At 38.9% G+C, this 144,179-nt stretch overlaps 4 protein-coding genes across 13 annotated transcripts in view; 2 read left to right on the forward strand and 2 right to left on the reverse strand.

The window, feature by feature from the left end:
- The first annotated feature begins 1,614 nt into the window (after positions 1 to 1,614).
- LOC137017929 (caskin-2) lies at positions 1,615 to 78,516 on the forward strand. 8 transcript variants are annotated; one of them, XM_067382707.1, is made up of 22 exons: positions 1,615 to 1,881; positions 7,450 to 7,998; positions 32,928 to 32,979; positions 45,454 to 45,551; positions 46,765 to 46,910; positions 47,394 to 47,489; positions 50,637 to 50,767; positions 56,857 to 56,965; positions 58,358 to 58,466; positions 61,399 to 61,493; positions 62,776 to 62,893; positions 63,803 to 63,988; positions 65,460 to 65,537; positions 65,969 to 66,108; positions 66,571 to 66,634; positions 69,597 to 69,691; positions 69,884 to 69,994; positions 70,092 to 70,193; positions 70,283 to 70,421; positions 72,221 to 73,870; positions 74,706 to 74,955; positions 75,112 to 78,516. In XM_067382707.1, the coding sequence occupies exons 2-22, from the start codon at positions 7,905 to 7,907 to the stop codon at positions 75,206 to 75,208; spliced, it is 3,960 nt and encodes a 1,319-aa protein (XP_067238808.1). In that variant the 5' UTR covers positions 1,615 to 1,881; positions 7,450 to 7,904; the 3' UTR covers positions 75,209 to 78,516. The 8 variants fall into 8 exon arrangements, with proteins under 8 accessions (XP_067238808.1, XP_067238809.1, XP_067238810.1 ...); XM_067382708.1 differs by having other exon boundaries at positions 70,286 to 70,421; XM_067382709.1 differs by having other exon boundaries at positions 61,402 to 61,493.
- A 4,422-nt stretch (positions 78,517 to 82,938) lies between these two features.
- LOC137017932 (tripartite motif-containing protein 16-like) lies at positions 82,939 to 96,325 on the reverse strand. Its single transcript, XM_067382718.1, has 6 exons — positions 95,650 to 96,325; positions 91,633 to 91,728; positions 91,303 to 91,536; positions 89,399 to 89,558; positions 88,881 to 88,928; positions 82,939 to 84,545 (listed from the first exon to the last, which is right to left on the reverse strand). The coding sequence occupies exons 1-6, from the start codon at positions 96,220 to 96,222 to the stop codon at positions 84,028 to 84,030; spliced, it is 1,629 nt and encodes a 542-aa protein (XP_067238819.1). The 5' UTR covers positions 96,223 to 96,325; the 3' UTR covers positions 82,939 to 84,027.
- A 2,393-nt stretch (positions 96,326 to 98,718) lies between these two features.
- On the forward strand, positions 98,719 to 103,796 carry LOC137017931 (uncharacterized). 2 transcript variants are annotated; one of them, XM_067382717.1, is made up of 3 exons: positions 98,719 to 100,895; positions 101,214 to 102,099; positions 103,459 to 103,796. In XM_067382717.1, exons 1-3 carry the CDS (start codon positions 98,795 to 98,797, stop codon positions 103,505 to 103,507), a joined length of 3,036 nt encoding a protein of 1,011 aa, XP_067238818.1. In that variant the 5' UTR covers positions 98,719 to 98,794; the 3' UTR covers positions 103,508 to 103,796. The 2 variants fall into 2 exon arrangements, with proteins under 2 accessions (XP_067238818.1, XP_067238816.1); XM_067382715.1 differs by having other exon boundaries at positions 101,214 to 103,510.
- An 8,962-nt stretch (positions 103,797 to 112,758) lies between these two features.
- The window catches only part of nherf1b (NHERF family PDZ scaffold protein 1b), a 36,435-nt gene continuing 5,014 nt past the window's right edge, over positions 112,759 to 144,179 (reverse strand). Inside the window, exons 2-7 of one of the 2 annotated variants that reach the window (XM_067382719.1) lie at positions 132,189 to 132,329; positions 130,493 to 130,663; positions 121,818 to 121,971; positions 117,200 to 117,243; positions 114,406 to 114,531; positions 112,759 to 113,436 (exon numbers count right to left, since the gene is read on the reverse strand). In XM_067382719.1, the coding sequence (XP_067238820.1) occupies positions 113,290 to 113,436; positions 114,406 to 114,531; positions 117,200 to 117,243; positions 121,818 to 121,971; positions 130,493 to 130,663; positions 132,189 to 132,329 (783 nt within the window). In that variant the 3' untranslated portion in view covers positions 112,759 to 113,289. The remainder of the gene's footprint in view (positions 113,437 to 114,405; positions 114,532 to 117,199; positions 117,244 to 121,817; positions 121,972 to 130,492; positions 130,664 to 132,188; positions 132,330 to 144,179) is intronic. The other variant, XM_067382720.1, reaches the window with a different exon arrangement.

Consider the following 144,179-nt stretch of genomic DNA (forward strand, 5'->3'; position numbering starts at 1 on the left):
AGCACGTTTGAGCTTCAGCAAGTACCAGTGAGGTTCATTCTCGTGTGTTACACAGCACGTTTGAGCTTCAGCAAGAACCAATGATGTTCATTCTCATGTGTTACACAGCTCGTTTGAGCTTCATCAAGAACCAATGAAGTTCATTCTCGTGTGTTACACAGCTCGTTTGAGCTTCATCAACAACCAATGAAGTTCCTTCTCGTGTGTTACACAGCTCGTTTGAGCTTCATCAAGAACCAATGAGGTTCATTGTCGTGTGTTAAGCAGCACGTTTGAGCTTCAGCAAGAACCAGTGAGGTTCATTCTCGTGTGTTACACAGCACGTTTGAGCTTCAGCAAGAACCAATGATGTTCATTCTCATGTGTTACGCAGCACGTTTGAGCTTCAGCAAGAACCAATGCGGTTCAGTCTCGTGTGTTACGCAGCACGTTTGAGCTTCAGCAAGAACCAATGAGGTTCATTCTCGTGTGTTATGCAGCACATTTGAGCTTCATCAAGAACCAATGAAGTTCATTCTCGTGTGTTACACAGCTCGTTTGAGCTTCATCAAGAACCAATGAAGTTCATTCTCGTGTGTTACACAGCTCGTTTGAGCTTCATCAAGAACCAATGAGGTTCATTCTTGTGTGTTACACAGCACATTTGAGCTTCATCAAGAACCAATGAGGTTCATTCTCGTGTGTTACGCAGCACATTTGAGCTTCATCAAGAACCAATGAAGTTCATTCTCGTGTGTTACAAAGCTCGTTTGAGCTTCATCAAGAACCAATGAGGTTCATTCTCGTGTGTTACACAGCTCGTTTGAGCTTCATCAAGAACCAATGAGGTTCATTCTTGTGTGTTACGCAGCACATTTGAGCTTCATCAAGAACCAATGAGGTTCATTCTCGTGTGTTACACAGCACGTTTGAGCTTCCGCAAGAACCAGTCAGGTTCATTCTCGTGTGTTACGTGCACATTCAGGCTTCTTCAAGAGGTTTGTTCTTCTCAAGCAGCTTCAAATGGAGCTTCTGTTGTTCGCTGATCAATGTTTATATTTGAATAAAAGCCCAAATTCAATCTGTTCATATAAAGTGATCGTGTCTCTTCAGAAAATTTGGACTAACCATGAGTGGAGTGACATAAGAGTAAATGATGACAGAATTTCTGTAAGAAAACCCCCAATAATTTCATGTCTCCTTTAGATTTTCGAAAGAAATCTCAATAATGTCCCAAACCATGCTCACATTTGCCAGAATACCAACGTCTGAATCAAATTGAATATCTCAATATGAACACTTGTATCAAATTCTCCCAAAAACAAATGATATGATTCTGAGCTGTTCTAACAAATTTTATAGCTCTGTTTTAAAGCTCTGTACTTGTATGTATAATACATATTGAGTCATATTTGAGTTTTTAAATAATAGAACTGTTTCGCGAATAGGCTACATCACATAAGATGAAGCTGAAGGAGCTCCGCTGAGTGGCGTCTGGCGGCAGAGCAGCGAATGGGTCCCAGAGGGCGGCAGAGCGGCACAGCTGCTCCGGAGCGGGCGGCAGGGAAGCGCTGCTCCCTCCCACTGGGAGGAGGGCCGACCCGCACTGGAGCTGCTCTGTCGCTCGACTCCACTCACAGTGCTGGATCTCTCAAAACACGCACATGCAAATCTTGCCGACGTTCAGTTTGGAGAAAATACTGGCGAGAAAATAACTTATTAAAGATTCGAGCGCGAGTAGCAGAAGTCAGGGTTGTTCACACTTATAGTAAAGTGTGTTTTTCGGCAAAGAGTTGACTAAAGGTGACTTTGGGTTGGTTGTTGTTGAAGTGTCTGGACTGGAGAGAGCCACTGATCCTGAACCCGCTGTTATGGCACCAAAATGAATACACTAATCTAATGGTAAGTGTGTTCAATATAATTAATGGATAAGTGTTGTTTGTGCTAAATAATGGATTAAAGTCCTGCAATAGTGTAAAAACAAGTTGTATTTTTGTTAGTTTGTGTTTAAATCGATAGTTGTCGCGTTACTAGATGTGACATTTCTCCGAATTATCGTTTCATTCTGTTTTTCTCAAACTAAATCACCGTAGAGTTTCCGAGAAAATACAATGTTTATTGTTTTTGTTGTAAAGTAGTAATACAGTGTAAGAGGCTTATGGTTATTTATTTATTTATTTTCATGACAGCAGCGGCTAATAACGCTACCAACTTACCTTCCAGTTCAGCTGTAGTAACTAAAACTGGTATTTTGGCGCACACTATGGTTACCATGGTGATTTTATTTGTTAGCCAAAGTTTGCCAAACATATAGGCTACACTATATTACTATAAGATGTTATCAACTATATTACAGTGTGCTATTAGACGTAGTAACTTCAACTAGCAGCAGCTAGTTTTGCATGATTTATGGTTGTGTTATAAAGAAATTTGTCATGTCATTGTTTGTTTATTTTGGCACACATGCGATGTCTGTGCTCAGAGATCTTCTGTACGGATTGAAGGGGTTGTGCAGTAAACATCTAGGCTGGTAACCTAAAGAATATAGCTCTAAACCCCTCAAGAGCTGATCCAGGACCATTGTGTCCTTCATCAACCTCAGGTTACTTCAGTACTGAAGCTGTAGGCCTAGGTGTTCAGAGATATCTGTTCAGTGGGGCTGTGGGGGTTGTAAAATAGGGTTGTAAAGGGATGACATTTTCATGGTATGATAACAAGAAAATATCTCGGTTTTCACAATATACAGTAGGCTATTAAACAGTCAATTATTATCATCAGTTAAAATGACTATGAATGAAAACATTTTTTGTTGTTGAACAAATGCTTTATAACAAACTTGAAACGATTATTGATTTTGGATTAGATTAACTTATTTTATCATTAATTGTGTATTAAGTTTTTTTTTTTTTTTTTTTTTTAAGAATTTTAAGAGAAATTAGCCTATATTAAATGTATTTTATTCAGAATTGTTTTTTCTTTTTATGATATAATACAAATGAAGACTTCAGATGCAAAGTGCCGTCTGAAATATTTTTCTAAAATGAGCATTTTTATCAAGCTTGTATGTTTAGGTTCAGTAATTTCACTTTAATGCAATTAATAGGTCATTTTCATTTCCATTAAAGTGAAATAACTGAACATAAACATACAAGCTTGATAAAAATGCTCATTTTAGAAGAAAATTTCAGACGGCACTTAGAGGCTTTTGCATCTGAATTCTTCAGATACATGATCAAAAATAGTGGTAATCAAATGAATGCATAAAACTAACAATTTAATTGTAAATGGATTTCTCAATATTAATGGATACTCATTTTTAAGAACCGATATCGATTCTTAATTCCCAATAATTGATCTATTCGATTAGATCTTTTAATCAAAAAATTGCCAGTATTGTACAATTACGATAGATTATGACAATTCAGTTCAGCACCTTCAGAAATGTAATAAAACTTAAAGCAAAAACATATCTGATGTGTATTCTTCATTCATCATTTTGCAGAAGTAGGATTAAAAGTTCTTGCTGTGTTTTTGTAGAAAAGTTTGCTCTGACCAAAACGATCTGAACGCACTTGACATCGTACTTACCCCGATACATCACGGAGACGTCTATTTGATGTCTGCATTTACATCTGCAAGATGTATTTTTTGAGAGTGTTTTCTCATCTGCAATATGTCTCTAAGATGTTTCCTGTCAGATGTTAGATGTTATGTCCTGAACTAAAGGATTAGTTCACTTCTAAATGAAAATTTAATTCTCCATATTCTTCTCCATATAGTGAACTTCAGTGGGGTTCACCAGGTTGAAGGTCCAAATTGCAGTTTCAGTGCAGCTTCAAAGGGCTCTAAACGATCCCAGGCAAGGAATAAGAGTCTTATCTAGCAAAACGATTGGTCATTTAAAAAATAAATAAAAAAAATGTGCTTTTAAAACCACAATTGCTCGTCTTGCACTGCTCTGCGATGCATCACGCATTACGTTGACGCATTATGCGGTAGGGTGAAAAATGTCACCTATTTTTCTCCTCCAACTTCAAAATCATCTGATATCATTGTTTTACCATTTTTCTCTGGAAAGGCCGTTTGGCTTAATCTTTGCACGTTTGCTTTGTTGACACTGGATCGGTACTTCCGCCTACGTCACGCATGATCTTTGTAATGTGATTACGTCATGCGTGTAAATCGCAGAGCTAGTGCAAGACGAGCATTTGTGGTTAAAAAGTATATAAATGTTTATTTTTTTTAGAAAATGACAGATCGTTTTGACAACACTAGACAAGACTCTTATTCCTCGCTCGTCTGGGATCGTGTAGAGCTCTTTGAAGCTGCATTGAAACTGCAATTTGGACCTTCAAGCCAGTGAACCCCATTGAAGTCCACTATATGGAGAAGAATCCTGGAATGTTTTCCTCAAAAACAGTAATTTCTTTTCGACTGAAGAAAGAAGGACATGAACATCTTGGATGACATGGGGGTGAGTAAATTATCACGAAAGTTTCATTTAGAAGTGAACTAATCCTTTAAGATGTTTTTGATTTGGCATGTAGGGCCTATGAAAAACTGCTTTTTCTGAGATGTTTATCAGATGTTTGTACACAACAGATGTTTTCCAGATGAAGCGCTCTTTAGCAGACATCTTAGAGATGTACCTGTGCTATCTGGGTCCGGCTTTTCTGAAAAGGACTAGAAAGCACCATGATTAATGACCACCTGTCCAGGCAACCCATCGCTTATTTCTTTGCATCTCTAAAATGAATTTGATGGTTTGTAAACATGAGGGCCAGTTGCTAGGCTTGTTCAACTGTGATTCCTGTTTGTGAGTTGTTTTCATCAGTCAAAGCAGTTCGATCTACCTTCACATTCACCTGTCCTGTTCCTCCTCATTTTTTCCCGAAATATGGCTTTCCTCACAGTAAAGAACATCTGTAAACATGCTCATAAAGTTCAATCAAAACGTTATAAATCATAACAGCACTCCACCCTGGCTCAAAAATTCACACATTATCAGGGGTTTGGCAGCAGCATGTAAAGACTATTGGCCCTGAGGGAAACGAAAGAGGACGTGATTATACAGCTATTGAGAGTGGCAGCTTTGCTTTCTCCCTCAGAGAGTTTTGGGTGTGTAGAGAAGGCAAAATCGTGCAGGGTTATGCAATGGAGGAGTGATTATGAGACAGACGTGTGGTGCTCATTTAATGCTCATGCTGTGACCGAGACACCGGGTAGCCTGACCGCTGAATGTGGAGTTGCCATGTGCTGCACTGCATATGGCGGTTATTGTTGTTTTTTCCTTGTACTGACCACACTTACTGTTAAGCTTGTGATTTTATTTATTTTTTTGCTTTGACAGCAAGTATGTTTGGGATGGTATGCTTTCAAGACTTTTTTTAGTTCACATGCTTCATTTGGTGTGTTTAAACGTTTTCTTAAACTACTGGCCTCAGCAGTTTTTTTAAATAGTGGTTTTAAAGCAATTACTACTACTACTGCTGCTCATACTTAGGGTTAGGCATGCAAACGCAGATACAAATGCTTGGCCAACACATTTTAAATGTGCAGGCGCATACTTAAAGGCATACTTAAAAGTCTCACTGGCCATTTGTTACCGTTTTTTGCAAAAATCCCAACTTCTTCTTTCGGATGTCTGTCACACACAACGATTAAAGCTGAATTTTTTTGCTGCACCACATTTACAGCCTGAACTTACATTGCTTTGTGGCTAAAAAGGTCAATTAATCTTATATTTTAAGAGACTTATTGACCTTGACACATAGTCATGCAGAACACTGTAAAAAGTAATACACTATATCTACTCCATAAAATTTTGGCAACAGATTACAAGCAATACTATTAATTAAATTAAACAAATAGAATTATGTTAGAATTAATCAAATAAATTCCTTAAATTTCAACCATTTAAAATGATTAAAATTGAAGTATAATAATTTAAACAACAATATCTGAATAACAGACAGACGTCAAAGTTTAATTAATGAACTTATTTTTTGTTGGCAACATTGAAGACACCTGATGATAACAAGCAGAATCACTGAAGGAAAGAGAAACACAAGAATGAACAGAGGTTATTGATTTTATTGAAAATGTTTGATCAGTGTTTCGTTTAAATGGTAGTTTGACTCTTTGTTTTTTATGTCAGTTTGTGGTTTTTATAATGGTGTTTGCTAATTTTACACATTTTAAATGGTTGACTTTTAAGGAAAATATTTTATTAATTCTAACTCAATTCTTATATGTTGAATTTAATTAATAATATTGTGTATAATCTGTTGCCACAATTTTATTTAGTAGATAGAGCATATTAACTTTGTACAGCAAAGTCTTCTCTGTGATACTTTGATTTGGCAGACAAAAGTTTTTTTTTTTTTCAGATGTTTATAATAATGTAACATCTTTTCTAAGAAGTTATAACAAAACTGCTTCAGATTTTCATTTCAAGAATTTAATCTTTTATGAGATCCACCCTGACATTTTGATTCTGTGCGCCTCAAAACATCAAAATGAATTGCATAAGCATTATGTCATTGACACAAAGACTAGACATATTGGTAGTTGTAGTTAGCTTAAACATATAGTTCACACAAAAATCATATTGTGTAATAATAAAAAAGGTTTTTGTCAATGCAATAAATGCCAATGGACAATGTTATTTTGAACCTCACTGACTTTATTTTTATGGACAAAAAGAGTTCAAAACCACTCTTCAAAAGTTTGGGGTCAATAAGATTAAAAGTTTCTGAAAGAAGTCTCTTCTGCTCACCAAGGCTGCATTTATTTGATGAAAAATACAGAAAAAACTGTAATATTGTGAAATATTATTACAATTTTATATAGCTGTTTTCTATTTGAAAATATTTTAAAATGTAATATATTCCTGTGATCAAAGCTGAATTTTCAGCATCATTACTCCAGTCTTCAGTGTCACATGATCCTTCAGAAATCATTATACTATGCTGATTTGATGCACAAGAAACATTTCTGATTATTATCAATGATGAAAACAGTGCCGCTTCATATCTCTGTTGAAACCATGATAATATTTTTTTTTTCTCGGGATTCTTTGATGAATAGAAAGTTCAAAAGAACAGCATTTGTTTGAAATAATGTGGAAGTCTTTACTGTCATTTTGATTAATTTAATGCATCCTTGCTGAATAAACACAATTTTTGAACAGTAGTCTATCTTCTTTTGTGTTCCACGATAGAAAGTCATACAGGTTTGAAGTGACATGAGGGTCAGTGATGACAGAATTTACATTTTTGGGTGAACTCTTCTTTGTAACCTTTACTTGAGAAAGTCTGAAAGGTGAAAAGAGTCTCTAAGGCTTGCTGTCAGAGCATCATAGTAGGCTTCTGTTCTCAGCACTACTTTCCCCTTCTTGCTGCTTTGCTCGTGCACTGTACTTGGCTGGTGTATTAACAGTACTATTTTTCTTGCCCACTCCTTTTTCAGGTTTTGGTCTGCTGATCCAAACCGTCCAAAACTCCAGACTTCTCAACCTTCTAAACCACAGCATCAACAGGGCCTCTGCGTTCCCAGAATCTGAGCTCCACGCGACCCAAACCAACTCTGAAAACGCTCTGGAAACTTGAGAACGAAAAACCGGAAGGCAATTCATAAGGCAAAATAGATTTTCCATTTCTCCAGCCTTCCACATCCAAAACCAGACAGAGCGCTGAAGTAGACGGGCTGTTGAATTTGATGACGTGATTGTTGGAGAAATACGGATATCTAGTTGCTTGTGGTTCGCTCAGACGTCTGGCTGTCACCTACCCTGACTGAATCAAGCACTACCGAAAGAGAGGATTCTGGGATAGGTTCATGCCGCGGTTGCGCCGCTGTATGGAGGTGTAAGGGAGGAGCAGGACTCTTGTGGGACGCTGGTGGAGTTCTGGCTGGTGGAGATCATGGGAAAAGAGCAGGATCTTCTGCAAGCGGTCAAGAATGGAGATCTAGCTACTACACAGAAACTGCTGGCCAAGGTCAAAGCCAGCAAAAGCAGTGAGTAAAAGTTCATTGCTATACTAACACAGCTTTTAATATTAATGTATTTGCTCTAAAATGGTCTACAATCAATGGACAGATTCTTCGTATGTTTGTCACATTTTCTCCATGAATTGTGAGGGACATTCCTTATGATGGATTTTAAAGAGTAGTTCACCCATTATTCTGAAAATTTTCATCCTTTATTCACCCTCATGTCCATCCAAACCAGTATGACTTCCTTTCTTCCATAAAGAAAAAAGATGTTTAGCATAATATCCATGCTGCTATTCTTTCATACAATGAAAGTAGATGGTGAGCATTCAAGGACCAAAAAATGCAAAACAAAAGTAATCAGTTTTACTTATACACTATTTTCTTAAGCCGTACAATAGCTTCAAGCGAGGAACAGACTGAAATATTTAGGCTACAATGTGCTAAAATTCTCCAGTTTTGTTCCACTGAAGAAATGAGGTCATGCAGGTTTGGAATGATGGTAAGTTAGTTAATGTTGGGTTAACTAACCCTCTAAACATGGTTAAGCATGCTTATTGATGGTTGAAATCATGATAAAATTAGCCACAATATTTACTTAATAAGTATGCAATGTAGGGACTTGAAGAACTTTGAATTGAGTGCAAATCTGTAGCTCTTTTTACAGAATTGTTGCAGAATTCATGTTGACATACTCATGACAAATAGAGTCATTGGGAAACACATTTGCACATACACATAGCCCATTACTTACTTTTCATTTCACAGGTTTATTTCAGGAGGTTAAAGTTCAGGATTCACTTGTCTGCTTAGCATAGATCAATGGCGACTGTTGTTTTGGTTAAGTGTATTTCTATGCACTTTCTAATGATCTAACATGAATGACCTGACTGCTTGGAGAGCCCGATTCATGCCTGTTTTCCCAGTCCCGCCAGTTAGTCTTTGTTTGAGGTTTATTTTATCTCCTGGTTGGTGTTCTGTAAGAGCAGTGTGATTGGCCTTTGGAACATCTTGCCAAATGGGTCCTGATAACATCAACAGACTCTACTCTGTGTTTGCGTTCTACTTTTATCTCTTTATGGCAGCACATTAAGAGCCTGTATGCACTCGACTCCAGCATGAAGAGCTCATGCTCTCTGTGATGTGGTCCAGTCAGGGAAAGAGAGATGCTCCCACAGTAAGACCTCACAAACAGTTGTAAAAGCAATATGGCGCTAAAGTCTGTTTTTACTATGGTAAAGAAGTGTTGTTGCTGTGCAAATCAGTCGTTACATTTTAAATTGAAATTGTTGTTGGTTTTTTTTTTGGTAGAAACCATGATGCATTTTTTTGGGATTCATTAATGAATAAAGAATCCTTCAAAAGAACTATTTATTTGTAGTAGAAATATTTTGTAAGATTATAAATGTCTTTACTTTTGTTCAAGTTAATGTAGGGATGCACTTAAATTTTGACTACTGAAAACTTTAGGCTGAAACAGCTATTTTAGGTTTTGGGCTGAAATGGTTTTGAAGGGCCAAAATCAGTGACCGAAACAGACATTTAATTAGCACTGCTCCGATGGCAAGTTTTGACTGTGTTCAGCATCTATTTCCTGCACAAAACGTGGCTAAGTTACACAAGTTAAACATGTCAGCTGTGTGGACACTAGCTCTGGATTTATTATATTAATTTCTAAATTTTAATTGGTAATGATATGGTTTCTTAAAACTAAATTATTTTAATCTGTGCTGTTTTCTGTTGAAACAAAACTTCACAAAACATTTGTAGTGCGCCTGCCATCCAAAAATCGCAAAAAACATTGTGCGCGTGTGCTGACTTTTAATATGACTTTAAAATTCAGTTGATTTTATTACAAAATTCAAAGAATAATTGCTTTTGGCGCTCTTAAATACAACATGACAGATCGTTGTAGTGCCTCAAGTGGCAGTGCAGATCAAGTGCATATGAACAAGATCATCTATTCCTCTTTACTACTAGTTACAGCACAAAATAAACAAGAATGAACATAAGAAGGAATGCTGAAAGATACATTACAACACTCTAGAGAAGAGCATTTATATGCACTGTATTACAGATTCTATATATATTTACTGAACTTGTTATTGATATTTTCATATTTAATGTATGTTTAAATAAATCTGTCATGAAAACTAGTTATTACGTTTTATTGTCTTTTAAATGTTTATATTTCACCAACAAACTGGAGTAGATACAATTCTATTATTAAGAAGTTGATATAAAATGGGTTATGTGCAATTTAAAGGTGCAATATGTAAGAATTTTGCAGTAAAATATCCAAAAACCATTAGGCCAGTGTTATATATTTTGTTCACTTGAGTACTTATAATATCCCAAAATATCCCATAACATCGCTTTCAACACTCTCAAATGTATCTAATATGATAAACAGAGCTGCGTTACCTCATACTCATGACCGGAAAAGCGATTGTGTCATAATAAAAGTTCTGCTCGTGAGGCGTGTGTTGCGCAATCGCTCCAGCGGCCTCGTTAAGCTCCCACAACACTCTGCTCTGCTCTGCTTCATACTTCAGTAACATTAATAATCGCATCCATGAACATGATTTGTTTCCGAGTCCTCTTCCCCCGACCGTTGAGATGAAAACCACATGTCCCAAGATTCCGCGCTCAAACTTGGCGTCATCAAGCTACGCCTTCGTTTTGAATAGACCTCTAGCGACCTCTAGTGGACAGAAAATATTACATAGTACATCTTTAATGTAAATGTACACAACTCATTTTAGCTATTTGGGTTTTGATTATTAAATAAGTTGAATTAATTCATTATTAATTTATTATTTATTTTCGGTTTCGTTTTTTCTGCCAAGTGCATCCTGAATTTTTGGTTTCAGCTCAGAGTTTTCATTTCGGTGCATCCCTAATTTAATGTATCCTTGCTGAATAAAAGTATTAATTTCTTAATAAAATAAAAATAAAAATAAAAAAACGTCCTAAACCTAAACTTATGAACAGTACTGCACATACACATCATCAATTATTGAGGCCCTTTCACACATGACACAACAACAGCACCACTGTGCTATTAAACCCATTTATTTCAATGGCTTGCGCCACGTGAGGACGCTTAGCTTCTGCGTCAACCAAAGCGCTCTGTGATGATTACCCATGTGGCCAATAGAAAGGGCATCAAATGACTAGACATATAGAACTCCCGATAAAATTTTTGAAAACTCCGCCTACTTTGCTCTGGTCAGCGTAGCGAAATCGCATTGTATCTGAAGGGCGGCCAGCACAGTGCATTCCGCGTCCTGTTTGAAAAGGCCATTACGCTGAAAGGAAAATACTTCACACCTGGGGCGACCTTAGCCCTAAATATACCTTTGTACCTTGCAGGTGACCTTTTTACATGTTTGCGAAGGTGCTTGTAATTATCCATTAGAACACAGAGAACTTTGTCTTTTGAAGACTCTTGTTGAGCAGGTGCCTGTATTTATCGCAAGTTGGCTGGATGTATGTTTGCCTGTGCCTCATGGGAAAGAGTAGGTCTAAGAGTAGATGTTTTTTTTGTTTTCTCTACACATCCTAACCTTGCCACCTGAACACCTGGTCATATACCTTTACAATTGACTGGTGGGTTTTTGTTTGGACTTAAGCTCCAGGATTTGATTTCCAAGGCCAGTGAGGGGTCAGTATGATAACCCAGCACCACCTCAGCTATTCTTTACCCAAGTGTGTGTAAACATGCACAGATAACGCAGCCACTTCAAGGCAGGACAGGGTGGCGAGTTGATCTCGTGTATAACCTCCTCTTTTGTCTTTTCAGACCAGAATCAACGCCTGAGCCATTGTGTGAATGGCGCACAGGCTGAGTAATTGCTCCATAATGTCATCTTTAGTGCGCTAAAGGCCATAAATGCTTTCATACAGTCATTAACACGCGGCGGGCTTTTGTGGCCCTCATCCTTCAGGCTGGAGAAGACTCGGCCAGCTGACTAGCCTACCCAGCATGCCTCCGCCCCTTCGTTCCCGCCGCTTTGTCTCAGTCCCTCAGGGGCTGCGCCGCAGCCTGTCAGATTACCCACGACCCTTTGTTCAAACTCATAGCTTTACTAATTCATCACCTTGTGCTTCGTACACGTGCTCACCCAGACTGTGCAACGCAACAAACAACAGCATCTATTGCATCCATTGATGATGAACGCATCCGTTGCTCCCCTTGACATCTGCCAGCGCAGGTTTGCTTTCACCCCAGACTCTCATAAATCATGATGAAGACCCAGATGGTGGCCAAACAGATTATAGGGTTATTATATGTGCAAGAGAGACCCTTCTTATCATGTCCTGTTCTTATCATGACCTATTTTAGATCTCCATGTTTATATGTAGTTAAAGTTCTCACAGAGCATGCCTACTTCTGACTTTGGATTTTGCTGGATGGATTTTTTTCTTCTTGAGCTTTTTTCTCTCCATCAACTCCATAAAAGATGGAAGTCTGACTGAGGTTTAGGTGGAATTGTGAGGTAATTTTTTTTGTGTGTTTAATAATGTTTTGTGTTAAATCCATGGCGTAATCCTCTGTTATTCCAGATTTATTCCAGACATTCGATCCTCTAAGACTTAAGTCCTGTTGTTTTTAGTGTTGGGATGTTTGTAGGCATACATGTTATTCAAAGGAATTGGATACAACATGATAAAGTGACAAGTTATCTCTTCCATGTAAATCTGAGTTTTTGTCCCAGCCTGCCACGACAGGCACATTTTGTCCTTTAGTTTCTGCTTTTGCTGCTTCAACTGAGTGTCCCCACCAGAGTGAAATTTCATCTACATGAAGCATTTCCTCTGTTTGTGCAGAAAACTGTGTCATAGTATTGGGTCAGTAAGATTTCTTTGTTTGAAAGAAATTAAAACGTTTGTCATTAATTACTCACCCTCATGTCGTTATATACCTGTAAGGCTTTTGTTCACCTTCGGAACACAAATTAAGATATTTTTGATGAAAGCTTTCTTTCCCTCCATTGTCTGTAACGCAACTGACACCGTGTCCTAACCAGATGCGACGCACGATAAAAGGTATCTTTTCCATGTTAACCAGCCGCGATGACGACATGCGACGATTCTATTTTAGAAACGGTTTCTATTGTTCTGCAACGTCGCGGCTGGAACAACAACACAGAGAATGGCAATGATAATCTAAGGTACTGTTTATGTGCTTTATAATGTTAAAAGCATCTAATATGAATTTGAATATCATTTTTGTGTGTCTTTTATAGCCGTACGATAGCAACGATGGAGAATTTACCTCAGTTCTCTAAAATAAATAAAATGAAACAAGAACGTTCAAACTGTCAACTCATTGTGAACAGACAAGAGTGTGAACTGACAAAGATTGTTTCAGTAACTCAGTATATATTTTTAATAATGTTAATGTAATATTCATGAATTTTCATTCCCGCCCACATGCTCTTCTGATTGGCTGTGATTTTTGATTGAATTTATCGCGTCTCATAGTCACGTCACATCAGGTGTGGACAGACAAATTGTTTGTTGCTGGACTCTTATCGAATGACATCTTATCTTATCGCATGCTGGAATCTTAACGCTTCTGGTTAGGACATGGTGTGACACTATTAAGCCCCAGAAAGGTAGTAAAGACATCATTAAAGTAATCCAGTGGTTTAACCTCAATTTTATGAAGAGATGTGAGTGCTTTGTTTTTGCAAATAAACATAATTTCCAAATTATTCAACTCAAATTCACATAATTTCCACTCTCACAGCAACACAACATGCATGTGTCATGGAGTCATTAAAACCCATGGAGTCACATGGAGTACTTTAATGATGTCTTTACTACCTTTCTGGGGCTTGAAAGTGGTAGTTGCGTAGACTGTCAATAGAGGGACAGAAAGCTCTCAGATTTCAGTAAAAAGATCTTCATATGTGTTCTGAAGATGAACGAAAGTCTTAGGGGAGTGGAACAACATGAGGGTGAGTAATTAATGACAGAATTTTCATTTTTGCGTGACTCTTTAATACGTTTATTCAGCAAGGATCACATGAAAAATATCAAAATGTGACAGTAAATACATTTATAATGTTACAAAATCATGCATGATGGTAAACGGCAATTTTGTAAATGCATAAACAACATCAGACGTGTCATTTACAGTCTTTAAGGTGCCCTAGAATTGAAAATTGAATTTACCTCGGCATAGTTAAATAATTAGAGTTCTGTACATGGAAATGACATGAGCCTCAAACACCATTGTTTCCTCCTTCTTATGTAAAGTAGATCTTTGCAAAAGCCCTCTGAGGAACAGGCGAATCTCAACATAACACCGACTGTGACAGTCGGGATCATTAATATGTACGCCCCCAATATTTGCATATCCCAGCTCATGTTCAAGGCATTACACAAGGGCAGCCAGTATTAACGTCTTGATCTGTGCACAGCTGAATCATCAGACTAGGTAAGCAAGCAAGAACAATAGCAAAAAATGGCAGATGGAGCGATAATAACTGACATGATCCATAGTATCATGATATTTTTAGTATTTGTAAATTGTCTTTCTAAATGTTTCGTTAGCATGTTGCTAATGTACTGTTAAATGTGGTTAAAGTTACCATCGTTTTTTACTGTATTCACGGCGACCAGAGCCATGTCGTTATTTTCATTTTTAAACACTTGCAGTCTGTATAATTCATAAACAACTTCATTCTTTATAAATCTCTCCAACAGTGTGTAACGTTAGCTTTAGCTCCGTTAGCCCCAGCCTAGCTACTATGAAACTCATTCAGAATCAAATAAACATCCAAATAAATACTATACTTACATGATCCGATATGCTGCATGACAAACTCTTTGTAAAGATCCATTTTGAGGGTTATATTAGCTGTGTGAACTTTGTTTATGCAATGTATTATAGAGTTGCGAGCTTGGGGGCGGGGAGCGCGAGCATTTAAAGGGGACACGCGCTGAAACGCTGCATTTATAATTATGCCCCAAAATAGGCAGTTAAAAAATTGAATAATAAAAAATCTATGGGATATTTTGAGCTGAAACTTCACAGATACATTCAGGGGACACCTTAGACTTATATTACATCTTTTGAAAAAGGGTTCTAGGGCACCTTTAATAGTTTGAGTATTAGGTTTCTAAATGTTTCTTGAACTTCTATTATTTCTTGCTCTCGGCAGCCAGTAATTCACCACACAAAGCACATTGTGATCGACACAAAGCATGTTTATCCTGGTTAGAGAGAATGTACTTAGATGAAATACCATTTAATTCACTGCATTATCCAAAAATAGGCATTACCTCATGGTTACTTAAAATATAAACCCATTTTCTTTTTAAGTTCCTCATAGTTTTTTTATTACAGAATACGATTTTGTTAATACCACCCACCACTAACCTCCAGCACCTTGGATCCAAAGTGCAGAAGATCCCCATCAGTGTTTTCTCTTGTTTTTAATACTGAGTTCAATGAATGTGGGTTTGATCATTTCCACCAGATGGGGCACACGTTTGTATGGACCTCAAAGAGTCGGTGGTGGTTTCTCAGTTTGTAATGACGGTGCTCTACATCGAAATCACAGATGATTTCATTTGATCCCCTGAAAGAGCCACTGTAGTGGTTTTTCATTCATTAGTTAGTGGTTTAACTGCATGTCAATGATGCTTCTTAATATCAAGCAACCCCCACCACAACTAATGGCAGCAGGGGAAACTAATGAGATTTTCTCATTTTGGTGGTGGGGGGGGGGGGGGGGGCATATTGAAGGGGACGTGTTAAAAACCTTTTTGACAGACTGTGAAATTTTGTCTCTGTATGGTAGTTGTCTGTCGAGTCTGACACTTGCCTGCTAAATGTTTGATTGGCTCGCTAAAGAGAAACGTCCTGAGAGCATGTCAGGGGCTGTTCAGAAGATGAGAAATATCCCTATTTAAGGCTATAATACGTCTGTTATCACCTGAATTACCTGAATTATATATGATAATTTCAACCAAAGAGCCATATATATATGTATGTATGTATGTATGTAAATCTTTTATAACATTATAAATTACTTTACTGTCACTTTTGATCAATTTAATGTGTCCTTGCTAGTTAAAAGTATTAATTTCCTTAAAAAAACTTAGTGACCCCATACTTTTGAACTGTAATGTGTATCTTAAATATTTGATATATAGGCCACACAGATTTATTGACAATACTTTTTAGGTTTTCTGAGAATTTCAGAAAAAAATGAGTGACCCAAATGTGTCAGTTAGTGGCCTAAAACAAGATTGTATTACATTCTGAAAGCAGTAAATCAGCATTCAAGCTGAACAGTTGAGTGGTTGAAATCGTCCTGTTTGTGTATTTGACCCATGCACTGTTTATTTTCTGTTGCGGTCTTATCTCCTTATCCTGCATTTGTTGTGTCCATCAGACGCACAGATGCAGTCTTTGGTGTGTCACGGAAAAGCTTTGAGATTACAGCAATTATTTTCTGTCCATGAATGCGTATTCAAACGTTATCTTCCTGACACAGATGACTTATGCTGAAAAAAGTACTACAGGCCAGAATTGTCAGTACTGCCTGAGGCCAGAATAATGCAGAATAAACCAGAGAACGCCATGTCCTTAAATGAAGTTTAGCTTATGCACAACCAGCCTGCAGTATGCCGGTTTTTTGGGCTAGTAACTATAAGTGCACACAGCTCTCAGTAAGACCCCAGCAGAGCTTCATAACACTGCAGACAATTAATGCTTAAGCCCGGTCACATACTACCAGGGCTGTGCGTGACTACGCCACGTTTCTTTTCCACACAGGAATGCGGGAGCAGAATCTGGTAGTACATGTGGAAAATAGGTCAATATTACCTCAGAACACTGTATGCAGTGACTTATGAGCCACAGCTGCCTTGAGCTGGAGCTTAATAGTGTTTTTTTTTCTGGCGTTCTTCCTTCTCCGAGTGTGCCAACCATTGTCCAGGCTGCGACATAACACTCCGAACTTTGAATGAGGGGGAAAAATGCGCAAGAATAGGAGAGATGATGTCAGCTAGAGGGAATGTACGCCCCACAGCGCTCTCTGTGTCCTCTAATGGAGTTTGAATGAATGCGTTCAACAGGTACAGCAAGACATTCTGTGCTGAGGCAGTCATGGACGAGGGCAGTGAACTTCACAACACAACACTAGTGTACTGCACTGAGCAAGGTGATATTTTTGTCCATAACGATAATCAGACGATATTTTGCTATGTGGGTTTTTGTGCTTGTACTTTGGCTGGGTTAGGCCTGTCATGGACAGCTGTTGACATTCTTCATATTCTGTGATTTGGTTAGAAGTTTATTTAGATATTTGTCACCTTAAATGGTTTTCCAGAGACATTTTTTTATTTTTATAAATGTATATTTTTTCTACCATTAAAGGGGACATATTATGCCCCCATTTACAAGATGTGAAATAAGTCTCTGATGTTCCCAGATTGTGTATGTGACGTTCAAAATGCCCCACAGATAATTGTTTATAGCATGTTAAAATTGCTTTTTGGGGTTGAGCAAAAACACGTTGTTTCAGTGTGTGCCCTTTAAATGCAAATGAGCTGCTACGCTCGGCCTAAGTGGGCAGAGCTTCAAGAGCTGATTCTCCGGTGTCAGGAGTCAGTCAGGACACACTATAATGTCAGAAACTGTAAATATATGCTGCATGGAGATAGAACAGGTATAGTTTAGTTTAATTACGGTTATAACTTATATTGTCTTCTTGTTTTTATCCACTATATTAGTACAAGCCATTTTACAGATATTTATAACGTTTATTGTACTTCACACAAAATATGAAGCGTCTGATTTCACTCTATCACTGTAAGAGCTTAATAAAACACTGTGCATGTGTGCATTAACATATTATCCATAAACTCTCTCTCTCTCCCTTGCATTATCATCAACATACACAGCAAAGTACACAGAAACACTCGTTACAACTAACAGTAAACAAATATATAAAGACCTTTTGCCTTTTCGGGTGGTGCTTAATAAACCGGTAAACTTTATATCCATAAATTAACTCCAATGAACTGTAATAAAGTGCTCTCACCTTCATTATTGCCGTATTCAGTATCACTCTGGAGACTGTAAGCTGGATCAGTTTACTGATCTATCCTTGAGTAACAACTTTTTAGCACAACCTATGTTTTGTATTGTCCCTTTGTATTGACATTGATTCACAAAGCAGTCCAGTGTGAAATGATTCGGGCAGACATAAACGAATTTCGGTAGAGTTGAGGGAGCATTTTCTTCAAAAACAAAATGAATCCACCTCGTCTTCAGTGGCTCAGATTTAGGGAGTAAATGGAGAGAGCTATATGGATTAATCCATCCAGCTACAGAACACCTAAAATGCTTGAGAGACATACTCGTCAGTGCAGCAATGGTGGACTGTGTACAACTCGCTGTGAACTCGTTCAGGGGTGCGTTTCCCAAAAGCATCGTTAGACAAATAACATCGCAATCTCCGTCGCTACTTACATAGTTCAACGATTTGGTGTTTCCCGAAACCATAGTTCAAATGAACATTCGCAAACTGCATTGCAAACTTGTGTGGTTGGAGCGACCGCTCTCGAGCTGTGGTTAGAAGCATAGTTTCCTGTTTTTATGACATGTGGACTTAATAAATCATTATCTTGAGCAAAATAAGCAAGCTGACAAGTACAATGTATATCATATCTTTTTTATATATATATATATATATATATATATATATCTCCAAATGTCATTTATATATAGTTTATCAAGAGATTTAAAGCACAGTTTTTGAAGAGTGCGCATGTGCGTACGTGCTTTAGTACATCAGAACAAGCATTTGATTTAATCTGTAAATAAAGCAAAATAACTGAGGAAAATGAGAATTAGTCCTCTAATGCCATGTCCTTAATTTATAGCAGAAATTATAGCATTAATTCGATCTCAAACGGATTCATTTAAAGAAGTTATTACTCACCACCTGCGTGACGTCATTCACCAACGTGGTTGAACGACAGTTTTGCAACAATATTGTTTCGGGAAACAGTCGTGACTAGCTAATTGATTCGTTCAACAATGCATCGTACTGTGGTAGTTCAGCAGCAAGTTACACCATTGTTTGGGAAACGCACCCCAGGGCGGCAGTATATATCAATATTCGTGGGCGGGGCCTTTGGCTAAAGTGACGTCACATTGCCAGGGATCTGGAAACGGCTTGTTCTGAGACACTGCTTATGATTTATGGGGATTAAAAAAAAAGGAGTGGTTGGATTTTTATCATTTTAGGGTGGTTGTGTACACACACTGCCAACACACATTTATGTCCAAACACCAGGCAAAAGTGAATTTTGCATAATAGGTCCCCTCTAAGATGTATGCATCTTTTTGATTTACTCTGCTCTGATTGGTCAGATGGCCCAGTCTGTTGTGATTTGTCTACAGCTTAAAGTGCATCTCAGAAACTAAACTCCCATTACCATTTCTGAATTTTGGAATTTCTGATTTTTGGACTTACCATTTCTGAATTTTGGCTCCTCAATCCTCAGCTATTGTACACAATGTAAAGACAGAAATTATGTTGTCGATTTTACCATATCAATTTGAGTGTGAGTTTGATGATGAAACGTTGGAATAACTAGTTATTGTGAAAATGTGTGCACAGCCCTTTGAACAAGATCTGTATGTTTGGTCTGCTTTCCTGGAAGAGAAAGTCTGTACATTTTAACTTTATCTATGCTAAAAGTTTGTTTTTTGAAAATGTACACTAGCTAATAGATGACCTCAAAGCTAATAGATGTGGGCTAAAAGCCACAAAATACCAATTTAGTTTTTATGGGCTCTTTAATGTGTCTTAGTGGGATAAATAAAAACGCTCCAGCTCTTTTCATATGGAGATGAACGGACGTGAGCCAAATCACAGATACAACAGCAGAAGCGCTCTAGGCAGCACTGGTGCTGTTAATCTGTCACCTTATCTCCTGTAACGCCTGTGTATCTCAGACGGATACGGTCAATCACATGCCAGCAGAACGTGATCTCTGTGGAATAGAGTGGGAGTGGATTCTGGGTAAACGGATGAAAGTTTGGCATAGGAGGAAAAAAGCCATTCTGAACAAAGCATGGGGTGTGAATTTCCTTTTCATCCTGAGAACAAAATAGCATGTTTCTATGTGTGTGTGTGTGTGTGTGTGTGTGTGTGGTGTTGAATAACATTTTTAGCTGCTGTATGCATTCTAATGAAAAAGACTTGTTTTGCCCACAAAATTAGTACTAATATATATATATATATATATATATATATATATATATATATATATATATATATATATATGTTTTAAAAAAGTGAATCTTGTGAAAACATGTCCAGGTCACTTTTCACCCCAAAATCAAAAGAAAGAAGAAAAAACTCTTCTTGTTCCTTTAATGCTTCCAAACTCTGATTTGCTGATTTGAATGGATGTTATGAGCTATCATTATTACACCCTTGATGAAGACACTTAACCTCAAGTTGCTAAACCAGCATTAAGTAAACTGTTAGTCAAGTTGGATAAAAGTCTTAGCTAAATGACTACTGGCAGAGCATGCTTAGTAAACCACATCATCATCATCACCATCACATACCACATATTCAGCAGTTTTGATGGGTCTCTTCCTCCATCATCATGCTCATCATCAGTGTTATCACCTGTGCTAAGTGACACTTTGAATGTTCTGCTGAGTCAACAAACCATGAATGCTGATTGAGAGAAGTCACACAGAAACAGGCCTGCCTTGGTGTTACAGCTGTCAACACGAGCTGTGACTCTCTTCTATTTGCCTTGTCCACACACACCCACATTCAGAGCACTGATCATGTGCGTGCTACACAGCCTCTGATATGATCGTGCTTTGCATTCTACCTTATTACCCCTAAAATATGGTTTCAAAACCTGGAGCGGTGGCTGTAAGTGAAGAATGGTAAAAATGGTAAGCTGTATAATTTGGGCCAACATTTGAGGAATTGCATTGGACTACTCTTTCAGAAACACAATTCTTGACCACACACAGTGGAGAAAACCATTTGTAGATCCATCTAATTGAAGATACAGTGGCATGAAAAAGTATGTGAACCCCTTGCAGAATCTGTGAAAATGAGAATTATTTTAATAAAATAAGAGGGATAATAAAAAATGCATGTTGTTTTTTGTTTAGTACTGTCCTGAGTAAGATATTTTACATAAAAGATGTTTGCATTTAGTTCACAAGACAAAACAATAGCTGAATTTATTAAAATAACCCCATTCATAAGTAGTGAACCATTGATTCTCAATACTGTGTGTGGTTACCTGATGATCCACGACTGTTTTTATGCTTTGTGATGGTTGTTCATGAGTCTCTTGTTTGTCCTGAGCAGTTAAACTGAGCTCTGTTCTTCAGAAAAATCCTCCAGCTCCTGCAGATTCATCAGTTTTCAAGCATTTTTGCATATTTGAACCCTTTCCAGCAGTGACTGTATGATTTTGAGATCTGTGTTTTCATACTGAGGACAACTGAGGGACTCAAACTCAACTATTAAGAAAGGTTCAAACATTCACTGATGCTCCAGAAGGAAACATGATGCATTAAGAGTCGGGGTGAAAACTTTTGAACAGGATGAAGATGTCACAATTTTCTTATTTTGTTTAAATATCATTGTTTTTCATTTAGTTCTGCCCGTTGGAAGCAACAGAAGATACTTGCATGTTTCCCAGCAGAAAAATTAAGTACAAATACCTTGATATTTGAATTCTCTTAATGCATCGTGTTTCCTTCTGGAGCATCAGTGAATGTTTGAACCTTTTTTAATAGTTGAGTTTGAGTCCCTCAGTTGTCCTCAGTATGAAAACACAGATCTCAAAATCCTACAGCCACTGCTGGAAAGGGTTCAAATATGCAAAAATGCTTGAAAACTGATGAATCTGCAGGAGCTGGAGGATTTTTCTGAAGAACAGAGCTCAGTTTAACTGCTCAGGACTAACAAGAGACTCATGAACAACCATCACAAAGCATAAAAACAGTCGTGGATCATCAGGTAACCACACACATATTGAGAATCAATGGTTCACATACTTTTGAATAGGGTTATTTTAATAAATTCAGCTATTGTTTTGTCTTGTGAACTAAATGCAAACATCTTTTATGTAAAATATCTTACTCAGGACAGTACTAAACAAAAAATAACATGCATTTTTTATTATCCCTCTTATTTTATTAAAATAATTCTCATTTTCACAGATTCTGCAAGGGGTTCACATACTTTTTCATGCCACTGTACTTTATTTCAAGCTTGTTTCCACCATGGAATAAAAAAGGTAATAGTGACTTTTTATCTCACATCTCGCAATTCTTACTATTTTCTCAGAATTGCTTAATATAAAGACACAATTGCAATTTATAAAGTCAGAATTGCGTGATATAAAGTCGCAATTGCATTGTATACAGTAAGAATTTTGATATATAAACTTTCAATGCTGAGAAATAAAGTCAATCTTTTTTTCTTCTCAATTGGACTTTATAACTCATGTAGCCCCTCCAGTTCGCACCTGCCAAGCGGGACGCGAACTCGGGCCCGTCCACATGGGAGTCAGACTCTCTAACAAGGAGGCTAAAGGCTGCAACCCCTAGCGTGTGTCGCCAGAGCATCTCTTGAGATCAGGGGAGTGAGGTTTACACGCAAAGCACTTACCAGCCTACGTCCAGTACACTCACCCCCCCTAAACCTCACTTCCTATTTGGGTCACGGCACCAATGTAGCCCCTCCAGTTTGCACCTGCCCGCTCCAAGCAGGACGCAAACCTGGGCCCGTCCACATGGGAGTCGAAATTCTGACTTTGTAACTAGCAATTGCGAGTTGATATCTTCCAATTCTAACTCACAATTTTAACTTTATATTATGCATTTCTGAAAAAAAGAGAACTGTGAGAGGTAAACTCACTATTGTGAAAAAAAAGAGTCAGAACTGTGAGATAAAAAGTCGCAATTATATTTAAAAAACATTATTTCATGGCGGAAACAAGCCTCCATAGAAACTGATCCTAGATCAGTTTTCTATTAAAAAAATGCAAAAAATGTTGCAGATTCAAGATCAGTTACTTAATTTCGAGTACTTCGTGAATACGAGTGCTATTTTCAGGTTATTCTCACATGATGCAACTAATGCAATTGTCCAGATCCTCTGGTTGTAGCGGGAAAACCCATGGCTGAAACAGATGTTTCCCTCTTGTTGAATAATCTCCACCTCTTCTGTTGTTGCTTTTGGGTCATAATAGGAAGCAGCAGGAGGAAATTACTACTTGTTTTAATCCTAGTTGAAATGCATTCCCCTTGTGGGCACTGGCATAACCTTGCACCTGTGATCTGGATGGTGGTTTTGTGCCATTACAAATATTAATGAAAAGCAAAGCTTTTCAGCCCTTCTAAAATACTTTATTCAAAGTGTTGGTTCAGAAAAGCAGCCGTAACGCTTTCACGTAATTTAGAATGACAGCATCTTATTTTTCTCTGTCTTGACAGGCTGCACTTTACATTTATGGTTTGTTTTATTACTACCTTCATAACCTGTTTGCACTTCACTCATCAAATTGTAGTTTTGGAGCTCTTGCACACATATAATTATAGTGTCCTCTTGTCATGAAGCAGTTTAGAATTTTATTTTATTTTTTTTCTCTTTTGGAACTCAGTGCTATTTTTTCATCAGATCTTATGCGTCTACTCTTCTGAGATGTGCAGAAACACCTCATCAGTAGCCCCAGATGGAATCTGTGGACTTTTTTCCAGATTTTCCATTCTGATTTTGGGGGAAAATCTGCTTAATGGATTTAACCACAGTGCACTGTGTTAAATGAAGTGACAGCAAATTACAGTGACAAAGCACCCTGAAGTCATTAATTTTTTAATGAGATTGACAATTTATGGAAATTATGCACCATTACGATACCTGGATAGCATATTTTCACAGGAGATCAATCCAAATTCAATACCATATGTTGTCTGATTCTATCGAGGTCCAAAAATGACAGAAAAACATCATAAAAGTAGTTAATACAACTTGTGTGCTTTAAGCTTGTTTGAGGAACAAACCGAAATTAATCCTTGCAGTTCAGCTCTCTCCCTTAAGGCTCTTAACTGGTGTCACGTTGAGTTGCGAGGGCTACACAATTAATCTAAAGAACTTAATTGTATTGATATAAAGGGTTAGTTCACCAGAAAAAATATAATTCATTCATAAATGAATAAATGAAACCCACAAGACTTCAGAACACAAATGAAGATATTATTAATGAAATTTTGATTTATGTCCCTCCAAGTCCATTCTACAAAAATGTTCAAACTTCTTAAAGACATCGTAAAAGTAATCCATTTGAATTGAGCAGTTTAATCCCAGTCTTCTTAAGTATGTAATGAACAGATTTAGTCAAGCTTTTATTTAGATATACACATTGATCAAATATAGAGCTTGCTTGATGTTTAAGAACCAATGTGGTTAATTCTTGCATGTCACACAGGCACTTTGAGCTTCTGCAAGAACCAGTGAGCTCTTTGTTGTTGACCATAATCAATATAGTTGGGTTTGGAATGACGGTGAGTAATTGATGACAGAATTTTCATTTTTGGATGAACTATCCCCTTAATTTAATAAATATATAGTCTGCATATGTTGCATGCTGTTTTGTCTTCTAGGAAAGTGGTTTTCAATCCTGGTGCTAGGGACCCACGGCTCTGCACATTTTGGTTGCTTTTAAAACAGAAGGCTGCATCCTAGTAAGGCTGCATATCTCCCAAATCATCAAGCAAAGTCTTCCCGAAATCGGTTTTGTGAGGTACCTCCGTGCACAAACGCTGCCTACAAAGTCATTGCCTGATAGGGCAGCAAGGCATCAAGTTCAGACATAGCCTAGGATGCAGCCTTCTGTTTGAGAAGCACCCATTATATGTCTCCTTATTTAACACACCTGATTTAGATCATCAGGTCATTTGGAGAGAACTCCATGAACTGCACTGAATGTGTCAGATAAAAGAGACCTACTAAATGGCCGCAGGACCAGGACTGAAAACCACAGCTCTACTACACATACTTAAAGAAGGAATATGTGAACAATATGTGAAGTGGCAGGGAATGCGTAGAACTTTGTGAATGACAGGCATTCCAATTCTTCGAAAATCGGCTTTCAGCATGTACATATTCCCAGAGGACCTGCCCATCAGTGAATTTACAGTTGTTTAACAGAGGATATAAAGTGTTTTGCCCTCTCGCAAGTCCTCTCTGCTCTCCCCAGCGGCCGGCCCCGCAGCTGCCGGGCCCCATCATTTGGCACGGAGATGAAAGCGTGTCTCGCGCTCTGCTCTGTCCTCTGTGACACGGCCTGACCGCAGTGCAGTCACAGACGTGCCCATTAACTGCACCGCTAGCCCTGTGACAGCACGACTCCGCTGACACAACAGACACCCCAAGACTGAGACGGAGCTGAGAAATCTGTCAGGCGTGCAGTTTGCACACCCACTGACTTCTATTACTGATTTATTAGTATGAGATTGCTTCCTCCGTCTCTAGAGATCATTTTTTTATCTGACTTTAAAGGAAAACCAGGATCGGTTTCTTCAGGACATTAAAAACATGGAATGTGTTTGGTTTGGATATGCATAGCCTTCCAGAGGCCACAGATCCAGGCCTTGGCAGCAGCAGGCTGCCACAGTCTCTCTATAGAATGGCAGCGCTCTTTGAAACATTTTGTTGCCATTTCAAAAATGCAGCCTTGTGTTTAAAGTTGAAGGCGTGGCAAAAACCGAATGTGAATTCTATTACTTTCCTCAATACATTCAGGACTAGATCTCACGAGTGGCTTTTGGTGAAATTGGATGCTGCAGCTGTGCATTTGATCTAATAGACTGAAAAGTCTGAGCTTGAAAGCAAATTGAATCATCGCAAATTACTTTGGCATTTGCATTAAAGTGGTTTGGTACAATGTGAGAGACTTCATTGAGGAGACAACTTTGAGTATGCTGTAGGAACACAGCGTTTTTTCTCTTTTTCACTTTGAGAATGATCAAACGTTGAACTTTTACATTGTGATGAAAAAGGCCAACGGTCATTTGACTTGTTTGTTTTAGCATTGGTTTGCCAGCATGGAATGACTTTGAACACTCTCCCACAAAAGCAGTTGGAACTAATTGTTTCCTAAGCTTAAGATGGTGGTGTTAAAACTAATCTTGTGCTCAACCTTTGCCCTCTGAGATCAACTCCAACTTAAATTTACGGACCCTTTTAGGGGACGTCGCAGCCCTGTTCCGATCTTCTCTTCACCTGTGGAAGAAATTACCCTAATCCTTCAAAACTTACAATATGATAGCCAAGATGAAAGTTTTCGTTTTTCCTCAGTAATCTAGTGAATCGATTTAGTTTTTTACATTCAGAGCCTTGTTTTATTTCTTAACATTTAACCTTTTGAGACTCTTAGGGCCGATTGCACCAGCTGTGCGTAAGGTAATATTTTGGCTTAGCTGTGTAGTCATTATGTGACTACAAATTACTTACCTAAAAAATCTACTAGCTAAGTTCTACCTTCAGAAAAAACGGTGCAACTAAATTTAGAACAGAGTTTAGTTTGTTACAAACTAATAGTTGGTAGTAGCCCCTAGCATGAACTTCCTGTCCAGTTTAAATAAGAACTTTAGCCTTTTGACTTTTTTTTCAGAGGACTCTGTTTCGTGTGTTTAAAGACAGAGCTCTGTGGCGTGTTTGAGTTGGCTGTATGCGTGACCGCATGCTCCTCTGGGCCCATCTGCAACGATTATTTATTTACACGCTGTGATGCTTAACCCCGAGCAGGCAAGGGCATCCCAAACCTCAGCAGCAGGACAGGGCGAACTCTGTACATTGCCTGCCTCTCTTTAAACTTGACGCTAATCCATCCTCCTTACCTCCCTCAATCATACTCTGAGCTCTCTTGATTCTTCCCAGACGTCACTGTTGACATTCTCAAGGCTCCAGAGTCAAGAAAAATGAGCCCCTGCCTCCTAAAATTACTTTTTTTTGTAGTTGGCAAATTACAGAATAGCACTAAATAGATGGTGGTTTAGAAGTAGTGTCATCGAGGGGTGACATGAAAACACTATAGGCTTACATTAGTGCTGCAGAAAACATTGGAAGTAATTAACAAACAGCTCCTTACCATATGAAATATGTCAAAATAAAGTGACACAAAGTTTTCCTGACTGTCCCCATTGGTGACTAGATTTTAAATTATAGTCCCTTATATTTATTTTTTGTTGCATTTGCAACCATTTTAATTGCTAGTAGTTTGGTATGGGGTTTTCTTTCTTGCATGCAATGTTTAGGGCCTACAACACTGGAAAGACAGATATTACACAGATAAAGGCCAGCTTTATCTCTCAAGGATGACCTTACGTCTCTGTTATCAGGGCTTCATCAGGGGTCTTGAGAACAGGCTGACGTGAGTCTCTGAATTCCAGTGTGGAGAGGTTTAAGTGTGTAAAAGGTCTGCCATCCCTGCTAAATGACAATCACTGTGAGTTGGGCCAGTTGTTCACCTTTATCTCCGTTCACAGGCGTTGTTTCGCCCATAATGCTGCAGTAATCATCTCAGGGGAACTGCTGGGGATAGTGTGGAACAAATTACTGGGCTCAGTTTAACACATTTGCTTTTTCTCAAGCTTTGCGTTTAATTTTTTCCCCCATTTTTTTCTTAGCTGCATATGAAATGTGGAGAAATGTATGTAGTTTAGCTGACAGCCTGACACATCTCATAGTGCTTAGGACTGGCTGATAGTTATGTTTTTTTTTTCAATCAGAGGAATCTTCATTTTGAAGTAAAAGCCATTGTTGCCAAGTAGATTGTAGATGTTTCACATTTTAATACAGTAAAACCATGGTCCATGATCACACAAACGAAATGTTGAAACGATTCATTGAAATGGATGATGGACATATAGCTGATTTCCAGAATTGGATTAAACTTCCCAAGACTGTATTTTTGATGTTTAATCCAGAGAGAGGTCACAGTGGCCATTTTATGTCATGAGTTGTGAAAAAAGGAACTGCCATGGAATAAGTCCAAGCCCTAGATGTTAAGTGCCATGGCACATGTGTTATCCACTAGGAGCAAGAACAATAAAAGTGTTTTTTGAATGACCTCACCAGGAGATCTTCTCACCCACTGCATGGAGACCTGGAAGCATTTTACTGGGGAAGACTGAACGGACACAATAGCCTAAAGTGATCCTACTTTTAGGAACAATGGTCTAGGGAAGGAAGTGCAATAAGGGGCCTATCCCAAGTCCTTGAAAGCCTGGCTGCTTTCGATGGGGCCCATGTCAACAGACCCCCCCACCTAATCTTGCCAAGGGTCACACTTGCTTTTGCACCCTCTGTCCCCACTTTAACAATCCTTCCATCTGTGCGGAACCCCAACCCCCTGCCTCTGGTTTGGGATGGCACAAACCGGAAAAGTGGCTCACAAAGGGAAGTGTATTCTTCCATGAAGAAAACAACGTGTAAACAAAGAAGACCACCAAAGACATGGTAGGTGAACTGAAATGGGTTTGTCTTTGCCTGCTGGAGCAGAAGTGCACTGCGCCACCCTGTCTCTCATTGTGGACGATATCTATGTGCGCCTCACAAGAGCCAGAATGAAAGCAAAACAATGAAGATGGGTTGGAATTTGGTGTCATTACGTAATTTGAAACTGGTTAAGAGAAAGAGCTTGACGGTGAGAGGGATGATGCATTTGCCCTGATCAGGGTCTAAGATTTCTGTCTATAGATGTGGAAAAGAGCCCAGATGTTCAATGAAGTGCCGGAGGAAGTCTTGATGACAGGATATGGATGTTACCTTAAGCACTGTCTAGGACTAGTAGAGGAAGCCTAATTCCTGCTTCCTATGATCTCATGCTCCGGTGACATAATCAAGCGAGTGCTAAGAAAACAGCCAAAATGTGCATACTATATGGCCAATGTGGACACTCAAACAACACATTTATGTGCTTATTGAACATTTAATTTAATAGATGTTGGAACATGGCTTAAGAGAGCAATGTTCATTCACTTCCCCCACCTATGTTTCCTTCTGGTACTGAGACTCAAGTTCAATACAAGTCTGACTACTCTAACCATTAGGCCACAACTGCCCGTGTAGTGTACTTGGTTTTTGCAATTAGTTTTCTTGGTGAAGAATCTCCTCTCACCATTTTGTTAGCACTGCAGGGCTCTGAAACAACTTAGTTTTGTGAGCAAGACTCAGTTTCCCAGCGATGATATGGTGCAAAAATCCAGAGGGGTAGCTGTCGCCAGCCTCATTTACACAGCCGATAAGAGGACCAGGGGAAGTGTGTTTCTCCTTCTCCAAACATGTAATCTCCCAGCACTGCAGGCGCTCCATTGTCAGGTCAAGAAGACTGTAATGGAGCTGTGAACTTCCTGGAATCTGCCACCTCTGACTTTCTGTTGAAATTGTTCAGGCCTCAAACATTTGAAACGGCCACATATGCTATGCAGTCAGCCCCTTCCTTTTGACTGCTTTCTTTCTGTTTAATCAAGAAGTTTCTTAAGTAGCCATTACCGAAGAGGAAGGTTGTCAGTCATTAAGCCATTGTTCAGTGGTCATGACTGTTTTGGGTGGGTTGATGTGCAGGAAGGAGCTAATGTATGGAAATCAAACATCAAACATTCAGCTCAAGGATCAAAGCCGCACTTGACAACAGCTTGTAGGATACAGTAGCTGTGAGTGCAAGCATAGGGAAAGGTAAGAATCTCCAAAAGCTTCTCCAGAACTCCAGTTGATTTCCAGTTGATTTTTTTGAGTCAGTCCATCAACTGCACCTGCATGGTCTGGAATAAAATGCACAGTAATACCTTTACCAAATAGGACAGGTGTGTCCAGTTCTTTTCCTGCAAGTTCCTGCAGAACCTACCTGCCTGAAAGTTTCTACTGATCCTGAAGACCTTTATTAGCTGGTCCAGGTCTATTTAATTGATGCTGAAATGGTGCTCCAAGAGCAGGATTGACCACCCCTGAAATTGGCTCTTGATAGTTGCAAAAAACTATTATTGTTATGTTCTGTAGGGTATGCAAAACTGCCATGCATAGTTGCCAATTTTATCATCAATAGTGGTTTATGTCTTTGAATTTCAGTAGGAGCACATGTGTAGCAAAGTCCGACCACTTTTTCAAATGCACTCAAACTAACCAACTGAACCAAAATCAGACATAAAAAAGACCCTTGTTTTACCCTCTTATTTTTAACCGCTGTGCCACCAATGAAACTCGTCGTCAGTCACAAGGTTCTCATTCTTAGACCTGTCTGAGTGTGTACAGCAAAGCTCAATCAAGAATTTAAGTGTGCTATATAGGGACCATAGCAGTTTTGGTTTGAAGTGTGAGAGATTTTAATATGGCAGTGTTCCTGGTTCATTTCAGATGGAGCACAATCTATCTGTGTGACTCCAGCCAGAGTAAAATCATGAGCCATGCTTTTCCTTTGGGTGTGTATGTTTACAGCTTGGCTCCAACGCATTGTCAGTTATAGTAGTGAAAGGCGTTGGCTGTTCTTTTGTAGATGAACATATAATTGTGTACTTTTGATATAAGCAGTGGTTGTCTAAATGTAGTGTTTTCTTCACAAAAGACACAAAAGCAAGCACAAACCTTAAGTCAGCATTGCAGATCAAGAGCTAAATTCACAAGTGTGCAGAGTTGAGCAAAAATGGCCAAATGCATTCTTGTGGCAGAAAACCCTTACTGCTTTATGCCTGCCACTTTTAGCATAAAAAATAAGAAGTTATTCTAAGACTTACCAGTGTGGTAACCAAAGAGGAGGTGCTTTTTCTTGCTCATAAACTGCTTTAAAAATAACTTGAACAAATGTTTAGCAGATGAACGTTTTAGAAGGCGTTTTTTTTTTTTTTTTTTTTTTTTAGCATGACCAGTGTAGTCAGGTTCACATATAAATGACTTTTTAGCAGGTTCTTTTTAATGAATTTGTCAAAAAGATCCCTCAAAAGAGATCCCTCAAAAGTACCAAAAGAATCATCAATGGAATTGTTAATTTCCTTTGGTTTTCTATCCTTTAAGGAAGAGCTTTTCACTTCAAAGCTTCTCATTATGTATGGAAGTTAACTAGGATTCATTGAGACCATGTCAATTAACCGCTTCTGTGGATTGAGGTTATAGAGCTTGACTTCAAAGGTTTTTTTTGTGTTTTGGTCACTCATGGCTGTGACAGCTTCATAATAAGGATGGGCAATGGATCGCCACTGTGACTCCACATCGTGGGTGTATCCAGTGTCTGTGTTCGAGGTCCAATTCTATCCTAATGCCCCCCCTGTCTTGAACTTTGACCTCACCGAACTGGAAATACAAACACTGATTCACCTTTAGGCAGACACTGTGGTTCCTCTGACGTTCCTGTGGTCTGGTTAAATTGTTCTGTTGTTACTCACGAAGGATTGGATTTGGTAATAGAAAATGAAAGCTGGTGTAAAACAGAATATGTAGATTGAATAATGAAACAAAATTTAATCAAGTAGCATGGAAAATAATTCAGGCCACATTTCAAAGAGTGAATTAAGCCTGGGGGATGTAGCTAAAAATTATATCTCCTTATTTTTGTACCTTCTGACAATATTTAACATCTCTGAGAATTATTTCTGAGTATTATTTCAACAATCCAGCCATGCAGGGTAGCCAAGTAGATTCCAATTTCACTTTCAGAAGAAGTTTTCTAAGAAGCTAAATAGTAGACTTCTGTGAACATTTTGAGGGTTGTGGTGAATCAGGGTTTTGACGTATTGGCTTATAGTCTTGAGACCCTGTCCATGTGCTGCAGTGAAGAATTGTCTCCCTTAAGGGTCACAATTGCTAAAGATCAAAGACTCCAAGATCATTATTGAGTGGTCTCTTATTTTCCATCCTCCTGCCAGTTTAACACCCCCTGAGCTGTCCAGTGAGGTCAGGCAGAGGTCAGAGGTTAATGAAGTGCCCTTTGTTGTTCACAGGAAGAGACAGTGTTATTTAGTCCTGTATCTTCTAGTAAGCTAACAGGAATCTCCCAAGGTCCTCGGACCTCCTCATCAGTCTGGATCCCATACTCCCTCTGGGGCTCTCATGGGAAAAACCAATTTAAACTACCTAGCAACACAATTTTTGCATGAAATTATGAAACTGAAAGTTAAAGGTGCAGTAATTTCTGCACTGCTAGTGGCACCAAAATATATCTGTCTAATAACCGCCTACCAACCATCAAGAACACTCTAACAACTTCCTTGCAGAAATCTAGCATCCACTCATAATACATCTATTTTTCCATCACAACCATTAGCATCTACTTAGCACGGACTACTAACAGTTCAAACCCTATGTAATTCTCTCTTCAAACTGTCCAATTATTCTGACTTTTCTAGTTAGAGGTTGTTGTAAAATTCAAGTGAATATGTCTGTGTTTCTCTACGTGGGACCTGACTGCTGATCCTGTATATAGATGAGTCTATTAGAGACCACAAAAATCACAGGGTTATACAGACATTCCACAGTGTACCATGAATGAAAGACAGCATGTCTATCAACACACAGCCCTCTCATTTGCTTCATGTGACACATTAACCATGAGTCTTTAGGATGTACTCTCAGGACCAAAAGACAAACGGACAACTTGAGAACCAAACTGAACTCATGGAGATTGCTGCTGGTGTGATATAAATAGTGGTAGCTGAAATATTAGCCAGGTCAATTAATAAAACTTTAATTGGGCACCCTGCTTTCTAGTCATTAGTATCAGTTTACCATCAGATCTAAACCACTATGGCTTGTGTCTCATATGTGAGATTTTGATGCAGATCTCAGCCCTAGTGTCTTACTTTAAAAATATAATATTTCTGCTGACTTTCTTCATTTGAAGCTGATGTATGTGTTCTTTATCTTGTGTTGTAGAGTTACTGGGCTCCACCAAGAGGCTGAACATCAACTATCAGGATCCAGACGGGTGAGTCATTGTTATTTTGTGGGTGAATCTCATGTCCTGGTCAAAACACAGGGATTCTGAATTGCGGAGTCAGTGAACAATTTCCCATAAGGCCACAAGAACGGAGGAGATGTCAGATTAGAAAAGTTGTCTGAGAACATGCAAATCTTTTCAAGTTTAAGTGCTACAGATACCAACAAGGTTCCTTTTTTAATAAATTATTTTTGTGTATTGTTAGTATATCATAGTTAAAGGACCATCAGGGTTAACATGGCAGAGGCAGTATGTCTGGGAATGTATTCATATGACACTCCTGCAAACCTAAAGAATGAACTTAATGGCAAATTAGTTTGAGAGGGCAATTCCAAATAAGTGCAGATGGGAGTGAAAAAGTTCTGCTTGTGATCTACTGACTATGCGCAAATTAAAGAACACAGATGCAGCCGGATCATTTCCATAATGACCAACACAATCTTCCAAGAGCAGCACAAATTAGCTTCTTTTTTTTTTACGGGCATTTAATAATGGTGCAAATACCAGTAAATTGACTAGCACAAACCTTAGTAAATCACTTTGCTTGACTCATTTAAATAATCTCCTCCCATAAACTTTGCGTCTGAAAGGGAAACTCCTACAAATGCATATGCAATAAGGTCAGCCGCAAAAATAACTGTCCACTCCTTTGGTAAATCTTGAAAGTCATTTTTTAACTGCAAAAGCTGATAGTAAATCTGTCCCATAATATCTTTAATTTGATTTTAGCACAAAAAAATGTTATACATATCTACAGTCTGAAGTCAGTAAGATTTTTTTATGTTTTTGAAATTATTATACAGGGATGTGTTTTTTTTCTGTATTTCTGCCCTGAAAAGTACCTATGATCCACATGAACTGCATAAATCTGAGAAATGCTGGTTACTGTACACAGCAAAATCCCCAGAGTTAAATCAACTCTGCTCAGAGAACATATGGTCCCTCTCTGCATAGAGTTAAAATAACACTGAAGCAGAGTTAAAGTTAATGAGATAATATACTGTTTGTGGAGTTGTTTGATTTAATGTCTTTTATCTTCAGTTGATTTCTTCTAGGACTGTGGCTGGAAGTCATTTGTAGTTGTGTTTCTCTTCAGTGATTCTGCTTGTTAACAGCAGGCGTTCATCACTAATGCGCAATCATAACTTAATTAATCACTTAATTATCTCATTAACTTTAACTCTGCTTCAGTGTTACTTTAACACTATATAGAGCAGGACCATATGTAATCTGAGCAGAGTTGGTTTAACTCTGGGGATTTTTCTGTGTATTGATTATTGAAATTGTAAAATGCCCTTAAGCAATTACTAAATAAACAGCAAAATGTTACGTTTTCTAATATATTTATTTAATGCACGGATTGCTTCGGACTGCACGAGTGTGCGGCGTTAACCAGGGTTCAGTGGGCCAAATGAGAGTAAAAATTGGCATTGAAACAGTGTTACTCTCCAGTTGCCTGGTAACTTTTTTATAATTTTGACAATCCATGGTGAACTGATGAACAAAGACAAAGGACACTGAACTGGGAACAGTGCAAAACTAACAAGATAACAACTCAAACATACACAAGACTGTTTTTTTTTTTTTTTTAAATGTAATTTATTCCTGTGATCAAAGCTGAATTTTCAGCATCATTACTCCAGTCTTCAGTGTCACATGATCCTTAAGATATCATTCTAATATGATGATTTGCTGCTCAAGAAACATTTATTATTATTATTATCAATGTTGAAAACAAATGCTGCTTCATATTTTTGTGGAAACTGTGATATTTTTTTCCAGAATTTTTTTTTATTAATATAATGTTCGAAAGAACAGGATTTATTTAAAAAAAGAAATATTTTGTAATGCTGAAATGTCTTTACTGTCACTTTTGATTAAATTAATGTGTCACTGCTGAATAAAAACTAATTTCTTAAAAAAAAAAAAATAAAAAATGAAATAAACTTTTATTGGTGGTGTAAAAAAATTCTCTGACAGCATCATGTCCCCTGAAAGTGTCAATGTGATCATGTTCATGCATGTCGACTTCCTGTGTGACGCATCATTAGTTGAAATTGACAGGGTTGCTTTTCAAGTTGTTGAATCACATCAGCACACTTGTGGCTTAAGCTAAGATGCTGTAAGTGTCCTATGGACACACCTCTCTGTCAAACTTTCAGACAGACCACTGAAGAATAACTCAGTTGAGGCTTCATCCATCTTTGCTGAAATGATCATGTTTGGCTAACTTCATATACACACTAAGTGCACTATAAGCTATTAGTCTGTGTTTATAAGACAAGATCCATTCAGCCAGATTCTTTACCTGTGGTTCGTCTTAAACTGACCAAGTATCGTTGCTCCCACAGTCCATTAAAACATGCTATGTCAACAGTGTCTTTGAGATAAGATGGGCCTCTCACAGGGCTGTAAAACGGTACATTGACCTCATATATTTTAAGTCGAGACTTTGGTGACATTTAGGTGCTTGTTTTTGGGTTGCCCCTCACCTCCCTGTCGTAAAGAAAAGAAAGGAGGGTGGGCCAGTCGAGGGGTCAGAGATGGCCATTCGTGGATAAGGACCGTAACGAATTAGATAGGAGTGTTTACAAAGCACCGACCAGCCATTATTGAGGCCGATGAGAAAAGCAAAAGGAAAACAGGGAATGATGGATGGAGATTTATGGGAGTTGTTGAGTGCTGAACCATGATTTTGTGTGTAGCTGGTGTGAACAAATCTGCCACTATTTGACATTTTAAATGGATAACCAGAAATATTCAAGATAAACTCTTGGGTTAGACTGGCTGACATCTCAGGTCTTTAAAGTGGTCCACTCTTAGTTTGAACAAGATGCATCAGTCACGTTGTTGTATTTTGTTCTGTGAAGTTGCCATGATATTTACTGACCGGCTTTTGTTATATAACATCTCTATCCAATGGAAACTTACTGACAGAAGAGAAAAACAGGAAAAGGGGTGAAAGGATGTAGTCAAACTCACTCAGAGTGTGTAACACAATCATGCAGAGACCTGTATCACTTGTTAACAGGAATAAAGTACATAGACTCACCCATGTGTAGACAGAGGAATCTGAATCTTACGAAATCTGCAACATATCCGGGTCATACTACTCTCCAAAATCATAAGCAAAAATTAGAAATATTGGTGTATATATATATATATGCAGTGTGACATCTTATTACAATTTTATGGATCCCAGCACATAACATGCGGGAATTAACAAATTGTTCCCACGACTTGCTAATATGTCAGCACGTTTTATTAATTCGTTCCCTCTTTTTAAGTAAATTTTGCGCACAATATAATAATTTGTTCCCTCGTTTTAACTAAATCGTGTGCACAATATATTTCATTCCCTCATTTTACTAAATCATGCACATGATATAATAATTTGTTCCCTCATTTTAAATCAAAACGAGGGAGCGAATTAGCACAATGTGGCCATGATTTACTAAAACGAGAGAATGAATTCTTGAAGGCACAGTATGTAAGTTTCGCCGCTATAGGTCGCTTATTCAAAACAATGACAAAGGCGGAGCTTGATGACGCCGTGAATGAGTGTGGAATCATGGGAGTTGTCTTCTTCACCTCCACAGCCGATGAAAAGCAATCCGACGTGTTCATGGATGAGCGAATGTATTAAAGTTGTTACTGTGATATGAAGCAGGATGGGGCCGAGAGCCTGGGAAATTTTATATTGCTGTTTTTATTATGTTTACATGCCGCAGTCAGCTGCTCCTTTCGTTTTGTTGTTTTTGTTTATTTTATGATTAAAGTTACTTTTAACGTCCGCCTCCTTCTTCTCTGAACTTGAACTTTGTTACAGGTATGTTTGATCTCTTAAAGTCACATTATTTTTATTCTAATGAAATAGCAAGTGCAGAATTACTACTCATACAGGTCACTTTATTTGACAAATTAAAATTGTGGGGTAACTCAGTGGTTTTACTTGGTCAAAACAATCATACTAAAAATACATTTGAGTGTGTTTTCCGATGTCGAGTGCTTAGTGGCTGGTATGAGACGCTTGTTGCACATTGCAGTAAGCTAGATCTACATTAGAATATCTTATTAATAAAAGCTGGATGACTTGTGTTGCTTAATGGCATGCAATTAATTTAAAATATATTATATGGCGAAGAAATGTATGGTTACTACAAATAAAACTCTTTCTGATTATGCTATGTTAGTCACAAAATAGTGTTGTCTCTGCATAATGCATGGTACAAACCTGTTACTCGTAGTAAATCAAGACCGTGACCGTGATGAGCTATATATCAATGATTGGTTTTCTGTTGATAAAGGTATCCAAACAGTTGCTCACCTGTCTAATAAAACATGATATATTATAGCGTCTTTGGGTTTTCCATGGTTTCTATGGAAGTAAAACAGGAAATCAAGGGTCGACGTCATTGACACAAGCCGTTACACTGTTGGAAACTTTTAGGATAATCTAAGTACATAAGTCAACAAAATATATAACATTGTTCTAGTGGTTTTGGGATATTTTAATACAAAGTTCTTACATACTTTTATATATATATATATATATATATATATATATATATATATAAATTTTAAATAACATTCACAATATCGTACAAAACTATCACAATTTGTAATGTGTTTATATTATGCTGAGTAAATTACAAAAAAAAAAAAAGGCATTATGGTGTTTAATGAAATTTGTTTGGGTCAAAATGTGCTAAGTTATTATAAAAAAAATCTTAATAGTGGTAAATAGTCTTCATTTACTCTATTTTCTCTATATTTTTCTTTTCTTTTAATTTTCGACCTGGACATGTTTTCGTCAGATAAGGCCATCTAAACGATGTTGGAGTTGCAACACTGTTAGGAAGGCCCTTGTTTCTGCATGCCACCTAATGATGACCTCAGCATGCATCATAAACGGTTGTGAAATTTTTAAATAGCTTTGCATGCCCAGGTGTGTTAGTAAAAGAGAAAAATTGAAATGCAATGAATGAAATTTGTGGGAGTTCAGCAAATAATAGTGGTGTAGCATTGAAGGTTTTGCTTGTCTGTGAGACAAATTAGTATTTGAGCCGCCTTTGACTTTCTGGGGAACTGTTGGGATTTGTATGGGGGGCGTTTCCATGGCAAACGTCCTGGAATGTGTGTGAATGAATGCCCAGGCCGGTGTGAGAGGGACTCTTTGGAGCCCTGTCCTTTGTCCACCCAGGGCCGTGCTGCCAGGATGCATCAAATCCGTCCTGACATCCCGCGAAATGAAGGCGAAAGTGGACAGGGCTTGTAACACAAGACCCTCGCTGAGTTCTGGGAACTTTTCCGAATTGTGTGTTTGTGGGTAAATCAACAACTGTTCAGTATCGCTGCGGGCAGTCACCGGACTGTCTGACCTGCTCTTGATATTTCCTGGGGTGCAAAACTCTGTTTTTGTCTGGTGTGATGGCGAAATGCAGCCAAATCCTGTAACTGATGAAGAAAATGATAGTAATTAATTGAACAAGTTTCATTGTATGTTTGAAACATTTTGAGAATTAAGTGCAGTAATTAACCCTTATTTACATTTAATTGATGCTGAATACGTTTACAGTGATCTAGAGATTTAGAAACAGCTTTAGGGTGTACCTGTACTAACAAATTCTCTTAAATGTTTATTGTAGGCAAGGCTCAACATTAAGGATGGCCCAAGGCCAGATGACAGTACTTACACTTGTCCTGTCGGGCCAGTGCTGCGTTGTCACAAAATCTTGTTTGTTTGTTTTTATGACATTTGGTTTTTGACATTTGTTGTTAGGGCTGTCATAGTTAATACTTCAACTGATTTCTCATTTTCTATGCAATAACAATGAATGGGGGGTGGAGAAAAGCACGAAAGAACCATAAAAGTTGTCAGTATTCCAAGTCTTTTTAGGCCATAATATAACTTAGTTTGAGGAATAGGTTGAAATGTAAGACATTATTCATTGGAAATCTTTGCATCTACCCTAGCTCTTCATGGCAAATTAATGAGAGAAATAGCAATGTCCATTTTATGAAAGAATTGAGTTAGATCTTTTGATCGATTTGCTTCTTCTGGTTCACAAAAGAACTTTGTGACAGGGTGAATTGTTCACAAATTGGATCGATCTGGTTCTCAACTCAGGGGTCCAGTTTTTAGCAGCAGCATTATTTTTTAAGCTTGAAAGCTTTCGTCCCCATTTATTACAATTAAATGTTAAATGAACAACCAGCACATTCATCAAATTCTTCATATAAACTGTAAACAACATGAGGCTGAGTAAATAATGACAGTATTTTCTTTTTGGGGTTTAAGAAAGGATGCAAGAATACGTTCTGTGTGTGTGCCCCCTAATCGTCAATGTCATTCGTATTTGGTTATACTGTAGATTTACAGTAGGTTAGCATGAATTTTTTCCCGGTTCCCTGGTAAAGTGGGTATCCGCTCCACATCCAGTGATGAATAGAGGTGAAACAACCTCTCACTACAACAACAACCCATTTTTTCCTCCTTCTAGAAAGCTGATGGAAATGTGTGTGGAAGTGTGAAAGAGAAGAGTACAGTCTTATATACGCAAGAGAGAGAGCTCTTTCACAACACAGGTTTCTTTCAGCATCTACATCCCTTTGCAGGGCTCTCAGGCCCAGCCATCAGCGGGTCAGGTAGAGGTACAAAGACAGACACCACAGAGAAGTGATTGTGCCATCTACCCAGAACCCCACACCTCATAACCAGACCCACACAGAATATGCAGAGTTTTTATGCCCTCTTATAGGGATGAAATCTGCAAACTTATGTGGAATAACTAAAGTGGTGCTCAGAAATATGATCAAAGATGACTATAAAAATAAATCTGCATTGTTTATCCTTTTGATCCTTAATTCATAAAATTAGCAAAAATCTAACCTTTCAGTGAAGGAATCACATGTTTTTCTCCAAAACACATTGGCCACAATTATTGGCACCTTTAGAATTTTTTATGAGTAAAATATCTCTGAACTATATTCCCATTCATATTTACATTTACATTTTTTAGCACATCAGGGCAACTATGAGCATGAAATTGTCCAGCCATGATTTCCTGTTCCACAGGAGTACAAATATGTGTAAACACAAAGGCCAAATTCATTTAATCATTCATCACAATGAGTAAACCCAAAGAATATAGTTCTGATGTGCAGCAAAAGATTGTTGAGCTTCACAAAATAGAAAATGGCTGTAAGACAAAAGCTAACACATTGAAAATCCCCATTTCCACTATCAGGGCAATAATTAAGAAGTTCCAATCAACTAAAGATGTTACAAATCTGCCTGGAAGAGGACATGTGTCTAAATTGTCCTAATGTGAAATGAGGAGGAAAGTTTGAGTGGACAAAGACTCTTCAAGCATCACAGCTGGAGATTTGTGGAGATTAGTTGAGTCTTGAGTCTCAGAAAGCCTAAAAAAAAATATCAAACAGCACCTACATCCCCACAAGTTGTTTGGGAGGGTTTGAAGAAAAATCCTCTGCTCTCATCCAGAAACAATCTCCAGTATATTCAGTTGTCAGACAAGACTGGAATTTCAAACGGGACAGGATTCTATGGTCAGATGAAACTAAAAAAATAGCTTTTTGGCAGCAAACCCACCAGATGGGTTTGGTGCACACATGGATAAAAAGTGCCCCATGCCCACGGTTCAATATACTGCTGGATCTTTAATGCTGTGGGCCTATTTTTCTGCTGGAGGTCCTGCACATCTTGTTCAGATACATGGCATTAAGGATTCTATCAAATACTAAAAGATAAAAATCAAAGCCTGACTGCTTCTGCTAGATCTTCCATCGGGACAATGATCCAAAACAAACATCAAAACCAGCACAAAAATGTGTCACTGAGCACAAAATGAAACTTCTGCCATGGCATCCCAGTCCCCTGACCTGAACCCTAAAGAAATGAGTGGAGTGAACTGAAGAGAAGAAGCATCAACATGGATCTGGGAATCTGAAGGATCTGGAGATATTCTGCATGAAGGAATGGTCTCTGATCTCTTCTCAGGTGTTCTCCAAACTCATCAGGCATTATAGGAGAAAACTCAGAGGTGTTACCTTGGCAAAAGGAGGTTGCAAAAAGTACTGAATAAAAGGCTGCCAATAATTGTGGCCAACGTGTTTTGGAGAAAAACATTTATTTCATAATGTTAGTTTCCCCCACTTTCAATTCTTTTCCTTCAATGAAAGGTTAGATTTTTGCAAATTTTATGAATGAAAGATCAACAGGATAAACAATGCAGATTTATTTTTATAGTTATCTTTGATCATATTTACCAAGGGTGGCAATAATTCTGAGCACCACTGTAAAAAGTGTGTTAAACTGAGAGTTGTGAAACTCACAACTGAGAGTACTACATGAAATCATTATCAAATAAATGCATATTATCCAAAGACCCCCATGATGGGGGTTCCAATTCTGCGGAAAATTGAGATATGTGGGCACAGGACATGTGTGGGCCTGCTCATAACAAAGCCAGGGCCTGAACTGACTCTCTTCCTCTCCTCAAACACAAATATCCCAGTTGTGAGGCTGTCGCTGCCCTCCTCAGATTCTCGAGAGTTAAACTTGTGATGTTATGCCTATTGCTTTATGCCATGGAGCCTCTGGCAGTCTCCATTTCCTGCCTTAACCTGCCCTCTTGTTGTAGTGCTGTAGAATGTTCTCCGACATTGGAGATGTTTGTGTAATAATTGTGTGTAATGAACTCTACTTTAATAAAATCTTTTCATTGGCAAACTACCAAGACCACTGGTATTTGTTTCTGGGACTTTCATGCAGAGTTTCAATATAGAATTTGGTACAGGGATTGTCCCTTTGGAGCAGAGACCTTGGTTTGTCCCTTTGGAGCAGAGACCTTTGAGTTTTTAACAACTATGCCACATCACCCCCTTTTATCCACCGCTTAAACCTTAGAACGAATTATTCATTTCAAACCTTCACAGCTGTCACACCATTTCTCATGAGTGTCAAGAACATCCACTGTGTAGACACTTACGCGCCAAGCTGATTTACATCCGAGCGTTTCTGCTAAGAATGGCAAACTGTGTGTCCTGTGTGATTTAACACAATGTGAGAGTTTACCACCAGCTTGTGATTCATAGGGTAGGAATACTTTACAAAGTTCCTTCTCTTCAAAGGCACAGTCTGCAAAAAGTTTTCCCTCAGCTGGAGTCTCAGTGTTTTCATGAAAATAATCAACTTTAGCCATCATATTTATCCAGTCTGATCCATTTCCACTCGACTTGTCTGTACTGTTCCATTTCACATCTAATAGACACAGCTGTCTGCTCTGAGAATCTAATCTGAGGCCATGGGTTCAGGAAATGAATGACTCCTTTGGCTAACCCCATATGGTTTCTTATTGAGTAAAAGCATCTGACCTTCTGCTTTTAGTGTGATAAAATGTTGGGCCAAAATATCTGCATTGCAAAGTAGACCGCATAAGATGTTTCTTGATGATTCTTGATAAGATGAGTCAGGCATGTTTTGGGTTAAGGTAAAGTTTCCAGACTGATGCAGCAGGCATCTAGAAATGTATGATTTGATTCTTATCCAAGACTTCCAAAAATGTGTGAGCTGCCCATTTAGACAGCTTTTTAAGGCTTTGTAGGCAGTCCAGACACAAAGTCTGTTCCCAAAGATCAGCAGCATAATTGCTCTGCCTTTTAAGATGTCTTCTTTTGGCCCATTTCTAAAGAAGCATTTCATATATTCTTTGCAAAGAATTCAATCCCAAAATGCACTCTTTTAAATCCGTTGTAATTTGAGTGTCTTAAAGTGTTCCAAAAGTGTCCTTCAAGAGGTTCAGTTTCCAGTGCCATGCTGCCTGGAATGCACTACGTGACTTTTCTGAACAGATTTTTCAAAACACTTGGCATCATACATTTTCTGACTTTCTAAATGGTTTCAAAGAAAAATTGAGCAACATACACTAAAAGATTGAGGATCACATGCTACCGGACATTCTGAACACAGCAAACTCACACAGAAATGTACACCTCGTTGCTGGAAGACACATGACAAATGGCAACGCAATATGTGTTCTAAGATTGGCTCAAAATATCAAACATAATTAACATCCTCTGACTGGATGGAATCAAAGTCTGAAGCTAAAATAGTCTGTGCTCATCAAACACTACACCAACTCTGACCAAAAATCTGCAGGCTGTCTCTGTCTTTCGGCAACTAGCGTTGACTCGTCCAGACTGCAAATTGGGCCTAGAATCCAGTGTAATCTATGTTGGTAACTGATAGCAAGGCAGCTCATAGGTTTTGCAACAGAGCTTACTTCTCAGCAGGGGTGGACTGGGACAAAAAATCAGCCCTGGCATTTTGGCCCAGACTACATATGATCAAAAACACCACCCATCTTTGCGCACCCTTGAATATACCAAATCCTACTCCTTAAAACCACTAAAGCCATGTAATGAGGAAGCAGGTACGAGTGAGAGTTGACACACTAGATAATTAAAAAAATTTAATTTATTAGTATGATTAAATTGTATATTCCACATTGATGAATCTTAAAACAACCTATAAGCTGCATTGGTATAACAATACCATATGAAATGAACAAAACATTAAATAAGTAAGCAAATAAAGTTGTGTGGATGTCTCAGTTTCACTTCAGATATTTCACTTCAGACATCCCAAAAATACACTATTCAGCCTACAATAAGTAATTAATAAAACAATAATGCTGCCAGCTGACTCACTGTTAATGTTTATGAAAAGTGGTTAACAAAATAATGTTCTCAGTTTCAAAAAGACAACGTATAAGAGACACAAAAACTCAGCAGGGAAGACATGAAAAAACTAGCTTAAAGATCTGCTAATTGTGCACAATATGTAAGTTAGCCGTTCTGACCATATACATAATAAAAACATGTATTTTATATATGGTTCTGAGTCTGACTGTAACACTGAGACGTTATAGCTTGGTAGCCATGCACATGCTCATAAATGTAACAAACCAAAATTGACGTAGCATGTAATTATTTTATTGCAGTATTATCACCATAATTTTGCAAACAGCTAGTTTGCCCACCACTTGTGTTTTTGGCTCAGTTTTTAGTGTTTTGAAAGCATTTCTGCTTACCGCATGCTCTACTCACACCCTCATCTCTCTCACTCTCCTGACACTGCATGCTCATGCAGAGCCCAAAGGGGTGTTGTTTAAAGAGGTGATTGGCCCAGCCCAGTGTCTATTACGAAAAGAACCAATCTGATCTAGGTGTTTCATGGGCCGGCCTGTCAGAAAAATAAATCCTAGTATCCCATGCTGACTTTTTTGACAAATGCATTACACTGGCACAAAGACCCCAGCATTGCATCAATTAAGCAAAACAAAACAAAATAAATAGAATGGGCCGCCAGTATACGAGTTTTGTGGGCCGTTCTGACAAAAAAAAAGAAGAAAAAAAAGAGATGTATCGGCTCAGAAAGCACGTCGGCCCAGCGGGAAACTGCCCTGTCTGCCAAATGGCCAGTCCGCCCCTGCCTCTCAGCCATTAGAGCAACAGTCAGTTGTTCCCTTAGTTTCACTGTATGCTTTCATGCACCCTAATGAAATAGTCATTGTTTTAGAAATGACAGCCAAGCTGTGACTTGACATTTAAAGATATTAAGGGGGAAATGTAAGCTATTCAGCCACCGGGGCACAGTTTAGTCCAAAAGCACCACAGTAATGTTGTACTTGCCCAGTCAAACTTGGCTCATTCTTTATGGGGCCACTTGTGCCTCAAGTGACAGCTTCCCCTTCTAAAAGTGATATGTTTGCAGTAATGGCTGTGGGTGAGGACTTCACTAAGACAAGACTCTGGAAGGTGATTTACATCCGGTACGTTTGAAGCGTTTGAGGAGGGGTGGTTGAAGACAGCCCTGCTACTCTTCTGTGAAAGGTTTTACTTTGGTTTTCGGCATGTCCTAACAAAATACATCCACCCCAGACAAGTAGCATTTTCATTTGTCATACTTCAGTAAACATCAGATCATATGAGGGCGTCTGTGCCCAGAGGACACAGTTTTTTATTGCCTGAGCTTGTGCTGAATTGAATGTATCTCCCCCTTGTCGCCCTGAATCTTTTTTTGCCTCATAAAACCTTGTGAATTTCAGACTTTAGTCTCTAATTGTGCCACAGCTTGAGCAATACGAGGCATTTTTACAAGACGTTGGTTTGTTGGCAATCTCACATATACTGGTGTTTTTTATTTTTCCATTCTCTTTATGACCACACATGGCCTCAAGTGTGGAATGATGAAAGTGTAACTGTGTGCTCTGGTATCAAATTAAGCTGATAAAAGTTATTGAGTGGCTTCTTTATTATTTGGCTGTAGCCTTTATCTTTCCCAAAAGTAATGCTCCTTAGATGTCAAAGGTTTTTTGCTTTTTCCACCACACTCTCCATCTCTTTAAAGTTTTCTGTTTTTTCTCCTCCACTCAGGTTTTCAGCGTTGCATCATGCTGCTCTCACAGGAACCACGGAGTTGCTCTCCCTGCTGTTGGAGGCTCAGGCTGTTGTTGACATCAAGGATAGCAACGGTTAGAACTGCCTCCTCATTAACACCTAGAATGATGACTATAAATATAACGATAATATATTAGTGTCCACACCAACAAACGTATTGTTCTTTTTATTATAAGCACATGCTGCAGTTTTTTCGTCTGCCACTTTAAATGCTCAAGCTCTTTAAAGCAGGGTGATTGGGATGTTTTTATCGCTCATCAGCTGGAGAAAAAAAAAAAAAAAAACATTGTGAAAGTGACTATTCTTGATTTTTAAAACTATATCTTTATCCATATTAGTGTTGTCACAGTACAGGAATTTCCAACTTCAACTTCAACGATACCTTGAAAAATATCAATATTCGATACCAGTTTCGATACCATGTTGAAAACTGCCATATATATATACCGCCATACAGATAATTTATTATCTCATAATTTTTTGATAGTTTGGGTAATTTGTTGTAAAAGCTTACACACAGAACAGGGAAGCTTATTTAAATCTTTGAACTACATTTACAAAAAAAGGCAAGTAAACAGTCAGTAATTAAAATAAGAACACATAAACAAATTGCACAAATAGAATAAAGAGACAAATGAAATTAACATGGCTTTAAGTTTTTGAGGTAGGTCTAATGGTATATTCAAGCAAGAAATTAAAGTACTACAGAATTGAAAGTAATCAAATGTAAAATAACACTGGATAGTTTTCATTGTAAAAATTAAATACAGATTAATGCTTATAATTAAAGTTTCAAAAGTTATTCGATCAAGCAGCGAGTGATTTTGTCTTTTCTTCTTTTATTAACATGCAGAAAGCAGCAGGTTTATTAGGCTGCTGTCACTTTAAGAGCTTATGCACTGATCCAATATACTGTTACACAACATGCGCTTTCTCTCCACTATTCACGTTCCAAAACTGACTGCATTTACCTGAATACTCACCAAGATGGGCTTTTTGACATAATTTTGTATGTATTTGTATCTTGGTACTCGCAAGCTTTTCGAGAAGTAGCTTTATGTGTGCGCCACTTATATAGATCGCGCTTTTGGTGCAAACGTGAAACGTGAAACCTGTGGGAATGACTAAAATGATGCCCAATACAAGCGCTATTCAACTGAAGCGAATGACACGAGTGAGTGAGAGGAAGCGGGTGTTTGTCAATTCACCGTCAGAGAGAAAAGAGAGTGAGAATGCGCATTTTGTATGCGCATTTTGTATTTGAATTTTGTATGTTTTGTTCTGCAGGGATGCGGCCGCTGCATTACGCAGCGTGGCAGGGTAAAGCTGACTCAGTGCTCATGCTGCTGAGATCAGGGGCTGCGGTTAACAACGCGTCTCACGACGGGCAGATTCCACTGCACCTGGCTGCTCAGTATGGACACTACGAGGTGGTGCGTATCCATTAGACCACACTCAGATGCTTCAAAACAGTTGCTGATGTCAAACACGTCACAAACACTCTTGAAAAAAGAGCAGAGCAGTTTAGCACTGTGGGCTCAATGGGCTGACCAATGTTGAAAATCTATTGAAAATCTTTCCATATTACTTTGTTTAAAAAATTGTTTCCAAAAGCCAGCCCGGTCAGCCCACAGAGAAAACTGGCCAGTCCATCCCTGTTTGAGAAGCAGTGTTGTTGGATACAGCACCTGTGAATCATCTGACATCAGCTCACTGAAATGCAAAGAAATTTGATATTTGCATTGCGACATCAACAAGTGACCCCAGATGGTTTTATTGTGTGTATGTACGGTATTAGTGAGGAATTAGGGACAATCTGCCTGTTTTTATGATTATTTTCTGTCTCATGTCACATATATTAACTAACAAGTTGGTTTGAAAAACATAATTCTTCTTTCCTTCTCTCTCTCTCTCAGTCTGAGATGTTGTTGCAGCACCAGTCAAACCCGTGCGTGTTAAATAAGGCTAAGAAGACTCCTTTGGATCTGGCCTGTGAGTTTGGCCGAGTGAAGGTCAGTCATCTAATCTCTGTGGGGACTTATCAGTATTGAATTTCTAGTGTGTTCATGATCATTCTTCATGTGGGATGTCATCTGTTACATCACTGTCAGTATGGTTCCTGCGATCTCATAGATTATGTTATCTGTTGTGCAAGTGAATCGCATACATTCTGACAAGAACATATCCAGGCCATATTTCACACCCAAAAAAAAAAATTTGCTTAAAGAAAATAAAGTCAATCTATTTGGGCCATTAAAGCCTACATTCTTATTCTAACTGGTATTACTGTAATACAATATTTTTGCTGTATTATAGTAAAAAAAACTGTAATACAATGTTTTTCATTTAATTTTTTTTTACTGCCCCAATACCTGACAATTTAAAGCTGCTGTCCGTAACTTTTTGTGTTCAAAATTTACAAAAATTATATAATGAGAATGTACAACATGAATCCATTTTACACACCGTGTTTTTGTCTTACCCTGAATCATTATGGTACACTTATAATAAGTGTTTATATTCTGACTATTTCAGACCGGACTGGTAGGACTCGCCGCAGAGCATAACAGTAACTGCGTGACTCGCCATAGACATACACAGAGAAAAGTAGCTCCGGCCACAATGTTCTTCTGCAAGATGCCTGTAGTTCTGTTTATTAACCACTAGAGGGCCAAAAATTGTGGCCTGCAGCTTTAAATAATAAATAATATTATTGTGCTTTGCTGTAATGAGGATATTTGAGTGGGAAATGAGCCGAGTTGTCATGAAAATAATGTTACAATGCAAAAAATCGCAATGATTTTAAAGGGTTAGTTCACCCAAAAATGAAAATTCTGTCACCCTCATGTCGTTCCACACCCGTAAGACCTTTTTCATCTTTGGAATACAAATTAAGATATTTTTGATGAAATCCGATGGCTCAGTGAGGCCTCTGTTGACAGCAAGACAATTAACACTTTCAGATTCCCAGAAAGCTACTAAAGACATATTTAAAACAGTTCATGTGACTACAGTGGTTCAACCTTAATGTTATGAAGCGACGAGAATGCTTTTTGTGCACCAAAAAAACAAAATAACGACTTTATTCAACAATATCTAGTGATGGGTGATTTCAAAACACTGCTTCATGAAGCTTCGAAGCTTTACGAATCTTTTGTTTTGAATCAGTGGTTCAGAGAGTGTATCAAACTGCCAAAGGGAACCACGAGAACCATTTAAATTTCGAAATGTTTCAAAAGACTTATGACATCAGTGAATAAGAGCTCAGAGCTTTGTTGTACATGTTCTCGCGCACACATGCCCAATGGTGTGCGATTTCAGTTCAGCTGTGTATTTAGGCCTTTTGGAGGTGTTACTTTAATGGCAGTGTGTGTATGTGTGGTATTTAATCAGCTGCCGTATTGAGGTATCAGGGTGTGGCTGAAGCAACTGGATAATGTCTTTCTCTCTAACCCTATGTGTGTGCTGACGCAGAAGAAATCCACTCAGTGCTGCCTGCTGTGGGTGTGCCTTTAAAATGTACAGCAGTGAGGCTGTCTTCAGCGTGATCTATGATTGCTTTCAGTACGTGGTCAATAAAGTCATCATGTGCACGATTACAGATAGAAAAATGCTAACTTTATTACTGACTTTATAACAGTCAAAAGTGTTCATATCTCACTGTTTGTAACTTCACAATAATTATAACTTTATAATTACTGATTTCTGCATTTTACAATGAAAACTATGAAAAAAAATGGAAGAATTCAATTACCAAATATATATATATATATATATATATATATATATATATATATATATATATATATTTATTTATTTTTTTTATTTTTATTTTTTCCAAAAAAACATTGTTTGTTACACATTATCCCACAATCCCCAGTGCAAGTCTGATGCTTGACTGATGCTCAAACTGCAGAAAATGAATTTAAAACATCTACTCAGCTTAGTTTGTGGCCCAGATGTTTTTGGGTGTTAATGTTCACTTGGACATACATGAGCTCATCCTCACCTGAGAGTCAACACCCACCTTCCCAAGAGTCCTCTGTGTGTGTGTGTGTGTGTGTGTGTTCTCATAACCACATTTTCTCTCTCTTTTTACCACCTTTTACACTTTTGTCTGATCATTTTTCTCTTAATTCAGTTTTAGCATAAAAACTCTACTGCTACGTCCGTAATCACTTACTATCTGAGTAGGTACTACATTTGAATTTACTTCAGGAGCGATAAAAATGTGAATGAATTAAATTTGGACATACTATATCCACCATGTTGTCTCTGTCACGTGACCTACGGCATCAGTTGCGTCGCTTCACTGTCATTCATAAATCCTTTCCCGGGATAGCAAAGTGTCCATTGAATGTGCACTTCAGAATCTGGCCGAAAGTAGTAAGTCATCCGACTTTTCGCCAGATTTTTTATGGGTACTGTGAATTCAGACATACGACTATTTTGGCATACTGTTTTTCGCATACTATTTAGAAGGGAAGTATTCTATTTAGGACACAATGTACATTGCGTTAGTAAAAGTGTTTGTAGTTTATCTGCTTACCATTTTTTTTTTTTTTAATGCCACAGTTTATGTAAGAATGATTTTGTTTGAGAATTTATTCTGTTTGTGCTTTAGGAATGAGGTCTATTGAGAATAGTACAACATGTGTAAATAAATAGTGATATTAATGAAGAAAACAAGAAATTTAATTAAATACAATAAAAAAAATTTAGTGTAAAACATTGTTATTTTAGTATTATTTATGCACTGTTATAGTGTTTATTCATATTCATATTTTAATTTTATTTTTATTTTAAATTTCATTTTAATTTTTTAAGTTTTAGTAATTTTGCTTTTAGCATATTATAACTTTTTATATTTATATCTGGCTTTAATTAATTAATTTCTATTTCAGTTTTAGTTTTAATCATTTAGTACACCAATTTAAACTAATTTCAATTAGTTAATAAGGCACCATTTCTCATTTGTAAGGACTTTTTTTTTTTTTTTTTTTTGGTTTTTCATTTAATTTTTATATTTTATTGTATTTGAGCTTTGTTTCGCTTGCCAATAAAAATAATTAATGATTTTTAATAGTTTTAGTCATCTATAACAACACTGGTGCGGAATATGCCACTGATCTCTGTCTCATTGTGGCTCTGTCTCACAGGTGGCTCAGCTGTTGTTAAGCAGTAATATGGTTGCGTCTCTGTTAGAGGGGGATCGGAAAGACACTTCTGACTCAAACTGTAACACTCCTCTACACCTCGCCGCACGCAATGGACACAAGGATGTCATTTGGTGAGCTTTTGAATAAATCAAGTGTGTGTATGTGTGTGTATTGCACATCTGTAGGCATCAGTCTCAGCTGTGTCGGGCTGTCCTGTCTCTCTGGAGAGCTGCTGTGTGTTTAATGCATCAACGCTGAATTTGATTCTTGGCTGATTTCAGTGTTAGTACAGAAACACAGCTGATATATTTTAAAAATTCTGATGGGATGAGCCACATTCATGCTTATATCATGCTTCACAACACACGTCACACATTACAACACGCTTATATTATGTTTCACAACATGCTTACATTATGCTTGACAACATGCTTATATCATGCTTCACAACATACATCATGCTTCACATCACACATCACTCATTACAACACGCTTATGCTTCACAACATGCTTATGTCACCCATTACAACACGCTTATATCATGCTTCACAACATACATCATGCTTCACATCACACATCACCCATTACAACACGCTTATATCATGCTTCACAACATACATCATGCTTGACAACACACTTATAACATGCTTCACAACATACATCACTCATTACAACATGCTTATATCATGCTTCACAACATACATCATGCTTCACATCACACATCACTCATTACAACACGCTTATGCTTGACAACATGCTTGTATCATGCTTCACAACACACGTCACGCATTACAACATGCTTATATCATGCTTCACAACATACATCATGCTTCACATCACACATCACTCATTACAACACGCTTATATCATGTTTCACAACACACGTCACGTATTATAACATGATTATATCATGCTTCACAACATACATCATGCTTCACAACACACGTCACGCATTACAACATGATTATGCTTCACAACATGCTTATGTCACCCATTACAACACGCTTATATCATGCTTCACAACATACATCATGCTTCACATCACACATCACCCATTACAACACGCTTATATCATGCTTCACAACATACATCATGCTTGACAACACACTTATAACATGCTTCACAACATACATCACTCATTACAACATGCTTATATCATGCTTCACAACATACATCATGCTTCACATCACACATCACTCATTACAACACGCTTATATCATGTTTCACAACACACGTCACGTATTATAACATGATTATATCATGCTTCACAACATACATCATGCTTCACATCACACATCACTCATTACAACACGCTTATGCTTGACAACATGCTTGTATCATGCTTCACAACACACGTCACGCATTACAACATGCTTATATCATGCTTCACAACATACATCATGCTTCACATCACACATCACTCATTACAACACGCTTATATCATGTTTCACAACACACGTCACGTATTATAACATGATTATATCATGCTTCACAACATACATCATGCTTCACAACACACGTCACGCATTACAACATGATTATGCTTCACAACATGCTTATGTCACCCATTACAACACGCTTATATATTATGTTTCACAACATGCTTACATCATGCTTGACAACACACTTATAACATGCTTCACAACATACATCACTCATTACAACACGTCTATATCATGCTTCACAACATACATCATGCTTCACATCACACATCACTCATTACAACACGCTTATGCTTGACAACATGCTTGTATCATGCTTCACAACACACGTCACGCATTACAACATGCTTATATCATGCTTCACAACATACATCATGCTTCACATCACACATCACTCATTACAACACGCTTATATCATGTTTCACAACACACGTCACGTATTATAACATGATTATATCATGCTTCACAACATACATCATGCTTCACAACACACGTCACGCATTACAACATGATTATGCTTCACAACATGCTTATGTCACCCATTACAACACGCTTATATATTATGTTTCACAACATGCTTACATCATGCTTGACAACACACTTATAACATGCTTCACAACATACATCACTCATTACAACACGTCTATATCATGCTTCACAACATACATCATGCTTCACATCACACATCACTCATTACAACACGCTTATGCTTGACAACATGCTTGTATCATGCTTCACAACACACGTCACGCATTACAACATGATTATATCATGCTTCACAACATATATCATGCTTCACATCACACATCACTCATTACAACACGCTTATATCATGTTTCACAACATGCTTACATCATGCTTGACAAAATGCTTATATCATGCTTCACAACACACGTCACGCATTACAACATGATTATATCATGCTTCACAACATACATCATGCTTCACATCACACATCACTCATTACAACACGCTTATGCTTGACAACATGCTTGTATCATGCTTCACAACACACGTCACGCATTACAACATGATTATGCTTCACAACATGCTTATGTCACCCATTACAACACGCTTATATATTATGTTTCACAACATGCTTACATCATGCTTGACAACACACTTATAACATGCTTCACAACATACATCACTCATTACAACACGTCTATATCATGCTTCACAACATACATCATGCTTCACATCACACATCACTCATTACAACACGCTTATGCTTGACAACATGCTTGTATCATGCTTCACAACACACGTCACGCATTACAACATGATTATATCATGCTTCACAACATATATCATGCTTCACATCACACATCACTCATTACAACACGCTTATATCATGTTTCACAACATGCTTACATCATGCTTGACAAAATGCTTATATCATGCTTCACAACACACGTCACGCATTACAACATGATTATATCATGCTTCACAACATACATCATGCTTCACATCACACATCACTCATTACAACACGCTTATGCTTGACAACATGCTTGTATCATGCTTCACAACACACGTCACGCATTACAACATGATTATATCCTGCTTCACAACATATATCATGCTTCACATCACACATCACTCATTACAACACGCTTATATCATGTTTCACAACATGCTTACATCATGCTTGACAACACACTTATAACATGCTTCACAACATACATCACTCATTACAACATGCTTATATCATGCTTCACAACATACATCATGCTTCACATCACACATCACTCATTACAACACGCTTATATCATGTTTCACAACACACGCCACGTATTATAACATGATTATATCATGCTTCACAACATACATCATGCTTCACAACACACGTCACGCATTACAACATGATTATGCTTCACAACATGCTTATGTCACCCATTACAACACGCTTATATATTATGTTTCACAACATGCTTACATCATGCTTGACAACACACTTATAACATGCTTCACAACATACATCACTCATTACAACACGTCTATATCATGCTTCACAACATACATCATGCTTCACATCACACATCACTCATTACAACACGCTTATGCTTGACAACATGCTTGTATCATGCTTCACAACATATATCATGCTTCACATCACACATCACTCATTACAACACGCTTATGCTTGACAACATGCTTGTATCATGCTTCACAACATATATCATGCTTCACATCACACATCACTCATTACAACACGCTTATATCATGTTTCACAACATGCTTACATCATGCTTGACAAAATGCTTATATCATGCTTCACAACACACGTCACGCATTACAACATGATTATATCATGCTTTACAACATACATCATGCTTCACATCACACATCACTCATTACAACACGCTTATGCTTCACAACATGCTTATGTCACCCATTACAACACGCTTATATATTATGTTTCACAACATGCTTACATCATGCTTGACAACACACTTATAACATGCTTCACAACATACATCACTCATTACAACACGTCTATATCATGCTTCACAACACGCTTACATCACTCATTACAACACACTTATATCGTGTTTCACAACATGCTTACATCATGCTTGACAACATGCTTATACCATGCTTCACAACACATCACGCATTACAACACGTCTATATCATGCTCCACAACACACTTACGTCACGCATAACACAATTAGGTCACTCTTTACAACATGCTTAAATCATGCTTCACAACACGCTTGAGTCTCTCTTCGCAATACGCTTATATCATGTTTTGCAACACGCTTGCATCACACTTCTGAACACACCTACATCAAGCTTCTGTACCCATTTACGTGGCTCTTTACAGAGTGCTTACGTCAAGCTTCACAACACGCTTCACGTCACGCTTCTCAACAAACTTAAGTCACACCTTGGTACCAGGATCACAAAATTCTTACATGACACTTAGCAAAAAGAATACTGCATACTGATGTGATTCTTCACAACACGCTTTTGTGACAACACGCTTTACAACATTCTTATAGCCCAACATGCTGTACAACACACTTTTCAGTGTTTTTACGTGATGCTTTGCAATGCGCTTACAGCACGCTTTCATCGTGCTTCACAACAGGCTTTACAACACATTTACGTGTCTCTCCGCATCACGCTTATCATGCTTCGCAACACTTTTAGTATGCTGTACAACATACTTATATCATACTTCACAACATGCTTACGTCATGCTTTACAACATGTTTATATCATGCTTCACAACATGCTTATGTTACTCTTTACAATATGCTTATATCATGCTTCAAATCATGTTTGTTGTGCGGATTATTGGATTATATGTAAACAAAAAGTTTGAAATATTTTCTAGTGGGCTAGTCAGTACTCTCTGAACTATTCATTTAAATATGACATATCCTTTGACTATAGATTTTTGTGATTTGAGATCAAACACACACCCACTGTGCCATCCAGACACTGTACCCACACAGCAGAGGATGAGACTGGGAAAGTCCTACTGCCAACAGACAGTCAGTGTTCTGTCTATCTCTCTGACTCACGCTCCCCCACAAGATCATCCTGAGGGAGAGGAGTGTCCCAGTCTCTCTAAATATGTGTGATCTTCTCTATGTGTGATCTTTCTGAGATGAGTGTGCTTGTGAGTGGATTAAACACTGCTTTGACTCATCACTCTCATCCTCGAAGACACACAGCACTTCCTGAATCAGATCACATTCTTTATCATCATATCAGAGTGATTTACAGTTTTGAGAAACGCCTATGGGAATGATTCACACAAAACACCAAAATCAAACAAAATTACATTGTGCCAAATTAAACGAAGTCTGTTTTAGAAGCACTGATTGTTTGCATTGTAGAATTATTTTCATGACAATATACCAGCAAAATTGTCATTCTCATACTAATTGAGTCATAATTTTAGAAGTATGACTTTTTATGTTATAATTTCAACTTTTTATGTAATATTTGTCTTTTTTCTGTTATTATGACCTTTTATCTTATAAAATATCAAAATTATGAGATACTAAGTCATATTTCTGTTATAAATCATGCTTTAGTATATAATATTTGTTTCTGCCATGACGGAAGATGTGGCAGAAAGGGGCTTCCATACACATTCTCATTTTGTATTGTAAAAACTATTTTATAAGTATTTCAATTGTAAAATATATATTTTATATATAATATCATGACAGTGTTTATTTTATCGCACTTCACTGATTCTAATTGAAATAAAATGTTGTAATGAAAATCCTGTTATATTAAAATAATGACAATTTAGAGGGGGTATGTGCTTAATTATCAGGAAAATAATGGCATAATGGCAAAAATTAAAATAGGATCAAATTTTTTACAGATTTTGTTAAGTGTGGTTTTAGTTTGCATGGTCATGACATTTCTGTGTGGGTGTGTGTGTGCTGTCTACGGCTGTCACGCTAACAGATCCCCCTAATGCCCGGCATTCCCAGTGCAGCACTGAAATTCCATCCAGCATTCCGACAGATGAGCATCTCTGATTCTGCCTGATGTGTGTGTGTGTGTGTGTGTGTGTGTGTGTGTGTGTGTGTGTGTGTGTGTGTGTGTGTGTGTGTGTGTGTGTGTGTGTGTGTGTGTGTGTGTGTGTGTGTGTGTGTAAATTCCACAAGTCTGTGTGTATTATAGGCCCTTCAGTATGTAAATATAACACAGAGTGCTAAAGAGGATGTCGTCTCCTCTCTTTGGAGTAATAGTAGGATAGTGCCGCCAGTACATTCATTCAGTTTCCATCTCTCTGTCTGCAGGCTTCTTCTGAAAGCGGGTATTGACATCAACAGAACGACTAAAGCTGGCACAGCACTCCATGAGGCTGCCCTCTATGGGAAGACAGAGGTTGTGCGGCTACTCCTGGATGTAAGTTCATCCTTTTTTCCCCCTAATGTGTTTAATCCAGGGGCTGGCATCCTTTCTGACATTTAAGTGTTTTAAAAATACACAGAGTAAGTAACTTTTTATGCACAATCTTCATTTCTGAACATTTCTTAACATCCCCTCATATGCTTCTTTTTGAGAATATTGTTTCAAGAGCAATAAACACAAAAGGAAGATAAATCAGGTCTCACTAATACTTTTGTTTTCACTGAATAATCTGTTTCACTTGGAAGCACATCACATTGTTGTAGTGACTGTTTCATGTTAACTAAGATTTATAGGTGCGTTTAAAATGTACATTTATATTTAATGTTTATAGTTAGATTTAAATTATTTTTTATATTTATATTACACTACTCTTCAAAGGTTTGGGGTCAAAACAATGTTTTTGACATTTACAATGTTACAAAAAGCTTCTATTTATAAATGCTGTACTTTGGAACTTTTTATTTATTAAAGAATCCTGAAAAAAACGTATTATGTGTTCCACAAAAATATGAAGCAGCACAACTGTTTTCAACATTGATAATAATAAGAAATGTTTCTTGAGCAGCAAATCTTGTTTTTGGGCTCTACTAGAACAGGTTTTCATGCTTGAATGTTCAAAAAATACATTTTCTCACATTTTCCCATATTTGACATTGTTGCAGCACATTTCTTCCCAGTCTGTCAGTATCACTCTGTTTAGTTCCTGTCTCTATGAAGCCCCTCCTTCTGAAAAGCACAATGTGTTCTGATTGGTTGGCTGGATCAGTGTGTTGTGATTGGTCAAACTCTTTGCGCGTGTTTGGGAAATATCACGCCCTTTTCATGTCAACCCACTACGTATTATAACTCAACCAGGCCCGCCCCTTTATTTTGCGTATGCCTTGGGCGGGAATATTTAAATGAGGAATTTTGTGATGTGTACTTTACCAGAAGAAAACTCAAGACTACAATGGAGGCGTTTCAGGGAGTTCAGAAACAGTGCACACTGATATAAAGAATAACTCCCTTTGGAGTGACTTTGGACTACTTTAAATAATGTGTCCACTTTTTCATTTTATTTGACAAAATTACTTATAATATTGAGCTCTCTCAGTCTAATCGCTCACATGCTAATGATTCGTCTTCCATATTTTTGTTGTCTTTGCTTAAACTTATCTTAAGGCTCCCACATATGTTTGTTTGCACAGTGTAAGTGCATTTTCTCATAGTATAAACTGATCTGCAGACATGCCCTTCACAAGGCCTAGCACTTACCTGTGCAGTATCTGTAATGTTTTATCCTGTGTATTTCTGTAGATCGATTTTTCCACCGGCCAATGCTCTTCTACTAATCGACAGACAGTGTTTAACTGACCTAATGTTTTTTTGTTTTTTTTATAATGGCAGGCTGGGATTGATGTGAATATCCGCAACACTTACAATCAAACAGCCCTGGATATCGTCAACCAGTTCACTGCATGTCATGCCAGCAAAGATATCAAGCAGCTCTTACGAGGTGAGATGCAATCTGACATTTATTTTAAGACAGCAGTGCTGTCCTTATGCTGTTTTGTGAACTGTAGTGTGTGTATTTGTGTCTACCAGTGTGTTTGAGCTCATACTCCATTTGAATGTGTGAAGTTTGTGTGTGTGTTTGGGAACGGCCCTTCTTTGGTTTGTAAGGGGTTATGGGAGACGTTTGAGCTGCCAATTAGTAAGCAGCTGTTTAAACTCAGGATTATATAACCTGCTGCTTTCTCTGGGGAGTTTTGAGTGCATGAAAGAGACAAAAGACATCTCCTGTGTGTGTTTGTGTGTAGATGAATACTACAAATCTGTGGGGCCTCCTATGAAACATAAGACAGGGTCCGCCCTCAAGTACTGACGTCATACGTTAACACTTGTATTGGGGTTAAACTGTAATGCTGATAGGAGACAGTGATGTTACTTTGGGCATATGTAGCCTTCTGTTCAGTACTCTTACTTTTTTTACATTTTTTTTTATAGATATGGCCTTTAATCTGTTAATTTTTCAGTGCCTTTTTTGAGCATTGACGTAAAAAAATGCAAAACTTCTAAACTGCAAAAATCTCTAGTTGTAATTCAGAAATGCTTTGCAATATAGACCTAGGGCTGTCTCTTCTCCGCAGATTATTGCTAAAGTGAAAAATTAAAAATGTTCAAAAAATTTTAAGTTTAATTTAAGTTCATTGTAAAGAAAATATACAATTTTTATACAAAATATATATATTACAAGAAAGATTTACTCTAAAATTACTATAAAATCAAATCCATATATCTAACCAAGGTTTGTACCAAATTTGAGATTTGATATCACAAAAATAGGCGCTATAACAACATTAGCCACAGGGTGACAAACTTCCATTGAATTTTTTAATGCATTTTCCTGTCACAGATTAATACATTTCTGTCAAAATATTACTTCTATCACAAAAAAAATCACCAAATATGAAATTTTAAAAGATTTGACTTAGTGCAGTGAATTTTGTTAATTCATAAATATTTGATATTTGACCCCGCCCACTAGGGGGAGGAGCTCGCCAACAAGCTTTTAAGTAACATTTCCATTGTAACTCAATGTCCAATTTCAAAATGGATTTTGTAGGATGAATTGTTTGCCTAAGTTTATAGATTATTACATTATATAGGCCCATTTAACATAGAATTAACATCGTTTTCTGGTAGTGTCTCTAACTGCACGTTTAATGTTGTGATTTCAAGAAAACAAAATGACCTATTCACAATATAATATGAATAAAAAATAATTGGCACTGATATTTAGTAAAAAAGGACTTGGAAAACCCATTTACTCCATTTTGATTATTATATGTGCTCTGCCCCTTCTGCAGATACATAAATATAACTGAGTATGCTGATTTAATTGCACTTTTTGTTGTCTTATTTATTTTGTAGTGAAATACTTTCTGATTATTTTTCTAGATGTCTGTCATTTCAAATATTTAAAATCTGTTAGACCAGAAGCATACTTTGCACAAATACATAAACACAGTAACAGACCTCAAGGGGGCGATAGTTTCCTGCAAATGTCTGTGCCGTTAAATCTCATGTTATTAATTAGGTAGCCTCAGCCCCAAATGTCACAAACATAGTTGTAATGACGCGAAAACTTGGCGGGGGAACAACTCTCCAAAATTTTGAATTTGAACCTAGTACCAATTTCAACCACTAGCTGTCAATATTACATACTGCACCTTTAACTAATGTCAATGAACAGATTCTCTTCAAACTGTTTCTGCAATATGACCTGAAAGAGAAAACTGACCACAGAAGCAGACTAGTTTACAGTAATGCCCACCATAGTTCATTGCTGGCTTGGGGTGTGTTATGAATTGTGTACTGACACATTTCAGAATGTAACATGTTGAATGCAAGGTTTACATAATTTCAGCTATAACCAAATGAACAAGTCTAGCGTCATTTATGCCAGTGAATATAAATAAATATTTGAAGTGAATGTTTATATGAGCCACTCGTTGTGTTTGTGTAATCTCTGTGCAGCCTTTGAACTAAGGCAGTAAACAGACAGCTCTTATCATAAAGAGCACAGAGACAGGCCTGTCTGCTTTAACCAGAGCTGATCTATGTGGGCCATGTCGCTTCCCAAAACCTCTGAGTGTTAATTATTGATTCAGCGAGCCTGCCGTGTGTCTGTGTCAGCACATTCCTTCCACTGGAATAAAATCACAGAAATGACACGTTGTGAAGTCCAAATGGCGGGATCTCTAAACTATTTTTAGGAACATTAAGGTTTTTTGCATTTGCATTTTTACGAGTATTGAACAGAAATTCTCATAAATGAAAGCTGTAAATACAAGTAAAAAGCATAATAATAATAAACAATATAATGGGAAAATGTGCTTAGAAATTAAGAAAAAATACATATAAATGCACCTAAAAGTATAAGTAAAAAAAAAGTAAATAAAACATTTATAACATTTTAAAATTTTATACAGTATATAGTTATCAAGTAAGATTTTATTTCTGTGTAAATTTTAAACTATTACACTTTTATCATTTTAAAATTATAGTTATTTAAAAAATAGTTATAAAGTAAGCTTTGTAAATTTTAAAATATTACACTTATAATTTTTACATTTTATATATAAAAATACAGTTTTTTGAAAATTGAAATTTGGGGAAGAATGTGTTGAATAAAAAATAATGTCAGTAATGCAGAAAAGTTCAATGGATCTATGTTTATTTTTATTTTTTTTACATTTTTTTTTTAAATCTTTAAAATAATACATATATATGAAATATGTATTTATTTTTTTATTTATTTTGGTTTTGGGTTGGACATGTTTCATTAGATTCAGCAATGTATGTGGTATCATCCAGTGTCTGAAATCTCTGAACTATGTGAATTTGTGGTGTTTTGTATTAACACAGATATGTGTTTTTTTCAGAAGCTACAGGAGTTCTTCAGGTAAGAGCTCTGAAAGACTTCTGGAATCTTCACGACCCCACGGCCCTCACCATACGCGCCGGTGACGTCATCACGGTACGGCTGCTCACATGACTTCATTAACGCTCTTCAGAGTCAATGTGTGTGTGTGTTAGAGCTGCATGATTCTGGATAAATTGAGAATCCCAATTTTTTTGTTTGTTTGTTTCAAATAGAGATCATGATTCTCCCATGATTGTGAACAGACAACTAAACAAAATAACATTTAATTTACTAGAGGTTCTGACAAAATGATAATTACTGCAGTCTATTTTTTAAAAATTGTTTTAATTAACTTGAATTAATTATTTTTTAAAAATCAGTTTGAGTGAATAATTCAATGACTCATCATAAAGACTTCACTTGTTTCATTACTTAATGAATCAGCTTTTCTGAACAAATCTCTTGAATTAATGATTCAATGACAAATACATTCACTTGTCGCCACCTACCATCTTTATTTGTTATAACAAGTTGGTGATTTACTCTATTTTGGTCACTAACCTTGACATCAGTGTTTTATCAAAACTATATTTTTATCCCAGTACTTCTGTGGTAATTTGAATTATTGTAAGACAGAAACAATGATTTTGTGTGGTTAAAAAGACTGTTTGTGAACCTAATTGCTCTCCTGGCTCAGTGGCAGTGCCAACGCAGGTCTGAATGTTCGCAGTGATCGTACATCTCAAAGGTTTAATAGACATAGAGCTGAATCGTAGTTATTTAGGAATAAGATTGCGTTGGTGTTTGAATCGAGATTACGTGTGTTTGCTTGTCTTAAGTGCTTTACCAAACGCCTAGCCAGTCTCTTAAACTAGCATTTCAGAAGCAGTTTCTGATTTGAACTCTGTCAGGAGGCCAGATGTCTCTCTCTCTTCCTCCTTCCACCAAGTTTAAATGGCTCTTTCTGTTCTTTGCCTTGGTTCTTAAAACACACTAAAGATAAACTCACAAGTGTTTATTTGTGAACTCAAAACAATGCAGATTTTCACACAGCATTGTTTCACAGGAAATTGTGGGCAGAAACTAAGAACAGTCTAAGGTTTGTTTTCTGGAGGGTTAAGAGATGTATTTTGTGATCTGCTGTAATGTTGTTGGGCCGGCAGCTATTGTACGCTTGATGTGTGTTTACATAGGGTGGGCGGCTGGGGTCATGTTATCTAACTTTCAAAAGATTTCAGATCATGCATTGTCTCTAAACTCCCAACCTCCTCCTGTGTTTTGACTGGCTGTCAAGGACATGAAAAACTGCTGGATTAAAAATCCAGTTGTTGCATTTGCAGACAGTACAGATGAGTCACTGTGACATCAATGTGTTCTGATGTGTTATGATTGGCAGGTGATAGAGCAGCACATGGACGGACGCTGGAAGGGCCACATTCACGACACCCAGAGAGGAACAGACCGAATCGGGTACTTCCCCCCCTCCATAGTTGAGGTCATCAATCGACGCTCAGGTACAATCATAACCTGAATTATGATTGGTTGTCGTTCTTGACTCTCATTTTTTGGAGCTTCACAGCCTGTGGTCACTATATATTTTCATTTTAGGGATTTTATTACAGCCAATAACCCCACAAATAACAGTGTTTGTGTTCCTGAATCAATAACATGCTGACAGATGTAACTCCTACAACCTAGGCGTGTCTCTTTCTTCCATCCCGCGGCTTCCCATGTAATAAATGGTTGCGTCTGAAAGCTGAAAAATGCTGTCTTCACAGGCAGCACACGCAAGTTATGGAAGCTTTTTTCGCCATAACTTGCGTTCTGACAATTTTGTCTTTTTTTCTCAGAGTTGTCTCAGAATTGAATATATATTCGCAATTGCGTGTTATAAAGTCAAAATTGCTAGTTTATATCTTCTTATTCCGACTTTACAACAAACAATTGCGACTTTATATTGCAATTTACAAGAATTGGGCTTTAGAACTCTGTTGCGAGTTTATATCTCACAGTTATGAAAAAAGAAGTTAGAATGAACTAATAAACTCGCAATTGCGAGAAAAAAGTCAGAATTTCACATTTTTATCTCGCAATTCTGACTTTATTTCTCACAGTTGCAAGTTTTTATATATTGCAATTGTGAAAAAAATTATGTAATTTCTAGCGGGAAATTAATATTGTAGTAAATAAATCTTCGCTTTTGTTATCACCAAAGCTCGCTCTGTTTATTTGTTGATAATTAAACCATTAGGCTGCTTCAGAAGTCTGTCCGAAATTAGGTACCTTCGTTCGCAAACGCTGCCTGCAAAGTCATTGCCTAAACATTCAGCAGCCTAAGCTTTCAGACACAGCCAATGTTCATCTCTAACCTCCATCCGCTTGCATTAACCCACTGCTCCTGTCATGTGTGTGTTGTCCTGTAGGGGGCACCCTGTTACGACACGCCTCTCTGCCCACCCAGAGGCAGCAGCTGCTCTCCAGGTCCGCCCTCAGTCCAAGCTTGAGTCTGAGTGGGGGTGGGGCCCCTCAAACCGACGAGTCCTACACTCTGTACACCCCTAACCAACACCTGGTCCTCCCTCATGCCAACGGTCTGAGCACCAATCCAGGTATAATACTCGCGCCCACCTCTGAGGGTGCTTCCTCACTAAGGCCTTGTTTCCATCCGGTATTAAGATGCGTTTTCAGTGATCCGATCCCTAGTGGTGAGCCGAGACACATACTGTTTCCACGTGGTATTAATATGCATTTCAAATGCCTCTCCTGTGGCCATTTATGTTCGATTTCATTGAGACACTCTCCTCTTATTTCGTTACACTCTACATCACTTTTGCGGGAGTGCTACATCCGTCATATGAATACTATTGTCTGAATGATCTTTTGTGACTGTTAAAATGCATTTGACTACATGAGTGGCTAATTGTGCAGCTTTAAATATTTATACTCGCATGTCATTACATTCCTAATTATATATGAGTTATAATGAGGGGTGGTTATTATATCATGGTAATTATTTATTTTCTTCAATTTCATTAATAATCCAGTTTAATAATCCAGCTGTTATAAATAAATCTTAACCTCTGATTCCTAATTTCATCCATTTTTGGAAGGCCAAACAAAGGGGTTTTGCTTTCGCATTCAAACACAGCGTCACAACAACATGCAACACTACAATTCCCTGAAGCCTCACCTTTTTTCTTTGCTTATGCCTTTGGGCGGGCATTTTGTTAATATTTCAGATCATGTTGTGGACGTTTGCGTAAGTATTATCTAAACTTCGATCAAAACGTTTTAGGCAGTTCTGGATCAGTGTTCATTATTAGAATAAATCACTTTGTGGGAGACTGAGCTTTGAAACTGTGCAGATCTTATACATGCATAAACAGATACATTACACACTAAAGGAAAACATTAAAATGCATCATATGCATTTTATGCATATCTATGTTCCTCAACAGTTTTCTGCATCCCCCCACCACCCCGTCTCCTCACACTCATCTGGTTACTATCCTAACCAGAGATACGGGGTGAGTATTTTGGGTTTGGGTCAAAATTTCAAGCTCGGAGCCCTCCCCTCAGACAGCACGCCAAATACACATTCTACTTTATTCTATCTGATTATTTTTGACTGTGAACTCGTGAAATGACCGATATACATATAACTTTGAATGCAATATTACTGTTGCAGGCTGCGATGTTGAGCATACACTTATAAATCTCTCACTTATAAATAACAAAATGTCCTGAAAAGTCCTGCCCACTAAGAGCTGCACAAAAATACCTACAGCAGTATAATGGTGTATCAAAATCTCAGCTTGTTGACAGATCTTTCATTTGCACATAACGTCATACCACGCAGCTCTAACTGGTAAAACGTTCTCAATATACCAGTTATCGACAGTTGAGGCAAACGGTTGGTTTTGGACCCTGGGTGTTCTCGTGGTTCTTCTGCACAAATACTATCTTTGCATATAAACACTATACAGTGGCGCACACACACATCTGAAGCCCCTGATTTGGGACACACACCCTCATCCCTCCCCACACTAGACTGGCCCAAAAGGTGTTTGTGTCCGCTAGGTGGGCCTCCCGGCAGTCTGTCCCAGCACATTAGCCCCAGCATGGAGGACGTGTGGGTTTTGCGGAACTCCTGCGCTGGTAAGAACTGTTGCACTCCCCTCCTCTGAAACGCTCCTCCCCTGTGCCCCCTACTGGCTGTCACCCCCTCCCTGCTGCAGACAGACCCTCTGATTGGCTGGCCTGTAGGATGCCACACAAACCCAGTTGGTGTGTCCGTCTCAAGATGCCAATTCCCTGTTAGCATACTGTGATCTCTCCCGCTCCTGTAGCAGTACGTAGGTTGTGTGCTGTCATCTGTAAACCCCATCACCACATGCCTGTGGCTTTGCCCTGCTACCCCCACCCCCATCCTGCCTGCTGCTTGAGTAGAAATCCAGTGGGTACAGTGTCCTCACGGCTGTGGAGTGGCACACTGGCATGGCAGTGCAGACGGCCGCTGTGATGCCATAACCGCGGGCATGTTATGATTGCAATTACACATTGGACTAACGCCTCCGTCTCTCTCACAGCGGGGGACAGGAACAGTGTGGGCAGCACTGGCAGTGTGGGCAGCACCCGCAGCGCAGGCAGTGGCCAGAGCACAGAAAGCAACAGCGCCCCCTCTGGACCACAACAACACCAACACACCACCAACCCTGACACCAGCAAGGTAACCGCCCACTCAGAGAGCACTCTGTGCGGTCATAGGCATGATGCTTTGAGAGGAAGACAGCATCTCACAGTTAGAAATACCAGGAAAAATTAGATTTCCAGGTTTATTTCTGTAGCAAATTCTAATTCTACTCAATACTATTCACTAATTCTAATTCTACAGATGATGTGAAGATTAAATCTTTATGAAGTATTGAGTCATGGTCTAAGGGCAGTTGCTTTTAGAGGTAGTGAGTGATAATGAAATGTCTTAATTTTGATAGAGCAAATAAAAAGGAAACATTTTAGTATTCATCTGAATGTGTTAATGCTGCTATTTTAGTGGCAATGTTTTGATCCAGTGTAAAGATTTTTATTTGTTTTTTTGTTAACAAACCTTTTTAGCTTTAGGCATATGCTTGTTGTTTCTATGTGTTTAATAGCTAAGGTTTCTTCTGAAATTTTCTCTCATTTTACACAGACGGCACCCTCTGCTGTGGATTTACTACAGCCAGACCATAACAAACATCCTGACACACCTACAGGTAATGAGCTACCTGTGGCAGGTTTACTGTGTGCATCTGTACAGATTACAATGACAGTATTTGCACACTTAGCCCTATTCAGACAGGACTAGTTTCCCCAGAGGACGTTAGAGAAATTCCTGTTTTACAGGAGTACTTTGCGATTTTAATCCCAAAATGAATCTGCAGTGGTAAGGTGTTTCAGCGATCATGTAGTACAAGTAGGAGCTCTCAGAGAATTCCCAGCTTACAAATTGAAATTACGAGTTCTACAAGGAACTAAACACTTTTTACAAGTTGAATTGCTGATGATTGCAGATGTTGTATTATACTAATGCTTCTCCTCTCCTGTTTTTGACCTACCTAAGCTAGCGTTTACACACAAATCTTCTGATTGCAGATGTTGTATTATACTCATGCTTCTCCTCTCCTGTTTTTGACCTACCTAAGCTAGCGTTTACACACCAATCTTCTGCATGCTTTCAATGGATGGTATCCAACGAAAAAATAAAATTATAAAATTAATAAATAGAGCTAAATCGTAGAAACGGTGAAGATTGTCTATTTTAATATCAGTGTCAGGTAAGATACTTATCTAGATTTCTCTGCTCAGTTATGTGGGCAAAATGTCATCCACTTCTTGTCTGAAAGGAGACATCTGCAGGAATGGCAAAAAACATGGCAAAGAGACACAGCGTGTCATTCCCTATTCCTAGGGAACCATGGTTACATGCGTAACCTGAGATGTTCCCTTTCGAAAGAGATCTCACACTGTGTCCCCTACTATGGGGAATGGAATACCCATGCTGCCATGCTGGAGGGATGAGTGCCCATCACCTAAGCTAAGTTAAAGAACTCAATAGAAGCACCCTCTAGCGAGAGGAGTCCTAGTGAGGCTTGCAGCAGCCAAAAAAGCTCACAAAGAGCCTAACCACTTGGCAAACAACCTAGCCAAACTCAAGGACCGGAGGCTTCAGTGTGACAACTCTCTAAAATGAGAGGAGACCTAATAAATGCCCCACACTCAGGATGGCGGCTCACGGAGAACCTTCAACTCAAAAATTGCTATCCTAGCAGAGCTCTTGGGATCGGAGGCCTCAAAAAGGTAACTCTCTCTAGTGAGAGTAGGCCTAACAACACTTGCAAGAGCCAAGGAGGCTAACAGAGAGACTAACGACTTAGCATAGAGGCTGGCCGAGCTCTAGGAGCAGAGGTCTCAGCATAATTACTCTCTAAAGCGAGAGGAGACCTAACAATGCCCCACGCTCAGGATATCTTTCAAGGAGGCTCACAGAGAGCCTATAACTCAAAAATTGCTATCCTAGTGACTCCATAGTACAGGCAGTAACCAGGGAGGCTCAGATGGAGCCTACCGACGCAGTACTACCACCTGGTCGAGCTGTGAGGACATAGGCCTCAGCATGATGACTATCTAAAGTGAGAGGAGGCCTAGCTACGTTTAACACCCAAGACAGCTTACCAAAGAGGCTCACAGAGAGCCTAGCTACTTGATATTGCTGTTCAGGTGGAGCTCTGAGGAGCGGAGGCCTCTACAAATGACTCTCTATAGAGAGAGGACGCCTAACAACACTCCATAGTACAGGCAGTAACCAAGAAGGCTCAGCGGGCACCTAACGACTTAGTACTAATGCCTGGTTGAGCTCTGTGGACGGAGGCCTCAGCATGACGACTCTTTAAAGTAAGAGGAGGCCTAGCTATGTCCCCCAACTTGGAGTGCTGGCGCTTAACTATCATTCCTCAGGAGAGAGTCAAGCCTAGGTGGAACCCATATTCCGACCGCATCATGAAAAGAGCGCATTTAACCCCCTTGAGAGACCAGCGCACTTCAAACATCAGATTCTACTGAAATGAATCATACGAGAACAGACACAAATACATCGCAATGAGTGCCTTAAACTCCCGTGAGAGCTTAACACGCTCATGCAAACCCTAACTACTATCTCTTGGGAGAGTGCTTAAAGGAAAAAAGCTCCTTACTTGTCTCTTGTAGTAGTCTTGTGAATGCATATTACCAAGTGCATCCAGCTTCTTCGAAGAATTGACAGCATTCCACCCAAATGCGCATTCCACATCCCTTAAGAATAGGGACAGGACAAACGGAAATTCTTACGGACAGGACGCGCATTTAGTTCCCTCAAGAGCTCGTCTCCTTGAAGACAAGTAAGAGGATGACATTTTGCACAGGTGCAAAATATACTCACGGACCAGTGACATCTTAGGCTGCCGCCTGCCAAAGTCAAGTTCATTGTTGTGTGTAGACTCATGCTTCAGACACCTGTCATGCTGGATGCATTCCCCTTTAGCAACCCCTATGAGAATGGCTAAGGGATGCAGCGTGAGTTCCCTTTCTAAATGCAGGAACACACCAAGCCGACGGTCGGCCGTCTGGCAGTTTTTGTTCGTCGGCCGACTAAGTTTTCTCTGTTCCACACCGTCGGCTGAAGTTGGTCCTCATCGCCTTTTTTCGCTGATCATTCTGATTGGCTGTTCAGCTACTGCCACCTGCTGGTTCAGAAAGGAATTTCATCTCACGCAGGCACAGAACTGACATGCTACTTGGCCGTCGGCTGTCTAGCATTGGTTTGGTGTGTCAGGGCAACTTTGGACACAGACGCTGCCGACGTGAGCCAACCCCACAGTCTGCTTTCGTCGCCACTAGTTTGTCAGCGTTAGCTTGACCCGGCCTTAAAGGGAAACACAGAGATATTAGTCCCATCTGAATTGGTACATGAAATCACAAACGTCAAGTGATAAGAATTGAAACTGAAATGTCGTTTAGTAAACTAGTGCTGTCCGAATAGGGCTTAAATTTCTCTGCTAGGACACCTGTATGAACTTAAGGAGAACTGAGATCATACATCCACAAAAAATCATAAAAACACCACCTGATTCAAAGACATTGAAAACACTGTTAGGTGAGTCTGTGTGTATATATAAATGTATGTGTGTTGTTTTTTTGAAGGAGTTCCTCGTAGACCTGTGCTGCCCACGCAGAGGGCAGGAGAACAGGGTTTCTCTCAACAGTTTGTGCGTCCTCAACAGCTGCTAGAGGGCAAGGTCAGAAAACCACCAACCTAAAATAATTTATAAAATAAAAAAAAAATGGTGCAGCGTTCTACAGCTTGCTCTGCAATTGGTTTTCTACTCAGCAGAATTAAGAAAAAAGTGTTTTATTAAAAGCGTCATTTAACACCAGTTCAATCAGGCATCATGTTTGCTACCTTCATGTCATGTCTTTATCGCTGTCAGGACGCAGAGGCAATCTATCAGTGGCTGAGTGAGTTTCAGCTGGAACAGTACACCTCAAACTTCCTCAGTGCTGGCTATGATGTGCCTACAATCAGCAGAATGACCCCAGAGGTATGATCAGTGCAGGGTTGCTTTGAAGAGATATGCCATTCATTCTCATTGCCACAGGTAGGGTTGATATTGATTGAGTATTATGTCTCTTTTTCAGGATCTCACAGCTATTGGTGTGACTAAACCTGGTCACCGTAAGAAGATTTCCCTGGAGATCGGCAACCTCAGCATTCCAGAATGGCTCCCAGAGTACATACCAGTAAGTCACTGTACTTTATAGCTTGTATGCATGCATGTGTGTTTATGGTGTTATCTTCAGTTCACTCACAGTCACATCTCTTCTCTTAGCAGGATCTTGGAGAGTGGCTGAGTGCCATTGGCCTGCCTCAGTATCATAAGAAACTCTCTGAGAATGGCTATGACTCAATAAACATTGTCCGTGATCTCACGTGGGAAGATTTACAGGAGATTGGCATCACCAAACTAGGTGAGCTTAACTTAAGCCCAAAGTGCCCAGTTGGCAGGACATCACCCCCCGCGAAAAAATTCATAATCAAATTATTGAGTAACCACTAACAGGAAAACACAAAATGGGTATCGTTTTAAAGCTTAGAAACTAAGCTTTTTAATGCATCCAACTTTTTAACGCATTAACAAGTGCTGTGTTATCACTCTAAAAGGGAGTGTACCACCCGCGGGTGCCACCTAGCTTTAAAAAAAAATTAATAATCATATTTTTCAAAACTCCTGCCTAGGTAATACTGCTGAGTTATTTGCTGAAAAATAATTAAAAAGAAAATCATAATTTAGGGGGGGAAAAAATTGTACTGTGTACTCCAGTGTGTCAAAAGCATCATACAGCTTAGATAATCATGTGATATATGTCATTTGAAAGGTCTCACAGAGTAGAATACAAGAAGTATAACTGTTTTTTAGGCTTTTACTAAACTTGAGGGAGTTTTTGTACCTAAAGTCCCGCAAGCCCCATATGTAAATAATAAACCGATGCAGCACTTATGTCACTTTGCCCGTAACATCAAGAAACATGCTCTGATTTGTGGAAAATTGATTGTGGACATTATTATTTACAGCAGATTTTTACGATTACAATCATTGGCATGATCCAATAAGCCAATCATGAAACATTGCTCACGCAATTATGACACATAAAACTATCACTTGTAGCTATCACTTGGCTTTTTAGCTTATAACTTCATGAAACATGCACAGATTGTAAAATGGCACATCATTACTTACAGTGGATTCTCCCGATTGAAATGAGTCCAAGATCAACATAATCCAATAAGCTGATCATGAGTTACTCCAAGTGAAAAAACGATTTTAAAAATGCCTATAAGGTGGTGCCATATAGAGGAACATCACCAAAGAAGAATGAAACCGCTACCTTATTTCCTTCATGAGATTTTCCCTTTTTTTTTTTCTCAGCATGAGAATGTCTCAATTTAATTTAAAGTTATGAGTCTTTACTTTAAAAAAATAAAAAATTGAAAATACCCTCAGGGCTTAAGGGGTTAAACAAGAACTAAAGTACATTATGGTTTTGTTGTTATATACAGGGTTAGCAAAGTCAAAGAAAAGTTAGAAATAACAAGGAATATTAAAATTGCATCTTCTTGTTATGCTGTGCTTTACAAAAAAGTAACAGAATTAATCATACAAACTTCATCAAATATGAGACAAATTCTGCAGTAAAGCCTCTTTAGCAAGAGTCATTATTCAGCTCAATTCAGTTAAGTTTTAATTCAGTTCAGTTCAATAACTGTGTAAAGTTCATTCATTATGAAGCAAGTTCAATTCTACTATGAAGCAGCTCTACAGAAAACAATTGTGTCATTATTCAGATGAATTCAGTTCAGGTTTTCTTTTTATCCGATAATATCAGTGTAGTCAATTGATCATCATGGATCAAGGTTGAATCACTGTTGAATTTTGTTTTGATTTTGCACATCAAATCAATATTGATATTGTGGTGGCATTTCAGTGTATTTCCATGCAGATATTGTTGAACTTTCAACACTTAAGTATTTTGTTAACTTTAGCATTAAACATTTTTTCAATGTTGAAACAACAACTTACATTATTTCAACCTTATTTCATTGTTAAAGGTCAGTCACATGCCGGCTGGGTAGCTCTTTCAGTTTTTATTCTCACTGGCCATGACCTTGACAGGGGCATTTTCTTGTTTTTTTTTATTCTTGTGTGTGTGTATCCTGTTGTGTTAAGTTCATGTGTGACATGTACAGTAAATATGTGTGTCTCTGACAGGCCATCAGAAGAAGATGATGCTTGCTGTCAAGAAGTTGTGTGATGTTCATAAGGCCCTTCTGCTGGCAGAATCAGGGCAGGGCACACTGCGACGCAGAACCCCTGCTGCCCTGGACCTGGTCACTATTGAGCCGCCCCCTGACAGTGGCGACCTCCCCTCACCCCACACGCCCAAGATGATGACTTTCCAGGACAGTGAGCTGAGCACTGAGCTTCAAAGTGCCATGTCCTCCCAATACAGTGGCTGTCAGGAAGGACTGGCCATCAAGAACGCAGTGGGCATGTCCTCCAGTCAGGAGAGCATTGACACACGCTCTCGAGGCTCCGGCCGCTCTCAGGAGCCCCCCAGCACTCCCTCCTCCACTTCAGCCACGACCCCTTACAGCCAGTCCCGAGAGAGTTTAACGAGCCCAGACAGCAGTCCTGGTAAAGAGCGCAACATTCCAGAAGGCCGTGACCAGGTCCCACGTCCTCAGCTACCACAGCAACTGCCATTCAGTGCGTCCGCAGGCTTTAAATACCCAGCGGTGCCTGCCAAACCCAAACTGGGCTCTGCTCCTTCTCCGCAAGGTTCTCCTGCTCATAAAAGCTTCAATTATCCTCGTGCACAATATAACAGTGTCACGCTTGACCGTCGCTCTCCTAGCGTGACCAAGAAGCGCACACAGAGTCTGTCCCGGTATGCTTTGTCGGACGGTGAACCAGACGAAGAGGATGATGATGAAGCAGCTCAGCTAGCCAGCATGGCCATGCCTTCATATGCCACACTGAGCCGCAAGCATACCAGGGGCCAGCTGGCGCGTCTTCAGTCCGCCCCTGAGCAGTCTGTTGGCCGAAGCCACTCTTTCGCCATTAGGGCTCGGCGTAAAGGGCCTCCTCCGCCACCACCTAAGCGCCTTAGCTCTGTAAGCAGCAGCAGCACTAGTGTCGAAACTGTCTCGGACACTCCAGCGCCAGCTTCTGGAGGAGTTGAGAGTGGCAGACCTGGGAGCGTAAAGAGTATCGCAGCTGCATTAGAAACAGTCCTACCTGTGCCTACAGTGGAGATCCTTCAGGAAACCACGGCGGCTGTCTCTAGCACAAACGAAGGGTGCAGACGCAGACCTCTGAGTCAGAGTGAACCCACCCCAGTATCTGCCAAAGCAGATAGTGATAGAGCAACAAAGTCTGACTCAGAGGAAGATGATGGGACAAAGGATTCTGGTCTAGAGAGCTCATCCTCACCTCAGAACAGCTCCAGTGAGTGCATCCCCTTTGCAGAGGAAGGCAACCTCACCATCAAACAGAGGCCCAAAGTTGGTGGGCCACTCAAGGTGGAGAGCGCTTCTGAGTCTCCAGAGAAAGCCAAACCAGCCAAAACCCCTGAAATTCCAGAATTCAACCTGAAAGAGTCAGACACAGTGAAGAGACGGCAGAAGCCAAAGGATAAAGAGCAGCCAAACATAGCGTCCGACAGCAGTGCAGACAGCACACCTGTTTTAGAGACTCAGGACACTGTGAAGCTCCGCATCAGTGAAACAGATATGAGTCTGCCATGTGTGGATCTCCCAGCCAAACCAGTGAAAGCACCTCCACCTCTTGCCCCTAAACCTCCCAGTCCCCTGAATTCAACACGGCACACCTCTAAACCCCATCCTGCTCCTGTAACAGGTACAGTCTACAAATACAACTAAAGTCAGTTGGCTTGATATTGTTGTTACATGGGAAGTGTTTATATCTTGCTAAAATTCATTGACCTCAAACCTCATATTTTAGATTCATTATTCATTCGCTAGATTTAGCAAATAGGTTCATCTGAATGGTTAAGATTTTTGTTATGACAAGTCATTTGATTTATTAGTTGTTCCCAGAAGTCCTTGACAAAAGCTGTCTATATTCAGAGGCTGCATCCTTCGAAGAATGCAGACTTCAAAGGCCACACCTTCAAAGTTTACGAAGTTCGAACCAAGCGTTGTTAAATGGGACGGGTCTATCCCAGTGTTCTTCAAATCTAGTCCTGGAGGGCCACTACCTTGCAGAGTTTAGCTCCAACCCTAATTAAAGGCACCTGAACAAGCTAATCAAGGTCTTCAGAGTCACAGGTAGGTGAGTTTGATCAGGATTTGAACTAAACTCTGCAGGGCAGCGATTTGAGGAACCCTGGTCTAGCCAATGGAGCATTGCTCTTGTCGACTAGTGGCTGTGACGAGCAGCAGTAACATTTGTAGTGGACTTTTTTGAAAGTTATATTCAACTGTCTGAAAACAAAACAGCGTTCACAACTTGTCTAAATATACATACATTGGGATAGACTAGGCTGCAAAGGATCCACTTGTTCTAACCTTTGTGGCCGGGAAAATAAAAGATGAATTTGAGCCTTCGAATTGGGACAGCCTTCATTGTGCTGCTGTGATACATTCAGCCTTTAAAGGATGTAGCCTCTGAATCGGGACACAGCTAAATATTGACTTTTGCATTTATTCTGTGATTCTTGTTCTGTCTGCAGCTGTTGGCTCCAGTGTCACTCTCAGCGTTGTACAGAGTGTTGCTTTTGCAGCACCTCAGTCTCCAGTGCCGTACTCCCCCTCCTCAGAGAACATGGGTCAAATTGTGATTTCAGGAATCCCCCAGGCTCTGGTGGAAGGTGGTCAAGGGTCAACACTGAAGCATCAGAAGCTGGAGAAAACCAGCTCATCCCTGGAGGAAGCACTGAAGGCTGTGGAGAGAAAACTAACTCTTGAGAACAACAACGTGGGGTGAGAGACACTTTTCACCAGCTTTCACACTTAAAGAATTAAGTCTAAAAATGATGGGGGGATTTTTAAAACTATTCCTTTCATGTTTTTTAAATGTCCCTTTCATTGTTACTAATTTATCACTCCTAATTAAACATTCTGTTGCATCTCTTTCAGCACTTCTCACATTGTGAAGTCTGCAGGGAACATTCTGGATGACATTGGGAACATGTTTGATGACCTGGCTGATCAGTTGGATGCTATGCTGGATTAAAAATTCTCCTCAATGAAGCTGTTTGGGTTTTTTTTGTGATGGCCCAGAAACAGGACGGTAGAGATCTACATATAGAAGCATAGTTTCTTCTGCCTTATATTTCAGATGGAAAGCAGAGAAGAACTCTTGAACACAAAAGTGGGAACCTCCATTTACAAAGACCACACAGACATTTTTGGACCACAGCCTCCTGACTAATGTCAATCTAGGTGTCATTTGTACTTGTTTGTTTATATGCCAATGTCTAATCAACCAGCATATAATTGTTTTTGTGTTTTGGATTTTTTTTTTTTTGTTAGTCTTTTTGGGTCTGAACTGTGACTTGACTAAGTGTGACCCCAATGGACTTTTTATGATGGACCCAGATAGAAGAAATGCACTTAGGAGAATCATTCCTAAAGCAATATACATTTCAAAACACTACACTGATCAAAACATTTCTAGAAAGATTAAAGGAACAGTTCACCACAAAAATGACAATTCTGCCATTATTTACTTGCCCTAGATCTGATCCATACCTGTATTGTCTTTTTTTTTCCTTCCTTTTTTTCCTATGCAGCCTTTCCATACAGCAATGTGCTGTCAAGACAAAATTACAGATTTTTTTTTTTTTTTTTTTTAGTGAACTGTTCCTTTAATATAACTATACTTTTCTAAAAAGTAGTATCTGCACATGTGAATTTTATCCATTTCAGCAAGTAAAGCAGGTATCCATTTCCTAGCCTTTGGAAGGTTTGGTGCTTGTATTATTTTTTCCTAATGACATTGCAGATTTGCAGGTTAAAATACATGACTGACATTTATTTTTGTATGAAAGTGTGGTTTTAAAGGGAACATGTTGAAATGAAAACAGTAACACTGCCTTATGTAACTAAAGCAGGATCAATGTACAGCAAGCAATTCAGGTTTAAGTTACCATGAACTATTTTTGAACATCTTTAAACTTATATTAGTCCAAATAGTATTTAAACTTTATCAAATTATGTATATTGTACACTAAAGGTATATTTGATTGGGAAGCAAACCTGTTTGTTGTACCAAAGTATATGTATATTTTTATTCAAATGTTGGATAATGCTAATGCTAACAGACTTAACTTGCAGCTAAACTAATGAAAGTCAACCCAGTGGCATTTCCCCTTTGCACATAATTTGACATGATGTATCTGATGTGGAATATTTCCACACTGTTCTTGTGTGCCATACGTCTGGATGTTGCATTCAGGGTCTGTCTCCCAATTAACCAAGATGTAATTAATAGCATTTGTTTAACTGAAGGCCGGTTTAACATTTAAAGAGAATTTAGAATTGCATTTAAGGCCCGTTCACACCAAAGACTATAACTATAAAGTTTTAAATTATCTATGAGAATAGTGACCACAGCTAATGATAACGATACAGAGGAACGATATTGTTGGAATCACTTTCAGAATGTTTTTTTTTAATTATTTCCAGCTGATGAATGATCAAAAAAACTAACAGCCAGTCAGAATCCACCTGACTTTAAAGAGCTTGAGAAATTTAGGCATTAGAAGACATAACTAGAGTAAAGAGAATTTTATAGTCCGCTGTTGTGGATTCTAATATAGTTATAGTCCTTGGTATGAATGGGCCTTTGCTTATGTTAATGCTATATACTAGTGATGTTGTTGAGTAGATAAACATAATACACTGATATGGTTGTTCAGTACCAAGCCTGTCTTTGTTCTAATTTGTTAACATTTTCTATTAAATGAATTTAGCTATTTCATCTTTTTTTTTCTTCTTCTTCTTCTTCTTCTTCTTTTTTGTCATTGCAAAATAGAAACCTCTTCTGTCTGATTTTTCCAGTTTCAATTGTAGGGTTGCACGAACCAATTGTAAGTTTTTAAATTGGAACAAAGTTCACACTAGAGCTACAGTAACTGCTAACTAACTCTGTTCTTAATTTGGCTGCACAATTTGTTCTCATACAAAAAATAGCTTGTAGGATGTAAGCTCTTCGTAAAGTAATCCATAGTTGCATAATACGACATTTACCTCTAACGATCCAGTAGCAGCCTTCAAATAGAGTGCAACAGTCGGTTCCCGAAGTAAAAATCCCATTCATTTTTTCAAAAGGGAATTGATTTTGAATGCCAATCTTTAAAGACAGACCTACTGTGAGCTATGAGAATGTTAATATATTGTATATTCCTTTGTTAAAGCCATCAGCCTAATCATCTTTATTAGGGGCCAGAAAAAAAAGGTGTGTAGGCACCTATGATCATTGGTGTTCTTCTTTTTCTGCTTTGGAAGTCTATTGCAGCCCATAGAACCACTTGTGGGAAAGTTTTGAAATTTGGCACACAGAGGGCAGTCTGAACTGTCACCATAGCAAATTTGGAGTCTCTTACTCAATCCCTCTAGTGCGACCAACTGTCCAAATTTGCACTCATGTTTATCCATAAAACTTTTGAACCGCAAGGGCTAGAAACCAAAGACTATTCGATCGTACCCTATGATGTAAATTTTAGTCCTGAAAACGTTTCCACCATTTTGTTTTTTTCCAAAAAACCTACTTTTTTTAAACTCATCCTAGGCCATTGCTCAGATTTTCATGAAAATTGAACCAGATCATCTTCAGACCATGCCAACAAAAATTTATGGAATTCAAGATTTGGTACACTGTCATGAATGAATTCGACAAACAGCATGCCAAAATGAATGTGAGGCTATATCTCCGCAACTCTTTAGCATATTCCGACCAAGCTTGGTATTTTTTATGGCAAACATGACCTGAGGCTACCTGCACAGTTTCTGAACACTTTAGCCAAAAATCACAAAAATTTAGATTCGTTGCAGCATGCCGAGTCAAAGAAATCCAATTTTCCCATAACATAAAATTATATATTTTAACAATGTTTTGGCGTATCATTACCAAACTTTTTATGTGTCTTCGGCACCATGCCCTGACAGTACTCAAAAATTTTTGGGCATAGTTATAATGACATTTCCAAAAATGCTAATAACTTTTTGATTACATTTGCTTAATGAAACTGGCCTTAATAGATTATCATGCTGATAACATAAATACCAAGTTTGTCATAGTCGGCTACTTTTTACATTGACTCCAAACTTTGTATGTGTCATTTTCACCTTGCTCTGACCACACCACATCAATTTGGCCAACTATTGGTCAAAAGTAATAAACCATTAAATCAAATTACAAATGACTATATTTATGTTTTTTCAGGCTTTTTGCCTAAAATGATCTTAATATGTCATGGAGACTGTACTCGCTGCAGTCTGTAGTGGGAACTGGATTATATCCCACATAGAGGACATTGCAACACGCATGCTCAGTGGTATATTTTGATGATGCCATAAACGCATGCGCAGTACTGGCGCCAATTAACTATGTAATTGTCTTTGTTACTATATGTATTTTTAGTGCTCATGTTGTCTTAGTTTGGTTAACAAGGTCAATAGTTTTGGATGACTACATGCAAATTAAATATTTAGTATTATATGCATGTTCATGTTTGGAATTTCTTGCACAGACCTTCATTTAGGGATTTCTGAGCAGTGGGATCTGTTCCCTTCTCATTCTTGTTTACACTTATCTGGTCCTGCTGCACCTACCCTACATGGCATTTCTTTCAGTTTTCTTCTTATTTTTTCATTCTGCTTCGTCTATCCATATTTTCATATTCTTTTCATGCTTCTGAATTCTTTCTAGATCATGTACTAACACCTTCTTCTTCATTAATTCAGTCTTTTCTCTTTTTATCTTGCCTTTGATTAGTCCTTTGATTAGTTTCCTTTATCAGGAAACCCGCAATATTCTGCCCATTCTTGTACCATATCCAATGTTTCTTCCCCATATTTCTTTTTCATCTCTTCTAAGGGACTATCTAAATCTTCTGGTGTCAGTTTTGATTTACTGGTTCTGGACCCCATTGTTCTCAACTGTTGTCTTTTCTCAGCTCTGTGACCATCACCACAGCGCTCTCTGGTGCCCAAACTTGGTACCTTCTTGTCACACTAACTTGTGCAACTGTTCCCTTTCACAAACTGGAGCGAGCTCCGAGCCTCACTTACTTGTTACACTAACTTGTATAACTTTGTCTTCACACAAACTGATGTGAACATTCATACTAACTGGTACGAACTCTCAGTTTGGCTTATTTTTTTTCCAGTTTTAATGCCAGTTCAGGTGTTTTGAGATTGCGGCACTGGTGGTGAAGGTCTGGGCCTCTTTTACGTTGGTCCTCTCATCCCTGAATCCTCGCGGGGTAGAGGCTAATCTTCAGTTTTATATTTCACGAGTTCACACTTACAAATAAGTCAGGTAAATTAATTGGTAAAAGTATTTGGCATGCTGTCCGGGGAGAGGGCTCCGAGCTTGGTAATTGGCCCGAACATAGAGTACCCCCCTCCCCCTCCTTATTTCTTCTAAAGAGTTCATGTTTCCATCACTTGTGACCCAATATCTGAAATAACATAAAGAGCTTCTTCATCTCTCATCTTCTGAAGCACAATTTTTTTCATTTTGAACTATGATTTTTTTTACATTATTTTCTCCACTTATAATGTCATTTTCCACATCTTCACTTCTCACATTGTTCACGACATTGTTTGTGTTCTTTCATTATTCAAAACCACACTATCCTCAATCTGTTAATTTTGTAATGAACCCTGTGTTTGATCATTTAACTGAAAGGTACTTTTGATGATTGTTTGTTTATTTTTATTGCCATATCAGCATCTATGGCTATTTTCATGGCAAGAACAACATTAAAAATAAATAAATATAATTAGCACAATAGTAAAAAACAACAGTTAATAATCAACTCACATAAATATAACAAACATTACATAAGATTTTTCATTTCTGTAACGAAATGTGTAGCGGTTATTAATCAATTTACGGATGAAATATGAATATAATAATTCATAAGGTTATGAATAAATTATGATTCATATATCGACCCAACGGGGAATTAAACATATTGTGAATCAATTACAACGAATTGTAATCAATTACATATAGTTCTGGTTTAATAATTATTTAGAGAAACTGTTCGTTTGTCCAGCAAACTAAGTCCCTCACAGAATATTATAAACAGAGTTATTCTCTGGCCGTGAAAATAACTTGCATCAAAGCATAAAGCGATCGAAAAACGTTAAAGTGACTTGGTTTTCAGCTGAAAGAACAAACAGAACAATCGAGCGTGAATAACGTTTTAATATATGCAAACTACGAATACAGAGGTTATACATCTAAATATATATATACAAGAATACACATATATATACACGAGAATGAAAATGAAGAAAAGACAGGGAAAGAAAGATGATCAAAGAATGGCAAATTACACAGTTAAACCTTTTTGAGAGAGCCAGCACAGAAATCAGTTTAGACAAATTTAAGGTAAATGATAATACTTGCTTATTGGTTCAAGTCCGTGAGTAGCAGTTTCAACGCGCTTGGCTTGGTCCTTTCCGAGAGGGTTTCTCCGGCGGGGTTTTCAAAAGAGGTTTAAACTTAAGTAACTTAACCGAAGAGAGAGAAAGAGAGAGAGAGGAATATGGAAGTAAATCAGTAGCAAAACACGAGAGGTTGCTGATTTGAATGTGAGAACTTGTCGTATTAATATTTGTATTTGTAAACTGAAATTTACACTCACAGTCCTGTTGTGAAAAGCTGAATGTTTCGATTTGCACACGCAGACAACAATCAAAACACCCGTGTTACGAAGTTGTATTTGCAGATTAATAGTTACAAATGTGTAAAATGGCATTCACATAAACAAAATGACAGACACAAATGCGTGAGACATATTTACTTTTACACTTTACTTCAGTTTCGCTGTACAGCTTCAAGTCGGCGCTTACAACCTCTCAGATCTGGCAGTACAAGTTCAATTCCTGGCGCTTTGACTTTTGCTACTCTTTTTGCGATATTCCTGTAGCAAAACTGACTTGAGCACTTGAAAGCAGAAGTGAGAGAGCAGAACGGGGATGGGGGGGTGAAGGCATTTTATTGGTCGATGCCTGACCAATGAACAACGCCATCCAGTGTGACTTGGCATGCGGAAAGAAATAATTGCATATGTATGAGACAATATTTTCATTAAAATATCGTTAGTTTTAACAGGTTTTTAATATTACAGTGAAAGAGTAATAAAGTTTTGGACCACCAAAACAGCGCAATCTGCTCTATGTAGTGACGTCATTGCGTACAAAAACGTCCTATTTCATTGGCTGACTCCAACCAATAAACGACTTTACTACTCAAGATAATATGAGAGGGCGCTATTTTAATTTAATTATTTTTTTTTTATTTTTTGCGTAAACTCATAGAGCAAGAGAGGTTTCAAAGCATCAAAAGGTTTCAAAGCATTAAAAGTGTCGAAAACAGTGCCATCTTGTGGCAGGTAAAATTTACAGCAGCCATAAACCTGAGATCGCAGCTCCGTTGTTTTATCCATTAAACACAAATGAAAGCCTGACGACACTAAATGTGTTTATTTCAATAATGTAATTCACATCTTAAAGCTTGGCAATAAATGAAATGGATCAACAAAAAGAATAATTATAATAATTACTAATAATACATAGCCTACTGAGTAGTTTGATGCAAGTAAATTGTGCTGTTGTGTGTTTATTGTAGCCTATATGACAGAACATATTATGATGTAATATAGGCTACAGGCTTTATTTAAAATGTTTAGTAAATGGACTTGAACTTTCATATAGTAGTGGTCTGGGTTCAAACATTCTAACAGGCAAAGTGAAGCATTTACACGACTGGAAACAATGTGAGGCTTTGTTTTTCATTAATCATTAAGTTTTATATTACAGTAAAAGAGTAGAAAAGTCGTTTATTGGTTGGAGTCAGCCAATGAAATAGGACGTTTTTGTACGCAATGACGTCACTACATAGAGCAGATTGCGCTGTTTTGGTCCAAAACTTTATTACTCTTTCACTGTAATATTAAAAACCTGTTAAAACTAACGATATTTTAATGAAAATATTGTCTCATACATATGCAATTATTTCTTTCCGCATGCCAAGTCACACTGGATGGCGTTGTTCATTGGTCAGGCATCGACCAATAAAATGCCTTCACCCCCCCATCCCCGTTCTGCTCTCTCACTTCTGCTTTCAAGTGCTCAAGTCAGTTTTGCTACAGGAATATCGCAAAAAGAGTAGCAAAAGTCAAAGCGCCAGGAATTGAACTTGTACTGCCAGATCTGAGAGGTTGTAAGCGCCGACTTGAAGCTGTACAGCGAAACTGAAGTAAAGTGTAAAAGTAAATATGTCTCACGCATTTGTGTCTGTCATTTTGTTTATGTGAATGCCATTTTACACATTTGTAACTATTAATCTGCAAATACAACTTCGTAACACGGGTGTTTTGATTGTTGTCTGCGTGTGCAAATCGAAACATTCAGCTTTTCACATCAGGACTGTGAGTGTAAATTTCAGTTTACAAATACAAATATTAATACGACAAGTTCTCACATTCAAATCAGCAACCTCTCGTGTTTTGCTACTGATTTACTTCCATAGAGGAAGTGGTCCTCCCGAGCTGCGCGCGTGGTTGGGAAGCGCGGTCACCTGAGGCGTCCGGAGAGACGTGCACGAGACGATCGGGAGGTCACCGGGAGAACAAAGAAAAGGTGTGTGTCGTTGTTTTTATGGAAACCCAAACTAACACACCCCCTGAATTGTAGCGGCCAATAGATGCGCAGCACTATTTGGCGGCAAAGTTCCTTGATTTGGTCTCCTAGATGAATTTGCATACTTAATGGCCATCAGACCGGATTTCGAGATCGAGTGCTTTCTTCACAGTATCATTAAACACATAGAAAAATGCATATGTCAGCCATGTGACCCACCTCAGTAAATAGCTCGAGTCCGGAGCTTTACGGAGAGACTAAACTCGACAGATCAGAAAGGCATAGGAGAGAAGTTATGGTTTACAGACAAAATTATATCGTTAAAATGCACACTAGCACAAATACACTCATTTAAACACTAGGAAACATGCATAGGCCCTAAAATATATGAAATATATATTTCAGCATAGTGGTAGTTTATATATATACAGTTAAAAGTGTATGTTTGTGTGTTTCTGTATGTGTGTCTGTGTGTGTGTTTTTGTGTGTGGGTGCTGGAATGTGGATCTGGACCGTAGTCCACATGAGGGGCCCCTTTGATGTCCTAAGAGCAAGGAAATTGGGCCTGCTGTGTTACCTCGGAGGGCCACAAAGGTGTCAAGTGGGCTCATCTTTAGTAGACAGTTCGGAGCCGATTTAGTGATTAAGAAACAAAGTTCATCAGGTTAAAAGCGTTCTGAAAACTCCAAAGTTTATTGACTCTGAACGGATCCATCCAGACGTTACATTTCAATATTTGATAAAAAATGTAACATTGTTCCTAGTGAAACATTTTTGAAAACATCCATTAAAGAACTTTCTGTGTAAAAACGTTGCCTATAGTGACATTCAAAGCAGTACATTCCAACAAAATATGTTTTATAGACAGGAGTCTGACAAAAATTTGGTGCTTTTGATAGTAATTATAAAAATGAGTAATGTATTACTACAATATGTGTATTACTACAGTATGTGTCAATACAATAAAAAGTAAATGAATGAACACACACACACACTGTTCTTACTGTCTCTATAAGGATTTAATACACTCATTTATTCTGTTATTTCAGTGAAGTCTATCTATTAATGTAATGAAGAGAAAATAAGACTCTATAATATCTCACTGTTATTGATTTCTCATGAAGCTCAAATTATTATGGATAAAATCTCTCTACAGTCTATTCTGAAACATCAAAACAGTTTCACTGATCCAGACCAAACAGTAAACCCAGGATAAAGCGGCTGAGTGAATGTGGTCTGGACTGTGTGGATGAGGCTCATTGTGTCAGAGACGCTGTAGAAGGACAGAGTTCCTGCACTGTGATCCACATACACTCCTATTCTACCACTGATGGGCGCTGCAGGGAGATCAGTCTCTATCTGATTGTGTATGAAGGAGTAACTGGAGGAAGAGCAGAACAAACACCAGGACTGATCATTATATCCAAACAAACACTCATAAACCCCTCCCTTCCTGCTGATGCTCTTATATGACACTGATATATACACACAATACCCACTCCACTCAATCTCCCAGTAACAGCGTCCACACACACTGTCTCTACACAGCACCTGCTGATACACATCAAATCTGTCTGGATGATCAGGATACGGCTGGACTGTGTCAGTGTTAGTAATCACTCTGTTCCTCTCAGAGAGACAGAGGAATTTATTCACTGTGTTCAGATCCAGAGTGAGCTGATGGGAATCTGATGGAGAGAAACACATCAGAATCAGGAATTATGAATCTGATCTTTTAATGTATCTGAATTCTTCATGGTTCAATGTTCAGTGTATCATCAGTGTCTCAGTACAGCTGACCAGATATCCTGAATCATCATTTACATGATCAATCAAAAAACTCTTCTATCATGATTTCTTTCATCTTCTACAGGAAGAACATGAACACATTCAGTTCCCTTTCGATACTTCACTCGTACTGCGTATTGGGGAAAGGTCTCCTTTTTCCCCGTTACTGAAGCCTTTTTCAATAACGCAGTGTAACTGCATCGTCATTGGTTCACTCATAGACAAGTTGTTGAACCAATGACGGCGCGGCATATCAGCGCGGCCTATGGCGACAGAGCGCACGAATATTCCCGCCGAAATGGGCGGGGTTTAGGGCTATATAAATGGGCGTTTCGCCATAGGATTTTAGTTCTCTTTCCTTCAGCGACGACTTCACATCGCTCCTCGCTGATCTCCGGCTGAAGCCTTCGCCGCCTGGAAGAAGCTCACCTGGAAAGAAGCTCAGCTGGAAAGAAGCTCTCGCCGGCGTCGAAGAGGCTCCCGCAGCGCACTGCTGAGCTCGCTGACGAAGAAGAGACGGCGCCCTCTTCAACTGCCGCCTCGAGCGCTGTCTCGAGCTGCCTGCTTCCCGCTTCCGGCCGCCTGCCAGCCCGTCTCCTGCCGCCATCCGGTTTATTGCCGCTCTAAAAGAGCCCCCCAAATGCCGTTTTCACGGCGGCGACGTTGTTACAAATGCCGCGGCACTCTTGTGGCACATGCAGAGCCTCTCTGCATGACGACAACGGGCACAGTGAGTGCGTCGGCTGCCTAGGGAGACCCCACGCAGAGGCCGCGCTCACCAGGACCTCATGTTCTCACTGTGAGAACATGAGTCTCACCTCTCTGCGCTCGCGGATCGCCTTCTTCAGTGAAGGCGATCCCGCCGCTTGCGCCCTCCCATCTTCTTCGAGCCGGCGAGGAAGAGACAGCGGGGCAAAGCAGCCCAGCGCACGGAGTTGGATGACGTCACGCCAGCTTCCCCGCGTGCCTAACCCTCTTCTCCGCGAGAGCAGTCCCCCGTCCTGTTCTCCCGCCCTGAGCTGCGTCCCTCGGCAGATGCGAGCGACCTCGTCTCTTTTGGCGGTTCTGAGGACGAGCCGCTTGATGACTCCATGTCTCTTGCGGCCTCTGAAACAGAAGGTTGGGCCGGTGATTCTGAACCCGCCCGCCTTTTTCTTGCTGGAGCCCATTGACTGCAAGCTGGGTATGGATGCCGAGCTCTACCACTTCTGCCCTGGCTGGCAGAGCATACACGTCCGTGGGCCAGGCTGCCTCAGCGCTGCACACCATGGTGATTTTCCAGGTGTTTCAGGCGAAGCTCCTCCGTTCTCTGGACGAGTCCGGCATCGATGCACCTGCCTTCCGTGACCTCCGCAGCGCCACTGACTTAGCCCTGCATGCCACAAAGGCCACAGCTCAGGCCATTGGATGATCCATGGCCAGCCTGGTCATGCTTGAGCGCCATTTGTGGCTTAACCTGACCAAGATTAGGGACATGGACAAGACGGTCTTTTTGGACGCCCCGGTCTCTCTCTCTGGTCTCTTCGGGCCAGCAGTAGAGGGCTTTACGGAGCGTTTCACTGCAGCACAGAAGTTGTCCCAGGCTATGCGACACTTCCTGCCTAAACGCTCCAGCTCTACATCTGCTTCCAGCCGCCCCAAGTCTGCACCGGCTCAGCAGAACAATCCTGCCCCCTCTACCTCTCAGGCAGCACCACCCAAGGAACAAGCGTCATCGTAAGCGCTCCTCCTTCCCGAGGCAGCGTCAGGGACCCCGGCCTAAGATTACGCTGGACCCGACGCCTCCTAAGCCTTCCTGAGTTTTCAGGAAGGAAGAGGATGGGGCAAAGTCTCGCCATGGCTGGACCACCCCAAAAGCTCTTTCGTTCCATCCCCCCTCCGCCTCGTTCAGCTCCAGGCGTGGGAGATACGTTCAGTGTTGTGCTAACTGGGCCCAGTGCTGCGTCCATGCAAAACGCCGTTCTTTTGGCGAACACTATAAATATTTTACCTTCTCTAAGAAAGAGCGAAGTTCCTCTTCCACTCTCTCTGGTGTACGGGCCCCCAATTGCCGGCCTCTCAGCCGATACCATTCAACCCCTTGTCATGCAGGCCAAGGCCTGGCGGACCATCCCCGGAGTGTCAAGCTGGGTTCTGGGGACCGTAAGTCGAGGCTACTCGCTTCAGTTTCCCCGAAGGCCCCCGCGCTTCAGCGGAGTGCCTCAGACTTCAGTCAACACGGACGACGCTCATGTCCTCCAAGCCGAAGTCACGTCTCTTCTGAAGAAAGGAGCTATAGAAATGGTTTCCCCCTCAGAGAGCAATTCGGGGTTCTACAGCCATTATTTTCTAGTCCCCAAAAAAGATGGCGGTCTCAGACCCATCTTAGATCTCAGGCTCTTGAACCTCTCCCTCATGAGACGGAAGTTCAAGATGCCAACGCTGAAGCAGATCCTCGCGCAGGTTTGCCCCGGGGACTGGTTCTGCTCACTGGACCTGAAAGATGCATACTTTCACATCCAGATAGCCCCCATCACAGGCGATTCTTGAGATTCGCATTCGAGGGTGTGGCTTACCAATATATGGTCCTTCCATTCGGGCTGTCCCTAGCTCCTCACATTTTTACCAAGTGCATGAACGCGGCACTTTCCCCACTGAGACAGATGGGAATCCGGGTTCTCAATTACCTCGACAACTGGCTCATCCTAGCCCAGTCATGAGCCGAGCTGGAGCATCACAGATCCGTGTTACTCAGCCACATGGCATGCCTGGGTCTCAGGGTCAACTTTGCCAAGAGCTCACTGCTCCCCAGCCAGCGTATAACGTTCCTGGGTGCAGTTTTCGACTCAGTCCGTATGATGGCTGTAGTCTCTCCAGAGCGCACTCTGGCCATTCAGCAGCTCGCAGCATCAGTCAGGAACAGAGCCTATTTCCCTCTGAAGTTCTTCCAGAGGATGCTAGGGCTGATGGCTTCCGCCTTCCCGGTTCTGCAGCTCGGCCTTCTTCGGATGCGGCCTCTGCAATACTGGTTGAAGTTCTGGGTCCCTCCTCACACCTGGCAGCACGGCCGCCTGCGTCTCAGGGTCAATCAGGCCTGTTTGGCAGCTCTGAAACCCTGGATGAACCCTGTATGGTTCAGCCAAGGGGTACCCCTACAGGCGGTGCCCAGAAGGACGGTGCTCTCAACAGATGCGTCCAACACAGGTTGGGGTGCTCTTTGCGAGGGCAGACCGGCCTTCGGCTCATGGTCTCATGAGGAATGCCATCTGCACATCAACTGCCTTGAGATGTTGGCAGTGATTCGAGCCCTTCATGCGTTCCAGGCACGCCTGACCTCAGGCCCCTGACGCTCAAAACCGCTCTGCTACTTGCACTAGCATCGGTTAAGCGAGTTGGCGACTTGCAGGCCCTCTCCGTGAGCCCTGCATGCCTTGAGTTCAGGCCCAATGACTCCAAGGTCATTTTGAAACCTAGGCATGGCTACATCCCTAAGGTGCTCTCGACTCCATTCAGAGCACAGGTCATTTCCCTCTCAGCGCTTCCTCCCTCGTTGGACAAGCGAGAGCTGGAATTACTCTAAAGACATCTGTGAGGTGGCCGGCTGGTCCTCGCCATCCACTTTTGTCAAGTTTTATCATTTGGACGTCCAGACCTTACAAGCTCAGGTCCTCTCGGTATGACCCAGCGGCCTCTATCGAGCTCTGCTTCATGCCACTCTGGGAGTTAACTCCCGGCTCCGGCCTTCTCACTTGTCCTCTGGTTACCTCTTGGTGCCCAAGACAAGTCCAGTCGTTCCCTGCTGTGGCATGGCGTGGTTGAATTCGTTCCCCATACGCAGTACGAGTGAAGTATCGAAAGGGAACGTACTCGGTTACTAACGTAACCTTGGTTCCCTGAGATACGGAACAAGTACTGCATTACAGGCTGTGGCTTCAGTGTCGTCGCTTCAGTCGAATGACCTGAAATCCTAGGCGAAACGCCCGCTTATATAGCCCTAAACCCCGCCCATTTCGGTGGGAATATTCGCGCGCTCTGTCGCCATAGGCCGCGCAGCTATGCCGTGCCGTCATTGGTTCAACAACTTGTCTATGAGTGAACCAATGACGATGCAGTTACACTGCGTTATTGAAAAAGGCTTCAGTAACGGGGAAAAAGGAGACCTTTCCCCCATACACAGTACTCGTTCCGTATCTCAAGGAACCGAGGTTACGTTAGTAACCGAGTATGTTTTTCTGCTTGTTTTCTTAGTGACTTACACTGTAGGAAGTCGTTCCTGATCTTGGGATTCATGTTGTTGAATGTGACTGTGGAAATAAACAGACATGAACAGTGTGAAGAGAAATGACAAGATAAAATACATTAAATTCTAAAACATTTCTAATATGATGCTTATATGATATTAGATGATGGAGGATCATTTCTGAGAGCAGATGAATCTCCAGGAGCTTCATTTATAAAACACACGTATTTGCATTTTTGCATTATTTTGCATTTCCTCCTGCATTATATAAACAGTATAAATACTTGCTCATGATGATGAGTGCCATACTTCTGAACCATTAAGGGATATTTGTAGTCATTCTGCAGGTGCATTTGATGCTCTTGTTCACATTGTACTTGAATTTAAGATGAACTGTGATTTATAAAGTGGGATGCATTAAAGTTTTTTTTGTGTAAATGGACAATTAATCACAGGAACATTTCAGAAACTGCTATACGTTCACATTCAGGATCTTTCTACACACGTCTGTATAACGTAGGCGCAGGACTTTACCTCTGTCAGAGATCTTCTTGATCTCCTCTTTGCAGAAATCCACCAGTTTTTCTCTCAGCTGACGGACAGATTCTCTCATGCCATCAAAAGAGAAAAGAGAACTGAAGGGATCGTCGGGTTTGTCTGTAGATTCAGGAGGTGCTGAGAGAGACTGGAAACTCTACAGAGAACACAAATCAAAACTTCAGCCAATAACCTGCTCTATATCAGATTTATGTGACTCTTGTTGATTTTCAGTAACTCGCCTCAATCCAAAACTTTCACACAATCAGATACTTTCTTCTCATATTCATTATTTCAAGAGTTTGTGTGCCCATATAATCTTAGCAAACAGATTTGACTTGCTGTCTGCTATAGAGGGGCTCGGAGAGGATATTCTACTCGAGCTCCGATTGTACAAAAAGGAGGAGAAGGGGAGGAGGAGGGATGCTTTTATTATTACATAAATAATATAATTTAAAAAATATACTTTTTTTGGACACATTTTTTAAATTATTATTAAAATAATTATTTTAATTAAATGAATGTATTTTGGTTTACATTTATTTTATATGATGTTAGCTAATATTTACAATGCTGTTTAACCCACTTAAGTTGGATTTAAGTATCTTTAAATGTAATTTCATAATTACTTCTGTTGTCTTTGAAATATGATTAAAGTTTCTGCTGAATGATGTGACAAGCATTTATGATAAACTAAAATATACTTTAATGTCATTTCTTCTGAAACTTGTTTGTGATGCATTTAAATATATTAGTAATAATATTATTAAATATATTAGTTATATCAATAAAATATATATAACACACTGCAGTTAAAATGATAAATACATGTGCTTTAGTGTTAGTCAACACATCAGAATAAGTGCACTTCTTTAAAGCATGACAAATGATCATTAAAACAATTATTTAAAATATACTTTAAATTAAAAAATAATTTGATATTTTTACAAAGTGCACTTTTTAAAAGTCTACTTAAGTGTGTTAAGAAATATGGAAGTGTCTCTTTCAAGTGTCATTTTATTTCATTAATATTATATTATATGCAAGTCCAGCTTTTAAAAAGAAGTAACATTCAGTACAATTAAGCACACTTCTTTTTTGGACTATGTGTGAACTTTCTAGGAAATGGTTTGGATGATAAAACATCTGCTAAGATCATAAATGATGTTTTATAACAAAATTCAGGAGGAACATATTCAAATGATCTACCCAGTCAGCATAAGAGGAGGCCTATAAATACACAGTCGACTCACCTATGTTCCTCTGCAGTTTTTTTTTTATTTTATTTTTTTGACCATTATTTGTAACTTTTGACTGGTTAGTGTCACTGAAACTTCACAAGGACCCTTAAGGCACGATCCCAAGGTCAGGTTTTATTTGGTTTTAATAAGCATTGGTTTATATACAGCCTCGCTTCCTGTTTGGAGTCTGAATATAGGCAAACAGTTATGAAATAAAAATCTCATCAGGTTTGAAGATTACCTGACCCAATTTTGGTGACTATTACTGAAAATATTATAGTACAAATAAAATATTTCATTACAAAAAATTATGAAAAATCTAGTTGGGTGGAATTTAATACCATCAAGTTCTCTGATTTCATCATGACAAAAGAAACCAGAAGGAAAAATTAGTTAATGGTGTTTGCCTAATAATTTATTGAAAAAAAAAAAAAAAAAAGAAGAAGAAGTTTCCTGTGGGATTTTCAAGTGCTTTATATGTGTCATCTTTAAACAGAAGATAGTCAGATGAGAGTCTGACTGATGATTATATGATAACAAATACTGGACTGAATCTGACTGAATTCCTGACAACATCTCAGTCAACGGCTCATTCTGCTCCCATGAAATGTTTCTCTTGCTCAAGTTCACTATGATCCTGTTCTTCTAGATCTCTGTTACCTGCAGGAAATGGATGCGATCATGTGTGTGTGAAAGCTGCTCCAGCTCAGCGTCTCTCCTCCTCAGATCATTGATCTCCTGCTCCAGTCGCTCCACTCGTCCTTCAGCTCGACTCAATGCATCCTTTTCCTGATCTCTGATCAGCTGTGTGACCTCAGAGCGGCTTCTCTCAATGAAGCGGATGAGCTCAGTAAAGATCCTTTTACTGTCCTCCACTGCTGTCTGTGCAGAGCGCTGTTAGGACACACATCAAAATCACACAGTGGCTTCAGCGGGACTGACAGAGTCCAAACTGAGACGTCTCAAACTTCTCTTCTTCTTCAGACTCACCTTATGAGAATCCACAGCCTCTCTCAGCTGCTGAAGATCTTTCTGTCTCTGCTGGATTCTCTGACGGATCTTCATCTGCGTCTCCTTCAGCTGTTTCTGAAGGAAAACAGAGGTTACGTATGTAACCGAGTACGTTCCCTTTCGATATTCTCACTCATACTGTGTATGGGGAACGAATACAATCACGCCGTGCCGCGACAGGGAACGACAAACATGACAAACTTGAGTGCCGAGGGGCCCAGAGGATATGTGAAGGGCTGAAAGCCGTCGAACCCTGGACACAGGGGCCGGGAGGCCCCTGAGAGCGTGTGATGATGGTGCTCAGGGAGGCCGTCTTTTCACACTGAGAGGACCCGAGCATGTAAGGTCGGGATGTCCAAGTTATAAAATCTGACAAAAGTGGACGGCGAGGACCAGCCGGCCGCCTCACAGATGTCCTTGAGAGAAACGCCACTAGACCACACCCAGGATGAGGCCATGCCTCTAGTGGAGTGGGCTCTTACTCTTATGGGGCAGTCCAGGCCCATAGAGGAGTAGCATAGAGCAATTGCGTCGACTATCCAACGCGAGAGGCGTTGCTTTGAGACCGGAGACCCTTTTGTGTGGCCGCCAAAGCAGATGAAGAGCTGGTCTGACTGCCTGAATGGCTGAGACCGCTCAGTATAGATTCTCAATGCCCTGATGGGGCAGAGTAAATGCACCTCTCGCTCGTCCGTGGAAGGAGGTAGCGCTGAGAGGGAAATAACCTGGGCTCTAAACGGGGTTGAGAGCACCTTGGGGACATAACCATGTCTGGGTTTTAGAATGACTTTGGAGTCGTTGGGCCCGAACTCAAAGCATGTAGGGCTCACAGAGAGGGCCTGCAGGTCGCCAATGCGCTTAACCGATGCTAGCGCAAGTAGCAGAGCGGTTTTAAGCGTTAAGGGCCGAAGGTCAGCTGACTGCAGTGGCTCGAAGGGCGGACCCTTGAGGGCTGCAAGGACAGTGGAAAGGTCCCAAGAGGGAACGGTAAGTGGTCTAGGGGGATTAAGCCGCCTAGCGCCTCTTAGGAAACGGACAATGAGGCCGGTTCTGCCCACCGTCTGGCCAGCGATAGGTGCGTGAAACGCTCACATGGGTGCAACGTAGACTTTGAGCATGGAAGGGGTGAGACCGCTATCCAGCCGCTCTTGGAGGAAAGACAGTATCTGGGATACATCACTCTCCACAGGGTCGACGCTGCGAGTTGAGCACCAGTCAACAAAGACAGACCATTTCTGGGCGTAGAGACACCTGGTGGACGGAGCTCTAGCCTGAGAAATGGTATAAAATGTTCCCGGGGAGGCTTAGCGGCTCCCATCGAGGGACCATAGGTGCAGAGCCCACAGAGCTGGGGCTGGGGGTGCCAGATTGTCCCGTTCGCCTGAGAGAGGAGGTCTCTTCTCAGGGGGATAGGCCATGGGTCTCTCGTGGAGAGCCTGAACAGCTCTGAGGACCAGGTTCGGGTCGTCCAGAGTGGGGCCACCAGCAGGACTCTGTGTTTGTCCTCCCTGATTCGTCTGATCACGCAAGGGATTATTGCGATGGGGGGAAAAGCATAAAGGAGGAGCCTGGGCCAGGTCTGGGCCAGGGCATCCGTCTGTTTTGAGAGGAAGGTTGGGCAGTGAGAGTTGTCTTCTGAGGCGAAGAGGTCGACCTCTGCCTTCCCGAAGATCTCCCAAATCTTTCGTACCGTTTGAGGGTGGAGCATCCACTCGTCTGAGGGGACGTTGCTCCGTGATATGAATTCCAGCACCCGGAGCTAAGCGAGGTGGCAGGGAATGTAAGCGAGAGAGCTTTTGGGGCGGTCCGGCCGTGGCGAGACCTAACCCCATCCTCTTTCTTCCTGCTTGATCAGGAAGACGCCGGAGGCGTCGGGTCCAGCACTATCTTAGGGCGGGGACCCTGGCATCTCGGGAGCGTGGAGTGTTTCGCTGGGCGGGCCCGCAGGCGCTGCTCCTTGGTTGGTGCTGGCTGTGATGCGGAAGGGGCAGGCTTGCTCAGCATTCATGCTGACGCTATTCAACATTGTACGTTAAGTCTCCGCCCATTACAGTAGCAGCCATTTTGAAAATTACAGTATTCCATTTTTTCGCTACTCCTCCTTCAAATTGTGTCCAATTTTGTCCAAACTTTGATTAGATGATCTTTGGACTGAGCTGCACAGAAATGATTGAACAGATTTTTTTATTCATCTTTGTTCAAAAGTTATGATGTCATGAAGTTAACGAGGTCGACCCAAAATTAGTATAGAGGCTGTATCTCGGCCAAACTTTGAGCAATCGAAACAAAAATTGGTACGCTTCTTCAGGACCATGGTCTGAGGGTCTATCCCAAACTTGGGAACAGCGCCACCTACAGGTCATGAGATATGAAAAATGGCTATTTTGGCCAATAACTTTTGAACAGTTTGCCCGAATATGTCAATATTGGATGAATCACGTGTCTGCCATTTTGAATTTTGTCATAAATTGCAATATCTTTTAAACAATTTGACATATCTTCACAAAAATTGGTACATATGACCTTTATAAGGTCCTGAAGGTACCTGAGAAGTTTCAGCACAGCGCCACCTACTGTTCCACAGATTTAAGGATTATTGCAAAAACGCTTATAACTTTTGAAAACACTTTCCAAAATGTGTATGCTTTATGTCATTTTATTCCCTGGCTTATGCCGATTCCGACAATGTATTATTTGCCATTTTCCTTAAATGTACCTGTCTGCCATATTGAAGTAAATGAAAAACAGTTTTTTCGCTACTCCTCCTACAAATTTTGGTACATTTTGTCCAAAATGAGCTCAGATGAACTTTGGACCGAGCCACACAGAAATGACTGAACGGATTTTTGATATTCGCTACCATTCCCGAGATATTGTATATTGTAGATAATGTTTGTTGTCTTATGCTAGTTAGCTTAGCATGCTAATTGCTTAGCATGCTAACCAGTTGTCATTCTCTTTAATGTGGCTCTTCAGTTATCAAGTTAACCATGAGCTTCATTAGCATGAAGTTAGCTTAGCATGCTAATATGGTTAGCATGCTAAGAAATGCTTTTTTGGTGAATTCTTTGTTACACTAAAAGTTCTCTTCCACAGCCTGTTGAATGTGCATCTTCAAGTAGTTCAATGTGTGAAGCCACTTACCTAAAGAGCCCTGTACCCAAAGATAGTGGGTTCGAATCCCAGGTGGAGCGGTTTTATGAAATAGTGTTTTGATTCCTTTACTGCCTCTTGGATTAGAAATAAATGCTTTTTGTTTCATGCTGTGTTCATTTTCATCTAAGCTTATGTACATTCTGAGTTCATTCTCGCCGTAATTCTGAACCAGCTGTTTCATGTTTGTTCATTTTCTGCTGTTTTTCCTCATCCTGCTCTGTATTGCGTTTTTATATTGCAGCTTTATAAAAAAAAAAATCTTTATTTTGAGTTCATTTTCACATGAACTAATGAACTTTGGCAGTTGTGTCAGCATTCACCTGCACAGTGGTGCAATGAGATGAGAAATGAACATTGGACCCAGAGGTCGTGGGTTTGAATCCCGTGTGGGGTGCCTTTATATATATTGTAATAATGAAGTTGCATTTTTCAAGCATTTTAATTTTCATTTTAAATGTGTTAGTAAAAAAAACTTACATATTTACACTAAATTAACTTTTAAAATAATATTGAATAACACACTACAGTTTTAATTATAATCAAGTACTTTACATGTGCTTCAGTATGTTAGTCAACACATCAAAAATATTATTAAAATGTACTTTAAAGTAAAACTTATAATTGGACATTATTACAAATTGTACTTTAGTTTGTGAAACATAGTCATGAAAGTTTACCCTCTTTAAGTGCACTTAAATGGTCTTTCATTTCATTAATGTTTTATTATCTCTAAGAACATTTTTTTCTTTTTAAATATAATTTTAATTTAAAGTACACTACAAGTACACGTCAATATGTCAACATTTCATTTCAGTTTGAACAATCCCTCTCAGTTCATACCTGTTTCTCTGTCCTCTGTGCTGCAGTTGATACAGTGTTGTGGTTTTTATGTTCATACTCCTTACACCACACACAGATGCATTGTTGATCAGTGATACAGTACATTTCTAGCTCTCTATCATGTTTACGGCAGATCATGTCCTGCAGTCGTCCAGTGGCATCAATCACTTTGTGTGGCTTACGAGAGGGAAATTCCTCATGACGGTCAAAATGAGTTTGACAGTAAGACTCCTGACACACCAGACAGGACTTGACAGCTTTGTATTTTCTTCCAGTACAGACGTCACACTGCACGTCTCCAGCTCCAGCGTAACAGTCAGCAGGAAGTTTAGTTTTCTTCAGTTTCTCCACCATTTCAGCCAGAATGGTGTTTTTACCTAAAGCAGGTCTTGGACTGAAGGTCTGTCTGCACTGAGGACAGCTGTAGACTCTCTTCTCATCCTCCTGATCCCAGCAGTCCGTAATACAGCTCTTACAGTAACTGTGTCCACAGGGAATGGTCACTGGATCCTTCAAGAGATCCAGACACACTGGACACGTGAACTCATCCTCAGAAATCCTGGCTTCTGACATTTTTCTGCATAAATACAGAGAGCGAGACAAACGCACAACAGCTCAACAATACTTTCAGTTTCTGTTTCCCTGAACTGAGAAGTTGAAATAGTTTCCTGCTTCTGTGTTTGAGTGACGTGTGGAAAACAGGCGTGTCTGTAAAGTAGCTTCCTCATTCCTGGTAAAGGGGAGTCACTTTCCTTGTAACAGACCTTATTGTAATTTAACTTCTAATTTGTTTTTGTACTTTATTTTTGATATTTAGTGGGTTTAATTATGTATTAAGTCTGCACTATCTGTCTGCACTATCTGTCTTAAAAAACGGGGACTCTTATTTTGACGGGTTTTGCTGGCTTCGGAGTGAAAAAGGATTCCAACAGCATTGAACGGGAGAGCGCGCTCATTGTTATGGTTCATCTTAGCTTTTAAAGTTTTCCAATTTATAAAGCACCCCCCGAAAAGGCACAAGGTGTGTATATTTGTATGCTGTTAGTTATATTGAGTATTTTGTGTGATTCATTGTGTGTGCAGAAAATGATGTGAAAGGAGAAATATGGATAAGACATTAATACGTATTTTTTTGTACTTTGTTCAGCTCTTACGGTGATTTCGGAAGTTTAAAAGGCCATTTCATCGTTGTTTAATGTTTAATAAAGCTTCAAGAAACTCAGCAGTAAAGTTTGACCATCATTCGGACGGGGTCCGCTACAGTAAGAGCTTTACCCTCGCTGGTTCACATCCCCGCTGCACGTGCTTGCTCAAGATGGCTCAACGTGATGATCATTAACGGATAGCTCACGTCGGGCTCAGCGTGATGGTCGACGGAACGGGAACGCTATAAAAGTGAGTTCGCTATGGAAAGGGATACTGAAGATGGAGAACATGTAGGCCTGCTTCAGACGGAAACAGAAGGTGAAAAGGATAAAAATGGAGCAGCTAAATGTAAAGATAAAGATACATCTGAACTGCAGTGTCGTGTGCAAGACAATACAGAACTCCCTCGACGTTCAGTGCGTCCACATATTCCAACTGAGAAAATGCTTGCTTACCAGAAAGATGAATGTTGTAAGAAAGAAAAAAGATTAACCACATTGTATGAACAATGGAAATTAGATGCTCGTAAAGCAAGACATGACTTAAAATCAGGCATATCTGATAAGCAGCTTGCTGAAATTGCTGACTCTCGAGGATAAAAGGAACTGTATTATGAAAATCTTCAGTGAGATACGGGAATATATAGCACCTGCTGCTGATCTAAGATGTAAAATAGATGCATGTGAAGCCGTAACCAATGATATTGTCAAAATTGTGCTTGAAAGACTGGCAACAGTAGATGGCGACTTTGATGCAGAGCAGGAAAGGGGCCGTCTGCATGGACTTTTAGCTCATAGTTATGCTCGCTCCATATATGGTTCCAGTGCTTCACGAACGAGTGTCAGCAGCCATTCTGGATCTTCTTGTACAGCAAGCAAACGAGCAGATGCTGCGGCAGAGCTGACTGCAAAGGAGGCTGAATACAAGGTGATGCAAATGGAAAGACAAAAAAAGGAAAAAATTAGAACTCTAGAAGAGCAACTCAGAAAAGAGCTAGAAACTCAGAAATTTGAATTCGAAAAGCTCCAGATAGAAAAGGATTTAGAGGTTGCTCGTGCAAGAGTAAAGTCATATGATGAAGAAATAAAGCAAGAGACAAAGTGTCCATCAATTAAGAATGAATATGAAAGTCAGAGAAATGAAATCTCCTCTACAGCACTTCAGCCAAACAATGTTGTCCAGCCAACAACTCTCAGTGAAGTGTCTTACCTTGCTCAAGCAGTGCAGGACAGTATAGCCATCAACAGATTACCCGTACCTGAGCCTACTGTGTTCAGTGGAGACCCAATTCAATTTGTGGACTGGAAAGCCTGGTTTATGTCACTTATTGATAGAAAGGGCATCTCAGCAGCTGATAAACTTTATTATTTGAAAAAGTATGTCAGTGGTTCAGCACACAAATATCTTGAAGGCACCTTTTATCGAAATGATGAAGAAGCCTACAAAGAGGCTTGGAACAAGCTTAACCAAAGATACGGTCAGCCTTTTGTCATTCAAAGAGCATTCCGGGAAAAGCTGTCTAAGTGGCCTAGAATACAGTCCAAAGATGCAGAAGTTCTGAGAGCATTTTCTGACTTCTTAAATGCCTGCCTGCAAGCCATACCTCATGTTAAAGGCCTGGAAATATTAAACGACTGTGAAGAGAACCAAAAGCTGGTTCAGAAACTTCCTGACTGGGCAGCCTCCAGATGGAATTGCCAGGTCACAACATCCCTTATGGAAGACAAGGAATTTCCAAGCTTTCAAGACTTTGTACATTTCATGTCAACGGAGGCAGAAATAGTATGTAATCCCATCACTTCTTTACATGCTCTTCATGCACATGAGTCACCTCAAGATAGAAGAATGCCAAAGGAAACCAAAAGAAGCAAGGCAATTGTCTTTAAGACTCAAACAAGTGTAAACGGTGATAAACAAACAACATCTAAAGGACAGTTGAAATCGCCATGCATGTTGTGTCAAAAGTGACAATCATCAACTTTGTAAGTGCCCAAAATTCATGGAGAAGTCTCTTAAGGACAGAAGAACCTATGTCAAAGACAACAAACTCTGTTATGGGTGTATAAAACCAGGTCACTGTGCAAAGGAATGTCGCCGTCGCCACACATGTGATGTATGCAAATTACGACATCCCACATGTCTTCATGATTACAACTATGAGAATAACGGAAACAGAAAGCTACCAGTGGTAAGCAATGAACATGTACATGAAACTACTGATGCCATGTCGCTCAATATCACAAGCCAAGGTCATTCAGTCATTACATCTATGATCGTACCTGTGTGGGTGTCGTCTGTTAAGAATCCATCCAATGAACAGCTGGTCTACGCTTTGTTAGACACCCAGAGTGACAAAACGTTCATTGATGAAGAAATGAGTAATGTACTGCAAGTGGATACTCATCCAGTAAAACTCAAACTTACCACCATGATGGGAGATAATATGATCATTGAAAGTAAAAGAGTATCTGATCTTCGTGTGAGAGCATACAATTCCTCAGTACATATCAGTCTTCCTCCAGTATACACAAAGGAGTGTATTCCTTTCAATCGTGATCACATACCAACGCAGGAAACGGCAAAGAGCTGGAGTCATCTAAAGGTAATCACAGACAAAATGCCACCACTTCTCAGCTGTGAAGTAGGTTTACTGATTGGCTACAACTGCCCCAGAGTGCTAGCTCCCAGGCAAGTCATACTAGGTAAAGATGATGAACCTTATGCTATTCTGACAGACTTGGGATGGAGCATTGGGGGCTGCTCCACATCAGGCATCAACGAAAAAACAGCAGTCAGTCTTTGTCACAGAATGGCCACTAAGGAGATGCCAGCTTTGACGCCTGTGGATGCTATCCGTGTGCTTGAGTCAGACTTTAAGGATGTCACTGCAGAGGACAAGACAATCTCTCAAGATGATATCATGTTCTTAGACAAACTTAAAGAAGGCATAAAGAAAAATACTCAAGGACATTATGAAATGCCTCTTCCATTCAAACTACGGCCATACTTACCTGACAACAGAGAGCTTGCAAAAGTCAGACTCAATCATTTGAACAAGAAGTTCTGTAGAAATGAGAAATACAAGGCAGACTACATTACTTACATGAATTACATCATTGAGAGAGGTGATGTAGAAATGGTGAGTGATGATGGAACCGATGGCGAAAGGTGGTACATACCACACCATGGCATCTACCATCCAAAGAAGCCAGACAAGCTACGGGTCATCTTTGACTGCTCTGCGAAATTTAAAGGTACAAGTCTCAATGAACATTTGTTAACAGGACCAGACATGATAAACAATCTCACAGGTGTCCTTGTAAGGTTCAGAAGGCATCCTATAGCATTAACATGTGACATTGAGAAAATGTTCCACCAATTCCATGTCCAAGAAAATGACCGGAATTATCTGCGCTTCTTATGGTGGAAAAACGGAGACACAAATTCAGCACTTCAGGATTACCGAATGAAGGTGCATCTTTTCGGTGCAGTGTCTTCGCCCGGTTGCGCAAACTATGGCCTAAGATATCTAGCTAGTGAGTATAGTGAAACATATTCATTAGCTGCTCAGTTCATCACAAGAGACTTTTATGTTGACGATGGTGTCACAAGTGTAGAGACAGTAGAAAAGGCCATTCAGCTGGCAAAGGAAGCACGAGAGTTGTGTGCAAAAGGTGGTCTTCGACTTCACAAATTCATATCAAATGACCGCACTGTTCTGCAGAGTATACCAGCATCAGAATGTGCTGTAAACTTTGAAACAAAAGATCTTACCTTCAATGATATGCCATTGGAGAGAGCTTTGGGAATTCATTGGAACATACAGAGTGATAGCTTCAAATTCCATATCCCATTAAAAGGTCAACCTACAACACGCCGTGGTATACTGTCAACCGTTGCCTCCAAATATGATCCTTTGGGTTTTGTAGCTCCATATGTTCTCAATGGGAAGAGGATCCTGCAAGAAATGTGTCGTCGAGGTACAGGCTGGGATGATCCGCTTTCCCCTACGCTTAGCCCACGGTGGGAGAAGTGGCAGAACGACTTCATCAATCTGGAAAAGGTGAACATACCACGATGTTATGTACCTGCTGAATTCGGTAAGATTGTGAAAACAGAAATACATCATTTCTCTGATGCAAGTACCTGTGGTTATGGTTAATGTTCTTACCTCAGAATGATCAATGAGAAGGATGAGATTCATTGTACTTTCCTCATTGGCAAAGCCCGGGTCACTCCTGCAAAGATTACAACAATACCGAGACTAGAGTTGACGGCAGCTGTGGTATCAGTGAGAATGAGCAATATGCTCAGAGAAGAACTTGATCTCACCAATGTCAATGAGTTTTTCTGGACGGACTCAAAAGTGGTTTTAGGATACATAAATAATGATGTCCGCCGTTTTCATACATTTGTAGCCAATAGAGTCCAGAAAATACGCCAAAGCACCGAACCAAGACAGTGGTCGTACGTCCCAACGGATGAAAACCCAGCAGACAATGCTTCAAGAGGGAGAACAATAGGTGAGCTGTTATCATCCAACTGGTTCTCTGGTCCCCCATTCTTGTGGAGGAAGGAAGTAGTGACCTCCAGTGTTGTACCGGAACTCCCAGTAGGAGATCCAGAAGTAAAAAGAGTTCAGATGTTTCAGACAGAGACCAAAGAGAGTAAAGATCTTGTAGACCATTTGTCTAAGTTCTCATCTTGGTCTAAAGCCGTCAAAGCCATTGCACGCCTCCTGAGATGGATTAGAAAGGATAAAACTAATTCACCTGCTTCCGTAAGTGAACAAGAGGATGCAAAGTGCCTGATTCTGAAAGGAGTGCAAAAACAAGTGTATCAGAAAGAAATAGATGTTCTGAAACAAGGGAAACATCTTCCAGGGCATAATAAACTCCATCAACTGGATGCTTTCTTGGATACGGATGGTATGATCAAGGTGGGAGGAAGATTAAGTCACTCTTCATGCACTCACTCATTCAAACACCCACTAATCCTTCCCAAAGATCATCATGTAACCAAGTTGATAATTGCACACTACCATGAAGGTGTAAAGCATCAAGGAAAGGGTTTCACAATTAATGAAATCAGGTCTTGCGGCTATTGGATACCTGGAATAAACAGAGCCGTCACATCTTACATTCGCAACTGTGTAACCTGTAGAAGACTGAGAAAATCGGTAGAAGGACAGAGGATGAGTGATCTTCCTACAGAACGTGTAGAGCCTTTCCCACCATTTGTGTATTGTGGAATGGATTGCTTTGGTCCTTTCATGACTAAAGAAGGGAGAAAACAGCACAAAAGGTATGGTCTGCTTCTAACATGCTTTTGTTCAAGAGCCATTCATATTGAAATGTTAGAAGATATGTCCACAGATGCATTTATTAACAGTCTACGGTGCTTCATTGCAATTAGAGGCTCAGTACGGCAGATCAGATGTGACCAAGGTACCAATTTTGTAGGTGCAAAAAATGAACTGAATTCAGCATTAAAAGAACTTGACTCCGAAAGGCTCACTGCTTTCCTTGCAGATAAACAGTGTGATTTTGTTCTGAACGCTCCCCATTCCAGTCATGCAGGTGGTGTATGGGAGCGGCAAATCAAAACTGTACGGAGTGTTCTTAATGCTATCATCGCCCTGTCATCAGGCAGGCTCAATGATGCTTCATTGCGCACTTTGTTTTATGAAGCCATGACAATAGTTAATAGTCGCCCCCTTACAGTGGATAACCTGAATGACCCCAGGAGTTTAGAACCTCTCACGCCGAACCATCTGATTACCATGAAAGCCACCACAGCCCTACCTCCACCAGGAAAGTTCATAAGAGAGGATGTGTATGCGAAAAAGAGATGGAGACGTGTACAATACCTTACTGAACAATTTTGGTGTAGATGGAAAAAAGAGTACCTACACAACATTACTGCTCGCCAATGCTGGCATGCTCCAAAAAGGAATTTTCAAATTGGTGACATAATCATAGATACAGATGAGACTGTACCGCGAAACGAATGGAGATTAGGACGGATAGTTGGCACTGTAACTAGCCCAGATGGACTGGTAAGGAAAGTCACAATTGCACTTGGTGACAAGAAATTGAACAAAAAAGGAGAACGGATCAACAAGGTTTCAATGGTAGAGAGACCAGCTCAGAAGTTGGTCTTATTATTAGAAGCAGAGTGAACCAACCTTTAAAATGACTTTGCTATGCTTTGCATACATGAACAAGGGTTATTATCAGTGAAATTATTAATGTTTGAAAAACGTTTATAATTTGGTGGGAGTGTAACAGACCTTATTGTAATTTAACTTCTAATTTGTTTTTGTACTTTATTTTTGATATTTAGTGGGTTTAATTATGTATTAAGTCTGCACTATCTGTCTTAAAAAACGGGGACTCTTATTTTGACGGGTTTTGCTGGCTTCGAAGTGAAAAAGGATTCCAACAGCATTGAACGGGAGAGCGCGCTCATTGTTATGGTTCATCTTAGCTTTTAAAGTTTTCCAATTTATAAAGCACCCCCCGAAAAGGCACAAGGTGTGTATATTTGTATGCTGTTAGTTATATTGAGTATTTTGTGTGATTCATTGTGTGTGCAGAAAATGATGTGAAAGGAGAAATATGGATAAGACATTAATACATATTTTTTTTGTACTTTGTTCAGCTCTTACGGTGATTTCGGAAGTTTAAAAGGCCATTTCATCGTTGTTTAATGTTTAATAAAGCTTCAAGAAACTCAGCAGTAAAGTTTGACCATCATTCGGACGGGGTCCGCTACATTCCTTCTGTCTTTATGTGTCCTTCAAGTGGAATTGGAATGATTGACTGAGCAAAGTTTTATTTATGAATGAGAAACTCAGGTGAATACCTGGGCAGAAATCATGTATTTGCGTATGTATTCGCCTTTAGACTACAGCATTGTCACTTTTTAATTATTATTTTTTAAATGTACATTAATTGTATAGTGCTTTTCACAATGCATATAGTTTCAAATCAGCTTTATAGAAAATGCATGTTTCTACTGTGTCAAAGTAATGTCCATATGTCCTAACATGATGTATTCATTAGGCAGAAACACTGAGCTCATTGACTTTCCTTCATAAAAAAACAAACAAACAAAAAAAAAGCTGAGAAAAACAAATTTTTTCTTCTTCAATGACTACAACGTACATGCTTTTATCGCTTGTTTCTGCTTCTTTTTCCTTTTTCTTTTTTTTTTTTGCCTGTGTTTTTCTCTGGAGATTCTGTACTCTTTCAGAAGATGCATGGTATTCCAGAGTTTAGGAGTCAAATGCAAAAATGCTCTCCCTCCTTTAGTGGACTTAGATATCCTACTTACTACCAAAAGTCCAGAGTTTTGTGACCTTAAAGAGTGTAATGGATTGTAGGGCGAGAAGACTTGTTAAACACAGGAGCTAAACCATTTAGGTCTTAAAGGTCAATAGCAATCCTTTGTAACTGATAGAGAACTTAATAGGTATCCAGTGTAGATAATAAAATTGGAGTTAAATGATCATATTGCCCTGGTAAGAACACTAGCAGCTTTGGACTAACAGCTGAAGCATATTTTGGGCTTTGAACAGTATAATGACTAACTTAAGATGGATAAGGTTGTGTGTGCTGTTTTAAAAGAACATCCTTGGAACCTGGGAAAGTTTTGTAACCTGTCCCATAGTTATTGTTCACAACTTTTCACTGAAATTTATGTTAAGGTTATGCAAGTGTCACAATTAAACACCTTCAAGTTAATGTTCATGAATTCACCATCACTATCTTTTTTCTAAGGCACGTTTATCAAAGCTGCTTAAATGTCCTAACTGAACTAAGGTGTAATCCTGGCTTAATCTGAACCCTTTCTGTGAAACCGGGTCCCTGTGTTTTATCAACACTACTCAGTGTTCATATGTGTCCACACTAGAGTGTTAAAGTAACTCTGAAGCAGGAACAAACATTTAATGTCACCATTGTGGTGATCAGTGTTTCATGTAGTTGGTAATTTTCGAAAAAAAATTCTACTTACGGAAAAAAACGAAACTGCCTCTGCATTCGTTCCGTAAGTAGAATAGGAAAGGTGTAGGACATACAGTGTAAGCGTTTTGAAGAATGTGGAAACGGGAAGTACGTTCACAGCGATATTTTGTGTTTATAAAGCATAAATGGTTGTATTTTTTTATAAAATGGCCGACCGTTTCGCTAGATAAGACCCTTATTCCTCATCTGGTATCGTTTAAATCCCTGTGAAGCTGCACTGAAACTGTCATTTTGACCTTCAACCGTTTGGAGGCCATTGAAGTCCACTATATGGAGAATAATCCTGGAATGTTTATCAAAAACCTTAATTTCTTTTTGACTGAAGAGAGAAAGACATGAGCATCTTGGATGACATGGGGGTGAGTAAATTATCTGGAAAATGTTATTTGAAAGTGAATTAATCCTTTAAGGAAACTAGACATTATGTTTTTGGAATGTTACAATTCAACGTTCCTATAATGTTGAGTTGTAAATAAAAATTAAAGTTGAGTGAATGTTTCAGGAACATCATACTAACCTTAAAAAAAAAAAAAAAAACTTCCACTATGTCACATATGCACAGAGACAAGAAGGTAAGATCCAAATGCAGCTTTAATGGGGTAATCAAACACATAATCCACAAACAGGCAAGGGTCAAAATCCAGAGCAGTCCAAACAAAAAAAAACAAACAGAAAACAATGACCATAAATGAAACCATGATAAAAGGCAGAAACAAACTCAGTATAAATAGACAGACACTAATAATCAAACACAAAACAGCTGGGTTCAATCAGGATAATGCGTCCAGGAAGTGTGTATGGCAAATGAAGTTCACAGGCCAAGTCCGGGGTTCCGGATGATACCAGGGCGGTGCTGGCGGAACTAACCAGGCGGGTTCCAGCAGGTCTGGAGTTCTGGCTGAGTGCCAGGGCAGCGCTGGAGAAACTGACCAGGCGGGTTCCAATGGGTCAGGCAGCCTGGACGGCGACAGGGCAGAAGGCTTGGATGGCGGCGGCGGCGGCAGGGCAAGGCGCTTGGGAAGCCAAAGAACGACCTCTGGGGTGGTCTCCGGGCCTTGAGGGATGGAGGAAGTCCTCTTCCTCTTCTTCCTCCTCTTACGTGGGTGAGGCGGTGGCTCTGTGCCTACCTCCTTTGTAGGCACCGGCGCGGGATCTGGAGCGAACTCACTGGCTGGAGCAAACTCACTGGCTGGAGCGGGCTCTGGAGCGGACTCACTGGCTGGAGCGGGCTCGGGGAAGGCCTCCAGGCCTTGAGGGATGGAAATCTTCTTCCTCCTCTTCCTCCTTTTATGTGTGTGAAGCAGAGACTCAGTGCCCACCTCCTCTGTGGCCTCTGGAGCAGATTCACGGGCTGGAGCAGGCTCTGGAGCGGACTCAGTCTGAGCAGGTGTTGCCCAATGGACTCTCAGGGAGAGATAATTAACAAAGTCCCAAAAATCCAGGATTTGAAGGCCCTCCAACTCCCATTGAGACAGAGGGTCCTTCAAACACTCATTAAAAATCTTCTTTAAAGCAGAGTCATTATAACTTAGCCCCACCGCCATAGTCCAGAAATACTGGGCGAAACACCCTACGTCCCATTCTCCTTGTCGTAGGGCCATAATTGCCTGAAGTAGAGCCATACGCTCCCCAATGGAGGCTGGCGGTAGAACCCTGAAGCTCATGCTGCTGGATCTATCTATGCACAGAGACAAGAAGGTAAGATCCAAATGCAGCTTTAATGGGGTAATCCAACACATAATCCACAAACAGGCAAGGGTCAAAATCCACAGAGCAGTCCAAACAGAAAACAAAGAAACAAACACAGAAAACAATGACTATAAATGAAACCACGATAACAAAGGCAGAAACAAACAGAAAACAAAGAAACAAACACAGAAAACAATGACTATAAATGAAACCACGATAACAAAGGCAGAAACAAACTCAGTATAAATAGACAGACAGTAATCATCAAACACATAACAGCTGGGTGCAAGCAGGATAATGAGTCCAGGAAGTGTGTATGGCAAATGAAGTTCACAGGTCATGAAAACCAAAAGTCCAGGTTGGAGTGCCCTCTAGTGGCAGTACTCCCAGTAATGATCATGACACACTAACATCAAGAAAACTGGACATTTCCATAACCAAAACTGAACATTTGGAAAATGTTCTGAGAACAAAAATCTGTTTGCTGGTATTACGTGCTATTACTTTCAGCTAATAAAAGAAATGTACTGCAATTTTCTGGTATAATGTTTTTGATTAGTCGGGTCATTTTTATAGCCCTTTTTCAAACTTCTCAACACAAAGCCTACTTCAGATTGTTATAAGACAATGCCCAAATCATCAGAAATGAACATTTAAACAATAGCTGTTATCACTTGTTTTTAAAGACTTATTTTGTACATTCATAATAATGAATTTTAGGACCTTAATTTAAAATTAGGCCTATATAAAAAATAGATATGGGTTATACTATGTCAAAATGTATTATTACACATTTGGGTTGTCAAATGTTTGTGGATGACATTCATGGTGTAGGAGTTGGACCAATCAGACATACAATTATTTATTATATTTAATAAATGATCCATATGGGAAATGTAAAACTCACCCTCAAGACAGCAACAATCAAAGGTCCAAGCAGACCATTCAGTTGATCATTATCAACTTTTATTCACCTGCTGACACTATAATTAGTGTCCCTGATTCCAGGTAGGGAAAGGTGGCCACATGTAAAGCTGTCACAGTTCCAGTCATTCCCGGACTCCATTTCCCATAATCCTCCTTTCCAATCACCTGCACTCACTCCACCAATCAGTAATCACCACACCCAGCTACCGCTCATTACATGGACTATATAAGCTGCTCTCAACTTCATACTCTTTGTGAGGTCTTGTACTACTACGGTTTGCATTTCTAAGCGTTTCGTATTGTGATTGCCTGTTGTTGACCCAGTCTGTTTTCCGTGTACGATTCCCTGCTGCCTGCCCTTTGGACTATTTGCTCTATCTTGGACTTGTGATTGATATCTGCCTGCCCTGACTTATTGCCTGTTAATACGACCACAATTCTGTCTATTCCCTGTTGTACCAGTTTGCCACTGTGTGACCATTGCTTGTTAGACCTCGATATCTGCTCAATAAAGCCTGCAGATGGATCCCCTGTTGTGTTCTGTCTCATTACAAAAGCACAGGCCATAGGAAAAACAGATACATAATGCCCATAAAACAGACTTCTTTCCATTAATTCATAGACAAACCTTTCTATCACTGAACATGCATATCCCCAGGACATTATGTTTATTATTACTCTCTTGTATATTGTCTTTTGTATTGTATACAGTTTTATGAATGCCTTATGATAGAACTGTGGGCAGTGGGCAGATGGGCAGATGTTTTATCTGTCTCATCTGCACGGGAAGTGGACGTTCCCGCCCTCCACGAGTCTCCTGCTGCCTTGCAGGTTGGCTTTGGTAAGCCAAAGGCTAAGGGAGTAAATCCTGAAATGCAATCCTGAGTGGAGCCCCTAAGGCAGTTGGATGTACTGCATACCCTTCTGGCAGCTCCTTGGCCTAGAGAGGGATGGGCTCCGCCAGGTGACTTTTGCCCAAGACACACTAAACATGTTGAACAATTTTCTGAGTACCATACTGGATCGGTCTTCGCCCGGGTTAACAAGAGCCGCACCTACCATTGTCCATCAGGATGGAGGCGACAAATGTGCTACTGATGAAACCTCTAAGAAGATTAGAGCAAGAGACAACATTGTCATCGCAACTTGAAACGTCAGAACGTTGGCACAGCTAGGAAGACTCCAGGAGTTGACACATGAGCTCAACAATTACATGTGGCACATTGTAGGACTTTGTGAAGTCAGATGGAAGGGAATAGGAGAAAATCAAACCGAGGATGGGCATGTACTATATTATAGTGGAGAGTTTAACAAGTCCATATATGGAGTAGGCTTCTTGATAAACAAAGCCATCAAGGGATCTGTGCTTGAGTGCCGCCCCATTTCTAGCAGACTCATTTTCATCAGACTAAAAGCATCCCCCTTTAATATCACAATTATTCAAGTTTATGCACCAACAAGTGATCATGATGATGAAGAAATAGAGAAGTTCTATACGCAGCTCCAGAATATCATATACACCGTCAACAAGACAGATATCCTCATCATCCAAGGAGACTGGAATGCAAAGGTAGGTAAAGAGGCAAGGAAAGTCTGGAAAGATCATTGTGGTCCTTCTTGCAACGAAATTACTAACGAAAGAGGGAGACGACTGCTGGAGTTTGTCAGCTATAACAACCTGGTATTAGCTAATACCCTAGGTGAACATAAAGCTTCTCGACGCTGGACATGGCACGCACCTGATGGAGTCCATCACAACCAGATTGACTATATACTGGTCCAAAATCGTTTCCGTTCTGGCATTAACAGAGCAAAAACAAGGATTTTCCCAGGGGCTGATGTGGGGAGCGACCACGACCTGGTGATAATGAACTTCCGAGTGAGGTTGAAGAAAATCTCTGAACCAAAGAACGGCAGGATTAAGTTCAACCTTGAACGACTTACTGACCCAAAAATATGTGAGTCTTTTTGAGCCACAATTGAAGGAAGACTTGCACCTCTCCTAATGATTGATGAGGACGCTGAAGTTATGACAACTACATTCAACACAGTCATGAAAGAAATGGCCAAAGACATCATGGGCCTCCATAGTTCAAAGAACAAACCTTGGGTTACAGAAGAGATTCTCGAAATATGTGACACTCTGAGAAATCTCAAAAACTGCAGGCACACAACTGGGGCAGCAGAATACCACAAAATCAATAAAAAGATCAGAAAAAGCATGAAGAAGGCTAAAGAAGACTGGATAGGACAACAGTGCATAGAAATAGAGAATAGTTTGAAAAAGAACAACAGCAGAAAAGCATTTCAGATTGTGAAAGACCTAACCAAACAAAATCAAAAGTCTGCACCATACTAGGTAAAGGCGGGAAATGCCTCACTGAAGCAAGTGACATTACAAGCAGATGGACTGAGTACTGTCAAGAACTCTATAACCATCAGATAAAAGGAGACCCAGAAGTGTTTGAGGTACCAGAGTCCTTAAATTATGGCAATTTTCCCATTCTCAAAGAAGAGGTTGAGGCAGCAATAAGATCACTGAAGAGTGGGAAGGCAGCTGGAGTTGACAACATTCCAGCTGAACTCATCAAGAAGTTCAGCTGGAATCTTAGAGTCCTGTGCGAAAAGTACTCGCAACACCAACAAGACCTTTTATCATGTCTTTATAGATTTTAAAAAGGCTTTTTTTTTGTGATCAAATCTTTTTTTATTTTTATACATTTTAAAGAGAACAATACATGAAGGTATATACACTCCAAAAAAATAAAAATAGAATAAATAGATGAATGAATGAATAAATAAATAACAGTATATAATATATACATACATGCATGTACACACACATACACATGTGTACATATACACATACATACAGATACACATACCTATCTACGTATACATTCTCATATATACCTACATAAGCATAAATAATAAAGCGTATGATTATTTTAAAAAGGCTTTTGACAGAGTCTGGCATGATGCTTTATGTGCAACCATGAAGAAGTACTACATGGGACAAAAGATAACTAACACCATCAGACAGCTGTATGAGAAGGCCAGCAGTGCAGTAATCACCCAGGGCACTATGGGACAGTGGTAACAGTAGGTGTACGGCAAGGCTGCCTTCTGTCACCCACACTCTTCAACATATACTTAGAGCGCATCATGATTGAGGCCTTAAAGAACCACTGTGGCACAGTCAGCATTGGAGGAAGAATCATCACCAATCTCCGATTTGCAGACGACATTGATGGACTAGCTGGTAGTGAAGCTGAGCTGGCCATCTTAGTGAAGAACCTGGATGAAACATCTACTAAGTTTGGCATGGAGATAAGTGCTGAAAAAACAAAGCTGATGACAAATAGTGACAAGAAGATCACTACCAAGATCGAAGTTAGAGGACAAGTCATTTCAAATATTTGGGCTCTATCATCAGTGAAGAGGGGTCAAAACCAGAAGTTTTAGTGAGGACAGCGCAAACAACAGCAGCTATGTCAAAGCTGAAACCTGTATGGAGAGACAAAAATATCTCTCTAAAAAGAAAAATTTGACTTCTGCTTGCACCTTTCAGTCTTCTTATATGCCTGTGTGTCCTGGACCCTTACAGCAGAGTTGCAACGAAGAATCCAGGCACTTGAAATGAGATGCTATAGAATCATCCTTGGCATCTCTTACAAGGACCACATCACGAATGAAATAGTGAGAAACATCATCAGACGTGAAGCAGGCCAGTATGAGGACCTCCTTACTACAGTTAGAAAGAAAAAGCTGAAATGGTACGGACATGTTGTCAGAGCCAATAACCTGTCCACAACAGTCCACCAAGGTAGTGTCCCAGGTGGCAGAAGACGAGGTAGACAGAGAAAGAAGTGGGCGGACAACATTACAGAATGGACCATGAAAAGCTTTGCAGAGACACAGGCACAAGCACATGACCGAGACAAATGGAGGGACCTGATCAGATGTTCAACAGCGCAGCGACCCGACGACCACACCAGGTCATGGGACTGATGATGATGATGATATGATAGAACTATAAGATAATGTAACCTCATTGGTATTATGCTTCAAATAATCCTTGTTTAGTTTCCTACCCATTGGTGTATATGAACAGTTCTTAACCTTATAGCATGTGCGACCCCCCCTTCATGAACGACATTTCTTTACAATCCAGACAAGTCAGATTAAATGTCAATAAAATGTATCATGAAATGATGAAACATTGTTAAAATGTAATGCACATTTTTTTCAATAGAGAAAATTTATGACAAACAAACAAACAAACCAAAAAATGACACGGCTTTCTGATCACTTTAGGTCAGAAGTTGCAACCAACTCAAAATTTCTTAAATTTGTCCTTCATGTCAGAAGTAGCGCGAGCGTTTGGAGTACATCAGAAGTAGAACAGGGCATCAGATTCATGTTGCATTGTGCCACATCAGGTTAGACTGTACAGTATATCACTAATTAAAATGGGATCTATTGTTTTTTGTAGTGTCACATTGCTCATGTCTGCGTGTAGACATAGCATTAGAATCATGGTGTATCACATGCATAAAACACTGCAGAAATAATTTTCTATAGTAAATTTTCTGAACAAAGGGGTGTGCTCTATAAATGTATTGTTACATAATAACGAAATAACACAAATATGAAGTAATATGACAATGCAGTGATCAGAAGTGCAGGATTATGTAATGGCGTTTCAACCCAACATAGAAAAAAAAAATCAAATAGCAGGTGTCTCAAAATACCTCTCTGATTGGAACAAGACATTGATACACTAATATGAATTTACAGTGGGCACCAAAAGTCTCAGGCCACTAGTGAAAATCTTTTTCTGTTTAATGTTGTATTTAATACAAAATTCTTCATTGCTTATCATACTGTAAATATCTCAGATTTTTGTATAGTAATGATGAGATTCCTGTGATTACAGTGATCATCAGCACTTCTATTTAGTCCTTATTTGTTCCTTCATTATAAAACAATGAAATAATTCTAAACAGAATTGGTTGAGACTAAGGGGCTCAAGAAATAATTCATAAATCATACTACATTGTTTGGTTTGAAATGGTTCTATATAGAACCTTGAATGGTTCTGTCAGACACTTCATATACAGTTAGAGCCTTTTTGGAATAAACGGCTATATAAATTGATTCAAGAACCCTAGGGTTCTATATAGAACCCCACTGAACACATACACACACACACACACTCACACACACACACACCTGCTCAATGTCAAACATGCTGAATTATGGTCTGTTCAGAATAGCATACTAAAATAATATTGCATACTAACATAACACAAAATTGAAATAATAAAAAAGTAACTTTATTTTCAAAATGATAACTAGATGCTGCTCATTAAATTAAACATGCAATGTAGTGGTCCTGTAACAACAGTATAGCATACCACTGTATGCATAACATCATAACACTACTACAACTGTATTACTATATATTTTAAACAGTAGGCAGTATACAATGTGTAATGCACAGTATTCAGTAAGCAGTAATATTACAATAAATTCTCCATTCTGAACACAGCCAGTGATTGTAATACATCACAGTAGTAGAATGTTACATTCCATTTGCCCTGTAGCTGATGTACTAATATAATCTGTTAGTAATTCAAATACATAATTCTGAATACATATAAATCTCAGTGTGTATATTTATAAATACACACACACACATACTGTACACACATCATATTGAGCCTACTTTAATGATGACCTCATTATAAGATCTGCTCTGTTTTATCAAGTCTTAAACAGAGCAGATGGATGGATGGATGGACAGACGGATGGATGGATGGACAAGGAGATGGCTGGAGGAGGTCTATAGGTTACTGAAGAGTTCATTTTTCTTGTTCCAGTCCATAGGCGGAGCTCTCTTATTGGAGCGTTTCTGGTGAGCGCGCTCTTTCACCTGCTGTAAGGACAGATTGAGCTCTGGGATGGCATCTATGATGGATGGCTCCATAGCCTGCAGAGAAGAAGAGAAACAAACATGTTTTCAAACAAATTTAATGTTTTTAAAGTTTTAAAGTTTCTAATGGAAAATGTTTTTGTAATATTTCATTAGGGTAGTTTCAGACAATTTGTTATGCTCTTTGAAATGGTTCATCAGCTGCTTACCGCACTGTACACAGTTTATACTGTATACCGCTGACTATTGTTTTAAAACATATTATGTGAAACAGTATGCATAAATTTCAGTCTCTTGTGGAAAAAAAAGTGATTAATTGTATTGAATGTGCATTTCAAACAATAAAAGTATATAATTTTTAAAAACTGTAAGTTCAGTTAATATAATATTTCCAAAATAAAAGACTACTTAAGTGCACTTAAAGAGAGCACACTTTAAAGACTTTTTAACACACTTTTAAAAATGCACTTTGCAATAATGTTAAATGTAAAAATAAGTGCACTTATTTTGATGTGTTGACTAACATACTAAAGCACATGTAAAGTAATTGATTATAATCTGAACTAGTGTGTTTGTCAATGTTACATTTAAAGTTAAAATATTTATAATATGTACTAAATTGCAACTTTGTTATAACAAATATGTAATTACAAATATACAAGTTTCAATAGAAATGACATTAAAGTATATTTTAGTTAGGGTTAGACAATAGATTTAATTATGATATTTCATATGAAGATGTACTTAAGTCCTACTTAAGTGGGTTTAAAAAACACTCTTAAGTTTAGCTAATTGCATTTAATATAAATTTAAACTATAATACATTTGAATTAAATTTTTAATTATCATCCAATTAAGATACCAACGCATTACATTCAATTCGCACTTAAGTATATTATTTTAAATGATATTATTTCCTAATTAATTACTCTTTTTTTTTTTTTTAATTCAATTTTGATCTCATTATATCTATTGCGTTGTACATAGTATGTTAGTATGCAGATCCGAATTCAGCATCAGTCTCACCTCAGGGGGCGGAGTCCCAGTGGGCGGAGTCACGAGGGAGGCATTGGAGGATGCGTTAGAAGGGGACGGACTGACTGATAACTTGGAGTCCTTCAGCCCCATCTCTTTGGCCACATTTCCATTTACCTAAACAGAAGGCAGATTTGAGTCAAAAGTCCTGTGGTAGATCATCACTGAGGCACAGTGCTGTGGTTTGTGCACTAGGGGTCAGACTTGAGCCTGTGTTGAGCTGTGTGACAGCTGCAGTGTGTGGGCCTCAGGCTGCTGCTGGAGTCTGAGCTTCATTAACTGTACAAGTGGGCAGCATTAGCCAGGCATCAATACTCCTCCTCTGACAGGTGACAGCGCCCCCTTATTCCTTCCTGCCAGCTACATCTAACACATCAGCCATTAGCCAGAAGCTGAAGGATCGCTGTATCCCTCTTACTTTCCCACCACAATCCTCTTTAGAGAAACCATCCCCAGTGTCTCTCTCTCTCTTCTGGAGACACAGCGTCTAAACTTACAAACTCAAGAAGACCTGATCTGTCCTTGCCAACCCAAGCAGGATGAGCGCAAAAATGGAAGGTGAATTCAGCAGATAGTCGTAAATAAGTATAACCGGCCATGAAATTATATTTTTGCCTCATAATCTCACCTTATTTTTATTAATATATGTATATATATATATATATATATATATATATTTAGCCTGTATGACAGTGTGTGTTGCATATTAGTGTCAAACAGTGCAGGTCTGTGTGTCGCTAGTGGCAAGTCTCTGTCTCACAGTTAAACTGCTCCTGTCACAAAAATGTACAGATATATCATGGTTATGTTCCTTATGCTTCATCGTGGTGGCACATTGTGAGAAATATTAGACATAAATGTCACCACATAGAGTCCTGGTGCAGCTTTAGGCAAGGTGCGACTTGTTAAAAAAACAGAGGGAGTGATATTTGAATGACGGTGTCATCACTGAACTTTTATAGCAGAAATTAATTAAATATATATGGGTAACACTTTAGTTTAGGGTCCAATTCTTACTATTCGCTAGTTGCTTATTAGCTTGCATATTACTAGGACATTGGCTGTTTATTATTATTTATAAAGCACACGTTAATGCCTTATTCTGCATGACCATATTCTACAATCCCTAATACCTAAACTTAACAACTACCTTACTAACTATTAGTAGGCAGTAATTAGGAGTTTATTGAAGCAAAAGCTGTAGTTAATAGTAAGAATTGGACCCTATAGAGCGATCAATCCTGTCAATTTCTGAATAGAGGATTGATCTTTAACCTCTAATGGGCTTTTCTGTCACGCCTTTTCTAATGTTTATCATTTGCATAATCCAAATTAAGTGATTATAATACACAGTTTTAGCCATTCTTTTTGTCTAGAGTGATAACTTCATTACACCCAATAATAGGCTAATGTATTTCAATAACAGGCTAATATCAAAACATGTAAAGGTTTTCTAATAACCTCTGAGAAACTTGCTGTTGTAAGTGGGTTTTTCTTACCTATAGGTTCAAGCACAGGTCAATACATTTCAAAACAATTCAAGTTGCTGTATTTATTTATTAAAGAGCACACGGAATAACAAATAAAACCCCAATGTAAGAGATGTAACATTTTACAATGTAACATGTAACATTTTAACACTGCTATCTTTCAAACTGCACAAGTTTAGCACAGCAATGCAGGTTTAAATGCCACAAAAGCAGCGCTAACCCCACGTTAGGGTTTCATAGCCCTGGGTAAAAATTGGTGCTAACCCTGCTCCTAAATCACAAGTGTGAAATGTTCCTTTACCCTGGGTTAAAAGCGAGGTTTAGACGATAACCCAGGGTTAAGCACAGTGTGAAAAGCCATTTAAAAGGATATTTTGAGAATATGTGACCCTGGACCACAAAAGCAGTCATAAGTATCAATATTCATTTTTAAATTGAGATGTATACATAATCTAAAAGCTGTATAAAAAAGCTTTCCATTGATGTAATATTTGGCTGAGATACAACTATTCTGGAATCTGAGGATGCAAGAAAATCACCTTTAAAGTTTTCCAAATGAAGTCCTTAGAAATGCATATTAACTAATACTAATTAACTAATAACAAAAATACATTTCTATATATATACTGTAGGAAGTTTACAAAATATCTTCATGGAACATGATCTTTACTTAATATCCTAATGATTTTTGGCATAAAAGAAAAATCAATAATTTTGACCCATACAATGTATTGTTGGCTATTGCTACGAAAAAAAAAAAAAAAAAAAAAAATATATATATATATATATATATATATATATATATATATATATATATATATATATATATATATATATATATATATATATATATACATATATATCCATGCAACTTATGACTGCTTTTGTGGTCCAGGGTCACATGTTTTGTTTTATTTTTTCCCCTTCATACAATGGAAGCCAAAACAGTTTGGTTTACCAACATTCTTCAAAATATCTTCTTTAAATACACAACTAATTTACAACAATAAGATTTTCTTCTGTACAGCAACTATACTAAAAACTATAATACAAGTAAACTTCAGGTATACTGTTAGTTTATTAGCTACTTCAAGCTCACATTTTCATTTCTGAAAGTACACTTTGAAGAATACTCTCAGTAAACTAATAGTTTAATATTTTTATACTGCAAGTATACTGTTAGTTTTGTATATCTCTGATAAGTAAATTAAAGTACACTTAAAGTGAGACACGTTTAATTTTTTTGGGTGAATTATGGTCTTAATATGGGATACTAGTATTCTGTCATTTCTTACCTTGTCCTCCATGTCTCCGTTGACCACAGGTTCAGGCAGCGGTCCTGTGGGCAGAGAGAAGCAGCACAGGTCAGCCACAGATCAAACAACTGCACCTAGTACATCTGTATCCGTCAGATGGGACACTTTCTCCAACAATGGTGCTAATGCTCTTCATCAGAGACAGCAAAGATTAAACAAGACACTTCCAAACACCATGAGAATAGATAGTATGACATTCACTCCTTCTCAGGTTGCAGTGAGCAGATGTCGACTCTGTTACATACTGTAGCACAGGTATGTGCTTCATTTATTATTCAGATGCCGATAATCACCGTGGTGAGATCCGTGATACCTGGATACCTGTCGACCCCCACAAATCCACAGGGAATAAAATCTAGAAGCCTTAGTGGATTACACCTTAACAAATGAACTTGACTTGAGAGATGAAGGATGTATGTGAAGATTGAGACTTTGCTTGTGAAAAAGAAGTACACTGTAGCATACAGAGTACTTACTACAAAAAAAGATAAGACCAAAACAATCAATGGAATTAACGACAGGTGCAACTGATAACCAAACTCTAAAAACAATGAAAACCAACTTAAATAAGGGAAACTAAACATGTGCAAAACCCATCCAAGCAGACATGAAACACAGATGAATCTCTTGCTGTTCTTCCCAAAATAAACACAGCTACAGCAGCCATAGAAAAACTACTGTTAAAAAGTCAATAGCCCAACTAAAGCAAGCACTGATCACCATAACGGCGACATCAAAACTTTATTTTTAATAAAACGTCAACATCTAAACCTTCTGTAGACAGATGACAGAAATAAAGTCAAACTAGTTAGTAATAAGTGAAGCTGTTTGTGGAGTAGTTTAATCATCCTCTGCTGAGATCTTGAGAGATTTAATGTCTTATTTTATTTTCAGTTAGTTATTTCATCTAAGGCTGTGGCTGGAAGTCAGTTTTAGTTCTTGGTTGTTCTTGTTGTTCCTCTTTCCTTCAGTGATCCTGTTTGTTATCATCAGGTGTCTTCACTATTGCTTTATCATCACTTAATTCTATGTATGTATATTTATACATATCTCAGGTTATACTTCAGTTTCAGTAGTCTGAGGGTGCTTTCACACCTGCCTCATTTAGTTTGGTTGAATCGTACCAGAGTTCGTTTCCCCCTTTGGTGCGGTTTGTTCGGCAGGTGTGAAAGCAGCAATCGCACTCGGGTGCGCACCAAAAGCGGACCAAACAAGCATACCGAGACCTGCTTGAAGAGGTGGTCTCGGTACGCTTTCAAACGAACTCTGGAGCGGTTCGCTTGAGATGTGAAAGCAATCCGACCCAGTTAACAGACCAACGAACCAAATGATATCATTTTCATAAGGGAAAATGTGATATAAAATTCTGTGAGATATAAAGATTCTGTGAGTGAGCACATTATTTACCATATCTGAAAACCAACAAGCGCCTCTGTTGTGTAATTACACTTCTCCGTGCGAGAATGCTGTCCCGACGAAGTCTCAATTCCCGCTCTGCTTCATTATAAAATTCAAATGGTCTCTCTCGACAGACACACGGACAACAGGTCGCCTACTAGACAGCGCTAGAGACGGAGAGAGAGAGAAAGAGCGCGCGTTTGAATTTGCCGCAGCAAATATGACTGAAGTATATAATTTAACAGCGAGAGAGATGGCTACATTTATAAAGTGTTTGTGTCTCGACAGTTACAAATAAAGCCACAATAAGCTCATGGAGCTAGCTTGTCAATCATTATTTTGATGGATGACGCAGCGAAAACTCTGACCAATGAGAGGACAGTTGTACTCGCATGTGACTTGCCTGAACGCATTTTGGTACGCTTTGAAATGTTGCCATGTGAAAGCGAACCGAACCAAGAAAAAAAGCAAGATTGTAACAAATTTAGTCCCTGTTTTGGAATAAAACAAGTGATCCATAGGTGTGAAAACACCCTGAATATCTGTATTTTTAGGGGAATTTAGCAGTTTTACATATAAAAAAGTAAAATATATGTTATTAAATTTTACTGCATTTTTTTCTCTGTAAAAAATACCTGTATTTACAAAACTCTGAGGAAAAAAAATACAGATTTTTTAAAATGGATTTCTCAGGTTACATTTTTGCACATGAAAATCATTATTAGAAATTAGTTATCTGGAAAAAAATTTAATTTTGTGTGAATGTATACATTTTTCTGGAATTTCACACTTCTGATAAAAATAAGAAATTATTGTTAAATGATACTAACACATTTATTACAGTGTACTTCCCAAACAGTGTGACAGTTGCAAGTTTGAAACATCTATTTGTGGTGCTGCAGACATCTGTAAATCTTTTACTGTATACATGCTAGCCGTTTGTTTATACGCTGAAGGACAAGTCGAAATTATAGTCAGTGACTATTTAGTTTTGAACATTCACCACACACTACTTGTGACCAGAGGACACACAGTGTAACTGTAAGTTGTTTATCGTTACAAAGGAATATCACAATTTGCTAGATTAACAGAATTTAATTGATCTGCAGTCAAAAATGCACTGAGTACCTTTACCTTTTTTTTTTGTAAAGTAATCCAGTGACTGAACTATGCAAAAAATATACATTACTTCGTACTTATGTAATATTAAAAATGTTTTGGTTTCAACAAAAAGATGTTACTACCACCAGCTGCTCTTTCCGAAAAGTTTATAGGGAGAAGTTTAAAGTAGTAAGGCAGATAACAGAATTGGAAAATAATCCTGACACCCTTACCGTTTTCTTTTCTCTGAATTTCTATCTTTCTACCGTTTTCTGAAGGCTATATGAGTGACAGAAAATTTCAGGGAAGAAACGATAACACAGATCCATCTGGCCCCTGATCGGCACAAAACACACATCACTGGCTGTTTGGACACTTCAAATGCTTTTCAGTCCCAATACGGCAATCTAAGAGCCACTCCAGACCAGCACCTTGGAAACCACACAAATGCTGCTTCCAAATTTGGGTGACAGGCAGCAGAGGAGACAGAGTGTGTGTGTGTGTTTAGATAGAGCAGTGTGAAAGAGAAGAGAAAACAGCTGAATGTAGAAAATAGAATCCTACAATCTTGAAAACGATGCACCATTTTGGGCTTCAAAAAGAATCTTTCAGTGAACAGTGAATAGTGTTTTAATAATCCGATTAACCTTTTTCCACTTTAAAGAATCTTTGGTGGAATAGAAAGATTCCATGGATGTTAACGGTTCTTATTTGTTTGTATTTGGTCTGACACTGGTTCCTGCCAGAGGCTCAGAGTAGCACTGCTTAATAACCTGGACAATAACTGTAAAGAATCCAGCGCCTTTTGAGTGTTTTAACCTTGTGGCATTGTGATACGAGACTGATCCCAATTCACCTCTGAATACTTTGTTAATGTACTTAATTACAGTTTTTAGACATATCTACTTTACTCAACTATAACATCACTAATATTTAGCTTCAATAAGACGATTCTCAGGGTGACATCAATGGGTTTGGCTGTAAATACGGAACATTTCCTGATGAGCTGGTTACATGGGTACCTGTTTTCACGTGGTTGTAGGGGACCGAATACTGTAAGGGGCGCTCTAGATCATAACCACCATTTTTTATTACTGTGTTTCCAAAGAAATACTTACTTTTACTTTCTACTTTTTGAAGAAGCGCATGCAAGGCGATTATCTGTTTATATAAAGCATATATAGTTATATAGCATATATATTTTTTTGAAAATGACCGATGGTTTCTCTAGATAAGACCCTTAAAGCCCTTTGAAGCTGCACTGAAACTGTAATTTTAACCTTCAACCATTTGGAGGCCACTGAAGTCCACTATAAGGAGAAAAATCCTGGAATGTTTTCATCAAAAACCTTCATTTCTTTTCGACTAAAGAAAGAAACACATGAACATCTTGGATGACATGGAGGTGAGTAAATTATCAGGAAACGTTTATTTGAAAGTGGACTAATCCTTTAAGCTGTGTGTTACCATGAAAGCCAATGAAATGGCTTGCTGAAATTAAAGTTTGTTCATAAAAAGTACTCCCTCATTGTGAGAAATTCAATCTCCGCAAGCTCTGATCCCCTTTGGCTCTCTTCAATGGCATGAATCAAATAAGCCTTACTGGGCACAGCAACACCTGAGACGTCTAAAAGCATTCATCTGATCAAGCCTGTCATTTTCACTCAAACAGATGGAGTCTGAGGAACTGATAAAATGTAATAGCAGAGATAGCAGCTAAGGAAAGTTTCCACTAGTGCTGACGCCAAAAGCTTGCTCTGTAAATAAAATGAGTAAACATTGTATCTCCACTCACTCATGACTAATCTAGTTGTGTCAAACACACACACACACACGGTTTCCATGGCTGCATTTGGCACCGTTGAAAATTGTTGGCACGAGTAACAAAACGATACGGACAAACTAAATTGCTTAATAGGAAACCCAAAACCAGCGCAGCGAGAGAGACACGCTTGCCTGAGCGACCCCTGCCAGACAATGACTCTGTGTGTCAGACGCCACCTAGAGGTAGCAAGGAGAAGGACAGCTGCTGGAAACCTGTTGAAAACTTCTTCCACAAAACAAACCGACAGTTTTACTTTATGTTTTGTGCTTGTACCTGTGAGGTGTTCTGCATTGGGCATCACTCGACACTTTGTGAAGAAAGCATCTGTTTCTGGATCCACGACCAAGAGTGTTGTGTCATCACCCCCGGCTTTAATAGCAGCCACCACCTCTGCATGCTGCTTCCCTTCCACTGAAAGCCCGTTCACCTGAGAACAAACAGTGACACATCAGAAGACATTCACTGAAGCATGCACGAGTAACTGACTCACACTTAAAGGGATAGTTCACACAAAAATGTAAATCCTGCCAACATAATTCACCCTCATGTCGTTCCAAACCCATAACACCATGTCCTAACCAGACATGATTCTGCGACACACAATAAAATGTATCTTTTCCATGTAAATCAGACAATTTGTCCTAACCAGCCGTGATTACGATTCTATTTTAGATATGTTTCTGAATTTCTACAATGTTGTGGCTGGAACAACAACACATGATAATCTGATGTTATGTAATGTTAAAAGATAATTGCGCATGACCTTTACAGCCATACTGAAAGTGACGATGGATAATTCATAGCAGATCTTGAAATTAACAATGTGAAAACTGTGGACAAATAAGTGTAATCTATGACACAGATTGTTTCAGTCACTCATTGTGTATTTTTAATAATGCTAATGGTGTAATATTTATGTATTCATCCATTTCTTTGAGAGTGCAGTTTGCTTGCAGAGAGACTCCACCCACGTTATTCTGATTGGCTGTGATTTTTGATTAATTGACCCTTCGCAAAGACCCGCCCCCCTTAGTTACTGTTGCTTTGTCCGACAAGCCATGGCGCTGTCATGCCACACAGAGTGAAAAATACATCGCGGAGCAAAGAGGACACTGACAACACGTCGACAGACAAGACAGAGCAGGTTACTTATGATATTAAACAAAGTTCCAGCTTTCAAATGGTGTATTTTTTAAAGAAATTCAAACAATAAAAAACACTTTGTGGCTCTTTAATGTGTCGTGACAGATTGCTGTAGCGCCTCAGCTCAAGCGGCTCGTGAACCGATCATCTCTTCCTACTAGTTCATTTGTAGCATCAAATAAACATGAATGAACATCAGAAGGAATGTTGTTTTAAATGCGGAAAGACGTCAGTACACACCATTTTTCAAGTTTAACTCGACCAAGGTTAATCTTTGAACTCCTGAATTCGTCATTCTGATTGGTTAGATCGATTGTCAATCAAACTCCCGGCGAAGGGACAATTTTGTCACTTTTCGTAGTCACGCCCATGGGCCGTTGGCTGAAAGTCTGATGCATATGGCACACTTAACTGGAAACACTTTAGGAGTTTCGAAGTCATCATCTGGTTGGATGAATTCTACAGGATGTCCAGGAGATGTGTGTGTCGCGTTCTTAAACGGTCCGACTGGCCGTGATGCCAAACCCCCTCATGGAAGAAGAATGCCGTCATGTTTACAACTGTGACAACGAACGTTACCAGTATCAACTTAATGCTGGATTTTCAAAAGTATGTAAAACTTGCACAAAATTCTTGAATGAATAATTTATTAGGTGCATGCTGGTCTGGTCTGCGAGACATCGACTTTACATTTTCACACCCCTAAACATAACGTAGAACAAAACGAACTGTGACTGGTTGCGTTACATGTCAGTCAAATGTCCTCTTGGGCGGTCCTTGGCCAATGAAAGCTGCGATAGAGTCCAGACCTTCTGCCGTCAGTCTGAAGGTCTGGCTACGCAAGACAAGGTTTAACCCAAGACACATTATGATGGACATATTTACTTTAGGCTTTCTGAAGCGATCTAGTCTCTTCAGAACACTTGGATTAAACCGATTAATATGGATTACTTTTACAATGTCTCTTTTTTACTTTCTGAAGCTTGAAAAGTTTGGTTGCATGGACTTTCAGTGGACCGTTCTGTGTAGGCCTCAAACCTGGGTCTCTGGCATGGGAGTCGGATGCTCTAACAAGGAGGCTAAAGGCTGCAACCTCTAGCGTCAGTTGCTGGAGCATCTCTTGAGATCAGAGGAGTAAGGTTTATTCGCAGAGTGACTACTACCTGGCTTCCGTTACATGTCCTCTTGTCATACTACAGAAATAGGAGTAGTTTGGTAGTATGCAACTCTGAAAATAGTCTACTCTACAATGGAGTCTTCTTAATTTGAATGAACTGATGATCAGCCAGGATAACCGCTGCTCAAAATGAGACAACAGTTTCTTCTTGGCGTCACCCTGAAATCTATGTTTAGATGCATTATTCACATCTTCATTGTTCGAACAAAGAAAGTGTTTATCAAAGCAGGATTCATTTTTCAATATTATCAGTTTCCTTTCCTGCTGTCCCAGGGAAGGATATCCTGTGTCTTTAATTCACATACATTCATACATTACCCGTTTGCCAAAAAAACCACAAGAGGCGTTTGTGTGAACTGAATGTGGAGGAATGTCAAGGGCAAATCTGACAGGATTGCACTGAGGCATGTTTCTGGAAGAAAATTGTGACTTGAAATATTTATTATTCAATATTTAACAATATGAAATATTCATAAACATTGATTTATTATTCATAGATAAATGAATAAGAGTGAGAAATTAACTTTAGGTGACATTTAAAGGAAAAGTCCACACAGAAATCGAAATGCTGTCATTCTTTACTCATCGTTCGGTTTTTCTGCCCTCACTTTTTTTCCCTCTTTGAAACATAGGAAAAGTAGAAGGCGATTCATGCTGCCAAACTTCAAGAACGTCAAGCCAGACTTGGAATATACAGGACATCACTTTAATAATACATTTCACTCTTAGAAAAAAAGTTAAATTGGGTTTTATATAGAACCTCAAATTTGCTCAAATTTAAAGAATCTTCTAAACCAAAAAAAATAAAAGTTCTTTATTGGCATTGAAGGTTCCATAAAGTACCTTTTCATTGCACAAAAGGTTTTATTATTCTTCAGATTATTAAAATGTTTTCACAATATGAAAACAAACTGTTCCCTGAAAGGATCTTTGGGGACACAAAAATGGTTCTTCTGTGGCATCACTGTCAAAATTCTCTTTTGAAACCCTTATTTTTAAGAGTGCATTTTTTTCTATTGATAAAGTATGTTGAAGAGCTGTTTAATTCATAAAATTCTCTTAAAATTAACACAAAAGTAGAGATTTAGGAAACATTCAGATAACAGTTCACATAGTTGTTTCTCTGAAAAACAATTCTACAGCCAGTTATTCTTCTTTGAAATCTGTGTTCTGTGTCGGAATGTCTGATTAAACCTGCCCACTGGAAATTTACCCAATAGTATTTCAACACCCCAGGTTGCCAGTTGGTGGAAAACACAGTGTATTGCAGACACGAAAGCCAGTAAGCATACTAGGTCAGAGATCACAGATTCTATCCAACTTTATGTTCAGAAGTGTATTAAAATGCAGATAAATCAACTCAACTTACAGGCTTGTTGCTTTCCATTGTCAATTGTGTTCGTTACTGTTGCGTGTCCTCAATCTGGCAACCCATGTGAGTCTGAGGAGGAGAGTGTCGGGAAAACAACTCTCTCCAATATTTTGAATTTGGACTGCAGTACCCATTTCAATCGCTAGCTGTCAATATTATAATTTATACTAAATCCATAAAATGATCCCATGATCCCATTTATAGAAAATGTTCTATACTGTATATGGAGTGCCTGACAGAACCCTTTAAGGTTCCATATTGTTGTGGAAGCAGCTGCAAAGGTAGTGGACTGTACTGGAAACTCCCTATTGAAAGTACCAATACGTCAGGAAGAACTTAGAGTTGATATGGTTAATTTGATTACTCAAGGTTTGCAAAAAGAACACAACGAAATCAAGGAAAAACAAGATGAGGAAGAAGAGGAGAACCACGAATGTGGAAAGAACGAAGATGGATCCGAAGGCCAAAGAAATGCTTAAATTACTGAAACAGCAGCAAAAGATTAAATTGAAATTGATTATGCTTCTTAAACAATCATGTATGTTGAATACTTTTATGTGTGACTTGGAACAGATTACAAACGAGGTTGAAGCTTTGAATACAAAAGCTTCAGCGCCGGTTGAGTCTGAATATTGTGTGTAAAAAAGGTCAAAGCGGTTAGAATGCAAGTTGGCCAAGTTTATGTTTTATTTTTCATTTTTTTAGAAGTGTTATGGCAAAGCTAACCACAATGTATGCTTCAGCTGCTGAAACAAGAAGTATTAAGAGGAACAAGTATTAACAAAGCTAACCACTATGTAAGGGTTCTTCCAAGAATATTCAGGAGGCACTCATAGAAGCTTCACTTAAAGGTGCTAAAGAGGATGTTTTGTTTTATACATTTTTGCAATATTACTTGAAACTGTCTTTATTAACTGATAAAAGACTATTTATTAGGTGCAATGAAAGGAATAATATTAATATACATCATCTGTGCACGAGGTAGGGCCTTAAAAACATCAGCCAATCATTTATGCGATCATCGCGTAAACGATTGGGCCTCTGGCTTGTCAATCACTGCCGTTACGTTCCTTGAGAGAGACGAGTGCGGCTGCACGCTCCAGTAACTTTCCACACTCCACAGGCGCCGCATGCAATGTGTTTGTCAGGAGACAGGAGTGACAACTGCAGATTATGAGTTACCTGCGGTGAGTCTGACATTATGAATCCACTAACACGACACAGCGAATTGTTCCAATACGAGTGTTTATGAGTTTTAAGAGGCGTTCCTTCGAAGGAGGGGGGTTGTTCTTACGCATGCGCTCATTTCAAAAACAGTCTTTGGTTTCTCAGTCGACAAAAAGATCCTCTTTAGCACCTTTAATTTTTTGCCACACTCAAGTCACAAGTGCAAACGGGGGGGAAAAAATAAAATAAGTAAGTAAATAAATAAATAAATTACAAATCAGAGTTCTTGATCTTCAGATGTTTCTCATGGGATCCCTCACCAGAACGCACTCATCCATAGAAAATTCCACCCTTTTAACAGGGCGGACTAAACCACTTTAAATTGCAGGGGGGTCTTAATTCAATATATACAAAGAAACATGAAATCACATTTTCCATAAAGCTATTAAAATACAAATAAACTTTACAAAGACAAAGATACATTTAAATAATCAAACAACCCCAAACCCATATGGAAACAACAAAAAAAAAAAACAACGTTTCCCATAATTCCCAGCAAAGGATAAAGGACATGAGGAAAAGTCGTGCTCTTTTAATAGGCCTTTATTCCATGCTGCAGTCACGGATCCAGGCGAAACTCCGGGTAAGACACAATTCAAAAACAACTTAATAAAGAATCAACCTTAAACCCATATCTTTGTCTTGGTTTTATCCAATCACTAGCGTCCACTCTATATTGTATCAATATCAATATGTGTATTTTTAAGCAAACTGTATGCCTTTTTGCAGAAGTAGAATTATTAAAAAGCAGTCAGTGTGAAGGTTGTGAAGTTCAAGTTAGGAAAATGTGTTAAAAGTCGTTGAGCGGGTGTGACCTGCAAATGACCTTTGTATCTTATACCTTGACGAACAAGGAGATGTTTTTATGTCAGGAAAAAGGATGCGATCAGACTATATACACTGGAAGTTGTACAACAGAAAATTGCCGAAGACTTTACTCGCTTTTATGTTCTTTGTAATTTCTTTTATTCTGTATCTTGTTATGAAACCGAAGCGATTCGTAAACCTCTCTAAACAAGTCTTAGAGTGAAATTGCTTTTACATAAAACTATTATCTGAACCTGTAATTAGTGTACTCCATCGAGCCTCAAGAGCACCAGACCCTGACTGAGCTGGTGTGGACTCCACCTTGAAACCCGTGATCGTCATACAACGCCCTCAATTCATGGTAAGACCAAAATATTAGGATTGTAGAAATGTATGTATGACTGATTGGGGGTTGAGGGGGATAACAAATACAACAATATAGAATCTTTTCTTCTAAGAGTGTGGTTTATGGACAGAATTACTCATTTTGTGTTTGTGTGCAACAATGAAAACGATATCAAAATGATCAATTTTGATAAAGAAAGGCCAGCGCTGGCATGTTGAAATGGGGTTAGGTGTGATGCGAGGTGCTCTGGGAACAGATCTGTACACCCGTTCGTCTATATGTGGAATGAGGGTGTGTCTGTTAGTGGAGCTCAGTCCCAGAGAGGAAACGGACAATGTGCGCTCAGCAGGAACAATAGCTGCCTGTCCAACACAAAGAGCCCGGGTCGCAGGAGGAGGCCTGGAGGCATGGAGGCCCCTCTGGGACAACAAAGACCCCTCCATCCCTCTCCTCCCTCTGCTTCCTTCCCTCACTTCGCTTGTTCACTTGTGGCCTTTCTGTGGCTCTCACTCCGGATGGAGCGGCCAAACTCAAGAATTACAGCTCACACAAGAACCGGACAGGGAAAAACCTACAGAAACATACACCTACTCATTTTTTATTTTTAGTATTATGCGCATTGTCTACAGGATTATTATGTATAAGCATTTGAATGCATTCAGGATCGAAACACCATTGTGTATTGCTCGAAGGCATACAACAGTTCTGCTGTGGGTTTGTTTGGAGCCATTTTAATTGGCGGAACTGAGCAAAAACAGACAATAGTGACAATATTGTGTCTAAAATGTAACTTTGTTAATATTAAATTCTGTTATATAAAAAAATCAATAAAATCAATATCACATTTCCAATCATGCTGACATTTAAGACAAACAGCACTCTTGATCATGTGATATTGCTTAACTATATCATCTGTTATAAATATAAAAATAAGGGATTTTTTATGCTCTCATGCTCTGAATGCTTAGGGGACACTTTTTTGTTTTTGTTTTTCTTTTCGCATACTCTTCAGTTTTGAAATTTGGGCTATTTTTGATTTCATTTTCTTCTTTCATCATGACAGCTCTGTTAATGTATTTGGTCTTGGTGGACTAGATCTGCTGCTGCTACTTCTGCAGAGCATGTATGGACTTGTTACTGCCAATAAATATAAAGACACACTGCTGTGATCATGAAAGATATGCTGCTGTTTCATAAATATACAAACATAAATCCTGCAGCAGATCTAGGCAGGTGGAGCTGGGGAGGTGGAGGGGTTCAGATGAATTCTGATAGCACTGCAGCACTAGCCTACAGCAAACACTGAACTATTTAAATGTTGAGCAGGCAATCCCATTGGATGCTGAATCAGCAGAGGCCAGTCAGCTTGTGCCATGCGTTAATGATGTAATTTCTTGCAGATAGCATGTAAAGGACTGATCAGACTGTGCCATATAGAGTTTCATGACTGAACTACAGTAGATATTTTTCAGACAGACTGAGCCAGAAATCTGTGTCAGCGCTGTTCATTATGCTGTGACAAGTGTTTTTATGGCAGTGCGTAATCAAAAAAGATTTGGCCACTCCTGAAGTAGCATCGGTGCAGAAATACTTCACATTTTTTGTATTTAGACACAGTCTGGAGCTCTGACATAAATTCACATGAATGTCCAGACTTTTGACTGGAATGTTGTATCCTACACAGTACACGTATAAGAACATAAGCAAATTTCAGTAGTAGAGTATGTTATTGTTTCTTGTTTGACTCTCTAATATTCATGAGGGTGATGTGCTTGATTCAAGGGCTCTTTCCCATGTTCCACTTCTGTCTCATGAGTCTCTGCTTCTCAGGATAACAGGATAAGTGGGGAAAAAAAGTGGCACAATGTACAAATTTCCCTTCCAGGAACAGTGTTTCCAAGTCATAATAACACTATGCGTGGAAAAGTATAAATCTATCATGTTTTATTCTAACACCAAAGACTTTCTCACCAAAGATATTTAGTAAAACCACTCTGGGGTGCGTTTTTTTGCCAAAAGCATCGTTAGCCAACTATAGTTGCAAGTTCCTTTGTTACCAAAATAGTTCAAAGATTTGGTGTTTCCCAAAACCATACCCTTGTGAAAAAGAAGTGAGCTTAATTGTATCGAATGTGTACTTCCAAATTTTAAAAGTACACTTTAAAAAGTGTATTTGCAGATAAAACAATATTACAAAAATTAAAGGCCACTTTAGTGCACCTAAACAGAAATGAAATGCACTTTGTAATACTTACATGTAAATTTTAAATTATTATGTTATTGTAGTGCTTTAAACATGTACTTATATTGTTGTATGGACTAATATATTACTCCATACAACAAAATAAGTGTTCTTGTAAAATAATTTATTTTAATTTCAACTGAGGTGTGTTGTCCAAAATTACATTTGTTAATGTATTTTAAATGTGTTTAATGTATAAAATATACTGTGTAACCTTTTGTAAAATAAGTGCACTTAATTATATTAAATGTGCACTTGATGTGGATTTCTAATCTTAAAAGTATATTTTTAAAAAACTGTCTTGTAGATAATATAATATTAAAGAAATAAAAGGTCGCTTAAGTGCACTTAAATAGAGACACTTTTATGACTGTTTCTTAACACACTTAAGTACACTTTTAGCAAGTGCAATATTTTTTAAATTAGAAGTGCAATTAAAAAACATGCAATTAAGTGCACAGAAATATTATATTGGGGTTGTTATTATATATATGGGTTTGTCCATATTTGACCCAAACATGGGTTGAAACAACCCAGCAGTGTATGTTAAAGTGTACTTCTTTTTCACAAGGCTGTCTATATATGCAGTAAAGTGAGTTCATAGTGTTTGCAACATGTCTAGTGTGTCTTGTACCTGTATTATCCGGTCTTTGGGCTTCAGGCCAGACCTCTGTGCCGGCGAGTCGTCATCTACAGCTCTGATGTACTGGCCGGGTCTGGACTTCTCACTGTGCAGGTTAAAGCCGAAGCCATTGGAGCCTTTCTTGATGAAACAGAGCCGTGGTCTGAGCTCGGGCTTCAAGTCCTGCATGACATACACAACACAACAAACACAACATCAGCACAATGAAACACAAGCGGGTGCCATTGGAATGCAGGAAGTTCAGCGTCAGAATGTCTGTGACCTTCATCTTGTAGAATATAGTCTTATATAGTATCTTAAAAAGCAGACATACTTAAGAAGCCAAGAAGGCCTCATTAAAGCCTGCGGCATCTGCTCAGACAAGTCTTACAAGTGATCTTTTTTTTTTAAAGATTGGTCATAAATAATAATAATAAAAAAAAAAAAAACTGATCTAATTTGAATCCAAAAATTATCCCTTGAATAACTGCTAGTTGGTCAGACTAGTTCTTCCACACAGAGGTGGAACATACAGTAGAGGCTGTGTTTATGCAACTGCCTTGAACAAATCTAAATGACTGCAATTATATTGCATAAGGCACAGATATAAGCACTTAATACCTAACATTCATGCGACGGCTGAGAACCTTCCCCTTGTGAAACAGAAGCACACTTAAGCGTACTTTTAAAAAAGGAGTACTTATTATGGAAATATATATTTTGAAAGAATACACTTAAGTAGAAACCGAATGGTAATGTTTTCTGACACTTTACTGCATGTTATTTACAATAAAAATAAAATGTATTATAGTTTTAATACATTTAATACTAATTAATATTAAGTAGAACTAGTAGAACTTAAGTACATTTTTATAAAAAATTCAGTACAATTAAAATATATTAAGTTTGAATGTTTTTTTTTTTTCTTTTCTTTTAAATACTTTTAAAATTGCAATCACACTAAAAGCACACAAGGGTTGTTGTAGAGTCCTGTCTTCTAGACAGAGGAATAGCCTGAAGGATGTTTTCCCTTTGTCCTGAATGCGATGGAAGTGGACGATGCACAGGGTGAGGTCACCTGATCATTAGCCGCCCCTCACTGTTCTCAGACGGCACATGGTTCACCGCATTGTCATCCAGGAAAATAACACCCTTCCGCTACGTTCAGCTAGTTGGGTCTTTTTATAGTTCTTTGGACAGTGATTCAAACTACTATTTGTGTTTAATGCGCTGTTGATTGTATTTAGCCTAGAGAACTGTACACACAGATTTCAACACAGTTTTGTCATCACACCCTCAATCATAAGTGAAAACAACTTTCCTGCTGGGTTCAACACACCTCAATCAGAGTCGGCGCCATATTTAGTTTGACGCAAATGAAAACGCAAATTATTCTTTATATCTCTAGCACAAACAGTGCTGTTTATGTGTAAAATCCTTCAGAGGATTGTTTTTATGACTAACTGCAAATATAAGGAAAAGTAACAGTGAAAACATGATTAACAATTATAATTAAGCACCAGCGCAGAGCCTTCTGCTCCTCCCAGCATAGTCACTCTTACACACAGTGCTACGGCAGCATTTCCTCTCTGTTCGGCTTAAGTGCAGGAAGAGCTGGACTTCCTGTGGACCACACCTGCTTTCCACTGTCAGAAACAATGCGGAACACCACCCGCCTCCACCCGCCCTGAACCACGGCACAACTCACACGCTCCATCACAGCGCCGTCAGTCAGGCTGCACTCTGAGGATGGGCGGACATCATGTAGACCAATCAGTCTGTGAGGGGTGTAACCTGCCCTGATGAATAGTTCTGCTGCTTTTTCGTCATTTCGTCTCAATTCTGCAATCTATAAATAAATTACAACACAAAAGGATCTGATTATTCTGCCCACTTGATTAAACCAATCAGGCATTTCACAGTGGGTTGTGTAATTTTTCATCAAATGCATTGAAACACCAGTGAAATGTTGCTAAATTTGGTTACATAATGTATATTCTGTATGATACTGGGAAAAAAAATTGGGACTTGGACAAATTATGTAATATCGCATATAAGCCTCTCGGCTTTATACCGAGCATCCTCCTCTCTAAGATATTGTTAGTAATAATTATAATAATATTGATTTTATTTTACGGAACAACAGTAAAATTGCCAATAGTTATGATAAAATAGTCTTAATTTCTTCTTTTTTAAACATTAAATCAACAACCTTTTAATTTGCCCGAAAACCTCAAGCTTCTTCTTTGTCGGTAAACGTATTATGAAATGGTTGGTGCACGTTGCTTTCCCAAATGCTCTTTAAAAGAAACCCAAACTCACAGCACATGCAGTGATAGAGATTGTGTGGAGCAGCATTTACTGTGAATGAGTGTAACTCGTCCTACTCAACCTGTTCAGAGCGGGATTTGAACCAGGCGGGCCCTCTAACAAGGATGCTAAAGGCCACAGCCTCTAACATCAGTCACTAGCACACTTCTTGAGATCAGGAGAGTGAGGTTTACCTGCACAGCTCTTTACTAGTTGTAGCTCTTTACTACACTCATCCCCCTAAACCTCACTCCCATCCGGGTCATGGCACCAAATGTGACCGGTCCTACTTGACCAGCTCCAAACAGGACTCGAACGGACCTGTCTGGCATGGGAAGCGGGTGTATTAAAAAGAACGCTAAAAACCACAGTCTCTAGAACGCCTCTTAAAGGATTAGTTCACTTTCAAATAACATTTTCCTGATAATTTACTCACCCCCATGTCATCCAAGATGTTCATGTCTTTCTTTCTTCAGTTGAAATGAAGGTTTTTGATGAAAACATTCCAGGATTATTCTCCTTATAGTGGACTTCAAAGGGCACCAAATGGTTGAAGGTCAAAATTACAGTTTCATTGCAGCTACAAAGGGCTTTAAACGACACCAGACGTGATCATTTGTTTATATAAAGCATATACAGTTGTATTTTCTTCGAAAATGACCAATTGTTTCACTAGATAAGACCCTTATTCCTCGTCTGGTATCGTTTAAAGCCGTTTTAAATCTGCACTGAAACTGTAATTTTGTCCTTCAACCATTTGGAGAGACCATTGAAGTCCACTATAAGGAGAAAAATCCTGGAATGTTTTCATCAAAAACCTTCTTTTCACCTGAAGAAAGAAGGACATGGACATCTTGGATGACATGGGGGTGAGTAAATTATCAGGAAAAGTTAATTTGAAAGTGGACTAATCCTTTAAGTCCAGGGGAGTGAGGTTTACTCACACATCTCTTACATGAGCCACTCTGAGACACTGAAAGAAATGCAAAATGAACACAGTATCACGCTTTTATTTATTTGCTTATGTCACAGCTATTTGATAATGTCACTAAGCCATATCACAATTTCGATTCATTGTTCAGTTCCCTTATCAAAATTAAACGACTGATCCCACTGCTTTTTTTTTTTTTTTTACATTCCCAACTGCTCCATGTCCGATTCACTCCGGCCTACACCAGGCCCGTCAGCAGTGCAACAGAGGATGTGTTGTGCATCTGGTGTGGAGGAATCTCAGAGAGGGCATGGAATCTGAGGAATCTGCTGCAATCACAAAAGCCTGTCCATCTCATGAGGAGGAACCATTGAAATGAAAAAGGGAGGAACTAAGGTTTGGCTCCAACAGAACATCCTGTGTACACAACCTCGGCCTTGACCTGAGAACAGCCCTGCCAACCCGGCACAATCGCTGGCGCTGCCAACGCCAGAACATCTTACAAACTCTGAAACATGGAGGGAGTAAATATGTATTTTGGGTTGCTTTACTACTTGCAGTTACTGGGGGACCAATGAATTGTGTCACAAGCCTAAATGTTTGAAAACACAGCTGAGATTGGGTCAGTCAAAATCCAAGGAAAGATCCAAAACATGGTAGTAAATCTCTGTTCACGCCCAAACAGAAAATTACATATACTGTCTATCACAGAGTCCAAATCAGAGTCCTGACCTCAATTCAACAGACATGCTGTGCTGTGATCTGAAACAGGCTGTTCAAGCAAGATATACTGAAAATATGGAAAATATCATTATGGAGAAATGGATCAGAATAATATCTTTACTATATATATATGTGCACTATTTTATTTATTTATTTATTTTTTGCTGCATCAGAACTTAAGAACCAAAATTTATAAAACTTTGCATTCATAATACCTACATAGCAAATAGCTGTCTAGAGGGTGTTGATAATCTGACTGCCAGGTTAACCTACTGTATAGTATCTAAATGAAACAACATTTATATATTACAATAGACAAAGAGCAGATCAGGTTTTGTGCAGCCAAACAAGCCATTTCTTCAGATTCATGAATATGTTCTCATGGTTGTAAAGTCCATTACACAGCAAGATAATATTTTGTAAAACTGAGTCAGCTGATTTTATGTTAATGGGAAAGCTGATGTGTGTTTCCTGTTGCATTGAAAAAAATAAATTGGTGTACTGTATAAACAATTTTCAGTCTGAAATTACTAATTTATTCACCAATTATTTATTTATTAATTAATTTCACCAATAATTACAAAAAAAGTAACACATTGAATTAAACATGAAATTTTGACATGGAAAGACTGAAATGATATTTTCTTGTAAAATGTCCCCCAATAATCTTACTTTTATTCACAACTTCAAAAAAATCATTTATTAGTATAGGCTATTTGTGTATAAACTCAAAAATGCAAAAATGCAGATGAGTGGAAATAAACAAGAAATAAAATCTGCTATTTTAAATGTTAAATGTAGCATGTATTACAAATGTAATAAATAAACAGCTGATCTGGATTTTTTGATGACTGGTGATTCCCCGATAAAGGTTTGCACGAAACATTACACAACACAGTAGACACCGGCCTTAATTACAGCTTTACATATTCAAATGACTGTACCCGATACTATGCAGCTTTGACTAGGCAAACATTTAGCAAAGGAGTGCTAGTGTGTAGCTGGCTGTTTACATGATGATAAGTTTTTTATTCACCCAATTATACTATCATGTCATCATAAGTGTGAAAGACATTGCTTACATACTTACATACATACTACATACTTACATACTATATATATATATATAAATATATATATATATATATATATATATATATATATACAGTATATTATATATATTCCGGCTAAGTCCCTGCTTAGCCAGAAGGTTATTCTGTGTGATCCCCGTTCACAAGGATCCACAAAAAAGATTAAAAACGTTGTATTATTCAAGCCAGGCCAGTAGTTGGCGATGTCAGTAAAGAAACGCTCCACGCCTATAGACTGAACACGTAATACACATGTGCATCACTGTTTTCACAAATTTGCATTTTTACACTAAGTTTACACAGTATCGTTTTCAAAAACTTTGAAACTCGTTTTCAAAAGTTTGCATTTTTAGGCCTCCAAAATGTCATTGTTGTGTAAATGAATGGCCAAAACACATAAAACATTTTTAGTTTAAAACGGTGCCATGTAAACGGTCTCTCAGACTACATTTCTAGGACACTAGTTCTTTGTGACAGCGCCATCTAGCCAATTCTACTCCAAAAGAGAAGATCTAAAACAAACTAATGCAAAGACTACACCCACAGAAATTATTACTTTTTTATTATCTGCCCACCTTATTTTTAATGTAAGAGTGGGCACGGCCATTTTAGATTTGAATGTTCAAGACTTTTCTGTGTCAGGTATCTAAAACTGGTATTTGTTTTCACATTATTTTAATGTATTAATGTACTAATAAACATGCTAGTAAACAGTTTTACTATTTACCGCACTTTAAGTCAGTCACACATTAGACGAGAAGCGTCATTGCGTATAATGAACAGGAAGTCTAATGTCATACATACACAGAAAATATCTTGCTTCCGTGTTGGAAAAATAAGGTCTTCCTTTCCAGAAACAATGAATTTAAACCAGAATATAGGGCCTCATATATTGAAACAAATTAGGCTAAATATTTCAAGAAGGTTACCAATGATTGTGTTTGGGTTAGACATTGGTTAGGACTATATATCAATTAGATTTGACATTTAACATCTAAATCATTAATCTTTTCAAACTCTTCCTAAACAAACACCTGATTCAGCTCTTCGGCTGGTTAGGAGAGACTTTAAAACCTGAAATGGATGGGACAGATAAGGGAGACATCCAAAATGTGTACTGTTGGTGTGCCTCAGGAACAGGGTTTGAAAACACTGGTGTATAAACAAGACACTGACAATAAATATTTACACATAGCCCTGATATATAAACAAGTCCATGGTGAACTTCCTGTCCAGGAATTGCAGATATTGACTGAACATCATATGGTGGCTCTATGACAAAAGTCAGATATCTGTCTATCTGTAAGGCTTGATAAGTCAGCTTTCACAGAAATTAAAGATCTTTCTCAACAAGGTGAAACACAGCTTCCATTCACAGCTTCATTTCACCCTGTCAAGTCCAAAGTTCACCCATATTAGAATAAATGGCCTGCAAATTATCAGCCTCACTGTCAAGCATGCCTACATGACTACATGACCACAGATGACGTAAAACAAAAACAAACAGTATGTGTTCTTAAGTCAATAATGATCTTGTACTCTTGTTCTGGTCACAGGTGGTGTATTTGTGAACTCTCCCAGAATGGTATCAGAACTATTGAATAGACAAACATGGCAATATTCAAGTTGATGAAGCAAACATACCATGGTTTTGAACCAAATGCACAAACAGTGAGAAAACAGCCATCAGAAACCCACTCGGGGTGCCTCAGGGTTCGATACACAGCCCCCTTCACTTTTATATATACACTCTCTGGGACCAGTTATTTACTTAATTATCTCTTATATCATAACACTTTGTATTGTAGTGCTTCTTATGTGGCTGCCTTCCCTTGTGAAAAAGAAATGTGCTTAATTATAGTGAATGTGCACTTGTAGTGTACTTATAACTTACTAACTGAAAGGTACCAAAGGTATTTGGTAGTTCAATGGTATTCTTCTAATACCTTTGTGTGTTTAATTGTATTGAATGTGCACTTGTAGTGTAACATTTTTTTAAAAAACAACTGTGCTTGCAGATAATATACTATTCATGACATAAAAGGCCACTTAAATGTACTCAGAAGCCCGGAACACACCAAGCTGACACCGACGAACTAGTGGCGACGAAAGCAGACTGCGTCTTAGTCCAAAGTTGTCCTGAAACGCCAAACCGGCGCTCGACACCTGACTGCCAAGTAGCATGTCGGTTCTGTGTCTGCATAAGATAAAATGCCTTTCCGTAACAGCAGTAGCTGAACAGCCAATCAAAATGACCTGATGGCCCAACGGACCGACGAGCTCCGACGCCGATTCAACATATCGAATTGGCCGACGAGAAAAAAGCAGACGAGGACCAACTTCAGCCGACGGTGTGGAACACCAGAAAAACTGCCTGACGCCTGTATTCCCGGCTAAAGAGAGTACACTTTCATTACTGTCTCTTAAGCACACTGTTAAAAAGTGCACTTTGTCAAATTCAAAGTTTAACTTTAAAGCTGCAGTCCACCATTTTTTTATCTTTGTCGCCATCTCTGTTTGAAACATGCGATTGCAGTCATATGCAGAATAGTTATCGTTATGTGGGTTGTGCATCGGCACAGCTCCTCAGCGGATGAATCTAATGTTTTCTGTCAATCACCACACCGGTGTGGGTACTGAACTTCTTGTAAGTATGACCAATATGAGAATTTTCACTGGAAAATATCAGCTGAACAAGTAAGTAACATTTCTGCCACTTTTGTTCTGACCAACTGAGGAAAAAGCATTAGGCCTACAATAAATCGTGCTGCCAATGATGATTAAATCTAACGATCGCTTAGTTCTGATCACGGCAAATTACTATTGTGCAAATTATTATTACTGATATACTTTGTTCTCAAATTATTAATGTTAACAACATCAGCATTGTGTGACTATCCCTGCATCTCAATCAGCTCCCTAGCTCGTGAATCATCATGTAAATGAATGTGGCCGATTCCCTGATCAGTGAACTAGGGGCTGATTGAGACGCATGCTACAGTATGTGTATTTAGTGTGTATTAGCGTTATTAGCATGTATTATCTGTAGATTATCTGTATTAGCGTGTATTATCTGTAGATTTCAATTTCTGTAGCCACTCCACAGTCCAAAGTCTTTTGCTTTTTGACTACGGGTGAATCTCCAGTTGTCACTGATGATTGTCAGTGTTAGATTGATGTTTAATTATTTCAGCTGCTGTGAGAACAGGCTATAAATGATCCGCTACAAGCAGCATCCTCACATGATAAAACCGACTAACCTGGACTCCTTTTTTCTGTTTACGGACGTGACGTAATGATGCAAAGATGAACTGCTGCATGCTCAAATTTCCCACGGAAATCCACCAGGTCGCTCTTATTATAAAACATTATTACAAGCTTAGCGTTGTGAATCAAGCTAAGATAAGGAGATAGTTTTGAACACTGGCTGGTTATGTACTTGCTCAAAAATTGATTTTGGATCATTTTTAACCAAAAAAAGTTACGGACTGCAGCTTTAAAGTACATTTAATAACTTTTTGTCGTGCTTTAAAGAAGTTAGTGTTGACTAACATACTAAAACACATGTAAAGTACTTGATTATATCAGTAATAACTGTAGTGTGTTATTCTATATTAAATTTAAAGTTAAAACATTTTAAATGTTCTAAATTGTAACTTCATCTAAACAAATGTGTAATTACATATGGAGAGTTTCGTTGCAAAACGAGATAACTGTTTTTTTTAATTTTTCAAAAATCTTGTTTTTTGGTTGTGCATTCCAATTAATATCAATTCAACTGCAGTTGGTTTGTTTTGATTTAAACCTTCATAACTTAAAAAATACAGCTAAGTAGCACCATAAAACAAAATAATAACATGATAACATAATAATAAACATGTTTTGACAAAAATGTTAAAAACGGAGTTATCTCGTTTTGCAAAGAAACTCTTCATATTTAAATACATTGCATCAACAGAAATAACACTAAAATATATATTAGTTTACAATAAATGCTTGTCAGTACATTCAACAGTGCACTTTAACCAGATTTACATAACCAATAGACAATAGAATTATAAAATTATATAAAGATGTACTTAAGTCCTGCTAAAGTAGGTGAAAAAAGCACACTTAAGTTCAACGAATTGCAATGACGTAATGATATTATTACATGTAATAAAGTGCGATGTCAATAGGAAATGTGTCAGTTTTGCCAAAAGTCAATTGCTCAGGTTAATCAACCTACTAAGATGGGACAGTATGTTGTACAGTATGTTGCAAAATATGGTAATCTGCATTTACATAAATGTGTTAATAATCCTGATCTGAGCTGATCTATACAAGCTCTTTTCATGTTGCTGGGCTTCTAGCAGTGTCACTGGCCAGGGTGGAGATGCTAATCTATTTTAGGTTGATAGACTTCCACTTTCCAGTCAGGCTTTTCTAAAGGAAAAGGTAGTGCTTATTGTCAGAAGAAGTTTGTGAACCCTGCACAGAAGAGGAAATGGAATGTAACAGCGTAGTAGCTGCTATCCACAAACCCCAAGAGGCAAAACACCCCTTCATCTGCCCTTCCTCTGACCAGCCACCCAAAACCACTGACCTGCCTGTGAGTGTGAGGTGGGTTTGGCCCAGTGGCACAATAGAAAGGCCAGAGCTCCACCCCAAGCACTAGACAGAGAACACACACACACACACACAAGCAATCCTGACTACCTTCAGAGGAACCTGCACCCACCCACCTCTATCTATACACTTTGTGTTTACATGCTAACAATCGTCCGTTTCAGGCCATATCACACAGAGACTGGTGTTTGTTTATTAAAGGTACAGTGTAACATGAATCCTTGGCATTCACAATGGCAACAATGTAATCGGTCAAACAATAAATCTACCAATCTAGGACAGAACGTTACTAGATGCTAAATGAAACCGAGATACACCACTGAGAATAAAATAAAATTAATTTGAAAATTCTGTGTACAGACAAATAAATAAGTCTGAGTTTGATTTCACATTGTACTTTTAGGTACAATGCGTCGATCGATGTGAGCACCAGCGTGAGAGTTAGTGTGGTTTGCTGGTGCACACCAGAGTTTGGAAAACTGGTTTCGTACCAACCAAACAAAACAATCTCTGATGTCAAACAGATCAAAAGCTCAACTAAGTGTCCAACTAAACCAACCATCAGGAGATGGAAGTTCAGTACCTCAGGGTTCGATACATGGCCCCCTCCTGTTCTTTAAATACACTCTTTGGGACCAATTATTTAATTAATTATTTCCTCTATCAAAACACTTTTTTATTGCAGTGCTTCTTATGTTGCTGCCTCCCCTTGTGAAAAAGAAATGTGCTTAAAGGGTTAGTTCACCCAAAAATGAAAATTATGCCGGTTATTACTCACCCTCATGTCTTTTGTTCATCTTCGGAACACAAATTAAGATATTTTTGATAAAATCCAAAGGCTCAGTGACGCCTCTATTGACAGCAAGACAATCAACTCTTTCAGATGCCCAGAAAGCTACTAAATAAAACATTTAAAACAGTTCATGTGACTACAGTGGTTCAATCTTAATGTTATGAAGCGACGAGAATACTTTTTGTGAGCCAAAAATAACAAAATAATGACTTTATTTCAAAAATATCTAGTGATGGGCAATTTCAAAACACTGCTTCATGAAGCTTTGAATCTTTACGAATGTTTTGTTTTGAATCAGTGGTTCGGAGCGCATATCAAACTGCCAAAGTCAAGCAAACTATTAAAATTTCTAAACACTTATGACGTAACGAAGCCTCGTTTACTGAAATCACGTGATTTTGGCACTCCGAAGCATTGATATCGAAACAAAAGATTCTTTTTGGCAGACAAAAAGTATTCTTGTCGCTTCATAACATTAAGGTAAAACCACTGAACTCACATGAACTGTTTTAAATATGTCTTTAGTAGCTTTCTGGGCATCTGAAAGTGTTAATTGTCTTGCTGTCAATGAAGGCCTCACTGAGCCATCTGATTTTATCAAAAATATCTTAATTCATGTTCTGAAGATGAACGAAGGTCTTATGGGTGTGGAACGACATGAGGGTGAGTAATTAATGACTGAATATTCATTTTTGGGTGAACTAAGCCTTATAATTGTAGTCAATATGCACTTGTAGTGCACTAATAAATGTACCAAAAAGTACTATGGTACTACTAGTATGTTTTTGTTTTTGTTTTTTTGTAATTGACAACTCCATGTTATTCTTCTATGGGTTACCATACTTGACTTTCACATGTCACTTTCACTTCATTTTAATAATCTTTTGTCATGTTTTAAAGAAGTGCACTTATTTTGATGTGTTGAATAAGCACATTTAAAGTACTTGAATTTAATTTTTAACTGTAGTGTTATTCAATATTACATGTTAATATAGCTTAAATGTACTAGATTGCAACTTCATGATTATAATTGTGTAATTACATATTTATAAAAAAAAATGACATAAAAAATGTACAACAGTACACAGTATTGCCTATTTTATTTTACCATTCTTCTTGACGGTACTTTTGAAAGTACACTTCAACCACATTCAACCAAACAAAACAATATCTGATGTCAAACAGATCAAAAGCTCTTTTATAAAAGTGTCCAACTAAACCAAATATCATGAGATGGAGGAGTTTGTTGCATGAAGTTCTCAAAAACTTTCAAGCTTTGTTGACCACATGATAGCTAACAAATACTTCTGCAGAATTACTGAGACACGGATGCTGCCACAAGACTTAAAGTATTTCCTTTGTCTGGATCCTGAGCTTGTTTTTAATTAATAAGGACAGCTTCAGGGTCAGATGTTCTTGTCGTTGTTGGTGGCCCGAGGGTGGGAGCACTGCTCCTAGATCAGTGCCTACAGACAGGGGAAGTGTGATATCTGCACATCCATGAAAAACAATCAGAGGAAACCACTCTCAGATTTCTGGAGTGCCTGTTCTGCCAGCGGCTCCAAGAACAGATTCCCACAGACTGACTACAGCATCTTTGAAGATCTGCTTTCAGAACACACCCACAATCACTTGATTGTGCTTATACTATAAATGTGATTTTATTTAAAAGTTCAAAATCAAAATGTACATTTTAAACAGAATGAAACCTTTAAATCCCACTGGGTTCCCACACCTTTTGAATTTATTATATTAAATTGAACAGAAAATGTTCATAGTCTCTGTGTGGCAATTTTCATGTATTAAAATGTTTGGTAGTTAATTGACATGTCCTGTATTCTTACATTAGAAAATGAACGTGATTACATTTTCCTCTTGAGGAAAAACAAAACAATGAGGAAAACTATATTTCCACTTTAATCTAATCTTAGTTTTAGTTCTTATTGATTCATTTTGAATCAATATCTGTTGATGTTTCCTCTGAACAAACACAACATGTAGTTCAGCTCAGCCTCCAGCATGGTTTTTGACAGGAAACAGCCAAGATCATTTTAAAGCTCAAAGACTCCAAGTCCTTTTTGTGTCAACCTGCTCTTACAGAACGTTAATATAAGGTGAATCATGGAGCTTCACTGAGATTCCAGAGTAAATGTGCCACAGGGTGACGTACCCTTGTTTCTTCCTGACAGAGGAGTTACGCAACAGCAGCTGACCCGGAGAGTCATGGTCGATTTCACCCAACACAAAAGCACTTCCACGCAAGTAATTGCCTGAGAGAAAAGGCTTATGTAAGACCAGTCATCTGTGCACGATTGAAAAACAGCCCTGCTATCTTTGCAGATTTCATTCTGACTTCCTCTCGGAGCAGTACAGGAAAGCAACAGGCTTTTAAAAAGGAAAACCATGGGAAGAGTCATGTGGTGGTCATGAAAACATCAGAACACAGACCAGGTTTTCTCAATTATTTTCATTCAAACACTTCTGTTGTAGCACAATAGAGATTTACAACTCTCGTTTAATAACAAAAGCCAAAAGATGGAACTTGCAACATCAGCAGGTTTTAAAGGGTTGTTCTTTAACCGAGGATAAACTCCTGTGGAGACCAGCGTACATTATATGGTGTATTTTTGGCCTTTCGCCACTTTATAGTTGTAAAGAGAGAAATGATTTGGAGAATAGGAAGGAACAGTATTGTGACTCAATGTGTCGGATATTGTGACTGTATCGTTTTATCTACAGACACAATGAGTATTTTCTGTATACACCTGGTATTAAGATGCGTTTTGTCGATTGGATCACAAGTGGATGATGCTAAATCCAGGTGTAAATGGGGTGTAAAATGTATTTCTAATGAAACCAGGCTCAAAAAACACATTGGAGCGGATTGCTTTCGTAATGAAAACGCTCATGTGGTCGAATGTGTTCGAACAGTGAAAAAGACAGTCTACTCTCCACCAACTGACCTGATGCATAAACATTATGGGAAGCGCGCGAGCCAGACGGGATTTAAACTTTGTCGGCAGAAGACTTATGTTTGGTTTGAAGAGGAAAAATGTACCAAACACAATGTTCTCTCACCATTCCTGATTTCTAATTTGCTGGACTGCTTCACAAAGAAGGGTCAATTCTGGATTTGCACAGTTGAATCAACTCCACAGCAACTACATAAATGTATTCACTAACTGTTCAGAAACGTCCAGATCCATTCTAAAAGTTGTAACTTCTTCCTAAGTCTCTCCATCA

This window comes from Chanodichthys erythropterus, chromosome 3 (genome assembly GCF_024489055.1).
Source record: "Chanodichthys erythropterus isolate Z2021 chromosome 3, ASM2448905v1, whole genome shotgun sequence".
NCBI classification, from domain to species: domain Eukaryota; kingdom Metazoa; phylum Chordata; class Actinopteri; order Cypriniformes; family Xenocyprididae; genus Chanodichthys; species Chanodichthys erythropterus.

What these genes read in the sequence shown, in the direction of transcription:
- LOC137017929 (XM_067382707.1), top strand. Translation starts at nt 7,905, where the DNA reads ATGGGAAAAGAGCAGGATCTTCTGCAAGCGGTCAAGAATGGAGATCTA. An exon ending in GGTCATCAATCGACGCTCAG is followed by an intron (nt 62,894 to 63,802) that starts GTACAATCATAA and finishes GTTGTCCTGTAG; the next exon opens with GGGGCACCCTGTTACGACAC. An exon ending in TCAGCAGAATGACCCCAGAG is followed by an intron (nt 69,995 to 70,091) that starts GTATGATCAGTG and finishes TCTCTTTTTCAG; the next exon opens with GATCTCACAGCTATTGGTGT.
- LOC137017932 (XM_067382718.1), bottom strand. Translation starts at nt 96,222, where the DNA reads ATGTCAGAAGCCAGGATTTCTGAGGATGAGTTCACGTGTCCAGTGTGT. An exon ending in CACAGAGGACAGAGAAACAG is followed by an intron (nt 91,729 to 95,649) that starts GTATGAACTGAG and finishes GTTTTCCTTCAG; the next exon opens with AAACAGCTGAAGGAGACGCA. An exon ending in CAAGAAGATCTCTGACAGAG is followed by an intron (nt 88,929 to 89,398) that starts GTAAAGTCCTGC and finishes TTATTTCCACAG; the next exon opens with TCACATTCAACAACATGAAT.
- LOC137017931 (XM_067382715.1), top strand. Translation starts at nt 98,795, where the DNA reads ATGGAGAAGTCTCTTAAGGACAGAAGAACCTATGTCAAAGACAACAAA. An exon ending in TTATGTACCTGCTGAATTCG is followed by an intron (nt 100,896 to 101,213) that starts GTAAGATTGTGA and finishes ATACATTTGTAG; the next exon opens with CCAATAGAGTCCAGAAAATA.